The sequence below is a fragment of the Piliocolobus tephrosceles genome, chromosome 4, assembly GCF_002776525.5.
Source record: "Piliocolobus tephrosceles isolate RC106 chromosome 4, ASM277652v3, whole genome shotgun sequence".
NCBI lineage: Eukaryota > Metazoa > Chordata > Mammalia > Primates > Cercopithecidae > Piliocolobus > Piliocolobus tephrosceles.
Window position 1 is genome coordinate 76,680,050 of NC_045437.1, and position 128,697 is coordinate 76,808,746.

At 41.5% G+C, this 128,697-nt stretch overlaps 3 protein-coding genes and 1 pseudogene across 7 annotated transcripts; 3 read left to right on the forward strand and 1 right to left on the reverse strand.

Moving 5' to 3' along the window:
• Positions 1 to 12,000: 12,000 nt before the first annotated feature.
• On the reverse strand, positions 12,001 to 26,688 carry MTX3 (metaxin 3). Of its 3 annotated transcripts, XM_023214942.2 has the most exons (9): positions 26,580 to 26,688; positions 26,016 to 26,085; positions 25,577 to 25,653; positions 24,267 to 24,359; positions 23,584 to 23,766; positions 23,361 to 23,437; positions 21,864 to 22,021; positions 20,497 to 20,585; positions 12,001 to 19,012 (listed from the first exon to the last, which is right to left on the reverse strand). In XM_023214942.2, the coding sequence occupies exons 1-9, from the start codon at positions 26,658 to 26,660 to the stop codon at positions 18,902 to 18,904; spliced, it is 939 nt and encodes a 312-aa protein (XP_023070710.1). In that variant the 5' UTR covers positions 26,661 to 26,688; the 3' UTR covers positions 12,001 to 18,901. The 3 variants fall into 3 exon arrangements, with proteins under 3 accessions (XP_023070710.1, XP_023070712.1, XP_023070711.1); XM_023214944.2 differs by lacking the exon at positions 20,497 to 20,585; XM_023214943.1 differs by lacking the exons at positions 12,001 to 19,012; positions 20,497 to 20,585 and adding an exon at positions 20,918 to 21,477.
• Positions 26,689 to 26,721: 33 nt separating this feature from the next.
• Positions 26,722 to 116,877, forward strand: THBS4 (thrombospondin 4). Of its 3 annotated transcripts, XM_023214941.2 has the most exons (23): positions 26,722 to 26,836; positions 34,682 to 34,778; positions 75,060 to 75,263; positions 90,893 to 91,140; positions 93,297 to 93,405; positions 93,794 to 93,876; positions 94,522 to 94,573; positions 94,785 to 94,987; positions 96,763 to 96,900; positions 99,422 to 99,490; positions 101,993 to 102,145; positions 104,249 to 104,353; positions 104,603 to 104,710; positions 104,982 to 105,141; positions 106,204 to 106,322; positions 107,210 to 107,262; positions 110,465 to 110,658; positions 111,671 to 111,849; positions 112,530 to 112,578; positions 112,671 to 112,867; positions 113,517 to 113,689; positions 115,993 to 116,132; positions 116,661 to 116,877. In XM_023214941.2, exons 3-23 carry the CDS (start codon positions 75,245 to 75,247, stop codon positions 116,720 to 116,722), a joined length of 2,613 nt encoding a protein of 870 aa, XP_023070709.2. In that variant the 5' UTR covers positions 26,722 to 26,836; positions 34,682 to 34,778; positions 75,060 to 75,244; the 3' UTR covers positions 116,723 to 116,877. The 3 variants fall into 3 exon arrangements, with proteins under 3 accessions (XP_023070709.2, XP_023070708.2, XP_026310047.1); XM_023214940.3 differs by lacking the exons at positions 26,722 to 26,836; positions 34,682 to 34,778 and adding an exon at positions 70,022 to 70,294; XM_026454262.1 differs by lacking the exons at positions 26,722 to 26,836; positions 34,682 to 34,778; positions 75,060 to 75,263 and adding an exon at positions 87,124 to 87,139 and having other exon boundaries at positions 116,661 to 116,722.
• Positions 29,853 to 30,380, forward strand: LOC111544435 (histone H3.3). The gene has a single exon (XM_023214945.2). The coding sequence runs from the start codon at positions 29,922 to 29,924 to the stop codon at positions 30,330 to 30,332; it is 411 nt and encodes a 136-aa protein (XP_023070713.1). The 5' UTR covers positions 29,853 to 29,921; the 3' UTR covers positions 30,333 to 30,380.
• LOC111544491 lies at positions 54,902 to 55,292 on the forward strand (annotated as a pseudogene).
• Positions 116,878 to 128,697: the final 11,820 nt, after the last annotated feature.

Genomic DNA, 128,697 nt, shown 5'->3' on the forward strand with positions numbered 1-128,697 from the left:
CCTTCATGAATTCAGACTTCACTCTTAGAGAATTTTCAAAACATTCTTGAGACAAGCAAATGGAGGCTGTGAATAAGATTATTGAGAATAATGCTTACTTAAGAGAAATATTCATGTTTGTTACATATTCACAAGCAGTTAATTACATTTGGAGTTGTGCTTGTTTGGGTCCTTTTGTGAGAGCACTGACATTGGTTAGAACTTCCTAGAAAAGCTTTCATCCATTGGTTTATGTGACTTCACTCTTCCTTGTTTTTCCAATGGGTTCCCTGGACGCATCTTCTCAAGCTCTTTTTTTGGCTGTTCTTCCTCACCCAGCTATTTAAAAGGTGGAGTTACTTAGGGTTCCATCTATAAACCTTTTGTTTTCTCACTACACAAACTCACCCAAAGGTTTGAATTAATTATATGCAGACAATGCTCATGTTTATGTCTCCAGCCTCAGTCTCTTCCTTGAGCTCCCTCATGTGTATCCTATCTTAGTGGGTGACTCCTCTATCTATTGCTAGTCTAAGCCTTAAACCTGTAAATTATGCTTAATTCCTCTCTCCTTTCCCATCATTGTCCTAAGTATCACTTTAACCATCCATTCTGTCTCTTCCCACTGTCATCAACTTATTCCTGCCATCATCCTTTCTTGTCCAAATTTCTATAGCAATCTCTTAATTGACCCATCTGCTTCTAAAACCTTTCTCCTGCTAAGACCACAAGGATTTTTCTAGAATGCAAATCTGAACGTGTCACTCCTCTGCTAAAAACCTTGTTCGTGGTCAGGCATGATGGCTCACGCCCGTAATCTCAGCACTTTGGGAAGCTGAGATGGGTGGATCACCTGAGGTCAGGAGTTCAAGACCAACCTGGCCAACATGGTGAAACCCCGTCTCTACTAAAAATACAAAATATATATATATATATATATAGCCAGGCATGGTGGTGGGTGCCTGTAATCCCAGCTACTTGGGAGGCTGAGGCAGGAGAATTGCTTGAACCCAGGAGGTAGAGGTTGCAGTGAGCTGAGATCACGCCATTGCATTCCAGCCTGGCGACAGAGTGAGACTCTGTCTCAAAAAAAAAAAAAAAAAAAAAAAAAAATTGTTCAGGACTCTCATTGCCCTCAAGGTGAAGCCCACACTTTGCTTAGGCTGACAAGGGCCTTCATGATGGAGACCACATTCCACCCTCAGCATAACCCTTGCACACCAGACTGAATGCACTGTTGGCATTTTCTGTTCCATCTGTTTAGAATGCCATCCCCCTCACCTCCACTCTCTCCTGGATCTATAAACCTTTCTTCCATCTAAGACATCACCTCTCCTGGGAAGCTTCTCTGCCTTCCCAAGATTGAATAAGGGACTCTCCTATGTGCTTCTATAGTACTTACATCCTATATTATCTGTATCACAGCACTCAATACTCTGAATTGCAACGGCACCTTTACTCATCAGTTTTCTCAGATGATTGTAAAAACCTTCAAGGAAAGATGTGTCTTGCTCATCATATCTCCAATAATCAGCTCTTTTTAGATTCTGAAAAAACATTTGACAGATAGATTAATGCAGTTACTTTACAGACCTGTTTCTCAGTTTCCTGATTCTAAATTCTAAACAGGGAGAATCTAATTTGCCCAGCTTGGGTCAGTTTCCATCCCTGGTCCAATGAGCTGAGCGAGGGGTGTGAGAGTATGGATGGAATCTCTTAGAAAGGGGTGTGGGGTTAGAAGCAATGGGTGGCATGCATACCCGAATTACACCTTCATTGAAACAATAAAACTGCATTTTAGTTTTTAAAAGTCATACGTTATATATTTTTCATTAATTCATGAGCCTCCTTTCATTAGTTAATTATAAAAAGGTATCACTGTACCCTTATTTTAATACATAAAATAAAAATCATACAGTCACTTCTTATTTATTATTAGGGACTCATTCATCCAACTGTTCACAAATATTACTAAGTACCTACTATGTGCGAAGCTCTGCACTAGGGACTCGGTAGATAGCAGAAAATAAAATGAAATCCCTGCTGTCATGGTGCTTACTTTAAGAAATGTAAAACACAGATGTAGCATTTTAAATTAGAAAACTTAATATGAAAGAAGACAATAGGATGCTATGCGGAAAATAACTGGGGGGATGTGATTTAGTTATGAGAGCCAAGGAAGGATTCCCAGTCTGGGAAAAAATTATGTCAAAGCTAAAATCTGGCTTCTCTGGGAAGAATGACTGGAAGCAGAGAGTTGAGGGAGGACAAGGATAGAACTGGAGATCCCTGTGGAGCTATTATGATAGTCTCAGCAAAAGACTATGATGCCTATGACTGCTGATGATTTCAGAAGATTCTGGGAGCCAGAACTGATTGCACTTTGATTGTTTCCATGTAGGGTGAATTAAAGGGTGGTGCTAAGAATAACAGTTGGGGTAGAGGTTAGGCACATGAACACTGAAGCTAGATTGTCTGAGTTTAAATTCCAGTTCCATTAGTAAGCTATGTGACTTGGGCAAATTACTTAACCTCATGTGCCTTGGTTTCCTCATCTAAAAAGTGGGTGATAATAATAGTAGCTACCTTGAAGATTTCTTGTGAGGATTAAACAAGTTAACATGCATAAAACATTTCAAACATTGCCTGCATGTCAGTTTACTTACAAACTGAAAAAGAGAGGTAAGTTCCATGCTTCTGGCTTGAGCAATGGAGCAATACAGGTGACATTTATTGAGATGGGAAAGACTGGCAGTAAAAGAGACTTTGACGGATTGAAGATCAGAGTTTAGCCTTAGATACAGGCTTGAGATTGCGCAGACCTCTTGGACATCTCTCTTTGGGCAGGTGTCTGATCTCAGAAGAGATCCCTGGGCTGGAGATGTCAATCTGTAAGACTTCCAAATACAGGCAACATTTGAAGCCCAGGAACGGAAAAGACAAGCAAGGAAGAGTGTGTAGAGTAGCAAAGTGTGAATACAGGGCCAAGGACTGACCATGAGAGTTCTGAAAGCCAAGTAGAGAAGGAGGGGCCAACTACTGGTTTATGTGCAGTGCTGTTATACACATGCATTAGATAAGTGGAAAGAGAAACATCTGGTATAATTTGAATATAAGGAATATTAAAACAAAGGACATCCTTGTATTTCTATTTTAATGGAGCTTAAAACTCTAATTTTCTGTTTAGGCCTGTTACATTGATTTTGTGACTTCTCCTATCCCTCATTGGAATCTCTAATCCAAAGATTTAAAAGAAAGTCTGGAGAATTTGGAGATATGAGTAGTGTCATGGCTGGACCTTCAATGGCGAAGACAGAAGGTGGGGCATAAACTAGAACCAGGTGATGAAATGTCTTATAAGCTGTCATAGAGTTTGAACTTGATAGCAATAAAGAGCCATTCAAAGTGTTAAGCAACAGTGAAGCATGATTATTTCGTATTTGAGAAAGATCTCTGTTGAACAAGGTAGAAAATGCATTGAAAAGGAGCAAATCCAGAAGCTGAGAGGCCAGTGGTGCATCTGTAACAGTAACCCAGGAAAGAAAAGGCAAGACAAAGGCAAAGAAAAGACAAACCAGGACTGTGGGGGAGGCCAGTGGTTCCAATTCAAGTAGTGACCACAGCAAGAAGCAGATAGGACGAGGCGACTGACTAGTTAGAGAAAGTAAGAGAGAGGATGATGCCATAGCCTCTGCTTTTGTTCAGACTATTCTGTGCCTTTAAAATATTACATTTTTCCTAACCCATCCTTATGCTCCATGCAGCACCCTCAATGTCTTCTGTAGGGATAACCCTTTAATTTTCAAATATGTTCTCATCCTGTCTCCTGGTGAATGCACGCAGTCATTAATTAGCTCAAGTGGAAAATAAAGATGCAGACTTACTTCATATGCACTCTAGGTCCCAGGCCTGGGTAGAAAAAAAATATATGACCTAAACCACAGAAGCTAAAATCCTCCAGAAAGAAGAAAATACCCCAGTGATTGACTTGGTCTCCACATCATGTGGCTTCACTAAGTATGGAAATACAAATATGCTAGACCTTATTTATTAAAATAATTTAGCTCATCATTGTGAGAGAAAGCCCATGTTTCAAACAGCAATCTTTTTGTAATAAATAAGAAGTCCCTCGACAAAGCCTGTTAAACCCCATGGGATTTCTGTTAATGGGGAAGGTTTCCCAATGACCTAGCTTAACACTGCTGCTGCACATTAATTTGCTTTCCAGCTATACATAAATAAATAAGTGGCTGCCTCCTTGATGTGAGCTCGAGGACCCAGGGGAAGGCATTTTTACCTCTAGATATCTTCCCCAGACTTTTTATGCTGTTTATAATTATCATATTCATCATTTTTTTCTTCTCCCTCTTCCCAATTTCTTTCTTCCTCATCTCCCTTGAACCTATTCCTATCAGACTTATGTCCCCACTATTCCATTAAAACTTCCTGTCAAGGTCACCAATGACCTCCATTTTGCTGAATCCAATGGTCAGGTGTCAGTCGTCATTTAACATGATCCATCAACTGCATTCAGTGCAGCAAATCACTACCTTTTCCTTGACACACATTCTTCATTTGGCATCAAGAATAACACATTATTTCCATTTTTTCCTACCTCATTGGGCTTAGCCTTCCTTACTGGTGTTCTCCATGGTTTCTTAGTGTTCAGAATACCCCCAGGGCTCAGTTCCTAGTCCTCTTCTCTGTAACTTAAACCCTTGATGGTCTCATCCAGTCTCGTGGTATTAAATAACACCTTTACCCTGACCACTCTTCAGTTGGTACCTCCTGTTCTCTAGCCTTACTCAGCATCTCCACTTGGATGTCCAGTAGACATCTCAAACTCAATGTGTCAAAAGTGGAACTCCTCATCTCCCTTCAAAAACTGTTCTACTCATAGCCTTCCTTATCTCAGTTGATGGCAACTTGATTAAGCCAGTGCTCATGCCAAAAATCTTGAAGTCATCTTTCTTTCTTTCTCTCACAATCCACATCTAATCTTGTTGATAGTGTCTGCAGGTTATACCCAGAATCCATTCTCTTCCTACCTTTCCACTGCAACCATCCTGATCCACCATCTCTTGGCTCAAAGTCACTGCCATATACTTCCAGCTTCTCTTCCTGCTTATACGCCCTTGTCTAGTGCCAGCACCATAGCTCGAGCAATCCTTCTTAAAAAGTAATCAGTGGCATCACTTCTTTATTCAAAAACTGCAGTGACACAGAGTAAAAGCCAAAGCCTTACAAATGCCTTCAAGCTTCTACCTGGTCTGCTCCCTCCCCTGAATTTCAACCTCATCTCGTGCTCTCTACCTGTGCCCTCTGCCTTGAATGCTGTTGGATACTACAGGCCAGCCCCACACTTCTTTCATGCCTTTGTTCAAATGCCATCTTCCCAATGCCACCTATCCTGCCATATTTCATACTGTCACTTGCCCCAGCCCCAATGGTCCCAGCCTCCTTGCCCTGCTTTACTTTTTTCTTTTTCCATGGAACAAATACTTATTGAGTTAATGGATGCATCATTTTAGGCTTCAATCACAGGGGGTTCCTACTATAAGGCAAATATTATTGGGCAGGTGATACATTCAGCTTCAGGCTTCCAATCTGAGCCATTAACATCTCTTACAAGCTTGAACGAACTACAAGTGAGATGTCTTTGATCCATTTCCTTTCTAGCTCACTTCTTCAACACATTTTTCATCCCAGTGCTCTGGTCCTCTCCTCAGGATAGGGAATAGATACAGTCAATAGTATCTGCTCGGGGTTTATCCTCCCTAGAGTAATTTGGTCCTCTTTCTCCTTATCCCCATGGAATCCTCACTGTGATCCAATGTCTCACTAAAAAATGAGAACTAGTGGCTCCATTTAAAAAAGTATTGCAGATTGTCAATTAAGCCAATGCTGCTGTTGAACCAGATTTAGCTCATTGACCTCTAGAGGAAATACAAACGATCACCAGAACTTTATAGCAAGACAGAAGGATATGGTATAGTGGGAAACCCAAGAAGAGGGCTGGGTTGGGAGCTCTACATTCCTAGAGGCTAACGTGAATGTCCCAGAGGAGCGAGGAAGAGGGGCATGACTGGAAGGGACAGATCATGGGGCACACATCTTATTTTTGCCTAAGGTGGACAACTGGGCTGACTCACCAAAGGTTTTGTGAGCCCCCCATCGTGCTGCAGGCACCCAGAATAGCCGGGTGGAGGCTTCCCCAAGAATTCTAATACCCATGGAATCAGAAATGCCCATGCAGATACGTGGCGAGTGATATCTCCCACTGGAGCTCTTCTGGAGACCCTGGGCCACTTCCACAATGCTTTCTACACTGAGAACACTCTACAACATTAGGATCAACTAGAGGTGGGTTGAGTTTTTATTTCACTAAGTACCCAAGCTCTTGTGCATAATTAATCCTCAAAAAACTCTAATTTCTTTCATAGCACTGAATTAACCTTAGTCAAAAAGAAATCAACATGATAAATACTAGGCACATAGTGGGCATTTGACATCCTTCTTCCTATGTCTCTCATTTTCCTCTAGTACCCGCCCTCCCAACCTCCTCTGAGATGACTGTTTTCCATATTTGTCTCTTTCACGGCATATCTGTATTTCTTCATATCTGGCCCCAGATGTCAGATTGGCTTGCATTACTCCAGGCTGAATCACTTGATTTCCTGTCCATGTTCCTAACCTTTCCAGATCCTCTTGTATCATTTCTCAGTCACTCCCGCTGTTTACAATACCTCTCAATTTAAAGCCATCTGCAAATCTCATTAACAAACCACTGACTCCTTCTCCCTCACGATAGTAGGACATGTTGAATGAAACAAGACCTGACAGCAATCCTCTCCATTTGAGGCATCACTTCTCTGGGTTACTTTAACTTATTATCATTTTTTATATTATATTATTATTACACATGTACTCCCAGTCTAGGCAAATCTAATATGTGAAAATCAGTATTCATCATTTTTTGAAATTCAGTTATTCACAGGCTGGGCATGGTGGCTCATGCTTGTAATCCCAGAACTTTGGGAGGTCGAGAAGAGTGGATCATTTGAGGCCAGGAGTTCCAGGCCAGCCTGGCCAACATGGTGAAACCCCATCTTTACTAAAAATACAAATGTAGCCAGGTGTGGTGGCACATGCCTGTGGTCCCAGCTGCTTGGGAGGCTGAGGCATGAGAATCGTTTGAACCCAGGTGGTGGAGGTTACAGTGAGCTGAGATCTTGCCACTGCACTCTAGCCTGGGTGACAGAGCAAGACCCTGTCTCAAAAAAAAATTAAAAAAAAAAAAGTTATTCACCTTACAAAAACGTCTTAATCCTTTTACTAGTGACCTGTCCTAGTATACTTAAAATATTTTGCTTACAAAGTAATAATTACCCAACTTTTCAAGGCTGGTTACAGCCTTGAATATAGGTGTTTAATACACTTTAGCTACATCTGTCTGTAAGAAAATTTTTCCTAGTAGAGTTTTTGAATAAGATTCAAATTCTTCCATATCAATATTAGGAAGCATCTGAGGAACACACCAGTTTTCTCACACAAGATTCATTGGATCTTGGCTTCAACTTTTCTCACCCCTTTTCCTGATATACTCAAAATATTTCCAAATCTCACTATTCTTCCTTCCTTAAAATTTTTTGTGTCCCTTCTATGTGCCAAGCACTGTGCTCAGTGCTGGGGTACAATAAAGAAAAGAGTCTCCATCCTCTGGAGCTGTTAATCTAAGAAAAAACATGAAGGGAAATAGTACTTTTGAGTACCTGCCATATTCTGGACCTGCAGCGTGTATAATCCCTTTTAGACCCCACAGAAACCCCATCTGATAGCTGAGAAAACAGGAGTTCAGATAAGTTAATTGATTTGCCTGCAATGCAGAATACAAATAGACAATTTACAGAAGAAATACAAATGGACGATAGATATATGGAAAAAAATACTCAACCATACTAGTTATTAAGTAACTGCTTTATTACGTAAATAAAATGTTACTTTTTTACCTATCAAGGTGGTAAAGAGAAAAATAATACTCTATGCTGGTGGGCTTGCAGTAATACAGGCTCTCCTGCACAGGGCTGCAGGGAACATAAAGGGGCATAATCCTCCTGAGAAACTGTATGATAATATGTAACAAGGACCATTATAAGAAGAACTCACCTTAATGTCCATCGCAAGGGAAAGAAATAAACGATGTTACATCCATCCAGTGAAATTGTAGATAGTCACTAAAAATCATATGGAATATGTAATGACCTAGAAAGATTTACCAAATATTAAATAAAAAGGCATATTATAGTAGATACTATTGGATGACAATATATACAGGATTGTGTGTGAGCGTGGAGAAAATAAAAGACTGCAAGAATGGATAATATGTTAACAGGGGTTATTCATAAAAGATGGGACAGAGTTCTTTCTATTGGTTGTCTTCTACATTTCGATAATTTAAAAAACCCAAACATAAAAATGTTCATACATTCAGATCTAGTTATGCAACTGTATTGCAATAAACAGCAATGCAGACTAAGAGTCAAGTAACTTGCTCAGGACCACCCATCCGGTATATTACTTTAAGTCTTGCTTTCTAAGTCTGAAATCCATTGTCTTTCTACAACCTGCTCATTCAGTTCCATAACCCCAATTATAGCCTAACTAGAGTAATCCCTTGATGGCCTTTCTAGTTTCTAGGCTTTTTTGTCATGAGATTAATTTCTCCTACCAAAATAGTTTGCTGTTCTAAAATCTTTACACTGGCACTCTTTCTGCATTAAGCAACCCTTTCTTTTTTCAAAGCCCGCTTGCTGGCAGGTCATCCCGATTTTCATCATCTGCTTTTGTTCTGTGAAACCTGATGAGGGCTTACGAGGTCTTCAGCATCTCTCAACAGCAAACATTGGTATTTGGGTTTGAATAATTCTTTGTTGAGCAGGGCTTTGTTAGCCCTGGCCAGTTTAAATGCCTTCAGGGCTTCACTGTGACAACAGAACTGCCACCATACATTTCCAAACACATCCCAAGGGTGGGCAATTGAGAACCACCCTATGATCGGCCACAGCTAACCCTCTGATGTCATCTTTCTCTACTCCCTGGCTCTCTGGCTCCATTCCAGCCACCCTGGGCTCCTTGCTGCCCTTCTCATAAGCCCACAAAGGCAGGGATTTGGTGGTGGGGAGTGGGGTGGAGGGGTGTTCCTTTCATCTGCACAACCAGTTCCTGTATTCAATTCCCTCTTTTAAGCGCTTGTTTTTTGATCCCTTTTAAATTTGATTCAGCTTCCCCAACTGTAAATGAACTAACCAATGAAACTAATCACTGATTCCACATGTTCCCAAGCTGTGCACCTCTACTGCAGGATCTCAGGGTCTTCCAAGGTCTGAACTGAAAACTGCGTCGGCATTTCCTTTTGCCTTCTATGTTTTGGGAAGGTATCTCTAAACTACCTCTTTGGGACAGAAGAGAAAAACCACATGGATGCAAATCAGTCGTACTGCATTTAAATTATGTGCATCTCTCTTATATTTTTAGCTCCTTGAGGGCAGTCTTTGTAACCTTCTCTTTATATTCTTCCCAAATAAATGAGTGCCTGGAAATCACAGGTACTCAAGATCTCCACAGCAGCCTCCTCCCTGAGAGGTTAGGTGCCTGGAATGTAATTATTTAGACACGTGGGCATCTCCAGGCTTCCACACAGCAGTCATTACTGAGTGATGGATGTCAATCTTAGCATAAACGTGATTTGCAAGGCTCCAAAACCAGAGATTGGGTTAAATTTGCTTAAATTTCCATTAGGCTGTGTGTGCGTGTTCCTTATTTTTACTTCCTTTTTGGTCTTTTTCCTCTTAATTTCTACATCTGCTATATACACTCCCCACTCCCCACCATTTTCTAAACCATTTTAGCAGCAGTCAACCTTGTGAATTGGATGTCATATGCAATACAAAATGTAAATCATGTTCATTAGATGAAAAATGCAATTTCCCCCTCACGGAGAAAGTGGGACAACACATATCAGAAGGGGCACAATATGACAGTCTTTAAACAAGTCAGTGTGCTTCCTGCATTTAAAACTGAAATCTGTTTGGTCTTAATTGTGATATTTGCAAAGTGTCATGCAAATCTTCTACACCAAAAGATTTCTTAGCTTCTTCAAAATGTGAATTCGAGAGCGGACTACCTTCTCCAAACTAGGATCTGGGGAACCAATCCTAATTGTATTTATACATGTTAAGTTCCCCTGTTCTTCCCACTCACTCAAGACGCAGGATAAATAAAATAACTTCTCTTCTACTTGGAAAAGCACAAGTTTTGAAGCCTTGAGTTGGCTGCACTGGAAATTAGAAATATCTTTGATGATGCACAGCTGTCTTCATTTCTTAGTCACAGACGTCTAAAGCATTCCAGGAGGCTGACTCATATACCTGGAGAGAGGGACCACGGTTTCTTATTCTTTCTCCTGAAGTCCTTGTCTGGTTAAGAAGAGACCAGTTTCTCCTTTGTTCTACAGCTAGGAACTTAACTACAGGATGATCTTGAGTAAGACAAAAACCTGACGTTTCTTCACCACCATTTCCTTTTTGTTCTCTTACATTTGTCTCAAACATAATTTGCAACACTTAGTGATTTTTCTGCTATGGAGGCTCACTGAAGACAAGACCCCAACATGGCAAAATCCAAGAGTTTTCCCACCAATCGCTGCTATATGCAGCAAAGGAAAGAGAGCACCTTGTGTTGTAGCCTACCATTCACCGAAGGAGATCAGTATGGACATCCAGGAGTTTCTGAGCTCCCCAGATAGTCTCAGACGAAAGTCAAGCCTCTAAGATGAGCAATTAAGAACAAAATTTCTGAAGCTCTTTGTCATACGGTTCCCAGCTTTGTGACTCTAAACAGTGTCTCTCCGCAAAAGAATTCCATTATTCCACAACAGCAACTCCTCTTTTCTGTTCTTTTGCAGCAAGCAAGTGATCATTACTCACCACCTCAATCCACCCAAGGGCTTTCACCTGGAACCCAAAGTGCATCAGTAATTAAGATTTGTGTTCTTTAGGGAAAGGAATATTGACAAAGATGTAGGTGGCTTCTCATGTGAGAAAAGTACTTACATACCTGCACAGTTCTACTTGGAAGGTCTATGCATTTTACTATAGGTGAACTACACCTCAATTTTTAAAAATTCTACTAGCAAAGACACCCATTCTCTCAGGGAACTTGCCCTATTTAACTTATAGCTATAAATAACAGGGTTCTCTATAAGCATATACTTTGTCCCATAAACACAAAGCAGTAAAAAAAACCTGAATATCTTCCCTCCAACTAAAATTAGATTATTTTTCTCAGTTAAATCTTCCATTCAATTACAATGAACTATCACTGTACTGTCTGGGTGAGCAAAAGGTATAATTTACAAGAAACTTACAGAGCTGAAGGGATGACAAAACTGTAACTCTGCAAAGTTGCGTGAGCATCTGAGGTCCTACACAAACCGGTGGCCTAGAGAACAGACCTCTAACCTCCCTTAGCCTGGAGTGGCAAGAGCACAAGTGGTCTCAATGCATAACAGAAAGAATGGACATTTTTTGGCCAGGCACGGTGGCTCACGCCTGTAATCCCAGCACTTTGGGAGACCGAGACGAGTGGATCACCTGAGGTTTCAGGAGTTCAAGATCAGCCTGGCCAACATGGTGAAACACCAAAAAAAAAAAAAAAAAAAAGCCAGGTATGGTGGCAGGTGCCTGTAATCCCAGCTACTTGGGAGACTACAGCAGGAGAATTGCTTGAACCTGGGTGGCGGAGGCTGCAGTGAGCTGAGATCGCACAATTGCACTCCAGCCTGGGTGATAACAGCAAAACTGTCTCAAAAAAAAAAAAAAAAAAAAGAATAGACATTTTTTAAAAACCCCGCTATGTCTATAGCTCAGTCCCAGCCATGAACAACTATATTCAACCACCAAAAAATTCTTCCCGATGAAAAGATTTACCTCAAAGAATAAATAACATAAAATCAAGAATTAATAAGCAGTCAGATTTGAGATTTTTATTGAGAAAATAGCCATTTTGACATTATATCCAGTTTCTCATTTATCAGAATAAATTCTTTACAATATTGATCACCATCACCACTTTAGTGTATTTATACATAGTCTCTGAGTAAAATATATTCACATTCGGCAAGGCTAGAATATTGAAATTATGGCCAACATTGCTTACTTGAAGATTGTTTACTTTACAATGAAGCTAGAGTAGTTGTGCAACTAGAACAGATGTTTTAAAAATGTTTGCCATTCAAAGATAGGCTTGATGGGACAAAACTAATATGCATACTACATACATATATTACTTGTCTTCTTTACTGTCAATCTTTCAGAACAATAACGTGACATTACAAACACCTCAAATTCCCACTTCAAAATGAATAGAAAAATGGAAAAACATCTCCCATTTCATAAAATTAAAAATCAAGTCAGAAGAGAAAGAAAACTCATTTTTATGCATTTAACTTAAAAGCTTGAGTACACGACTCCTCCTAGAGAGAAGCCAGAACTGCAGAAGTAGCCAACAGTCCAAAGAACGAAGCGCCCCATGACCTTCTCTATGGTTCATGACTTATTGAGGGCTGATGCAAACTCTGGCAAGTTATTTTTCATGATTTCCAAGTATCTGGGATATGTAAACGAAATGATTAAAAGACATTTCTCTGAATTTGCGAGAAGACTGAAGAATCAGAACAAAGATCCAACGGCCTTTCATGTGGCTACATGTTCACCATTACACCACAACTCAAAACCCACAGGCGAGCTTTCTTTCAAATACACACTCAAAACGGTGTTCCAAATAATGCAATTGTATACATTGCAAAGACACACAAAATGCTTCCTTACACATGATTAGTAATCTGAATCTGGTTTTATACTCTGAAGTGATATCAAACATATTTAGCTAACCCTCTCAAACTTGCAGGCCTAGTGACGTTTAGATGTTTTAGGATACAGAATCTGCTTAGAATTTAGTGAAAACTATGAACCTTAGACTGTCTTCAGTAATGAACAAAACTGGAAAATATTAAACTTCTTTTGCTTTGTCACTGAAGCAACTATAGGCTTTCTATGATGTATGTATCATACTAGCTTGTATGTGCCTTTAATGTCATAAACATCCTTTGCCTTTTTGTCACTTTTAAAGCACAGCCAGAAAAGGTTTGTAAAGTTGTTCTAGAAATACAAGTTGGTTCCCTCTGCCTCATGGATGCCTAGGAACTGGGTAGTCCTCAAACCACCAGTTCAGACACCTGTACAGCTGCTCCCGGCCAACTAGGATTCTAAGGAAAGGGGCTGGAATAATAGCCAGGGGCCTCCCTCACAAATGCCTAAATAACCAAGGTATCTATGCTGACAGCCATCCCTCTCTCAATACCATGGTCCAAGGAAGTCTTGACCTATCTCTTCCCATTTTACTACCACTGGCTAGAGGGGCACCCAACAATAAGAAACCTTTGCAATGAGTATAAACTAGCAAAAACACCATAGGGGAGCATTTCCTTAGGTGTATCTCTCAGAACATAAATCCCACAAGATACCTACTTTAAAAAAAATCCGGCAGGGGGCAGTGGCTCATGCCTGTAATTCCAGCACTTTGGGAGGGTGAGGCAGGCAGAATCACCTGAGGTCAGGAGTTCAAAATCAGCCTGGTCAACATGGTGAAACCCCATCTCTACGAAAAATACAAAAATTAGCTGGGCGTGGTGGCGGGTGCCTGTAATCCCAGTTACTTGGGAGGCTGAGGCAGGAGAATCGCTTGAACCTGGGAGGCGGAAGTTGTACTGAGCCGAAATTGCACCACTGCACTCCAGCCTGAGCGACAAGAGCAAGACTCCATCTCAAGAAAACAAAAACAAAAAAATGCGTATTAAAATAAATTAGGGAAATGATGTATAAAATAGAGGTGCTTCCTGGAGATTTAAAATGCATATTAGCATATCAAAGGTCTGAAAGGCCAACAGTAACTCAACTTTGTCTAACCCACTATTTCCCAAACTTACTTGGCCACAGAACCCTCTATTCACCTAACAGTATATTCTGACAAAACACTCTGTTAGGAACTGCTTCACCCAGAACCAAAAAGGTGATTTTTAAAAAATATTACAGCATAATTTCAAATGATTAATAAGGATACAAAGAGACTTATTTTCCCGTCTCTTGTTATTTTGTCTGTTTTGTTCTGAATAATCTTCTATCACATTTCCCTTTCTATTCACAAACCTTCAACTCAAGATACCCTTTCTGATACCTTTGTTCAAGAATGTTAATTCTTATCAGAATTAACTAGTCTGGAAAAAAATAATTTTGTGTCTTTTTAAACTCCTAGAGTACCTCTCCACTTCAATCACAATTTAAGTCCAGGGCAGGTAACCTGGGCTCCTAGCAAACACTATACCCCAACAAGAGTTTGGGAGCCAAAACAAAACTAAAACAAATTTATCCTTATATCTCTGTGAAAATTCGCATTTTGAACATCTAATGAAACTTCAAGTTTGAGGATAATGGGATTACTGACCTACTGACCTTTGACTTCACGTAACAACAAAATTTCTTTAAAATCTGGTGAAGCAATATGAAAACATTGAAAAGTAAACATAAATTCCACAAAGTTGAATGGCAGCAGAAAACATTTAACATCAAGAACATCCACAAAAGACTATCATTACCACCCAAATTATCTCTGTTGCTCAGGATTTCAGTTATAAAAATAGCCAAATCAAGACAAAGACAATTACAGCTTAAAACGAAAAGCTACACCTTCTTCATTAAAGGTGAGCATCTTGTGAAACTGTGCATCTGGAGCAGAGAGAATAAGTACAAGGCACGGGAGAACTACCATGTCAAGGGACAGAACTTTTTCAAAATATTTTATCCTCAGAAGTAAACCCCGCTACCATAGAAAGAAAAAAATATAATTAGATATTTTAAGTCACAGCATTTTTGACATCCTAGGGAAAAGGAGTTTTTGGTTTTAGGTTGTTTTTTTCTTTTCTGGTAAGGCAAAATAGATCTTTAGATAAAATCATTTGTTACAAACATGAGTTTTTCTTAAGAACGAAATAAAAATTCTATTTAACTTCTATCATATATTTATTCAACTAAGTTGAATACTATGTTTGGAAAATTAAAGTTTTAAATCATAGTTCATATAGATAATGATACATTTAATCTATGAATTTACTTTAAAAGCACTTTTATTTTGAAATACTTAGACTCACAAGAAGTTATAAAAATAGTTCAGAGAGATTCCAGGTACCCATTTCTTAGCTTCCTGCCTTTACATGTAAGCATTTATATCTAGGTTTTAAAAGGGTTAAAGTTTTTGACAGTTGATGAAAAACTGTCAAAAAAAATGTAACAAGCCTGGTAAATGCATATTTTTGGAGGAGGTTGTAAGAAAGCACTACCAAATTCAAATACTACTTTTATCACTGCCTTAACCAACAGGTTTTCTAAGATACTATCTCCGTTACCTATTTCTGCCTCTTTCAATGGTGTTTTTCCATTTTTACAGACTTCTGAAAGTTTTAGCTTTGATTGAAATAAGTTTCCCCATTCCTTCACATTAATATATTTAGCAATATTGAATGAATACGAATTATAAATGGAAATAAAAATGCTTGCTTTTATAAAATCTCCAGTCTTGCAGCACCCCCAAAACAATACAAACAGACTTAAGTTGAAATTTGGTTTGTTAATGCCCACCTTTTGTGTGGTCAAAACACAGTTTTGAAGGAATGACCACCTTCAATGTTCTTTACAGCTTCTTTAGTGTTCCTTAAAAAAAAAAAAATCAGTCTTATGGATGAATGATGGCAGTTTGTTCGTGGAAGATCTTCATCTTATGGGAATTATCGGACCAGTTTTTCTAATCATATACTACCAACAAAAATAAACATAAGCATGTTCTCTTTAATCATATTATCCTCCACCATCACTTCCAAAAGGCATTGGCTCACAGTATTCTGTTTAAGATTGGGACCATTTATCCCAATGAACTCAAACTTTATCCAAAACAGGCTGGTCTAGCAGTCTGTTTAGTCTGAAAAAATGTTCTGTGCTCTGTTCAGATTGACAAAATGTTCTTTATTGGCCAGGCGCAGTGGCTCATGCCTATAATCCCAGCACTTTGGGAGGCTGAGGTGGGTGGATCACTTGAGGTCAGGAGTTCGAGACCAGCCTGACCAACATGGTGAAACCCCATCTCTACTAAAAAAAATTAGCTGGGTGTGGTGGCACATGCCTGTAATCCCAGCTACTTGGGAGGCTGAGACAGGAGACTTGCTTGAACCCAGGAGGGGGAGGTTGCAGTGAGCCGAGATCGCACCACTGCACTCCAGCCTGGGCAACAAGAGCGAAACTCTGCCTCAAAAAACAAAAAAAAGTTCTTCTCTAAGAGCTTCCTATATGTGTGGTTGGTCCCTAAAGTACTTTGTGCTCAGTTACAGCTTCCTGTCATCTCATCTGCTTATATACAAATAGCTCAACTAAGTAACCCAACATACAAACTCTCACTAAAATCGCATGTTGCATCTTAGGAAAGGTGATCTGGAAGCATTATGGACTATAGTGAGAATGTAAGGCTTATGGCAGTTCGAAGTAGGGAATGACACAAAAGCAAATAAAACATATTGACAGTCATTCCCTCTACTAAAAAAGACAAATACTTGTTATGCTAAAATGACCTCTTTTGATTAAAATTTCAGTTTATGAAACATTACAGTATGCTTCTTTATCAAAGTCTACATATCAGAAGAACATGAGCTCCACGTTCCTGTAAAACTTTAAACACATTTTTCTTCCTAATGGACATTAGCAGTTTTATTGAAAGAAAAATTGACACAACTTAGCATTATCTTTTGACTTTGCCCATGGAGAAACTTGGAGTTAAATTTACCACTTAATTTTAGAATCTGTCAGTGTTGATATTGTTCTGCAAATTTTTAATTTTTTTAATTTAAATTTTTTAATGTTTTAATTCTTTAAAATTTAAAATTTTTAAATTATAATTGTCCTGTTTTACATGTAATATGCTCGTAATATACATGTTATGTATGTTATAACTGTAATATATTTCAAATACTTTTTGAAGGGTCTGATATAAATCATAATTAAAAATGACTGGCCTTGACCAAAACATAAACAGATGTCTGATGAATGTGCTAATCACCCTTCTCCAATATACATCCATCCCAGAGGACAATGAAGTCTCACAGTCATGATTTCCAGTATAAAATATTTAGCTTTCAGACTGCTGGAATCAGATTTTAGACTGCTGGAATCTAATAATCTGCCTTTGAAGATGCCTAATACACACACACGCGCGCACATACACACACACACACACCCTGTTGTAGAAGTAATGTGCAACTCATGAGGTACTTTCCCTAAATACATCCAAACAGATGACCAAGATTTTGAAGACTACCTTATTTCTCATTTAGTTAAAACTTTCAAGAAAAAATATTTACAATAACTTAAAGACTCCTGTATAAATAACTACCTAAATACAGAACAAATTGGGAGGATGTGGGTCAAACACAGCTGAGCTCCACTCAGCTCAAATTAGATGAGTCTTTTCACTACAAAGCTTGTTTTCTTAACATATGGGTTCCTACAGGACTTGATAAGATTTGCTGAGCACCACAATAATCTTTTAAGACACTAATCAAAAACATGGTTCTACATTTTGAAAACCTCAGAAGTGGTTTTAGGACAACAGAAGCACCTCAACCACTAAAATAAGCAAGTTTCTATTAGAAGTAAAATTACTACACAGCAAATCCCTTAACAGTTCAGCAACCAATAAGTAGAAAATATTTGTCAAAAGCTGCTATTTCTGATTGTTCCTTTGTATTCTTTGTAAGTGAAACATATGGAAAATAATTGGTTGTCAGAAAGCTTCTGACTACATGATATGCATTTTATGAAAGAATATTAGCCTGAGCCAAGCATAAAAAACTTGGACCAGATGCACAGTATTTCTACTACCCTGGCCATGGGCTCCTCCTGAGTAGTGTCTAACAAGAGGGCAATTTCAGTAAGATTTTACAGCCTAGCATAGTAATGATGACCAGTACATTCACTTCTTCTGGAATTAATACAAGAAATACAACTAAAGATGCACTACAAAGACATAGGTCTAAAACTGCCACATTCGCCCAACTAAACTAAAAGAACCCTTCCTAACCTATATCGAACACATCAGCAAAGACCAATGTTATACTTAAATCAGTATTATCAGATGTTACTATATGTAACCACCTTTAATATTTATCTATGTGCTACTAAACCCCCAAAAGATTAGACTTATGAGAGCATAATTAAAAAGCACGTTCTTCATCGCTTTTTAAAGCTAAATATGGTCTCTTCTACTGAAGCAATTTATCTTTTTCTGGTTCCTAAAATAGGCATCAAATGTCTAAACAGAAGTAAAAAGCCTCAGCCAAAGAGCCACATATTAGGTAGTCAGCCTGGTCTAAGAAAACTAAGTTAATAAACTGAATAAATTAACTCAAATAAATTAGGAGTGCATATTCAGAACAGAATTGTAGCTTTTGGTCAGCAACATATGAACCAAAGGCAAAAATCTGCCATGATTAAGGCAGTTTTTTGTATACAGTACGATGTGTTTTTCTTCCCCCCACCCACCAAGTTCAATTAGCATTCTCTTTGATGTTATTAAAAACGCAGTGCCAAGCTAGAATACAAGCTTCCTAATAATAATAATAGTAATAAAAATAGATGTCATAGAAAGTTCCTTTTGGTTTAGAGTCTTCCTTAATACCTATTATGGTATCTTCTTTTTGCCTTCACACACTTGGTGTAAGAGATTACTGCAACGATCATTTGACTTTGGCCACAAACCATGACTACTGTCAGGGTGAAAGCCGTTGGAAGGAATTATTTTCTTCTTCTGCTGGAGTCAATTTAAGTGTTGGTAGTTTCCGAGGAGGAAGCTGAGGGCTTTGGCGAAGATTGTCATCCATCTGTAGAAAGTACAAAAGATACATCTGACTAATGCTGTGGCACCACTTATGTGGACTGTGGCCTCCCCATCCAAACTATAGCCTAGAAGAGTACAGAACCATATGTTTCCTGGGCTGCTAGAGAAACCTTTTTCTTACAAATAATCTCAAGAATTCTAAATGTCATACCTCAAATACCAGCTGACTCAGTTTCTGTAAACAGCAATGTGGCTCATTCCTGATACCTTCACAGAATTACAGTAATTCCAAAAAATAAATATTTTACTGAACTCAACCATAGCATAACTTAAAGAGATCTTCTGATAGTAAGTGTAAAAGCGGTACTGTTACACTAAGCTCCAGTTTGCAAACTATGTTCACATACAATATCTTATTTGATCTTCCCAATACACTACGAAGAAAATGCAGATACAGACCTTCCCTGTTGTACAGATAAGCAAAACGAGACTCCGAAAGGCTAAGTGATTTGCCCCACGTCACAAGCTAGTATGAGCTGAAACCTGAACCCAGGTCTTCTGATTCCAAAACTATTATTCTTTCAACTATACTTCTTTGCCTCAATGAAAATGACCTGTATTCCAATCAAAAAAGACCAGCTTTTTAAAGCTGAGAGTATGTAGACCAAAGGAAGCTAGGACATTAGGCAAAAAGAAAGATAAATTCTTTAAATCTAATCCAGTGGTTTTCTGAACACTGGATCAGTTCTAAATGAGGTAACCCACATCAAGCTCAAATAACACAGTGCTGGACCTCAAAAACTGTTAGCCAGTATCATCAGGCCTCAGGCCTCACTGCCCTATGAATTTGTAAAATAATAAGTATTACTATTTGTATCAGGAAAAAAAAAAAGGCAAGCTTATCAGTTACTGGGGAAAAAATATGTAACCTCTTTGTATTTTTCCTACTAGAATCGCCCTTGAAATTCCCTTTGTTGGCTCTCTCCCCTACCCAGTTTCTCAACGTTTCTCTCATGAAAAGAACACCCCAAGTGGCAAAATATCTACACTGGTGAAAAACTATATACTGTATCTACAGCAGAGAAGAACAAGAAGGAGAAAAAATAAAACTTTCATGTGGAAAGAAGAAAAGAATATTACGGTGCTGTTAATAAGAAAGGATAAGGCCGGCGCTTACAATCTTAAGAAACATTAACTTAAGAGACAGAGAGGCAGACATGCAAGCAAGAAGTGTTTTTGCTTTGTTTTTTTAAAGCAAATCTTTTGGATTTCCTAGCTTAAAGGGTACTAATTGTGTGGCAAAAGTAAACCCAATACTCTTATCTGATCTTTCCCCAATCAGGCCACTACTGGCTTCAAAACACTATGTTACATACAACTTTAGTGAAAGTATAGTTAAACAGTTTTCTGAAAAATAAACTCTCTAAAAAAACTAAAAGGGTACAGTTAATGTGTGACCCAAATGACAATATTAGCTACAGAAAGGAAAATACTAAGCTATGATAAAATGATTGAAGTAGACTTGACCTTTTCAATCAAGTTGGATTCCTTATTTACAAGTTGTGTGAGTTTCTGAAGATTTGCATCTACCGTTTCTTGTCCAGCTGGAGAGATGCCTAAGAAGCCAGGACAGAAATCAGAGAAAGACAGGAAATTTTTAAAGCCTTTAAAGCTATTTAGATTGAAAGAATTTTGAGTTTACCCACCCTGTCCAGTGCCCCACCCTCCCCAAAAAAGGCAAAGAGGAAAACCACTCTGGGTTTAAAGGCAAAGAGAGGGATTTGAATGCTCCAAAACTAAACCCTGAGCAAAACGGACGAAAATTTGCCCACTAAGTACACAATGCTAACCAAGTGTTCTGCAACTGGCCACAATAATTAGTATTTAAAAAAAAAAAAAAAAAAAGGCACGGTAGTCCTCATTTCCTTCTCAAGTTTAAGCCATTCCTTTCTTGCACCCATTTCAAATAGGTCTTTGGTCACAACTATCTGGATAGTTTTCCAAGGCAGTAACTCCCAAAACGTTGCCCAACAGACATTCAAAGTATTTAGAAGAACTTAAAAATACAAATTCCTAGGATTGATGCCTAAAAGATTCTAATTTAGCAAGTCTGGAATAGGACCCAAGATTTTTTATCTGTCAAATAATCAGGTTTGCTAACCACTGCTCCCAAGTTAACAAGGTTGAACATTACTTAATTTCATGACTCCCAAACTACTAACCCCTTCCTGTATACAGAACACACAACCCACCAAAAAATAATAAACTGCTATCTTTATAACCTGTTTCTTAAAGGGACAATTTCAGCCCACCCTCCCAATAGAAATTTAGTATCTGAATCACTTAAGCACAAGGCCCCACTCTCTCAACGAAGCACAGCCTAAGTAACAGGTGCCCTCTATTTACTATACCTCCATTCTGATGCAATCAGTTTTCAAGTAGTGGAATCTTGGGAGTGTACCTCACCAAAATCAATCTGCTGCTGATTTCTGTTCATGCAGGAAAATGCTAGAAGCAGCAGGTAAGAATCATTTAAAGTATTTGTCCATTTGCATTAGGATAAATACTCTTTTTCAGTAAAGACTTAATACCTGTGGTTTTAACCTTTTAGAAGAAAATGACCCACTTCAAAGGGGTAATATTTAAAGAACAAGAAGCAAGAAATGTAAAAATCCAGAGAACTAGATAAAAGGCAAATATCTATTTCTCTATTTAAATAAAAACTAACGTGAGAATAAAAATGAAGTCAGAAAAATATAAATCCTTGAAGTGCTATAAACCACTATTTAAAGACAATACACAAACTTTTAAAATTAAAAATAAGTAGTGGATTTTGCTTATACATACACAGGAGAATAAGCAAACAAATATTAGCTGAAGAAGAGCCAGCTTACCTCCAAGACTAAGCCTAAAATAACTGCTCAGGATGTCATCACAAAAGCGACAAAGGTTGGAGAGCTGTTTCAGATGTTCTTGTAGCTGAACTTTAGGAAACCGTACTTTGTAAAGAGGTGCAAGAAAACCAAAAACATAGGCATCCAAGGTAGAAGGCCTAGAAATAAATTAAGGATTTTTTTAAGCACATAAGACAATATTAACCAAAGGCCGGATGCAGAGGCTCAACACCTGTAATCCCAGCACTTTGGGAGATGAAGGCGGGCAGATCACTTGAGGTCAGGAGTTTGAGATAGGCCTGGCCAACATGGTGAAACCCTGTCTCTACTAAAAATACAAAAAAGCCGTGCATAGTGGTGAGGACCTGTAAACCCAGCTACTTGGGAGGTTGAGGCAGGAGATTTGCTTGAACCCAGGAGGCAGAGGTTGCAATGAGCCAAGATCATGTCACTGCACTCTAGCCTGGGCAACAACAGTGGGACTCCGTCTCAAAAAAATAATAATAATAAAATAAATAAATAAAAGAAAATATTAAATTAAGGATTTTTTAAAGCATATAAGAAAATATTAACTTGGGATGGTGTTTGTTTTCAAAATTCTCAATTCTGAATTACACAATATAGTCTCTTAAACAGTTTACTGTCCATTTTAGTTTATAAAAATGACGCAGGCCGGGTTCGGTGGCTCAAGCCTGTAATCCCAGCACTTTGGGAGGCCGAGACGGGCGGATCACGAGGTCAGGAGATCGAGACCATCCTGGCTAACACGGTGAAACCCCGTCTCTACTAAAATACAAAAAACTAGCCGGGCGAGGTGGCGGGCGCCTGTAGTCCCAGCTACTCCGGAGGCTGAGGCAGGAGAATGGCGTGGACCCGGGAGGCGGAGCTTGCAGTGAGCTGAGATTCGGCCACTGCACTCCAGCCCGGGCAACAGAGCAAGACTCCGTCTCAAAAAAAAAAAAAAGAAAAAAGAAACAGAGTGGGAACAGTCTTAGATGTTTTAAAGTCACATACGCAGCCTACTAAGTCAACGTTAGATTATCACTGGTAGAAAAAGTTTCCTATAATAAAAGCCCATTAAATTTTTTTGTTTGTTTTGTTTTGATTTTCGACACAGAGTTTCGCTCTTGTCACCCAGGCTGGAATGCAGTGGCACTCAGCTCACTGCAACCTCTGCCTCCCAGGTTCAAGCAATTCTCCTGCCTCAGCCTCCCAAGTAGCTGGGATTACAGGTACTCACCACCACGCCCAGCTAATTTTTTGTATTTTTAGTAGAGACAGGGTTTCGCCATATTGGGCAGACTGGTCTTGAACTCCTGGCCTCAGGTGATCTGCCCACCTTTGCCTTGCTGGGATTACAGGCATGAGCCACCGCACCTGGCCTAAATCTTTTCTTAAGTGAAAAACTCATCTTTTGGAGAGATAAGAGGACTTGCTTTAAATAGCTGCTCATTGAATATATGTGCACAAAATATCAAAATGATTTTTAATACTCACGTATCTCCAAAGAAAAACTGAGATGTTCCCAATCTGTTTGATAGAAGATTTAGGCACTCCTTGGCATCTCTGTATATCTAATAAGGATGAAATTACATCTCAAAAGTAGAAAAGATACTCTAAAACTACTTTTGAGGAAGGCATCTCTAGATAAACTCATGTCTGCGATTTTTCTTGTCCTTTCTCTCTAGGGCCCTTGCTTGAAGAATAATCCACACCATACCTGTGCTTCCACTTCTCGGAGGTGGTAGAGTGGAGGCTGTCCTCTGGTCAGGAGAATCCTGTTCAGTGCTCCCTTAGACATTCTTCCAGGCAGGATCAAACTCAAAGGAAAAGGAATTTGTGAAGCAAACCATGGCTTTGTCACAGTAAAGTAATTGTCACTCTCAACCCAGAATGTGTGAAGCTGCAAAGGGAGAGAAAAAAACACTACAAGGATGTTCTTTTATTAAAAGAAAGATCACTCAATCAACATGAGAGTTTTTCATAAATACCTTTATGTGAAGTGACTTCATACAAATTTTCCAATTAGAATGACTCAAGATAAAACAAGATTATTTTAAATGTGTGAATTTTGTTGGCTGCTATATTCCAAGCACCCAGAACAAGGCCTGACACATAGCAGGTGTTCAATAAACATTTGCTGAATGAATGAATTACACCCAATTCTATACATGCAGCAAAAAGATCCATCTCCCACAAAGAATTTCCAACAAGACATTTTCTTTTACTTTGTTGTTTCACATACTAGTTGAATGCCTAACAGATCACAGTAATATGAAAGAATTAAGATTAACATATAAGTAAAATTTTCTCTTAAGACTTTTCTCATTGGTTTTCTTCTAAACAGACTATGTACATTTGCAACTAGGCCACTAAAATACTGTAATATTTAAGAACACTCACCACTGCAGGGAGAAGCTTCTCTTCAAGGAGAGCAATGTAAGCCAATGTATCTGCTCCTTGTTTTGCTGAGAGTTCATAATCAGCATTATATTTCTATTAAAAAAAAAAAAAACAAAAACAAACTCAGAAGTCAAAGAGCAGCCCCAAAACAGTAAAACTAATCAAATCAGGATTCATATTTTTCCTCACAAATAGCAAATGTGGTATTAAAATGGGAGAAAGAGAAATACAAATCCAGTGAAACCTATTGCTTAATGCACATAAAGTTCTTAGCACGGCCTCATATATGCAATATGGTCAATAAATGTTATAATATTAACTACTATTATTTTCATGCTTGTTAATGACCTAGTTCAGTGCATGGCATGTAGTACAAACTTAATAAAAGCAACTATTATTTTTAACAAGAAGGAAACAGTTCCAGTTGGCTGTGTTTCTCCCCATGAAAAAAGAAAAAACCTTCCAATTTATAAAAGTTCAAAATGTTATTGACACAATTTTTTTTAAGTACAGTATTGGCAAAACAAATAACTTTTGCATTTATATAAATCTTTACATGTTTAAACATTTTGGAGGCCGGGCGTGGTGGCTCAAGCCTGTAATCCCAGCACTTTGGGAGGCCGAGACGGGCGGATCACAAGGTCAGGAGATCGAGACTATCCTGGCTAAGATGGTGAAACCCCGTCTCTACTAAAAAATACAAAAAACTAGCCGGGCGAGGTGGCGGGCGCCTGTAGTCCCAGCTACACGGGAGGCTGAGGCAGGAGAATGGTGTGAACCCGGGAGGTGGAGCTTGCAATGAGCTAAGTTCCGGCCACTGCACTGCAGCCCGGGCGACAGAGCGAGACTCTGTCTCAAAAAAAACAAAAAATATTGTGGATACATAACTCTCTACTGTTAAAACATTTAGATACATTATTCCATAAAACTGCTATAAGAGCTTTTTAAAAATAATATAGTTGCTAGTTGGTGAGAACTCAGTGTCATGCTCAGCACAAAATGTGTACCAACTATGTGACAAAATAGACAATCCTATCAATAAGTGTAATAGTGAAAATGGTTACATTAAATCTACTTACATATAAATTTCAATAAAATTCAAAGTTTATTAAAATATAAATTGACTACCTCTTCATATGACTTTCAAATCACAGAACTCATGCTTTAGAGCAGTGATTCTCAAATCTATTTTTAAATCTTATCCCAGGTATCTCCAATTGTCTAATGAGTTGGCACACACACACACAAAAAAGCCCAACATGCAGGCATCAACAATCTACTCATCTACTTCTTCAAAGTGAACCACCCACCTGTTTTCTTAAAAAGTTTAGTATTTTTGCTGGCTGAGAAACCATGTTGTCTTCAGTTGTCAAAATTGGTACATCGCCTATAATCAAAAAACAGTTTACATACAAGGACACAGTGTGATTTCCTCTGAAGGGATTCCAATACCCTAAAAACTATAGCAGTTGCACATTTAGAGGGGAAAAAATGAGTAAGCTTGTCTTGGTTTTTTTTTGCTGTTTCACAAAGAGCGGTTCTAGAGAACATTTTCATTTCTCATAATTTCCAGTGATTTGGCTTGCACTTTGAGGTATTACTCAGAATGATCAAATCATAAACAACACAGAGCCAAGGTCAGGGTAAGAAACTAAATTCTCAATATTATAGCTATATACCTCACAGCTTTAAATACAAGAAGAAAAAAAAAACAGTGCAGAAAGGGGAGTGTAAAGGTTTACACTATACCTCTTGAACCTCTCCAGGTGTTATCTATCACATTGACTTTCAAGGGTGCACCACAAAATTTGGCATAAGCCTGAAACAGAGTTTGCAATCAAACATTTTAGACCAAGTGCGTAACGCAAAGCTGCAGAGCAGCTTTACTTCACAGCCCCATCCCCCAAAGGCAGAAGGCGACTGATACTGAGGCCGCATCCCTCCCCGTGATCTCAAGTAGGCACGCGAGCGCCAGCCACCCGACTTTCGGGGACTTTGCTCCCCAAAAGGTCCTGGGGACGCAGAGTAGGGAGGGCGTGCCGCCTTCTTTGGGGTTTCACTCCACCGCCCAGACAGCTTTGTGAGGCAGACAAAACTCGGAGCCAAGCGGAGAAGCCTTGACGTTGCCGCCGGCCTTCGGCGAGGGTACTGGCCAGGTTGGGACTCGCCGGTGGGAGGGAGCCCGGGGCGATGCAGCGTGCAGCGGCCTGGCCCTCCTGGACCCCGCAGCGCAGCGGGAAACCAGGGCAAGTCAGCCTCTCGCCTCTAGCCCCGCCCCTTCTTCCCGCGCCCTGGCCCGCGAGGCGGCCTCACCATCACCACCAGGGACTCGCTGTGAACCGATGGGAGCCCCCAACCACCTGCCCAGCAACTGAGTTCCAAGGGGGCCGCCATCTTGCGGGGGGCCGACCTTTACTATCCCGGAAGTAATTTGCAACCTAATTTCCGGCACGTGGAAACGCGGGGGCGTGGCGAAGGGAGAGAAGGGCAGTTTGGGGGCTCTTGAGAGATAGGGGCGAGAATGACTGGAGGGATTAAAAAGAACTCTTAGGAGCAGCTTGGCCTAAAGGGTAAGAGTTCTGCGCTTTAAGTCAGACAGACCCACCAGTAATTCTTCAAATATTAATATTTATTAGATCCCTAGAGTGTTTCAAACCCTTTGAACATTAAATCTGTGTGATGCCTAAATTAACTTTGTAAAATAGGGATGACTTAGTATTTACAAGATTGTGGTGTTTAAAATGTCATGGAGGGAAAGAAGTTGGCACACAGGAGGCACTCAGTAATTGTTCCAACCCCTTTTCCCATAGATATGGCCTCTGCCTACCTTTCCGCCCTCAATCTGTTCTCACCCTCATGTTCACTGGCACCATCCTGCTTAAAAGTTACAGTATTTCTGAACGTCAGGTAAATTCTGCCCACCTTCAGTGCAGATCCTTCTGTCTGGAATATCTTTCTTCCCTATGCAACTTCTCCCTCAAAAATGAGCTTAACTCACATTCCCAGTGATGCTTTTACAAAGTTAGGAGCTCTGGGTTCCTGCAGCCCCTTGTGCATACTTGAATTGTAGCTTCTCTCCCTAGCTACAAACCTTTTGTCTTTCACAGAAGAGGGCTAGCTTCATAGGTGTGGGACCTGTGCAGCCACACAAGGCTCCATGCTTAAAAGTACTCCTCATTTGGCTGATGCTCTTCAGTCACTGTCTTGAAATTCTTAAGTTTTGGACAAGGGGCTCTGCATTTTTATTCTGGGCTGGGCCCTGCGAATCATGTAGCTAGTCATGTCTGTGGGCCTAATGAGCACGGACTAAGTGTTTCTTGACGTTAAACCTGACAATTTCTCAGAAAAACTATTAAAGAGGAAATTTTGGTCTTGGAAATGCTATGATCCAAATGTATGACTGGGTCTCAGAGTTAGAACTTGGGTGCTGGGTCTTTTTTCTAGAAAGCACAGTAGTCTTTCTTTGATACCCTCCCAGTCATGCCTCTTGAGTTCTTTCCTCTATCCCACTGAGATGGTCGAGTCTTCTTAAACAACTAAAACTCAGAAGAAACCTCTGCAACTTTTCATAAAATTACTATTCAACAAATAATTGCTAGGCACTCCCTTACTGTTTACATAGTCATCTAAATTACAGTGCCAGCCTGCTAAAGTCTTTTTTACATGTTTCAAAAACAAGAGTTCTCAGAAATGAAAAAGAGATATATATCAGAAATGAGAATTAATTAATAATAACTGTATAACTGGAAAATGTTATATGTACCATTAAAACGATCGAAACATTTATTGAGCAGGCCCTATGTCTTAGACATCATAAGGCTCTGAAACAGTACAGAAATATATAAAACATGAATTCTGTCCTCAGGAGTTTACAGTGCACAAAGGAGACATACACACACCAACGTGTAACAAGTCAGATAATCACGAGTAGGGTTAGAAATATAAGCAAAATACTACAGAAACACAAAGGTGGGACAATGCATCCTCTGTGTGATCAGTGGAGACTATCTGTTGAGTCTTCAGTATAAGGAAAGTAAAGTAATTCAACTTTTAGATTGTAATGGAACCTCCCTGTTTTGAGGGTTAAAAATGCCAAGCCACAGACTGACAAAGGCAAAGCAGGGAAAAAGAAAAAAAAATCCTAAGCCATAAAGCTCAAGGTCCATATACTACAATGAGACATTTAAAACAATAATACAGAAAGAATGTGGATTTCCTGAGCCTTATTTGTAGCAGGACTGAGAGGACTGTATGAACATTCTTAGTGGACACGTAACACAGTTACTCAGTTTGGCCTTCGTCTGTACTGCTGCTGCTACATACAGTGATTTCATTTGCATTGAAGAGAAATTAAATCTCTTAGTGTCAAATTGAGACCAGAATAGCATGTCATTGCATCTGATGAAAGAATCCTTACACACATGTTTATTAGTGCATAGATAATAGCAATCTTTTATTGCTGCAGTTCCTCTTGAGAGTCTGTATCTGTTAGATTGAATTTAAAAACTCTAACATAGCTAATTGCACAAACAGGCTGAATACTGTTGCAGAGAACCGCACAGAAAATTGAAACCTTCAGAAATTATGCCTGGTATGGTTAGTTGGCTCCTGTGCCTTTTCCTGGCTGCTTTAGAGTATTGTTCAGAGTTCATCAAAATCATAATTTCAGATTCCTACTGGGAAGAATACTATCTGCAAAACATCCATGTTTGTGTGGGATGGCCTGAATCACAGCTTTATAATGAGTATCCCAGACAATGTTTTCCCCAAAAAAGAAATCTTATTTTTCAAAAGATGATCATTAAAAATGGTTTCATGTGGTGATAGTCATCTGAACTTAGGCAACCTGACCTTGGCATCCATACCCATCCTTCGTGTGTTTCTTAACTTGGGGGCCACCGTGCAAGGTTTGTTAGGCTCTTTTTGTCTGAATGATTAAGAATCTGGGAAATGGTGCTGTTGGGAAAGATGAAAGGTTTGTGACAAGTGATGGTGCAGTATATGGTCCCTTATGGGAAAATTAAATTGTGAAGTCTTAAATATCCCTTTGAACTTGAAGATTCTGTAGTTTGTGTCCAGATATAAAATCCTTAAGGAGGGTAAAGAACAAACACTGAATGGAAATCAGGAGAGCTGAGTTCTTGACTTGGCTTCTGATTAGCCATATGCACTTGAGCCAGTCATTTTGCATTGATACCTCTGCTCATTCATTTATAAAGCAAAAGCTGTTTTATCTCTGAGATGCTATCATTTTATGTGTAATGAACATTTAATAATTTCTGACATTTATGGAGCAATTTCTACATGCCAGAAGTTGTTTCAAGTATCTAACATAACTCACTTGATCTCCATAATGATTTCATGACACAGATACCTTCCTAAGGTTAACTAACATCTTTGTGTCCCTCCTTAAAAACAGAAGAAAATATCAGTACCCATATAGCCAGTAGGTGGTAGAACCAAGATTTGAACCCAGGCAGTTTTGGCTTCAGAGTTTTTACTCCTAACCACTGTGTCATACTGCCTCATGCAGCCTCCTGTGTAGTCCATTAAAAAGCCCAGTTTCGGCCGTCGCTCTCTAACGCCAGCTCCGCCTTTCGCTCGCCGAGCTCCAGCCGAAGGAGAAGGGGGGGTAAGTAAGGAGGTCTCTGTACCATGGCTCGTACAAAGCAGACTGCCCGCAAATCGACCGGTGGTAAAGCACCCAGGAAGCAACTGGCTACAAAAGCCGCTCGCAAGAGTGCGCCCTCTACTGGAGGGGTGAAGAAACCTCATCGCTACAGGCCTGGTACTGTGGCGCTCCGTGAAATTAGACGTTATCAGAAGTCCACTGAACTTCTGATTCGGAAACTTCCCTTCCAGCGTCTGGTGCGAGAAATTGCTCAGGACTTTAAAACAGATCTGCGCTTCCAGAGCGCAGCTATCGGTGCTTTGCAGGAGGCAAGTGAGGCCTATCTGGTTGGCCTTTTTGAAGACACCAACCTGTGTGCTATCCATGCCAAACGTGTAACAATTATGCCAAAAGACATCCAGCTAGCACGCCGCATACGTGGAGAACGTGCTTAAGAATCCACTATGATGGGAAACATTTCATTCTCAAAAAAAAAAAAAAAATTCTCTTCTTCCTGTTATTGGTAGTTCTGAACGTTAGATATTTTTTTTCCATGGGGTCAAAAGGTACCTAAGTATATGATTGCGAGTGGAAAAATAGGGGACAGAAATCAGGTATTGGCAGTTTTTCCATTTTCATTTGTGTGTGAATTTTTAATATAAATGCAGAGGCGTAAAGCATTAATGCAAGTTAAAATGTTTCAGTGAACAAGTTTCAGCGGTTCAACTTTATAATAATTATAAATAAACCTGTTAAATTTTTCTGGACAATGTCAGCATTTGGATTTTTTTAAAACAAGTAAATTTCTTATTGACGGCAAAAAAAAAAAAAAAAAAAAAAGCCCAGTTTCACTCAAAGTGGAGATATCAATGCCATGATATTACTGTTATTATTTATGTAAATAATATTTGTTTAGTATTACACCATTAAACAAATTTATTAAGCAGCTTCTGTATGCCTAGCACACTGCAAGGCTGTCAGGGAATAAAAACTCATGTTCACCTGTAATCCTAGAACTTTGGGAGGAGGATTGCTTGAACCCAGGAGTTCTCAACAGAAACACAAAAATTATAGCTGGGCATGATGGTGTGTGCCTATAGTCTCAGCTACTTGGGAGGCTGAGGTGGGAGGATCGCTTGAACCCAGAGGGAGAAGATTGCCGTGAGCTGTGATTGTGCAAAAACTTACGTTCAAGCTTTAAGAGGCACAGGTGATGAAACAAGGCCCACATATTTGAACTAACTAGAGACTATTAGGAAGTACCATTTTTGTCAAGAAGACAAGTCTAATATGGTTTTAGACAAAGACCTGAATGTACTGCAATGCTTGGCAAAAGTCTAATGAGAGAAGTAAGATGCTAGCTGATCTCAAAGGGTGGGTACATTGCATTTAGATTGGCGCAGAGTAAGGCTTTGCATGTGGGCTGTGCTATATGAGTGAAGGTATAGAAATGGGACTGACTATGGCAAGGAATCTGAAGATGAGTAAATGAATGCTGGGTTTGGTTATAAGCTGGAGACTGCTCAGGGAGAGTATTGATTGATTAACTTGAGAACCAGAATTGGAAGGCGTGGGAATTTGTAGTTTTGAGAAAGTAAAGACAAGTAGAAGTCCAAATACAATATTAGTGGATTTATGTAGTCAAGGATGGGAGGTAGACAGCTATTGTTACATGGACATTATAAGAAGAAGCATTTTATAAACCCATAAACTGTATTACATAAAGTAAAAGTGTTATGTAAAATGTTGCTGAATATTATTGGAGGAAGGTCACTTGGCACCCTTCTGCTGAGCATATTTGATAGAGGAGGTTGTTAGAAATCCAGTGGCAAGGGATTACTGGAGACAAGGGTATAAACAATAAGGACAGGTCTAAAAGCATCAGGAATATGACTGATAAAGGAAAAAGAGAAATGGGACAGGAGTGAAAGACTCAAAGTTTTTGAAAGAGATGATATGGTGAATCTACACACATATGAGGACAAAATTGGCTATTAGTGAGTAAAAGTCTGAAGATGCTGGAGAGAAGAAGGATGAGATCCTAGGAATTGCCCTAAGAGTTGAGGCTGAGATCCGGAGCTTGAGCAGTGGGGCTGGCATTGAAAATGAGAGACATACTCTCTTTCTGACACTGAAGGAAGTTTCAAGGGGAACTATGGGGTGCTGAGTAGATCAAATCAGTTACCTTCAAATTTCCCTATTACATTAGAAAACAAATAAAAAGTGCCTGAGAGAAGGAGATTGGGGATTTAAAAAGACAGCTGGGCACAGTGGCTCACACCTGTAATCCTAGCACTTTGGGAAGCCAAGGCAGGCAGACCACTTGAGGATTACTTGAGGTCAGGAGTTCCAGACCAGCCTGGCCAACTTGGTAAAACATGATCTCTACTTTAAAAAAAAAAAAAAAATAGCTGAATATGGTGGCGCACGCCTGTAATCCCAGCTACTCAGGAGGCTGAGGCAAGACAATCGCTTGAACCTAGGTGGCAGAGGTTGCAGTGAGCTGAGATCATACCACTGCACTCCAGCCTGGGTGACAGAGTGACTTTGTCACACAAAAAAAGACAGGGAATAATTTAGAGACTATATCAGGGGTTAGTAAAAAGTAAATGGGAGCATTGCTGACAGTGGTAAAAGTCAAATGTAAATTAGTATTAAAGCCTAAATCAAGGGAGAGCCATGGACAGGCTAATGATTAGGTGCCTCTTTAAACAGATATTCTTTAAATATTCGTTCAGTTTTTTTAAATGGAAATGAAGTTGGCCCCAGAATGTAACAAGGTCAATTTATATTTTACCAATTATGTTAAAAGTTTTATTTCGAAATCCGGATTTTTGTACCACTTAAAAGTTGGTCCTGAGGATGATAGAAGAGGGATGGGACCCTAGGAGTTGCCCCAGGAATTGAAAGAAGATGAACTCTGTAGCTTCAGCATGATGGGGGCTCAACTGTCCTGACGTCTAGCTAAACTTGTACAGTTGTATGGCTTCGTCTTTGTTACCCAGAAGCATAAAAAGCCAAGTTCATGTATTTGGTAGCTATGTGAAGGTGATCAGGCCATGATATATACTGTTAGGGATTCATTTTGCTCCTCCGGCATGGTAAACCTGCTGTGTTTTGTATGAAAAAGAATTGAATGAAACCAAAATGATAATATTATCATCTGACATTGTGCTCAATTTATGTTGAGGAAATAGGACAATTATACTTAAAAAGTGAGGTTTGTAAAGGGTCTTAGGTGGAAAAAAGGACCTTGTAATGGAAGTAAATAATGGAAATAATAAAGCCTTATTTCTGCACTTCACTCAAAGTGGTGAAACCCCATATGCCAATAGACTATGATGTTAAATATGTATATTGTAATACTGAGAGTAGCCACTAAGAGAACTGTACAAGTGATATACTCAGAAATATTACATAAATCAAAATAGTTTTTTTTTTTTTAAAAGTCCAAGTAACCCACAAGAAGGCAAGGGGCCAGCAGGGGAGTGATAGGTTGGAGGTGGGGAGGTAGTCAGAGAAATGAGAAGTTGAGAATAAACAGAAAACAGGTAACAAAATGTCAGGCTTAAATCCTAAAATACCAAGACTTATTCTAAATGTAAAATTGATCTCAATACACCAATTAAAAGACAGAAATTGGCAGAGTGGATAAAATACCTAAGTCAAATGTATGCTGTCCATCGAAACTTCCTTCAAACATGACATTGGTAGATGGAACCTAAAAGGATAGAAAAGTTATACCTTGCAAACACTGATCAGGAAAAAAAAAAGTAGTATGTGTGTGTATATATACGTGTGTGTATATATACACATATACACACACACATATATATATGTATCATATCAAGTAGACTTAAGAGAAAAGAAAATTACTAGAGACAAGAAGGACATTACATAATGATAAATGGATCAATCCACAAGAAGACATATTAATCCCAAATGTGTGCACCAAACAACAGTGCTTCAAAATACATGAAGCAGAAACTGATAGAGGTGAAAGAAGAAATAGACAAATCCATAATTTTAACTATAACATATAAGCTATAGTTATACCCAACACTCAGCAATTGATAGAACTATTAGACAAAAAATAAGCAAAGATATAGATGAATTAAACAACAGGATCTAACAGACATTTATAGAATGTTCCACCCAGTGACAGCAGAACATACATTATTTTTAAGAGCCTATATAGCATTCACCAAAATAGGCTATTGTGAGTCATAAAGCAAACCTCAACAAAAGTTTTTAATGAAATAATGCAGAATGTATCACTTGACTATGCTGGAATTAAACTAGAAATCAATAATAGACAACAGCAAAATCTCCAAAAACTTGGAAATTAACAAACTTTTACGTGATCAGTGGGTCAGAGAGGAAGTGTCAACAGAAAAGAAATATATACAATTGATAATAAAAATACAACATTTCCTATTAAGAGAATGACAAGAAGCCACAAAGTGGGAGAAAAAAATTCACAAAACATATATCTGTTAAAGGACTTGGGTCCAAAATATACAAATAACTCTTAAAACTTACAACAAGAAAACAACCCAATCATACTGGATTAGGATGGACTCCAAATCCAATGATTGGTGACTGATATGGTTTGGATTTGTGTCCCTGCCCAAATCACATGTCAAATTGTAATCCCCAATGTTGGAGGAGGGGCCTGGTGGGAGGTGATTGGATCAAGGAGGGATTCCTCCCTTTGCTATTCTCATGATAATGAGTTCTCATGAGTCATGGTTGTTTGAACATGTGTAGCATCTCCCCCTTCTCTGTCTTCCTCCTGCTCCAGCTGTGTGGGACGTACCTGCTTTCCCTTCACCTTCCACCATGATTTTAAGTTTCCTGAGACCCCCCTCAGCCATGTTTCCTGTACAGCCTATGGAATTGTGAGTCAATTAAACCTCTTTTCTTCATAAATTAGTTTCAGGTATTCCTTTGTAGCAGCATGATATCAGCCTAATAAAGATGACCTTATAAGGAAAAAGAGACATAGAGAAACAGACATAGACCCAGACCCAAATTTAGTGAAATCTGAATGAACTCTGTGGTTTGTACCAATGTCATTTTCCTGGTTTTAATATCATACAATAGTTACAGTAGATGTTACAATTGGGAGAAGCATCCCTGTACATTTATTTTACAACTGCCTGTGAGCCTATACTTAATTGAAACTAGATGTTTTTAAAAAGAATTAAAGGTAATGTAATGGCATGTGATGCAAAAAATGGGCACATGAAATATCCAGAGCATTCAACCAGATGGCAGCTAAAAATGTGGACCATCTGCCTTCATGGAACTTTGTACTTCGGACATCTTTTCATCAGCAAGACCATGCCATTTAAATGTTTTCCCAGAAGTGGTGCTGAGCTATGTTCAGTGGCCACATGGCTCTCTAGAATCAGGAACAATGAATTAGGATGGACAACCAGGAGTAAAGATGCTCTTCAGGAAATCATCTTAGGACTGGGTAACCGCCCTACACCCCTAGGATTCAGTCAACCTTGGAAATCACTGGAATCCTTAATATAATCTACAAACAATCCAGCATTCTCTGTTTTGTCTGAAGATATATTTCAGAGTTTGCTTTAAGAAAAACAAAAGCAATGTATTAAAACGCTTTTTTTGAATATATGTATATTTGCTGGATCACTAGTTCTTGCAGCCATATTACTGAAATTAAGGGGCTATGGCATAATACGAATTACTATAATTCTAAACCCACTAACAGTTTATAGCTTATCCATTTCTTATACTATCCCTGTGAGGAATAATTATATCAAGCTTTATTTGTTTACACCAAACAGTGAAAAAATAGATATATTTATTCATATTTTCTCCATTGGATTAGCCAAGTCTACTAGGGAGCAAAAATACTAAATTCACATGCCTCCTTTTTTATGGTAGTAATTGGAAAGTTATGGATATGATCCCATTTTCTGAAATGTTTAAAAATGACTGTATAAAATGATCTTAGTTATTTTCAGAACTTAAGTAATTATATGTATTGTTTAGTTTATAGGGAGTTATGTTACTTTTCCAGATTAATAGGCTACCATCGATAATGAAGAACAAGTAAATCCTGCCTTGTGAAATGCTGTCATTTTAAAATTTGCCTAGGGAAAGATTCATTATTGAAAGATTCCTTGGTTTATATATAAATTGCTTTAAACGGCAAACTCCCCTAGCATTTAAAAATAGTCCATATATAAAAATTCTGTCAATCCGTAAGCATATCAGTTGTGTAAAATGAGATATATATGGTCTGATACCTCAATTTATGGAACTTTCTCTTGAAATGCAGTCATTACTCACATCAGTGCTTTAAATGCCATTTTAGCAAACTAAAAGAAATTAGTGTACATTTTGAGTAGTGAAAGTGACTTAGGAAGAGGAAAGAACAGGGTCCAATGAGTTTGAAATGGTGTTTACAGCTGGATATTGTTCATAACTTTTGGAACTGTCTTGCTTCCCCTGTTCATCAAGGTGCTGAGCAGAAACATTAAAATCAACCCAAGAAGTATACTGAGTAGGTATATGGGAGAATGGCATATTGTTAACTTCTTGATAAAATGTCTCAGTATGTAAATACTTGTGAATTATTGTTAGTTTGTATTACTGTACTTACACCATTTGATTGCCCCTGCATCAAACTGCACACTCATATTTACTTCAAATGCAGGGACTAACTCTTATATCCCCCACAGCATTTAGTAGGCACATAATAGATGCTTATAGTTGATGGACACAAAGCATATTCAACTATTAAAAGAATAGAACTTTTGTTGCTTCTTCAGTTTCCAATGTCTCAAAGTTACCCTTTGCTTTTGACCACAAAGTCTACCCCTCCTTATGGTGGTTTCCTCAGGTGTCTGTGTCCTCCCTCCATTGCATTTTCTCCTCCCACGTCTACTCAGTAACTGGAGCCTTCCTCCTTTTGCTGACCCTTGACTACAAGGCATTTCCATCTTTTGGCTTCCCAATATGTCATGCCTTCTGTTATTGCCACCACAGCCTTCCATTCCCCAGCTCTCATTTCCATCCTAGGACAGCCTTATTGTCCCATCCCTGGGATGAATAAGCATAATTTATATGCCTTTTTCTCCATTTGTTGGTATGGATAATTAAGTGACCTTCAACTTTCATTCAAAGTTAACCGTAGCACTGAAAGCCAAAAGGATAAGAGGAGAGTGAGCAAATCAAGTCCAGAGAGGTGTATTTCCAGTGTGGACCAGTGACTTAGTATGAATATCCAGGAGTGAGGCTTCCAAGAGAGCATATATGTGTGCACTGGTGAGGGGAGGAAGGGTTAGGGGTGGGAATTGTAGTAGAGGCTTCCTCAGGCCAAAGAAAACATTCCCAGAGGGTCTCTATTCTAAAGAAAAATTTTCTTTTCTCTGATTTTTTAAAATGTAGATGTCTTCGTTATATATTTGAACCTGTTTTTAAAACAGCTTAGTTTTAGATTTATTCTTCAAGATAACTTGTACCTATGGACATCGCCAACAACTTACAAAAATTAGAGAGACCAGTTGACTCTCAGTAAAACTTCTCACCTGGTCCATGAGCATCGTCGTCTCTTTATTTGGATTCCATAAGCCAAATGTTATCTTAAAATTGGCAAATATAGTTACATCTCTGTTGAACATATTTTTCTCCAGAAAATGTTTGGAGTACAAAAACGACATCTAGAGGTGACTGTCAATATATCTTTTCTTTGCACATACTACATATTTGTTGTCGTGTTTTAGAAATATTTTGGGAGAAGTTTGGGTAACAGAACTAGCAGTGGCATATATTGAATTCTTCCTCACAATAACTGAAGGGATGTACTCCTTTTGCAGATATAACCCTTTCAATCCAACTAATATTTATTGAGTTTACTAAATGCTGGCACCAATGATACCAAGATCAATCAGATGTAGCTCTTATTACTGAATGGCGTACATGGAGGAGATAAACACAGTAACGTCCACTCTGTGTGGTGAGTGCTGTTGGAGAGAATTAAGTGGTGAGGTTATAGAAGAGGAATTATTCACCCATCTGCAGAGGGCTTGGGGACGAAACAGTGTCAGTAAAGCACTCCTGGAGGAGGTATACCAGGGGAGGTGTTCCAGACAGAAAATAGCTGAAGTAAAAACATGGAATAGAGCAATAGTATATTGTGGTCTGAGAAGTACGTATAATTCAACATTTCAGGAGGGTAAAGTGGGTGGTAGATAATGATGAGAAATAAGACTGCAGGCACAGTCAGAGGCCTATTTACCCACGCTAAGGAATTTGGAGTTGGAGGCACCAGGGGTAAATATCTTGTTTCAAAAAGTGATTACATGAGGATTTTTACCCAGTTCTGTTTGTCTCCAAAGCCATGATTTTTACATTAAACCATATTTACTTCATAGACGTTCTTCAAATTAACCATTTACCAAAGATGTAAGTAAGTTATAAGAAGAAAAACAATACGAATTTGGAAAATACTTAAAAGCATTATTTGGAAAAAGCCAGTGTAGTATCTCTATTTTCAATTTGAACTTTGAGTCCAATCATTAGACATTTTCTAGTCCCATATTTTATACCATACCATGCACTTGCTTCTGTTAACTATCATTAATAGTGAAATGACAAACCTACCAGCATCTAATACTGGGGTTATACTGGTGGGTACCCTACAACAGGCGTTTTGTTCTTTGGGTATCCAGCCACTACCTTCAGTAGCTGACTGACAAAGATGTGAATCTGAAGCCACACTACCTCAAGGGCACCTCTACCAAGACACATCTGCTGGGCCTAATGAAAACAGAGTTTTTTCTCAGCCCTAGCATTGGAGATTGACATACCCTCAATGGATGTCAGGGGAGACCCAGTCGCTAAGGATGACTCTCCTGCCCCTAACCCATTAGCATGTCCCAAAAAGAAACAGGAGACCACTTTGCCTTGTATAACAGTCATGCTGCCTCAGAAAAGCTGGCAAGTCCCCTCTTAATGACCCCATGCTCTTTCCTAATGTGAACGATGTTCATGCTTTTTCATCAAATCTTTTAAATAGAAAGGGTGCAGAGAAAGTCAACTATAATCACTTGGTGCAGAGCAGAGTGCAGGGAGAGAGAGCATTTCATATTCAAGAAGAAATTGTCCAAGCGGTAAATGTCACTGTGGCGAGTTCTGTAATTGGAGATAGTAGAGAAGCACTGGACAGCTGAGGAAACTCCAGAAGGAAAAAAAAAAAAAAAAGGAAAACCTAAGAACAACATAAAAGAGCCTAAAATTTACACAGAATCAGAAAAAGACTTCTGAACAAAATAGCACTGATGGTGCTGGGAAACTTAATTAGTGCATACCCCTTACAGCAGGAGGTAGGTAGAGGAACTGTTATTTTAATGAAAGATCATTTGGGGAAAAAAAAAAAAATTTGTCTTTCTCTTTAAAATTTTAACTGAATTCCCCAATTAACAGAACAGGGAATATAAATTTCTCACTAAGAACAAGTGTGTTTTCTTAAAATTCCATGTTATGATCTGTCACAGGTGAGTGGGTGGCAAGTAGAGTATTGTGGTTAACTCCTGGGATGGAGAAGGGGTAGGGGAATCGATATTATTAGGAGAGGGATATAGAGGAGGCTTCAGTAATTTGCAGTTTGAATACTGCAAACTTTAGTTAAGTAGGAGGAACTAATGTTTCTTGAGTTATTCCTTATACCTTTATAAATGCCTAAATACTACAAACATTTCATAAACTTTTAAAAGTGAATTGGAGGTTCAGGCAATATTTAGGGAAACGAGAAGGAGCAAAAAAGAGATCAGAGGGGCAGAGGATGAGAGGAAGAGGAGAAGGGAGAGAGAGAAAAAGAGAAGGAATGGTTTTGAACCTAGTGAGCTTTTGGAAAGGTTAGGTTAAAGGTCACATCTAACTAATTGATGTGACACAATTAGTTAGATGTATGAATGAACCTAAACCAGCTCTAAACTACTCCCCTTTGGGGACAGAAGCAGATGCCTTTGCCAAATTCAAAATGAAATCCTATATCTCTGAAGACCCCTTTCTTGTGTTACTGTGTAATTTACATGCAAGTTGTCTGCATAGTTAATCGCCCTCTGGAGCATCTGGTATTTATCATCAAAAAGCAGCTTGTTGAGAGGTTCTGGAGAAGCTCTTCATGTATCCTGGGTTTTAAACCTTCTTCTACAAATCTGTTTCTTTAAAAGTTAAAGGTCTTGCTGAGCACAGGGAGGATGTGGTAGTAAGTAGTAGGGAGGGTCATTCATAACTTGGGATGCTGCTAATGTGGCCTGCATGATTCAGGGCCAGAGAGGTGAAGATAAAGGAACTAAGCATTACAGCTAAAAGGGGTCTGAAAATCTAGTCAGATTCCTCAGTTTCCACATGTGACAGTAGCTTTCGCAGGGAACCCCAGCCACCATGACTGAGCTGAAACTGGAAGCCAGGTTTTTAAAGTGTCATTCATGGTTGATTTAGGGTTTTGGTTTTCTCCCACAAAATGGAGAAAATGGAAAAATTCTAGATTATCCATGTTAGAGGGATGATGAATTTGTGTAGATGATATTGTTCAGACTCTGTGAGTGGGACCAGCACCACATTGGACTGGCCTAGGGAAGTCAGGATTCTGCCTTCCAGGTAGGCGCTCCCACATGTTGGTGACCTGGAACATTTCTCTGTGTTCATTCTGGAGATGCAGATCTGGGTCCCGTAGACTCAGACTTTTGCAGGACGCTAGGATGGCCCCTTGTTGCTTCTCATCTGCTACAGTCTTCCTGCCACTGTGGCCTACGGGTTTGATTTAGAAATTCAGAAGACTAGAGGTGAACAAATAGATAAAAGGTTAGAGAAGTGTTTCTCCACTAGGGCAAAGCCACAACTTTTCATGTTATTTAGCTCTTATTATTCTAAATTTTAAATTGTTTTTTATTCTTTCACTTACCATGTGTAACTTTCACTTTTCACTTACACATGGTAAGTGAAAAAATACAAAACAATTTATTTATTTTTTATTTTTATTTTATTTTTTGAGACAGAGTCATGCTCTCTCACCCAGGGTGGAGTGCAGTGGCATGACCGTGGCTCGCTACAACCTCTGCCTCCTGGGTTCAGGTGATTCTCCTGCCTCAGCCTCCTGAGTAGCTGGGATTACAGGCGCCTACCACCACACCCGGCTAATTTTTGTATTTTTAGTAGAGAGGGGGTTTCACCATGTTGCCCAGGCTGGTCTCAAACTCCTGACCTCAGGTAATCCACCCGCCTCGGCCTCCCAAAGTCCTGGGGTTATAGGCATGAGCCACTGCGCCCAGCAAAAAAAAAAAAAGAAAAAGAAAAAGAAAAAATTTTAAATTTAGAATAATAATAAGAGCTCAGAAAATGACAGTAATTAAACAACGTTCACATGGAAAAGTTGCCCTTGATGTATCTTGGGATAGGGTGGGTTTTCCTTATTGTTTTTCTTAGCTCCTTTTGTTAATATTTATTTTAGTGCCTTAATGCTACTAAACAAAAAATTCAGAAAACATTGTAGATGTCTTCCTTTTTACTCTGATATTCTCCAGCTTTTCATGCATTTGCAGAAAGAAATAGATTATTAATTTCTCAAGGTTTAGCAGCTTGTTTATTTCCATGTGTAATACAAATAAGCATAATTAAAGGTTAATTAGCAAATTTGCAGTAATCTGAATTAAGTGTACTTCAAATTTAATTTACAAGACCTGACAAGTTTGTGAATAAGTTAATTCATTTCTAATGTATTTTAATATACCCAAACCACAAAGCATCTTATAACTTTGTAAAAAGAGTGTGCACAGAGGAATGAGCACTAGATGTGAATTCTCGAGAACTGGGGTCCAGGCTCTGCTGTATATTGGCCTGAGCAGTTCTCTTAACTTCCCTGAGTCTTGGTATCCTGTTTTGTATAAAGGGGGGCCTGATCCTTCTTCTGCCTGGCTGGCAGAGCACCATGAGACTCTGGAGAAATGACATATGTTAGAGATATTTATAACCTGGAACATAGGGCACAGTATGTTTTGTTTGTGACATTGTTTGTTTTTGTTTTTGTTTTTGTTTGAGACGGAGTCTCGCTCTGTCGCCCAGGCTGGAGTGCAGTGGCATGATCTCGGCTCACTGCAACCTCCACCTCCCAGGTTCAAGCAATTCTCCTGCCTTAGCCTCCCAAGTAGCTGGGACTACAGGCGTGCACCATCACGCCCAGCTAATTTTTATGTTTCTAGTAGAGATGGGGTTTCACCATGTTGGCCAGGATGGTCTCAATTTCTTGACCTCGTGATCCACTTGCCTCAGCCTCCCAAAGTGCTGGCATTACAGGCATGAGCCACTGCGCCCAGCCTCTGGCATTGTTTTTAGAATAAAGCATGTATTATAGTTTTCTTGAAAAGTAAAGATTTCCAGAAAAGGAATTGGGAAACTCTTTTACTCTCATAATCATAAAATATGGAGGTTTCCTTCCTCCAGGTTGGTTAGCTTCCCTCTTGATATGGTTTGGCTTTGTGTCCCCACCCAAATCTCACTGGATTGTACTCTCACAATGTGGGAGGGACCCGGTGGGAGATAATTGAATCATGGGGGTGGTTTCCCCCGTACTGTTCTCATGGTGGTGAATAAGTCTCACAAGATCTGATAGTTTTATCAGGGGTTTCCGCTTTTGTGTCTTCTTCATTCTCTCTTTGCCTGCTGCCATCCATGTAAGAGGAGACTTGCTCCTTTTTGCCTTCTGCCATGATTGTGAGGCTTCCCCAGCCACGTGGGACTATAAGTCCAATTAAACCTCTTTCTTTTGTAAATTGCCCATCAGCAGTGTGAAAATGGACTAATACACCTCTGCTCTAGTTTTTTTTGGAACTAGGCCTCTTCCCTTTTATCGTCTTGCCATTCACTGTCAGATTGGACATTTCCCCACACTGGACCTCAGCATCACCCTGCTGGCAGTCCCACAGGAGTTAAAATATCTGAAGAGGGAATGGCCCAAAAAGGAGTCTTACTGCCATTGCAAGAGCTGGTTTAGAATAAAGGGGGCACTACCGTCCACCATGTGTGTTCTGTCTGCAGGACGTAGCTACTACTCAGATCCTGGTTCTCACTCAAGTTCTACTTCAAGGCTCGAGCTCTGTCAAGTGATGCACTTCTTGGGGTCCGTCTGCCTCAGGGATGGAAACTGTGAATAAAACTGAAGCCCAGAGAATCATTGAGAGACTAGTTATAAGCCAGCGGCAGAACCTCAACCAAAATGCCGGGCTTGTGACTCCTAGCCCTGGGCTCATGCACATACCACACAGTGCTCTGAAATATCATTGAGGCGTTATTGTCACTTTTCTTCTAGTGATGTGGATGGCATGTCAATGTCAATTATTCAGATTATTCTCAAATAGTAATTAGTTGGTTTTTAGAGTAAATGAAGCAGTAGATGCTCCCACAAGAAAAGAGAATGAAAGACACCAATTTGTGTATTTGGGGTAAGATCTTACAACAAACTGAGCCCAGGTCTGAAATAAATGTAGACAACTTCTAGCAGAGCATAAAAGCATTAAAAAGTTTATTAACACATCATATCGGTGTCAATGAAAATCAAATTGGTATAATTTTCAAAGAAGAAACTAATGATATTTTAAGGCTGTGTTCATAGTAATAATGTCTTTCTGAAAGATACTTTATGTACTTTATTAACATAGAAAAATAGTAAGCAGTTTCTAGGTACAATCAGTGGTTTAAATTAAGATATAAATGTGGGTCTACCAGTGAGAAACTAAGGCAAATGTCTCCATCTAAGACAGAGTTGCCAGATAAAATATAAGATGCCCACTTAAATTTGAATTTCATATGAATAATAGGTAATTTTTTATTATAAGTAAAAATTTCAAACTTAACTGGATGTTCCACATTTTTTTATTTTTATTTTTTATTTATTTTTATTCTTTTGGAGACAGAGTCTCACTCTGTCACCCAAGCTGGAGTGCAGTGGTACAATCTCGGCTCGCTGGCTTCCCACATTTTTATTTAAGTATGGCAACTATAAAGGATAAAATTTGCTTCCAAACACTGCCTCTGAATAATATCCAGAGTACATATGATGGCCAATTAATTTGGAAAATACATCAATACAATTTCAAATCTCACGGAGGCAAGGTTTCTCAACATTGGCACTATTTATTTTGGGCCAGTTAATTCTTTGTTGTGAGGGGCTCTTGTACATTGTTTGATGCTTAACAGCACCCCTGGCCTCTACCACCAGATGCCAGTAGTGGTATACCCTAGTTGTGACAACCAAAAATGTCTGGATATTACCAGATGTCTGGTGGGGAGGGGGTCACAAAATCATCCCTGAGTGAGGACCCCTGTTCTGAGGGCAGAAGCTTATTTATAAGTGCAGTATATGTATTAATATCTTAGTAGAAAACTAGCTTGTCCTGATCGTGAAGAAAGAAGAGGAAAGCCATATTTTATGTAGTCTTTATTTTAAAGTATCTTGGGAGAAGCACCAATGGAAATGGTTGAGGAACTGGAGAACTGGTAGACATGGGATTGTTTTGCAGTCTGAGGCTCTATGACAGAAGCTTCTGTTTGCTCCAGCAGCTTTGAGAGAAAAAGGCAGTAGAAAGTACTCATGACACAGCTCAGGTTCCCAATATAGATTTCATCCAAGGCTTTGAAAGAACAGTTAGTACAGAGTCTGCTGATTTCTGGAAAAGGAGTGTTTTATTTGGATAGCAATAACTGAAATTCCAACCTAGACCACCTAGCTGAATAATTATATGTGTGTGTCCAAAACACCAATTGCCAAGAGATGAATTGAGAATCAGAATAGGAAAACTGTTTACTGTTTGATTTTTCAGAAAATAATTCGACAGGGAATTTTGCTAAAGTGTTGTTCCTTCTGTTTTAACCGGGAAAACATAGTTTGCTGTCTAAACCAAGAAACTATTAAGGGGAAGTTTTTAAGGAATTAACCTTTAGAGTCTTTGTGGCTCTAATTACTGTTCTTCGGTTGTATAGTGAGAGTCACTAAGCATTCCTTCCTCCAAGGAATTTTCAGCATAATCCTATTTTCCACTCAAATTCTTTGTGATTGCCAGATTGGAGTGAAAAATCAAATCTACTTCCAATGAAGAAAAACTTAAAAAAAAAAAAAACAGTGATTCAAACAAGTTTCCAAAGAGAATACATGAACTTCTTATTCTGCCTTTATTAATTGACATCTACAATTTTGTATTTTTGTCAGGACAATGCAAAAAAAATTCTTTTGAGTCATTCTAACTAAATGTAGGGGCCAAGTGTCCTAGCTATATTGCTTTTTTTAAAAAGTTATGTTAAAGCAGCCAGGCTTAGTGGCTCAAGCCTGTAATCCCAACACTTTGGGAGGAGGAAGCAAGAGGATTGCTTGAAGCCAGGAGTTCAAGACCAGTCCAGACATCATAGTGAGACCCTGTCTCTACCCGCATCCTACTCCCCCCAAAAAATTAGCTGAATGTTCCTGTAGTCCCAGCTACTCAAGAGGCTGAAGCAGGAGGATTACTTGAGCCCAGAAGTTGAAGACTGCAATGAACCATGATTGTACTGACAAAGCAACTCAGTTCTGTTCTACAGTTCATTCTTTGGATAAACATAATACACAACACCTAGAGATACAGCAAAAACCCGCTACCCTTAAGACAAAGTCCAGAATCCTTACTGTGGTCTACAAAGTCCTAAATTATCTGATTGGAACAGACTACATTTTCCCCAACTCCTAGGGTGTATGCTAAGCTGCTCTAAGTTAGAGATCAAAATAATAGAGTGACTCAAATGAGATCAAAGTTGATAATTCTGTCACCTGTCAGGGTAGAAGTATGCAGTGGTCAGTGGTCCAGAGTTTGTGGGAAGTTTGATCCATGAGGCCATCTAAGTAAGGTACTTTGACCCAAGGACTTTCTATCTTGTTGCTCCCCACCCTTTAAGACATTCTTCTCATCCACATGGTCAAAGCTCACTCACCATTACGCTCACTCTGTCCCAACCTGTAGAAAGGAAGGCAGAGAGGCCAGCAAATAGCTTTCTTTTAAATTTGTGTTGCTGGATAGGTCCCCCAGGAAACAGACTCTGAGATGGAGGTTAGTGTACAGGAAGTTCATTACGGTGTGCTCCGTGAATTATCACCCACTGGTGGAAATGAAGGAAGCAGAACTGGGAGATAGAAAAGTTAGGCTGCAGTACAGTCCTGGCAAGGTCTCAACCCAACTGATATGGAGCATTGAAGCTGAGCTGGTCCTTCAGAGCTGGGATGAGACCAGATATTGGCCACAAGTCGCTCCAGGAAAGGGATATGACCTTGAATGAGATGGCTCTTCTTAGCTGAGGCAATTCTCAAAGGGGGCTGTCAGCCAGTAGCCTTCCAGTTGGACAGATGGCAGCACAGCAGAGCATCTGGGACAGGATGTGACCTGGAAATAGCATTGATATGATTTGGCTGTGTCCCCACCCAAATCTCATCTTGAATTCCCATGTGTTGTGGGAGAGATCCAGTGGGAGGTAATTGAATCATGGGGGAAGGTCTTTCCCATGCTGTTCTTGTGATAGTGAATAAGTCTCATGAGACCTGATGGTTTTAAAAGGGGGAGTTTCCCTGCACAATTTCTCTCTTTGCCTTCTGCCATCCATGTAAGACATGACTTGCTTCTCCTTGCCTTCTGCCAAGATTGTGAGGCCTCCCCAGCCACGTGGAACTGCAAGTCCATTAAGTGTCTTTCTTTTGTAAATTACCCAGTTTCAGGTATGTCTTTATCAGCAGCATGAGAATAGACTAATACAAGGATAAACCACTTCCATTCACCCCTCATTATCTAGAATATCTAGAACAGCCACCATAGTTGCCAAGGAGTCTGGGAAATACAGTTTCTAGTTAGGAGGCCCTATGCCTAGCTAGCACTAAAAGGAAGAAGGGAGAAGGGATACTGGGGAGCAATCACAAGAAGGAAGGAAAATCATTGTTTGAATTTGTTCAGCTTATTGACTGTTTTAGATAAAAAACCACTTCATTGAGGAAAGCAACCCACCAAACACAGAAGCAGAAAGAGAGCTAAAAATGGGATAAGAACAACTGAGAAACTGCTCATCCAGTAATATATTTTAAATAGTGAGGACTACACCAAACTTAGGTAGGCTTCAGAATGAGCCAGGGACAACTCTCCACAGCTCTGCAGGAAGGGGCTTCTAAGGACACACTTACAACCTGCACCTGAAACCCCAAGTCGCAAGGACAATTGATATTTAGATGCTTTTTTTCTAAGACCTGCTACATATCAGAAAAAGTCACTTAAGGTAAAATATAAAATATACTGAGAAACGATTCTGTTTCTTCAAAAATAAAAATAAAAAGAAAAGAAACCGAAACAGTAATTGTATTGACCCAAGATAGCACTATTAAAATGTATCACTTTCTGTTAGCGTTGATTGGATTTTAACATAATAATGTTCTGTTTAAAAGAAGGAGACCAAAGTATGCTTATTACCTGAATGACAGAATAGTCTGAGGACCAAACCCCCATGGCATGCAATTTACCTATATATAACAAACCTTCATGTGTACCCCTGAACCTAAAATAAAAGTTAATAAATAAATAAAATTTAAAAATAAAAATGAAGGAGACCAAGAAATACTTAAGGGCCCACACCCCGTCTTTCTGAACAAAATAGCCAGACCAGCCTCTGCCACTGATTGAACCAGGTATTGGAAACTAACATAAAGCAACCACCACCTGTAGGATAAGCATAAGATTATCAGTAGCCTATGAGGAAACCTAGTAATAAAACTCTGACTGGTGGTGACACTGTATGAGGTAGTGTGGGCATCTAACCAACTAATATGATCCTCCTCTTGTGGACATGGAGAGGGGTATGTGGTGTGTACAACAGGAAAAACACATTAAAACTCTAGAAACCTAAACAGAGGGAGTAGGAGGGACCATAAAATGTCTGACTTCTCAAATGGTTGATGAGCTCCTAGAGGTGTCCTTGGTCTCTTCCCCAGAGGCACATTTCAACTAGAGATTGAAGCTAAGAAGCTTATCAAGACTCAGGGCTTCTCACTTTCCCCTCACAGGACCCCTCCAAGGCTGTGATTTCCTGGGCTCTCTTTGCCTTGGTTTCCTGGCCATCAGTGTCCATCACTTGAGACAATCTGAGTGTCCCCACAACAAACACCGGAAATACGCCTAATGAGAAAGCCTCATCCCATCTGCAAAGTATGCTGGAACTAAGATCTAGATTCACAACCCAGGAAATTTCACTCTACTTAAGTAGTGGCATTCTATCTTCAGATTAAAGTGTGTTTGAAAATCTCTACCCCAACTGACTGGGGCTGTCACACAAGGTCCCACTGGGCCCTGTCTTGGGACTCTCCTGTGCAGCACTTGACCCTGCTAGACATCCTCTGTCCTCTCCCCTGTGCCCTCATCCCCATCATCTCCCAGAAACCCAGTGCTGGAACACATGAGATTTCTCAGCTGCATATTGGCAGGGCCAAGGGATCCTCAAAACAAGGCAAGTTTCTGCCCCGCTCCACCATCAAAAGTGTGTAATTTCTTTTTCTTTTTTTTTTTCTTTTTTTTTGAGACAGAGTCTCACTCTGTCACCCAGGCTGGAGTGTAATGGTACAATCTTGGCTCGCTGCAACCTCTGCCTCCTTGGTTCAAGCAATTCTCCTGCCTCAACCTCCCAAGTAGCTGGGAGTACAGATGCCCGCCACTACACCTGGCTAACTTTTGTATTTTTAGTAGAAACAGGGTTTCACCATGTTGGTCAGGCTGGTCTCAAACTGCCAACCTCAGGTGATCCGCCTGCCTCGGCCTCCCAAAGTGCTGGGATTACAAGCATGAGCCACCATGCCTGGCCAAAAGTGTGTAATTTCTTAAATCCAAAGGGGTCTAGCCGGGATTCTGCATTCTCATATTTTAAGAATAAAGTGGTATCTCCATGAAGGGCCCCACTTTGAGACCTATTTATGTTTGCCTCTGGGATTTAGCTATAGCTGGGCATGTGTGATAGTGGGCAGGTGGCAGCCTGCCCAGGGTATATTTGCACCCTGTCCGTGTAGCATGGGGTTGAGAAAGCAGGCTCCAGTATTCCACAGGTCTGGGTTTAAACTCCAGCTCTACCATTTATTAGCTTTGTGGCCCTAGAAGAGTCTGTATCCCCTCTAAGCCTTCATCTCCTCATTTGTAAAATAGAGACATAATAATAGTTTCACAAGGCTGTTGTGAGAATTAAATGATGTATAATTCGTTCTTGGCATAGGGCCTAGAACATAGTAAGCACTGATAAATGACAGTTCTAATAGTAGATACCCCATAAGTAAGCCTCCTTGAAGGAAGTTTACCCTAAGGTAAGAAGAAGGTCAACTTGATCCAGTAACAAAACCCCATAAGGAGAGATTCCAAACGTAGCTTGGAGCCTAGCTCTTGGCTATGTCTCCTTGCCCAGCTTCCCTGAAATTCATCACTGAGTCCCATGTAGAGGTGGGATTGTAAGTAAATTGTGAAAAGAACTGTTTCAGTAAAAACTCCTTAAGGCTTCAGGGTACAGCACAGTGTTGTCTTGATACCACCACCACTTCCTACAATACATATGTCCTACCTAACCAGGAAAGAGACAACGTCTCAAACTTGGCTTCAAATGCTGCCCAGCTTTGGAATCTCACAGTGTCCAAAGCATCAGAGGTGGTACTCGATGGATGTAACAGTGGCCTTCCACAGATATGACCATGGTCTGCAGGTGATGTGCCAATGGTATCTAGTAGACACAGCTCTGGTTCCCAAAAGGTACTGATGATTCTGGTAGTCATGACAATGGTCCCTCAAATATGTGGTGGAATCTCTGGAACAAGCAGAATGGTGTTCTGTGGATACAGCAGGACAGAATGATGGAAGCATCAACATTCTGAGACTGATTGAGATGTTAGGGAGTTCAAATATCTCTTAGGCCCAGTAAGAGTGGTACTCGAGCCCAAGGATGTGGTGTTAGCCAGTACTTGGGGGAAGAGAGGGAGAAAGTGTCTGATACCATGGAATAGCTGCTGGTATTTATTTATGACCATGCATGGATTATAGCCCAAGGTACAGACATTTGGGGTATGAAGAATGTGAAGAAGAGACTTTGAATTGGACAAGAGTGAGGAAAATAGCCAAGGAACTATAGAGTTTACTTCTCTTATCTGGGGTCACCATAAGCATAAAACTAAGCTTCATTTACAGCCGTGTATTTCAATGAGGAAGTGGAAAGAGCACCGAACCAGCGGTCTGGAGAACCAGGTGTTAATCCAAGTCTGTCAGTTGATCTCTTCGAACCTTATTATGTATAGAAAGGAGGAAAAAGAGTAGCACTCAATAACTGACGTCTTTTCTTTGATAATTTTATTTCATCACTACCAGATTCAGATAAAGCCAAGGTCTCGCTAACACTCCTTGCCAGTTGAAATGTGGTGACTCTCAAAAACTTGGAAATGTCACCATTCTGGTAAGAAATCTTTTAATGGAAACTTTACATCTTCTAAAATAATTAACATTCAGTACTCAACCTTAGAACATTTTGCAAATTTAGATGAGAAGAGATGAAGTAATATAAAAAGGTATAACCCTATCATGCTTTTCCTTTTGGCATTGAAATAAATATCCAATTAGGGGATGGGGAAAGTTTTGGTTTCTTTAGTACTGAGTTGGTGGCAGCAAGAGCTAAGTAGGGGCTGAGCATCTCAGGTGTGGACTTCCCCTAGATGATGCAGCTATCAGGTTCAGCCAAGGTGAGTATGCCCTTGTGGGGCTTGCATGGCCTGGTCACAGTGGGAGACCCTCTATAAAGGCCTACAAGTACTTAGGGAGGTAAGAGGACACCCCCTCAAGGGCTGAAGCCTGTATCACCGTTGAGGGGAGTGAGGTCACCAGTATCCCTGTGAGCTGTATAATAGGAGGGATAAGTCCATGTTCTGGTGCCCACCCCTATGCCTTTTGGAACATTTCCCCCTCTGATAAGAAACCTCCTGATAATACTGTGTTTCACTGGAACACCATCATCCTCATCATTAGTAAAATGATTGCTGGTTGTCACCATTCACGCAGAAGGTCCCTGGGGAAGGTCGGCTGTTGCAGGGAAGACTGGCATGCTGGCTCCCAAGGCAAGTGTTCCTTTCCGTGATGAAGGCACCAGGGACCAGGGTCAGGCCTTCAGTCTCAGAGATGCAGAAACTCTTGTCAGTGCCTGAAAGAAGCTGAAGAATAATAAGCAGACTGCCAGTGTTGTCATTAAAAGGCAAGGTATCTTTTACGAGGTGAGCATTAGCATCAGTTTGGCAAGTACATTCTTAGACAAACTGCAAGGAAGCCAATTTAACAGAAAGTTGCTTGACAAGCAACAAGAGTGATGTTTAATGGGGTCAGCCTATAATTACATGATGCATCCGTTTCCACCATGTGCTTCTGTTTGCCTCTTGTACCAAAAGGGCTGTCTTTGGGGCCAGGAAGACCCTTCCCTGGACAGTATTCATGCGTCCACTGCCAGACTTTACCTCACTGACTCTTCCTCTGTCACACATTTCCAAACCTCAATGACTCACCGATTCCCTTTCTGATTGTCATGGTCTTGCCTTAAACGTGTTGATGTCTTTAATCAAGACAGATTAAAGTGAAGTTTCTTTTCTCTGGAAGATGGGACTGCCTACTGTTTTGACTCATTATATGTGCTCAGCTGGCGAAAGGCTGTGTCCTTTCATAGCCTAATTCTTGGGTCACCCCATTGTTGCCTTCCTCCCATATAACACCTACGCTGTAGTGTTGAAATGTCATCATGTTTTATTTCATTTCGTTTTTATTTTCTGTGTTCTTTTTCTGTGTTCCACTGATTTTTTTGAGTGGGATTGGTCTGCAAAATGGCATTATTTTTAGCACAAAATGAATCCAGTGAGACAAAATCTTATAACAAATTCAACTGTTTTATTGTATGAAAGCAGGGCAGGTTCTTTACTGATGACAATTTCTGTTTGAGAGACCAAACTGAGTTCTTGATAAATGATGAACGAATAATATACACATATTATTGTGTTTAGAATTATAGTACTGCTAGCCCTAAAAATTGATCAGTGAAATATTGGCAATGTGAGGTGATAGGTTTTTGTTTTTTCTTTTCATAATAGATTTTGCCTGTCCTGTTAGTGATTTGCACTGCCCGCAGCTACCCAAAACCTCAAGCATAGACAAACTGCTTAAAATTCCAACCTTGGATGAACTGATTCAAAACAGATAGATTAACCCATACACACTCCCTGTGCTGACACTAATGAAGAAACAACAGAGCAAAAGAGTTTCCGCTTCCCAGATGTCAATCTTCTATTTGCTTTAATCATTTTATATTTATTTATGATCCATTCAATTATGTTGGTTTATTCCTACTTAATTTGTTCCAAAGCCTTTAAGACAGATGATAAAACACAAGATAAAAACCAGGATTAAGAAAAATAAAAATAAATGTTAGATGATAAAGATGGAAGGAGGAGTTAGAATTAGAAAGATGTATAGAATGCTAGTTCCTACATAATTATTAAAATGGAATGTTCAAGCTGGGCTTTCTGGTGGCAAAAGCGTAAATGAAATTATAATAGGTACAAAATAATACCATAAAGAAAACCTCCCCAAATAAAGAAAGCTTTTTCTTGGCACTCGAATCTCAATAATATGGATGACACAATACCACAATATAATCTAACAACATGCAACCCAACAAAACGTGTTTTTTTAAGGAATTTTGTTCTTTGTTCAATTTCTTTCATCTACTGATTTTTAAATAATACATCCTCTGTCTGTTCATTTGAGGTTAACCTAAATATTTTAGTATTTAATAAAATCTAAGTTTAAATCTTTTTACCTGCTTCTGAAAACTACAAGGGGATTATAAGACTGTATCGAATTGCTTCCCATGCCACTTTATTGTGTTGTTTTAGTTGAGTGTTTTAGTTCTATTTTGCTTTTTAATTCTACAAATTAAACCCTATTATTATTATCATCACCATTATTTTATATGGCCAGTGTTTCAGTGTATTGATTTATAAATGTCTTTGCTCACCATTTCTTCTTGCATTTCAGACTTTCAATTTGGATTCATTTTCTGTGAGCCTCAACTATAGCCTTCAAAATTTTCTTTTGTGAGGATCTATACTCAGTTTTGTTTGTCTTCAATGTCTTTTATTTTACTCTTATTCTTAAATGATCTTTCTGCTAATTGTGGGATTTGGGATTGATCTTTTTTTTTCTTTGACGCATTGAAAATAATATTCTGGCTTCCATTAATGCTGTTAGAAACACTGCTATACCTCTAATTTTTATTCCTTTGAGGTGATTTGTTTTCTATCTTTGGCTACTTTTAAGATAGATCCTCTCTTTGACCTTGTTGTTCTGAACTTCCACTATAATGTGCCAAGGAATTATTTTATTTATATTTATCTGCTTGTGGTTTGGCTTAGCATCTTTCCACAATTCTGGAAAACTCTCAGCCATTTTTCCTCAGAATATTGTCTCTTTTCCATTCTTTCTACTATGTTTTTCCAGAGCTCCAATTAGGTATATGGACTTTTTCAAAAACTCTATCTTCCTTTTCACTTATTATATTTTGAAATCTCATTTCTCTATACTATATTTTATATGATTTCTTTAGATTTATCTTATACTTCACTGGTTATCTCTTTGTGTCCAGTCTGCTGTTTAATTCATACATTGGTTTTAATTTAAATTATATTTTCCACTTACAGAAGCTCCAGTTCAAATATACTTTTTTTTTCTTGAGGCAGAGTTCTGCTCTTGGGGTCACCCAGCTGGAGTGCAATGGCATGATCTCGGCTCACTGCAACCTCTGCCTCCTGGGTTTAATTGATTCTCCTGCCTCAGCCTTCCTAGTAGCTAGGATTAGAGGCATCTGCCACCACACCCAGCTAATTTTTGTGTTTTTAGTAGAGATGGGGTTTCACCACGTTGGCCAGGCTGGTCTCGAACTCCTGACTTTAGGTGATCTGCCCACCTTGGCCTTCCAAAGTGCTAGGATTACAGGTGTGAGCCGCTGTGCCCAGCCCAAATATACTTATTTTTTAAACTTTTTTTATTTCTTGTCATTATTTTCAGATGTCTGTTTTATTTCTTAAAGCATATTAAATATATTTACTGTATGGTTTACTTCTCACATTTCTAATATCTGCAAGTCTCTGAAAGTGTGATGTTGTTGTCTGCTGTTTCCTCTGGTTCTTACTTGGTGTGCGTTTTGCCTAGTATACTTCGTCTTTGTTTGTTGGGAGGGGAGTTCGTATTCTTTAGAATTTTATCTGTAGGATTTTTTGAAAACTGGTTAAAGTTGGGGTCCTTCAGAAAGGATTTTCTTTTACTTCAATTGCCTGGGAGCACTACCAGTTCTTTCTTTGATTTTTTTTTTTTTTTTTTTTTTTTCTGGTCATGCTTTCCACTTCCACTGCATTTCTCACTGGCTCAACTATAGTAGCATGAATTTGGAACTACAAAGCCACAAGAAGCAACATCAACTGTGAGGTATTATTGACAAAAATATTTAACTTGAATCTAATCATGAGAAATAATTGATCAAATCAAGACTATAGGACAGAATCTAGGACATTCTATAGAGGCTGGATTCTTTAAAAAAGTCATACACCCACAGACAAACACACACACACATACACTTTATAAGATAACTTAGAAATTAAAAGAAACTACAGAGACAACAGTCCAATGCAAGGCATGCCCTTCATTGACTTCTGGATTTTTTAAAGTCATAAAAGATACTTGGGAGTCACAGGAAAATTAGAATGCAAACTGTATATTAAATGGCATTATGGAATTATCATTACTTTTCTTAAGTGAGATAAGGATATTGTAATTATACAAGAGATGTCCTTCATCTAGGAGATGGCTGCTGAAGTATTGAAGGGCAAAGTATCCTGTGCTTATAATTGGCTTTCAAACAGACAAACAAAAAAACCCGGTCCAAAATGGCAGCGGCAATGGATGTGGATACCCCAAGCAGTACCAACAGCAGTGCTTTGAAGTCAAAAAGTGAAATACAGTAGCTAGCCCTCTGGGCCTGGGATGTTATGGTTAATAACTGTGCCATCTGCAGGAATCACAGCATGGATCTGCATAGAATGTCAAGTTAACCAAGAGTCTGCCACTTCAGAAGCGTGTACCATTGCACGGGGTGCCTGTAACTATGCTTTTCACTTCCACTGCTTCTCTCACTGGCTCAAAACACAACAGCTGTGTCTGTTGGACAACAGACAGTGGGAATTCCAAAAGTATGGGTACCAGAAAAAGATTTCTTCCATCAAGTTTAACTGTTTTGTGATTCATTTAATGACTTGCCCTTCTGTCACTTAATTATAAATTAGATAGAACTGTGTCTTTTCTGCTTTGTCTTTTCCATTTGCTGTTCTCGCAGCCACATTGTATTCTGTGTCAAATAAAGTCCAGTTGGATTCTAGAGCGAATGCTGTCTCTTGTGTATATGGGGAAAAAGTGAACATAAATGAAGGGGCCCCTCTTCCAAGGCTGAAAAGCCACATTTTGAAAGTGAAATGTGTGTTCATTAGAGCCAGAGCAAGGTTGTCCTGTGAGCGCATCGCTTAGTCAAAGGACTCCAACCGTACAAGGGGGGAATGTGGATCACTGACCCTGAAAACAGCAGTCAGCCCTGTCTTCCTCTGGTGTGACAGCAGTGGGCAGCTGAATGAGGAAAGAACGTGGGACTCAGTCATCAGACCCAGCTCTGAGTCCTGGTTGCATAGCCTGGCTACTGATGGCAATCTCGGACAAGTTGCCTCTCTACCTTGATCTTTCCTCCTCTATAATGTGGGCTTCTAAGGACTACATGGCATTACATGGGGCACAGAAAGAGGCTTTATAAGATGCAAAACCACTATTCAAATGTAAACATTGTGTGCATATGACATGTTGCTTTCTCTTCTTAGCTTAGAAAAATAAGTTTTAAAAAATTGTAATATGTAATCTTGGCTGGCAAATGTATGAACTCAATTTAAAAACTGATGTCACCTAAAATTGAATTACCACAAGAGTTCAAGTTTCCTTTACCACCACTACCTCATCACAACTTGTTAAAATGTTTTGGGCCACAGAAGGAATTGCCAATTCTAGTACTAATTTGGTAGCTATAGAGAATCTTCAACCGAGAAATGGTTTTGTTTGTTGCAGTGGTTCTCAAAATATGGTCTGAGGATTCCTGGGGGTACCTGAGACCCTGTCAGGGGGTTCATGAAGTGCTCCCTCCAACTGCAAGTCTATGTGAGACTAGTTTTTTCTTCATATACTTTAACCAAAGCAGTGCATCAAATGAAGAAGCAGACTTGAGAATCCAGCTGTCTTCCATTGTCAGACATAAAAGAGATTTGCAAAAAGGTAAAACAATGCTAGTGTTATCACTAAACTTTTTTTGTTTTGAAAAATAGTTGATTTTAATAAAAGTATGTTAATAAGTGAAAAACATATTATCTATACACAGACACATACACACATATGTATAGGCATATGAGATAAAGTAGTGACTCTGAGAGCACTGTTCATAGTACTTTGTTTCTTAGAGACAGGGTCTCTGTCATCCAGGCTATGATTGGATGCACAATCATAGCTCACTATAGCCTCAAACTCCCAGGCTAAAGGGATCCTTGCATCTCAGCCTCTACATGCGCCACTACATCCAGCTTAGATTTTTGTATTTTTTGTAGACAGGGGGTCTGTGTTTTGTACATTTTGTAGAGACGGGGTCTGTGTTGCCCTGACTGGTCTTGAACACCTGGCCTCAAACAATCCACTTCCCTCAGCCTCCCAAAGTCCAAGGATTACAGGCATGAGCAACTGCACTTACCCTCATTGTACCTTTCTTTCAACTTTTTTGTAGGCTCAAAATTTCCACAAAGTTTTCAATTTTGTGGGAAAGTGTAAAAACAAACCAGAAAATCACATGAGTTCCCCTAGAGGTGTTCTGCTCTACACCACGGCCAAAATCAGGAGAGGCAAGTTTCTTGTTCTCTCCTTTTGGGAGAAGGGTTTATGTCTAAGCTACCCTACACTGAGGGTGCGACTCCTGAGGTCTCAGTTTTCTATGAAATGTTTCCTGCTGGGCTCTTCACCCTAGGACGACTTTTCTTAATCTCTTCAACCCGTGATGCTGATTACAACAGAAGTTTAAGGTCCCAGGTTTTATCAGACACTTTCAGGGTAAAACATAGCTTTGGCACTCGCTTCCCTCTCAGAGCTCAGGCTTTCACTTTATATTTGGTCTCTATTCGTTTCTTGCTTTCTTGCCAGCTCAATAATTCATTTAATTTTAAAATTTCTACTCCAAGTTTTTAGTTATTTTCACTGGGAGGATCATTTAGGGTATGTCATCACATTACACTACTAGAAACGGAAGTCTCAGTGCAACAGCATTTTCAATGGAAGTTAAATCACCATCACTTTTCTTCCATTTCTTGCAGAGATTCAAATGGTGGTTACAGCCACAAGCAAGAGATTCAAATAGTGGTTACAACCACAAGCAAGTTTTGAAAAACAAAATCCTTACCATAATACTGTAAAAAAACTGGTGGCCTTAAGGCATAAATCCAGCATGTCCACCTTTCAGTTACTCAGTTGAAAATATAGTTGTCTCAACACAAGAAAGTGCTCTATCAAACCAATCTTTCCCCCTAATTTTTGCAGCTCATTTATTCAAATTATTGTGAATTCAGAATTCTATATTATGTACAAAAAAAGTATGAAGATAGGCCAGATCATGAAAAAACACCTTGTCAAAAGTCATAAATACTTTCATAACAATGTGGAAATAGCCCTGTTGACAAGTGCGCTGCATCTCTCTTTTCATGCTTTTTAATTTGCGAGGACATTTTTATATAAGAAGCAGGTTTCTAAAGCCAAAGTCATTCATGGTTTCCTTTTTATTGTAGTGGGCTTGGGATGCTCGGAACTAGGCTACTCCCTGAGGATGGTCCACTCCTCTTTACTCAAGCCTCCCCTTAAGATCTAGGATAGACCTTCCCCCTGGATAGCTGAGTAGGTTATCATCAATTTCCTGAGTTGCAAGAACACCAGCCTCAATTATTTATTAAAGAAAAATAAAGAAAAAAGTAAACAGACATGATTTTGCAAAAAACAAATCTCAGAATTATAACATCACGTGATAACCCAGTCTCTGATTATCATAGAATAATTATTCCCGAGTGTCAATTACAGGTTGTAGATGCTGGATATTTTTATCCTGAGATCTTGTTTGGCCTGAACCAGCCCTTGAACTCTATTTCTCATCTCTATGTTGGACAATATACCTAGCTGTACCTGCACATACACATGTGAGATATATCATATCTCTATATAAAGTAACTTAGACTCCACCTGAGTTTGGAGCGCAGTATTTGCGCTGGGTTACGAAAGCAGCTGAAATCACTTTCTATTTGTAGCCAGGGAATTAAAATTTACTCTAAGTCCTGCTGTTTTTTCCTTCCTTTTACAAGAGGGTTAGGTGCCCCTTCCCTAACAGAGTATGCTCTACTTGTTCAAAGATTGTCAAAATAACCTACAGTTTCCCCATTTCCTCTTATTTAAGCTTTGGGTGATAATAGATTAACAAACTCAATTACAAATGGAAACATCTGAACTCCACTGTCTTAATTCATTTAGTGGTGCTGTAACAGAATATCTAAGACTGGGTAGTTTATTTTAAAAGAAAGAGAGGTCTATTTGGCTCATGATTCTGGTGGCTGAAAAGTTTAAGTTTGGGCATCCACATCTGGTGATGGCTTGAGGCTGCTTCAACTCATGGTGGAAAGCAAAAGGGGAAAGCTGGTGTGTGCAAAGAGATCATGACATGGTGCAAGGGGAAGCAAGAGAGAAACCAAGGAGCCAGGCTCTTTCTCACGACCCACCCCATTCTAATCCGTCCCCCAAGAGTAAGAACTCACTCACCTTTGCGGTAGGGCATTAATCTATTCCTGAGGAATCCATCCCCAGGATTCACACATCTCTCACTAGGGACCACCTCCCCACACCACCACAAAGGGGATCCAATTTCAACATGAGTTTGGGTGGGACAAACGATAGCACCCACAAAAATAAAGATAATAGTAAGGAAACCACTCTGTGCCAGGCACTGGATTAAGTGTTTATATTCATCCTCCCTCTAAGAACAGTACTACTGGCTTTTCCACTGACCTGAAAACAGGTCCCACTAGCATTTTCATCTTATGAATGACCACTCTAAGGAACAGAGCCATTAAATGGCTTCCCAAGGTCATATAGTCATGGAGCCAGTATCAAAGGCTGTTGCACTCCTAACCAGGATGCTACCCCTTCTTGTTTTTACCGGATGCTCTCAGAAATGTTTCAGGATCATGCATCCTGGGAATCAGTTGCAGGTCCCTGAAGTCAGAAGCCCAGTGCTGTTCATTGAGAGCCATGATATGTCATGCACCACCCTACAGCTGGTTCTTAACCCATAAGTTAGCTATCATTCCCATTTCCCAGTGAGGAAAGTAAGACACCATTCCTTTATCCCAACAAGAGCGTAAGGGACTTCCCCCAGGCCACACAGCTAGTAAGTGACTGGGCCAGGTTTCAAACCCAGATGTGGCTCCACCATGCTACCTCTCCAGATCGTACATAGTATTATGATTCCTTCACAGGACAGGGCTATATCATGATGTATTATGCTGGGGACCACAACCATTTTGGCAGTGGCTTTCTAAAAATATATAGAAAAAAAGCAAATACTAAAAAACTGAGTTTTTGGCTTCACATAATATGTGAATAATTGGAAGTACATTAAATTAAGCATAAGGAATGCATTCTCATGGCTTCAATTCACGTAGTCTGCCCCAGAAGCAAAGTTTTATGCATTGATCAGACATTCACTCTCCCTAAGGCAGTGCAAGCAAGTAGAAGGACACTGTGCCTAGGATCAGAAGACATGAGTTCAAGTCCAGTTTCTGGCATTTCCTTGGGAAGGTTGTTCAATCTCCCTGACGTTCAGTTTTCTAATCTGTGCAGCGGAAATTATAACTACAGTACCTGCTGAAAAAATTGGTGGGTTATAATTATAACTATGGCACCCGTCTGTCCCACCTCATTGTTGTAAAGATTAGATGAGATCAAATATAAGACAAAGCTTCCTATCTGAATGAGATATTTAAAGTTGGTTATTATTATGATATGGGTTTCTAGGCAGCAAAAACTTACCGTATTCTTCCACAGAAAAAGAAAAAGATGGTGCGTGGGTATATGTGTACTTATACATAAACATGGATATATATGCATGCATGAATATGATTACAAGGACATATGTATAAGAACGTTGTGTTATGCAAAAAAGATGAGAAAAACTAGTCATACTCTCACAGAAGAAGCCCTCATAAAGCATGCTAGGGCAAGTCTGCAGGCCTCTGATTTTAGCTGCTTAACTATTAGATACGCAGACAGTGTTCAAAGATTGTGTTCAAGGCACTGCAGCCCTCAGAGAACTAGCTGCAAAGCCCATGACCCCACAAGCAACTTTAGGGAGCTGCTGTGGATGGAGACCTGGCCCTACTGGAAAGGCACTAGAAAATGAGCTCTTACCTTGCAGGGAGTGGTCGGGGGAACATCAAGGAAAGAAGAAGAAATCATGAATGGTGCTTGGGGCTCACTCAGGAGGAGCTCTTCCTGATAGGTGCTTTAAAGGAATCAGTGCTCAAAACCTGTGGATGCAATGAGCTCATTCATCCTTGAGGGACCCTCTGTCACCTCTCACCTGTCCTTCTGAGGTCCTCCACACATACCCCTTCTCTGTTCTTATTCCAAATTCCTCTACTACATTAACACTCTAGTTTTCCGGGTAAACTTTATTAGATTTGTTACTTCTATTTTCCTTTCCCATTAGTCAGTTTTAGTCAGTTTTTAAATGTGGTAGCCAAAATAATCAACATCACTAGTAATTATACCCATACTCAGAAACTCCTCGGGTGAAGGGGGCATGGCAGGACTCCACAAGGAAATCCCGTTGTGAGGATTATATAGGTTGGAAAGTTGTTTTTAAGTGGCGTGTGTGATAAAGTACATGCTACATACCAATGGAATTTAACTCTCAAATGGAATAATAAATTGTGTTTGCAGTATACATTTCCCTAGATCCATACATGAAATCACATTTCCATTAAACAGTTTTCAAGTCAGTGACCAATTCCCTCCCACTTCTCCTGAAATTTATATGAACCTGAATCATTTTAATACCACTGAAAAGAAACACTATACTTACAAGGAGATGAACAACAGGTTCAATAGTTTTTAGTTTGCGGTACTAGGAGGCAAAATGGTAACTCTAATATCCCGTGTACATCGACTCCTAGATCTGAGTAGTCGATAAGAAAGTAGGGAAAGGACTACCAGCAAGAAAAGAAGCCCACTAATATGTCCTTCTCCCTCCTCCTGTGTTTTCTTCTGCTTAATAATTGAGTCTAATATGAATGGACAAGGATTGCCAGAAAAGTCATGATCTAGAACAGGGGTCAGTAACCTTTTCTGTAAAGGACTAGAGAGTAAGTATCTGAGACCTTCGCAGGCCACATGAGCTCTGTTACAACTACTCAACTGTGCCATTGTGCCACAAAAATGGACACAGCATTGCTGTGTCCCAATAAAATTTTAATTATGAGCCTTGAAATTTGAATTTCACATGATTTTCACGTCAGAAATATTAAATTCCAATCATTTAAAACTATAAAAATTATTCTTAGCTCACTGATCCTATAAAAACAAGCAGTGGGCCAGATTCAGCCTATAGGCTATAGTTGCCAGTGCCTGGTCTAAAACTTTTAATACATTGAAAAGAAATTCAAGTCATTTTCTGAAATTGAAGTCATTTTCACTGTTTCCGCCCATTTGCTTTTCCCTAAGACTTTATGTTTTTCCCCACACTCTCATTCCCATTCTGATTTACCAGGACATTACTTTTCTCTACCTCACGTATTTGTTTTATCGCACTATAAACCTTACTGGAGAATAAGACTATTTGCCAGAGACCCACCTGTAAACACCCAGCACTGCAGCAGGCACTAACAAAGCGGAAGACACAGAACTTGCGGCCGATCATGTTGACATGGGCAATAATCCATTCCCTTCTCCCTCTTTCTTCCTGGTAGAGTCCACCTCTCATAATAGAGTCTGAAAAAACCAGATTGTCACTTTTCCACCTTCCTGGCAAACAAAGGAGTATGTCTATGACCAACTCCTGGACAGTAAGACCTGAAGAGAAGTCTGTTGGGGTGATTCTGGAAAAGGTTTTTCTCACTGGAAAAAAAGAAAGCTTCAAGAGCAGAATCCCCACCCTCTCCTTGTTTCCTACTTTGGGATGATATCATGTAAAGAGACAATGTTTAGAGCTGCAGCAGCCATTTTGCAACCATGAGGGAAGTCCAGGAATTGGTCCACAGGCATAACATCATTAATCCACCAAAGCACCTCCGTACCTCTCTCCCTCTGGACTTCATGTTGTAGGAAATAATAAATCCCCAAGATGGGAATTTTGTTACCATCTATTACACTGACAGACTTCACTCTTGCACAGCTTACATTGCTAAAGGAGTGATGTGACACATAAAATGAAAAACCATTATAAAAAATCATAAAATATCAGGCAGGACACAGCAACTCACACCTGTAATCCCAGCACTTTGGGAGGCCAAGGCAGGTGGACTGCTTGAGCCCAGGAGTTCAAGACCAGCCTAGGCAACATGGCAAAATCCCATTTCTACAAAAAAGTACAAAAATTGGCCAGGCATTTTGTACTTTTGTAAAAAGTACAAAAATTGGCCAGACATGTATTCCCAGCTACTTGGGAGGCTGAGGTGGGAGGATCACCTGAGCCCAGGAGGTTGAGGCTGCAGTGAGCCAAGGTCGTGCCACTGTACTCCAGCCTGGGTGGAGACAGAGTGAGACCTGTCTCCAAAAAAAAAAAAAAAAGGAAGAAAAAGAAAACCTAAAATACCGTAACAACTCCTCCCTCCTTGGCAGCTCTATTCAGCCTAAATCAAAATACGTTCATTTCTGTCCCACAGAGTTACTGCTCTATATCCACCATCTGCTTTACAGACAAGCTTCTTAAAAGTTCATCTATCCTAGCAGGGCACAGTAGTGCACACTTGCAATCGCAGCTACACAGGAGACTGAGGCAGGAGTATCTTTTGAACTCAGGAATTTCAGACAAGCCTGGGCAACACAGCAAGACATCCCCACCCCACCCCACCTCCGCCACTGTCTCTAAAAAACCCACGAAGTTATCTACCCTTACCATCTCCACTTCGTATTCTGTCATCCTCACTCCTCAAATAGCAATACTCTGCCCTTCTTTCACCCACACTACTCCATCAAACTGCTTTCAACAGAGTCACCAGTAACTTCCGAGTTGATAAACCCAAGCACAGTTTTTAGCTCTTATCTGGCCTGACCTCTCCCCAGAGTTCAAAATAGTCAATACTATTCACTATGCCTCTCCGACACCATACTTTTTTTTTTTTTGGTTTGTTTGTTTTGAGACAGAGTCTTGATAATGTCACCCAGGATGGAATGCAGTGGTGCAATCTCGGCTCACTGCAACCTCCACCTCCCGAGTTCTAGCGATTCTCCTGCCTCTGCCTCCCAAGCAGCTGGGATTACAGACGCCCACCACCATGCCCGGCTAATTTTTGTATTTTTAATAGAGATGGGATTTCACCACATTGGCCAGGCTGATCTCGAACTCCTGACCTCAGGTGATCCACCCTTCTCGGCCTCCCAAAGTGCTGGGATTACAGGCATGAGCCACCATGCCCGGCCCATGAAACCATACTTTCGAAATTTTCTTTTGCATCCTTAAATGTTTATTTCTGGCTTCTCCTTCTACTAGGCTCTTAATACTAGTGTTCCCAGTGTTCCTGTACCACCTCCCCGTTTTTTCTTATTTTACACACTCATGTAGCCTCATCTATACCTATAGCTTTAGTGAACTAATTAGAGGTAATTTGTAATTAGCAGCACTGATTTTCTGTTGGAAGTTAACTGCTAAAATCCTTCGATGTGACAGTTATTTTATTTAGGATAAACATGCCCCCAGGAATTCAAGTATCTTTTTTCCCCATAGATGAACTTCAACCCAAGTAAAATCAGGCTATCCAAAATTCCCAGCTACTTGGGAGGCTGAGGCAGGATCCAAATTAATGTAATTTTCATGTATTTTGCAAGTTTGTTTTATGTCATATTATTTCATTACACTCTGCATAGTATTTTCTTAGCAAATACATCTAGACTAGACACCTGGCACTCAGTAAGGGATATTCCTAGCCCAATAATCATTGTTGTCATTTGACATTGCAGGAACCACCATATGGATGGATAAATGTGTTGTTTAATGAAGGCAAGCAATTACTTTAAGAGATCCTAGTTGTTAAAAACTCTCTCTGGACTTCAAGTTTGGTATATACATAATTATTAAATGTATACATAATTATTAATTGTAACAGATGTCCTCACAATTGATTTCTTGCTATTTTTCTAAGGATTTTACACTTTATTTAGTAAAATATATTAAAGAGGTTAATGATAATCTTTTTATAGAGACCCTTAGTAAGATTGAAAATGAGTGATTTTTCACACTTCTTTTCTTGCTTTGCTAATCATCAGTGCCTTAATTGCTAAAGCAAAATATCTTCTAAATTCTGGGGGGGAAATTCTACTTTGAATTGCACACTAATCAAAAGACTCCTGCTTCATTTACTGAGCCCTTATCTGTGTTAAGTAGTTCTTGGAATAGCTATTTTCCTGTCACTTAAGCACCTTCCTTTGTTATTAACAGTGAACTAAATAGGAGTCCGAAGTCTGCCTTTCCCAGTGCTAGAGTGTAAATGTCATCACACAGTGGAATGTAAACATCTTTTTTTTTTTTTTTTTTTTTGAGACAGGGTCTCGCTCTGTTGCCCAGGCTGGAATGCAGTGGCATGATCATGGCTCTCACTGCAGTCTCAACCTCCTGGGCCCAAGCAATTCTCTCACCCCAGCCTCCCAAGTTCCCAGGGCTACAGGTGGGCACCACCATGCCTAACTAATTTTTTAACTTGTTTTTGTTTTTGTTTTTGAGACAGAGTCTTGCCCTGTTGCCTAGGCTGGAGTGCAGTGGTGCAATCTTGGCTCACTGCAACCTCCACCTCCCGGGTTCAAGTGATTCTCCTGCCTCAGCCTCCTGAGTAGCTGGGATTACAGGTGCCCGCCACCATGCCTGGCTAATTGTTTGTGTTTTTAGTAGAGATGGGGTTTCACCATGTTGGCCAGGCTGGTCTCGAACTTCTGACCTTGTGATCCACCTGCCTTGGCCTCCCAAAGTGCTGAGATTACAGGCGTGAGCTACTGTGTGCCTGGCCTGATTTTTAAATTATTATTATTATAGAGATGAGGTCTCACTATGTTGCTCAGGTTGGTCTGCAGCTCCTGGGCTCAAGTGATTCTCCCACCTTGGCATCCTAAGTACTGAGATTATAAGCATGAGCCACCACACCTGGCCCTTTATCCATCTTTTAATGTTAATAATTATATCCATTTCTGTTTCCTTCAAAAATTCAAGTGGAAAAACCTGACATAACTAATGGTAACTTTATTATTATACCTATATCAATTAATACACATATATAAAACTTCTACTTAGTTGTGCCAAATATAAGTGCACAGTATGGGTGATTTCCCCCACTTGTGAAGAATAGTGCTGTAGTCACCCCACAGGAGCAGGATAGATCCCCGCTTTCAAAATTGGGTTTGGATGCCAAAATCAGTAATGCCATCACACATGCAGCAAAGGGGTTTGAAAGGTTTATTGCTCACAGAATAAGCTTTTTTGGGGAGAGTAAGATGGGTTCCCAAGCTGGTCTGTAAACTAGAGAGAACAAGAAAGGAGAATGGCTTTGGGATTCTTACTGTGGTGAGGAGTGGTGCTGTGGTGAGGGTTCCTGTACATGGGCTAGGGCTTACTCTGTTGGAACTTCCTGCTAGTGCCAAGGAAGGAGCACCTAGGCATTCTTATCAGTTTGCCCGGATGTGGCACAGAGAGGAAGGGAAGTGGTGGGGCCTGAGAGCTGTCAGCAGTCAAACATCAAAAATTAAGTCATACTCTGTATTACAACAATTAGAAAAGAAATAAAATGTAGTATATCAGTTCTCCATTGCTATAATATTGTTACATAACAAACAACCCACAAACCTCAATGGTATACAAAAATAAATGTGTCCTGCTCACACATCTGGAGTCAGCCAAACAGCTCTACTGATCTTGCCTGAACTCATTCATCTGTCAGCTTGATCTTGGCTGGCTTTGCCTGGGGTGGGCTGTACTCTGCTCCACGTCTCTCATCCTCCAATAGGCCAGCACAGGCATGCTATCATGGCAAAGGCAAAGGTGCAGGAGTAAGCCAGCCCAATCACACAAGCACTTTTTAAGCCTCTGCTTGTGGCACTTTTGCCAAAATCCTATTGGCCAAGCATGTTACATGGCCAAGCGATGAGATGTGTACACAGAAGAATAAAAGATGTGTACATGGAAGAGTAAAGAATTGGGGCCTTTTTTGTAACCTACTGCACCTACTAATGGATTACTAATATGTCACAACTCTTATCCTAGGTTACAGTATTAAGAGAAGGAAAGTCAATTCAATGATATATTTACTACTAAATGCTAGGTCCTGTACTTGGAATTAGAGTTACAAAAATAAATGAGATAATACTAAGGAGCTCACAGTCAGATACTGGAAAAAAAACAAACAAATCAATACATTATTAAAATAAATGAAATAAAATCCAATGTAAGTACATGAACAGATATTTTAACAAGAAGTGGCATGGAAATGAAAATAAACTCTTTTGTCTCCTTTATCATATATTTCATAGCTAATTAAATTAATTTTATTGTAATCAAATTTACTTTAGACTCTGAGGACATAAAGAAAAAGTTTACTGAGACTCCCCAGTGAATGGCTGCATAAAAATGCAAGCCCTCTAAAAGCAAAACCAGATTGTAAATTCTGCTAGGCTAACAGAAAGTCATTTGATTCTTTTGTTTTTCCATTACACTTAGTAGTCAATCAAAATGTGTAGTGTGCCTATATGTGTTATTAGTCAGGGTTCTCTAGAGGGACAGAACTAATAGGATAGATAGGAAGGGGAGTTTATTAAGGAGTATTGACTCAAGATCACAAGATGAGGTCCCACAATAGGCTGTCTACAAGCTGAGGAGCAAGGAAGCCAGTCCAAGTCCCAACACCTCGAAACAGGGAAGCTGACAGTGCAGCCTTTAGTCTGTGGCTGAAGGCCCAAGAACCCCTAGCAAATCACTGGTGTAAGTCCAAGAGTCCAAAAGCTGAAGAACTTGGAGTCTAATGTTTGAGAGCAGGAAGCATCCAGCACAGAAAAAGATCAAGGCCAGAAGACTCAGCAAGTCTGCTCTTCCGTCTTCTCCTGCCTGCTTTATTCTAACCTTGCCGGCAGCTGATTAGATGGTGCCTACCCAGACTGAGGGTGGCTCTGCCTCTCCCAGTCCACAGACTCAGGTGTTAATCTCCTTTGGCAGCACCCTCACAGACACACCCAGGAGCAATACTTTGCATCCTTCAATCCAATCAAGTTGACACTCAACATTAACCATCATGATGTGCAAGCTATTTTGCTGGGAATTTGCTAGGAATCGAAAATTCCTAGTTTTTTTGTGTTTGTTTGTTTGTTTGTTGTTTTGAGTCTTTAATGAGGAAAAAAATACTATCATGCTCAAGAACACTGTGTGTCTGGTGTGTCATTGGGTCAAGGGTTGGGGACACACATGGCAGAATTCAGAAACAGGGTAACATCAACAAAAACACACACAAAAATAAAAAGAAAAACAGCACTTAGCATGATCAACTCTGCTTCCTCATCATTCAGCAGCATGTTGGGGATCCCGCGGCTGATGGGGAACACATGTCCAGACTCTGGGCACTGCAGGGTGCCCTCCAACACATTCATCTCCAGCAGCATGTAGTGTGCATCATCCTCACCATGGAGATTCCTAGCAAATACTCTAGGTATTTTAAATAGAAGAAATTTAATACAGGGAAATGATTACATATATAATGGAAGAACTGAGATGTCAACCGGAAGAGTGAGGCAATCCACATTTTAGCAACTATAGTAAGTAATCTCCAACGTCATGGCTGGAGGACTCAAATGGTGAGAAGGCAGAAGCTAGAATCATGGTGGACCTCACCAGCAAGAGCCACAAAGAAGATACATCCATTCAGTTCACAGAGAGGGAAATACTCTAGTTTCTACCTTCTACCTTCTTATTGCTCTCTAGTCTTCCATTTTATCTAGACTGCTGACAAGCATGCAGTGGAAGGTGAGCACCAGATCTGAGAGGAAACAGGCAATGTCTGGTGCACTACACAAGAACTCTCACAGGCATCTACTAGGCTTGCTCAGTGAGTCATTTAAGGAGTAACCCTCTTTTATGTATCAGAGTAGTCTATGGTGTGATATAGTATATTGTTTCTTTTGATGACTGGTTTCATTTGTTCCCTGTAGGCACCTAATCACTGTTTTTTAAATTCCCCAGGAGATTCTGATATACCCAACCAGCTGAGAACCACTGAATAGTGGCTTTCAAAATTTTGAACATCCAAACATTGTCTTCACAGAAAACCTTAATCTCTGAAGTCTACTGTACAAAACATAGAAAAGCAAGGCTGTTCTGCTTGAAGCGTAGGTTGGGAACCTGGATTCCTCTCAAATCCAGGCTACTCCTGGGAACATGGTCTGGAGATTTGAAGATTCCCAAATCTAGTCCATCTCATTGTATGGACATCCTCTGTGTCTCTCAGTGCTCTCTCATGTGTAGACATATGGTGCCCCATTCCAGAGAGTGACTTTAGTGTAATGCGGCATTAAAGGAACCCTAGATAGACCTGTACTGGACCTTACATATTAGAGAACTCTGCAGATAGCTGTAAATTGAGTAGTAATTGGTGTCAGGTTATTTTAGCACAGTTTGGGGATAAAATGGTGCATGAATCTCCCAGTTTGCGGCTTATTAAACTTTGAAATGGAATTATTTGAGACATAAAAGAGATAGCAGTACTTTGCTGGATCTTCTCCATTAGTCGAGATTGTTACAGAGGAGAAATTTTTGTCACTGTTTATCAAATATTTTTTCCTCTAGTTAATCCATATCATTCCGGGAGCTTTACCGAGGAGGAGGACGAATTACTTGCCTTCCCTCGATCTCTTTCGAGTCCTACCCCCGCACCTTTAAACTGTCACATGGAATCTTTGGTGACAGAGGAATAGAGGTGGGCAAGCAAGACGTTTGGAAACCAAACTGAAAACAAATTCTCCATAAAGCACAGATTCACCAGCCTAGAAATGGCTCTGTCTGGATGGATTCCTTGAGATGTGTTTTATTTCCATTAAAAACACAAAAACTTTCCTTTCACTGTGTCTCAAAACGATAGAGAAAAACATTCAGCCTTTCAAGTATTCAAGAAAAGCTTGAAGAAATAAAAGAAACTCGTTGCTCTCTGGGCCACGTTAGGAGGCAGAGCGTTCCTGGAGAACTTCAGGATTCTTTCTCAAGGGAACCCAAGGTGGGCGTTCAAAGCCCATCCAACGGGTAGTCCTCTTTTTAGAAAACAAAAGGAGCACAAGGGTGGGGGACTGAAGGTGCCCAAAGCTGGTGGGTCAGTGTCACTTTCTTCCTCGCTTTCGCCCCTTTCCTCCAGCTCCTTTCTCCCCTGTGGCCCCGAGTGCCTCTGCTCAGCACCCCTTTCTCTCCAGCCCGGACTGCCCATCTTCGCTCCTACCCTGGCGCGTCGGGGCCGTGTCTACACCCACCCCAGGACCTGGTCCGTCCAGGCTCCTTCCCATCCTCACACCCGCGCCTTTCTCCCTGCGGCCCCGGCTTGCGGCTCCAGCTGCCCAGCTCTTCCCGGGACAGGGGATCCCGCCAAGGGGGCCGCCCCCGCCCCGGCCCTCCCCCGCCCGGCCGCACCATAAAGCGCCGGGCCGCGGCCGCAGAGCACAGCCGCCAGCTCCCAAGCACCGCGCGGCCGGGACGCGAGCGCCTCCCCCGACGGCAGCCCGGACTCCGAGCACGGGTCACCTGCGCCGCCGGCCCGGGCCCCGACCGAGGTTCAACGCACGGCCCGGGGACCCCCAGACAGGGCCAACGCCGCTGTCGCCCCAGGCCTCGCGGGGAGCAGGAAGAGCCAAGATGCTGGCCCCGTGCGGAGCCGCCGTCCTCCTGCTGCACCTGGTCCTGCAGCCGTGGCTGGGGGCCGGCGCCCAGGCCACCCCCCAGGGTAAGTGGGTTCGGGTCGGTCCCGGGGGCCACAGGCACCGGGTGCCCCATCCGCGGAGCGAGCGGAGGAGGGACCTGCTCGGCCCTGTGTTCCTGGGCCCTTGCTCAGCCCCTCTCTGTTCCTCCCGGGCCCAAAAAAGCATATTGTGATTGGACGTAGTGATTAGTCTAGAATTTTCTGAAATTCGATTATCCAATGATGGGAACAATTCCCTAAATAGGTGGGGGATGTAAAATTGATTCAAACTATGCAAAGACGCGGGGTTGCCTTCAAAACTTGCTACACGGCGCTAGACCTCTAACATGTTAGGCTCTCGTGTAGGGTGAACTGCGGGTCCTGCATCCTGTGCCGGTTCCCTCCAGGCAGCCTTGCACCCTAAATTCTTCCATAGGCAGAGCGATGTTCGCCCAGAGTCTGCTCTTGACATCCCTGAGAAAGACGCAGAATTACTCTACTTGCCCTGCCACCTGCATTTTCTGCTCTGACTTTGCTTGAACGCCAAAGAGAACGTTTCTTTCAAGAGTTGGCTTGATGTCTTAATTTCTGAGATAAATAGGAAGGGCTGAAAAACTGGTCTTTTTCAGTGAAATCATGTTCTTTGCAGCAAGATGAGTGCAGCTGGAGGCCATTTTCCTAAGTTAATTAAGGCAGGAACAGAAAACCAAATAGCACGTTCTCGCAAGTGAGAGCTAAACAGTGGATACATGTGGACATAAAGGTGGAAACAGTAGACACTGGGGACTCCAAAAGTGGGGGTGAGGGTTGGGAAAACCACCATTTGGGTACTACGTTCACTGGGTGATGTGTTTACTAGAAGCTCAAATCCCACCTTATGCAATACACCCACGTGACAAACTTGCACATGTACCCCCTGAATCTATAATTAAAAAAAAAAAATTGATCTTTTTCTATGAAAAGGTAAAAATATAAATAATGTGAAAAGATACTTGGACAGTCCTCAAACCCCTTAGTTAAATGGGGTGAGATAGCCATTGGGTAGAAAGCAAACAGTTTTTTTGTAAAGACCAAAAGAAAGACATAATTTAAGCAAAAAAAAAAAAAAAAAAAAAAAAACAATCTTAGGGCTATAACTGGCCCTAACTGGTCAGGGGTGAGCTTCATCTGTTTGAACTTGGTGCCTGGGTTGATTTATTACTGACTATGGAAATAAAACTGGAAGAGACACACAACGTGAAGTAAAAGTTGTTTTTCCTCTTGAAGCCAGAGCAAAGAATGCCTATGAGGGTGTTCTCAACTCCCCTCCCTCCTGCTGCTGGAATCGCCCATTTAAACTGCATTTCGCCAAATAACTCGTTTTCATCCCAGACCAGACAACCAGAATTGTGGTTTCAGGGTCTAGAGTGCTGCTAACTTTTAGTTTGTGTTGAAATATTTCAAATGCTGTAGTCTGTGCCCCATACTTCTAGGAAGGTAGGAAAGGAAGCTTTTAAAGACACTTCAAAAGTCTTATTGTGCTGATATTTGGCAAGTTTGAATTTATAGGTATAATTTTTTTGCATTATATGCATTCTTGACTTTTGAACATACAGCGTCATGGTGTGCCTTAGGTATGCTGTTTCTCAGACATACCTGACCATTTTATGGAGACTTGAACTCAGCCTATATAACCTAAATTATCTGGTTAATTTAGTTGCTGTAGATGATCTGATTAAGTCAACTTTCTAATAGATTCTTTTATTGCATTATCTAGTCTGCAATTATCAGGCTTAACAGAATAATTTGCTTATCTCCTTCTTCCTCTGAGCTGCATTGCTAGTCTTAAATTAGTATATATTCAATTTATATACCATGGTAGCTGGGCTCATTGGTAGCAGTAATTTCACCTCTAACACTAGAGGATTGTGCTTTGATCCTGGCACTTTTACTAAAACGTAATAACATTAATAGAAAATGGTAGTGTCTCATTTCCTTTTCAAAACACTCTCTATGTTCATTACTAAGTAATCCCATCTCTGCCTCTTGAGAGAGATGCAAACGAATCAGATAAACCATAGATTGAAATACAGCAAGTTTAGCTTGAATTACATCATAGACCTGATCATAGTCAAAGCAAAAATCAAGAGAACTAAGAATTTTATTTTGAAGGTAGTTCCCATACTTTAAAAATATATCTCTTTTCTGAAGATGTTTTGTCCTGAATGGAACTTTAAAACATAATACCTTATTTCCATTTGCCCTCATTAGTGGAAATGTAAAGTTTCCAATTCTCTTGAAAATTAAAAAATCCAATTTCCCTTTTGAAATGCAGTAGGCAACAGTGTTTATGGTTTAGGGATATAGGCACTAAGAGGAACACAGTAAATGTTCTACTTTCCAATTAAATTCATTACTGTGTAAGGACCCCGGTACATGCGAAAAATACAATATAGATCCAGTTTGAAGACAAGTTGCCTTTTAAAAAGGGCAGACATTCTTGAGTAATTAGGTTTTTGCCTGTTTGCTTTAGAACTTTTATTCATTCTTATTACAAAAGCAATACCTGCCTATTGTAGCAAAGATAAAAGTTAGAAAAGCAAAAAATAAGAAATTTAAAACTTATATTTATGCAACCCAGGGATAGCTTCTATTAACATTAACATGTTGTTGTCTTTCATTTCAAATCTTTCTCTACGTGAAAATATATTTCAAATGGAATTATGTTATACGTATAGTTTTAGAATCCTTTTTTCTTAATGTATCATGAACATCTTTCCACATCTGTAAGTATTCAGCTACGCTTTAAAATTAGGTAGTATTCTGCTTTTTGGAAGAATCAAAATGTATTTAGCCAGGGTTGTAATATAGAACCCTTAAGTTGTTTTTGGTGTTTTGATATTGTAAATAATAATTTATTGAACAAGTGCGAGTGTCACAGGATGGTTTGGGATGATTTTAACCATCCCCTCAATCTCAGCCAAGCCCTTCTTTTTTTTTTTTTTTTTTTTTTTTGCTAAGAACAGTTAATATTTTCATAGCAAAATGCTATGCCAACAGAGCTCAGGTTTACCTCTCTTCCAATTAGATTTTCACCTAATTCTTTCCTAAATAGAAATTCTAGAATAGTGTATAATATTCTTATACCTAAATAATTTACCATGTTATCCATTATTTCCATAGGATAAATTCCCATAAGTAAAATTGCTAGATTAAAGAGCACATATGTTTTAGAGCCTTTCATACTGTTGTTTAAACTGTCTTCAAAATGTTTATACTAGTTTAAATGTTACACAGTGGTACAGAGACTGCCCATTTCCCTGAACTCTCACAAACAGTTGAGTACTGTTGTATTTACTAGTTTTCCAACTCGATGGTGAAAACAATATCTTATTGTTTAAGTTAGCAACTCCTGCATCATTAGATAAATACATGAACATTTATTTATATACTTAATGGTCATTGTAATTCTTTTTATGTAAATTGCCTTTTCATATTCCTTGCCCATTTTTCTGTTAGGATGCTTATCATTTTATTGATTTGTAAGAACTCTTTATCAATTGTCAATATTACCCATTTAATAACTAGGTTATTATATCCAAGAGACAGCTGTGGCCGGGCACGGTGGCTCAAGCCTGTAATCCCAGCACTTTGGGAGGCCGAGATGGGCGGATCACGAGGTCAGGAGATCGAGACCATCCTGGCTAACAAGGTGAAACCCTGTCTCTACTAAAAAAAAAAAAAAATACAAAAAGTTAGCCAGTTGTGGTGGCGGGCGCCTGTAGTCCCAGCTGCTCAGGAGGCTGAGGCAGGAAAATGGCGTAAACCCGGGAGGCGGAGCTTGCAGTGAGCTGAGATCTGGCCACTGCACTCCAGCCTGGGCGACAGAGCAAGACTCTGTCTCAAAAAAAAAAAAAAAAAAAAAGAGACAGCTGTAGGTGCTGAAGTTTCTGCAGGCTATGGAATTGTTCAAGTGATATTTGCATATGCTAATAGATATACTAAGTAACTTCTACTGAGTATTACCCAAATTTGGCCTTTGCCTTTTAAATGACTCTAGGCATACTCTCTCATAGCTTTCATAAATATTACAAAGTTTGTGAGAGAAAGTACTGCTTGCTTGATCAAAAGCAACTTATACAAATACAAATGCAGATTCTGATTTTTGTAGACCAACTCTATAAGTCAAGATACAGTCAAGAAACAGAAACCACATCATTTTGTTTTGTTTTGTTTCCACATTGGGATTTTTTTAAACAGAGAAATGCCGGAAAATTGTAAAGCCACAAAGGGAACACTTAGGTCTCACAAAGGTAGCAAATCATTTTCCGCCAGCACATCTACCACCATATCCATGTTTTCTGCTGCATTTCAGTCATTTGTCACTGACCAGGAAAACACAATTGGCTCTGGTCCTGGAGGTGCCTAAGGGACTCTGTGACAGAAATTCACTGCTTGGGGACATCAGTAAAGCAATGGCTTGGATGCTTTCACCAGTCCCCCTTGTACTTTAAGCCTTTAGTGCTTTTCCTGGTGGGCATTTTCAGAGCTACTTGTTCAGCCAAACCCAATTTTGTGTTTGCAAGTTCAGTCCTCTCTTGAAGGCTATACCCAGTGATGAATATTGTGCTATATTTCTTCTGGCTCAGATGTCCAGCCACTGTAAAAGTAACAGGGAAGAACTGGTGAGTTTGCCAATATGGAAAAGGGATTACAAGATTAGTTTACATTACTTTGTAGCTTACTGTCAAATTGCCCCCCCAACCAAAAAAACCCTGTTTTCCCCCAAATTGAATCTTTCACTTATACCCCTTTTCTCCCTTCTCCCCAGTCTTTGACCTTCTCCCATCTTCCAGTCAGAGGCTGAACCCAGGCGCTCTGCTGCCAGTCCTGACAGATCCCACCCTGAATGATCTCTATGTGATTTCCACCTTCAAGCTGCAGACTAAAAGTTCAGCCACCATCTTCGGTCTTTACTCTTCAACTGACAACAGTAAATATTTTGAATTTACTGTGATGGGACGCTTAAACAAAGGTAAGCAAATTTGCTGAAATTATTTTCTTAAAAATCTCCTTTTTCTATTCCAGGATTAGGGGTATACTTTCTTTGAGATGGTTTTCTTGTACAATTATATTCTCACTCACTAGTCATCTCAGTTTTCAATATTGAATTCTTCTTACTGTACAAATATTTACCTATATGGGGGTGGTGAGTTCAAGGAGAAAGTGACATTGGGAGAAAAAAAGAAGAATTGCCGTGACCAAGATGGCTTTTGACATTGTGTCATCATTATGTTATTCTGAATCCAGTTCTGGAGCAGACGGGACAAGGGACAATTCAGCCACTATCTTAGGCAGCTCAGGCTGCTATAACAAAATACCATAGACTATGTGGCTTAAACAATAGACATTTACGCCTCACAGTTCTAGAGCGTGGTAAGTCTAAGATCATGGTGCCATCCTAGTCCGTTTTGTGTTGCTATAAAAGACTACCTGAGACTGGGTAATTTATGAAGAAAAGAGATTTATTTAGCTCACAGTTCTGTAGGCTTGGAAGTTCAAGGGCATGGCCCTGGCTTCTGACAAGGACTTTCTTGTGTCACAACATGGTGGAGAAGGTCAAAGAGGGAGCAGACACATGGGAAGAGGAGAAAACCTGAGGGGCATCCTAGCTTTATAACAACCTACTCTCTCAGGAACTAATCCATTCCCTTGAGAACTAATCCATTTTCACAAGAGCCGAAACTCACTATCTCAAGAACGGCACCAGGCCATTTGTAAGAGATCCACCCCCATAATCCATACACCTCCCACAAGGCGCCACCTCCCAGCACTGCAACACTGGGGACCAATTTTCAGCACAAGTTTTGTTGGGGACAGACAGACCATATCCAAACCATACTACTAGCAGATTTGGATCCTCGTAAGTGCCCAGTTCCTGGATTGTAGATGGCCATCTTTTTATTGTGTCCTCACATGATGCAGACAGACAGCAAGCTCCCTTGTGTCTCTTCTTATAAGGTCACTATTCCCATCATGAGGGCCACACCCTCAGGACCTCATCTAAACCTAATCATCTCCCAAAACTCCCACTTCCAAATACCATCACACTGGAGATGAGGAGTTCAATATATGAATTTGGTGGGGCAGGAGGAAGGGGGCAGATACAAACATTCAGCCCATGACAGCCACCCCATACCATTCTTATGTTCCCTTTGAAGCCAGTGCTCAGTAGACCTAGCTCCTAGCTCCATAAGCACCTACCTGGCTGTGATGGAGAGAATACACCTTAACCAGTAGAATAGGACAAATAGGGCTCTTTTCTCCCTGTGAATGCCAGACACAGGCCTGTCACTGGTTTGATTCCTCTGCTGTCATTTGTTTTATTGCCGTAGTAAGTTACTATAAGCACTGAGAAGTGAGTCCCAAAGAAAATGGTCACTATTTTTCATTGCCTTCTCCTCCACTCCTGCCCGGGGGACAACACCTGTTCCTGTTTATTAAGGAATGTGACAGATGTGTGTTCCTACTGCTTCATGCTTTTAATAAAATAGGAGAACTGGTTCTTCTGGCTGGATTTTATGTTTATTTCAGTTTGCTTTACAAAGTAGACACTTCCTAGTGCTTCAAACTCTCTCTTAGATTGTACACTTAAATCTGTAGGCATTAGGAAATAAAAGAAGTTTCTAATTCTTAATTTTCATAGGACTCTAAAGTTAAAAGTGTAAAGGAACGGGATTTTAACCCCTTCTTTTCTGTCAAATTCCAACATGCTTCTTCCTTGCTTCCACTCTACTCCCAAGTCTGCTTTCTCTGTATGTGCCTCACAGCCTGTCAGGGGCCGTAAGGAGGTGTCAGATAATAAAGTGAGTCTGGGGACATAGCCAGCAGATGGGTCAACCATTCCTGTCCCCCTTTTCCCATCTTCAGCCCCAATGAGAGGTGATTCTGCCCATGTCTCTGCCTGGAATCAAACAGCCCCGTTTTGCCTAACATCTGTTGAAGGAACTGCTCACCTTCTGACAACCCAGCTACTCAGTTTGTGATCTGTAAAAATCACCGTTCTTCATCTGTGGATCAGCAACTTCTCCTAACCTGTCTATTTCAGAGGCATTGCGAAGATTTTTTTTTTTTTTTTGGTTCATCCAGCTTAATGGCCAGAAGTTCCTCTACAGAGTAAAAAACTGCTCCGAGCTTTTGCCCTCACTGCCTCTCACCCTCTATTTCTAAATTGGTCAGTATGTGTGAGCCCATTGTGGAAAGTCTGTGTTGCTGGGAAGCACAAGGAAGCAACTTCCCCTGAACTGATCCTTTCAGTTTGCATAGACAAGAGTAACACTAGATTTAATGGGCAGTAGGTAGAGGGTAAGGGAATCGTTACTATATTCCTCTGAAGAATCACCAGTAATGTCAGTCAGCTGTAAATACCAGCTGATCAAAAATTTTAGGGACTGTAATTCCAGCGCTTTGGGAGGCTGAGGCAGGCAGATCACCTGAGGGCAGGAGTTCGAGAGCAGAATGGCCAACATGAAGAAACCCCATCTCTACTAAAAATACAAAAATTAGCCGGGCATGGTGGTACATGCCTATAGTCACAGCTACTCGGGAGGCTGAGGCAGGAGAATTGCTTAAACCCACGAGGCCGAGGTTGCAGTGAGCTGAGATCGTGCCGCTGCACTCCATACTTCAGCCTGGGCAACAGAGCGAGACTCTGTCTCAAAAGAAAAAAAAAAAGTTTAGAGGAAAAGATGAAAGGTTTGAGATGAAGAACTGAAAGATGAATATCTCCCTACCCTCCAACCTATTAGGAAAGACAAATTGTTCTTAGAAACTATGGGGACAGAAGGAGTCCTGGAAGAATCTAGAAATGAGAATTCTTATAAGGCAAAGAGGGATTTATGGTATTATTAGTGCTTGGAGAGTTGAAAAGTGACACAGAGAAGTTGTTTCACTGGAGCAGTCGGAAAAAGTGCGAAGACTTGCCAGCACTGGTGAATATAAAAGTTCCAGGAAGGAGAAGTCCATTCTCACTGGAGCAATAAAAAGAAGTCACTGGGTCCATCAGATCCAAGGAAAAGACAGAGCCTGTGGTTGAGACTCCCCACTGAAGCGTTCAGTGGTAGCCATGCTGGCTTGACATAATTCTCCGCACAACCCTCCATAAATTATCTTCCTGGACATGGTAGGCTCCAGCCAGCATTCATCTGGCCAAGGTTCAGCTGATCTCCTCTTCTGCTGATTTGCATGGAAAACAGGGAAACAGAAGAAATCCAAATGGATCTCTACTGACTTAAAACACCTGAGTAGGAAATAAAACACACCCTTTCCTCCATTAAAGTCCAGGACTAGGAGATGAAGGAGGGTGACTACATAGCATCAAAGAGCAGAATTTGGTCATCTGGGCACCATATGACCTCCTGGAACAAATTAAAATGTAGCTAATGAAGACTGCAGAGAAAGAGTTTGCCACTGAGCTCTCTGCTACTATTCTCACCCTCTCCAAGTCAGCCTACCCCAGACCACCAAATTACTGTTCACAGACACAATTTGGATCAAGATACACCTGACCTCTGAGACCTCTAGTGGCCCCCTTTCCAAACCGAATAATGTACCCATGTCTCAGTGAGGCATTCAGGGCTTCCACTGCATGGCCCCAAGCAGCCTTTCCAGTTTATTCCTCGTTCCAACCTCCATACAGCCTGAGCTTCAGCAAGATAGGCTATTGCCATTCTTTGGGGCTGCACATGCTGTCTCTCCTCCATCCTTTTGTTCCTGCTCTCTGCTCCCTCGGCACATGTCCTACATCACCTCTCAACACCCAAATCCTACACATTCAAGACTCATCTCCAGCTCCTTCTGATATTCTTTCTAATATGACTTTGTACCTCTTAAAGAAGACATTCATCTTAGCTCATCTTGTACTTGAATTACTTCTAAGTCTTCTCTTCGTTTGGTTGGGAGCTCCCTTGAGACAGGGACTGTGCAGCCCTTATCTTTGCATCTGCTACAGCATTTAGCAAGGTGCCTTGTACATAGAAGTGGTTCATGGGCAGATTGAAAAGAATAAATGGAGGCTGAGAAGAATAAACTTGTTTGTGAAAAATGACATACACCATTGTGAAATTCTGGGATTCCACAATATCTGACACACGGTGGATAATAACAAAAAATTATGTATTTATTTATTGAGACAGAGTCTTGCTCCATCACTCAGGCTGGAGTACAGTGGCTAGATCTCGGCTCACTGCAGCCTCTGCCTCCTAAGTTCAACTGATTCTCCTGCCTCAGCTTCCCGAGTAGCTGGAACTACATGTGCGCATGACTACACCCGGCTAATTTTTCAACTTTTTTAGTAGAGATGGGGTTTTGCCATGTTAGCCAGGCTGGTCTCGAACTCCTGGCCTCAAGTGATCCTCCTGTCTTAGCCTCCTAAAGTGTAGGGCTTACAAGTCTGAGCCACCGCACCATGCCAAAAGATATATATATATTATTTTAATGAATAAATGTTGAAGGCCTTTTGGAATAGGATATAAGAGGATACAGGTAGTATTTCTGGTAGAAGTGATCTGCCAGGTTATTAGTAATACAGGCTTTAAATCTTGATAGAAATAAGCATCCTTCAGAAACCACCTGGCTGGATAGAAGATATGGCTGATGTTCTTCTAGTATCTGGCATAAAGACAACTTTCCAGGTTGTATCCTGAGTTTGAGTCACAAACTGCATCACTATAAATACATCTCTGAATCTCTCTTAGCCCTGGTTGATTGTCTATAAATGGGGACAATAATAGCTACCTCTCAGGTTGATTGCAAGAACTGAATTATATAAGGTATAATAACTTTCTTTAGACTATGAGGCTCAATAAAATTTTCATATTCTTAAACAGTATTAGAGAGAGAGATGTCCGCTGTTTAGGCAACTGTTTTCTAATGATGATGGTTTGGTAAACTCCTGGCTTGCCTTGATGACAGTTTCACCTTTCAGAAGAAGAAAAGGAGAACTTCTTTAGTCTTAGTATGATTGTCTCAGAACAACTTGGTGCTGTGAAGTGAAGGAAACCCAAAGTGTTTGCTGTAATGACCAGAGAGTGTCAGTCAAACTCCTTAGCCTAAGGATAGGACATGCAAATAGTTCAGAGTAGTGGTTCTGAAGCTTGCAAGCTAAAGAGAAATATAGATTAAGAGAGATGGTAGAGCTTAAAAAATAAAATTTTAGACCCAATAATAAGTGGAAAAATTGAGGGGCCTCAAACATTAATAATAATATTTATGGAGTCTTTTTTTTTTTTTTTTTTGGAGATGGAGTTTCACTCTTGTTGCCCAGGCTGGAGTGCAATGGCATGATCTTGGCTCACTGCAACCTCTGCCTCTCAGGTTCAAGCAATTCTCCTGCCTCAGCCTCCCAAGTAGCTGGGATTACAGGCATGCGCCACCAGGCCCGGCTAATTTTTGTATTTTTAGTAGACATAGGGTTTCTCCATGTTGGTCAGGCTGGTCTCAAACTCCCGACCTCAGGTGATCCACCTGCTTCAACCTCCCAAAGTGCTTGGATTACAGCCGTGAGCAACCACGCCCGGCCCTATGGAGTCTTTTTAAGGTACCAGGACTGTGTTAAAAGCGTAAAGCCTATTTTCCCTTTTAACTTTCACAGTATTCCTATGAGATGCCCTTGAATTAGCTTAATTTTAAAGTGGTCATATGCAGAAGATGGAAAGAATTTTAAAATTTGACACAAAACTATAAAAATTAGGACAGAAAAGCTAAAACCTAATTGAGTCAAAGTTGGTGATTCACACATAAGATAATAAAATGGATGTTTTTAGCCATGTTCAGAATAAGATGTGGAAAATATGGAAGAAATAAGCCCACCTCCTGGAATAGGTAATGGGAGATTAACAGGTGATTGAGGTAAGTCATAGATGGCTCTTCTGTTTCTATCTTACCCATCAAGGGGAATGTTCTTCAAATTGTCAAGAATGGTTAAAAGAAAACAAAAATCCAAGCTAGATGAGGAGATAACAGAAAAACACCCACTCTCTTTAGTGAGACTAACTATTCAGGTCCAGATGAATTACATATTGGGATAGTTAGTGAAGAAAGTGATAGTGGAGCCCCTGTTAGTATCATTTCGAAATCGTAGAGAACAGAAAGGTCCTAAAAGACAGGACAGGCAAATGTTTCCATTTTTATAAAGAAGGGAAGGTGGATTCTGAAAACCACAGGCTACGGAAATTTAGGACAGAGCTCCAGAGGGTTATATGATTATTCATGTATTTTGGGATTGCCTAGAAAAGAAATCTGATTTTTTTAAAGACAAAATGGGTTTACTAAGAATAAATCATGTCAAACTTTTTTTCAGTAAAATTTCAAAGCTGATAGATAAAAACCATGCTGTGAGCATAATGTATCTGACTTCAGAAAAGAATTGGATGAAGTTGCTTATTATACCTTTCTAAATAATATAAAAAAGAAAAAGCTAGATTGTAGTACCACTAGGGGTTGATAATCACTGTATAGCAAATTATCTAGTGGTTTTTGACACGGCTCTGTCTTGGGTATTGAACTGTCCAACATGTCAGTGACTTGAGCAAAGACAGCATTTTATCGTGTTTGCAATTCAAAGCTAGAAAAGAGTCGAATATATTGGATGCTATCATTGATATTTACAATTTCCTACCAGATAATACAATGGGCCAAAATCAATCAGATTAAATTCAACAAGAATAAATGTAAAGCTATCAACTAGGAGTGAAAAGCAAATTGCAGAAGTTCAGGATGTGAGACATCTATCCTAAGAGTTCTGATCAACAACAAATCCTAATCAGTGTTGAGGATAGTGCCTGACACATAATGGATACTCAAAAATGTTTGCCGAATGAATGAATGAACCGATACTGTGATGCAACTGTTTATAAAAAGCTCCCTATATTTTAGGTTTCATTAGCGCATACATATGGCCAGGTTAAGAAAGCTAATAGTCCCACTGTACTCTTAACTGTCCAGGCCACATCTAATACTGTGTCTAGTCCTGGACACATTTCACAGAGACACTGTCAAGTCAAAGATTATCTTGAAAAGAGTCACAAAAAGAGCACCTATCTGGGCCCCGTTTTGGGGTTTTGTTTTGTTTACCACATTTAAGTAGAAAAGTTAAAGGAACTAGAGAAATGAAGGAGCCAGACAGAAGACATGAAAAATATGAAATTTGCCTTACAATGTTTGAAAAACAGGCTAGGTACAGTGGCTCATGCCTGTAATCCCAGCACTTTGGGAGTCTGAGGCAGGAGTATCACTTGAGCCCACACATTCAACACGAGTCTGGGTAAAAAATTAAAATATATATATATATTTTTTTTTTTTTTTTTTTTTTTTTTTTGAGACAGAGTCTCAGCCGGTTGCCCAGGCTGGAGTGCAATGGCACGATCTCAGCTCACTGCAACCTCCACCTCCCAGGTTCAAGCAATTGTCCTGCCTCAGCCTCCTGAGTAGCTGGGATTACAGGCACACGCCACCGTGCCCAGCTAATTATTTTTGCGTGTGTCTTTAGTAGAGACAGGGTTTCACCATGTTGGCCAGGCTGGTCTCAAACTCCTGACCACGTGATCCGCCTGCCTCAGCCTCCCAAAGTGCTGGGATTACAGGCGTGAGCCACTGTGCCCGGCCAAAAATACATTTTTTAAAAATTAGCCAGACTTGGTGGTACATGCCTGTAGCTCTAGCTATTCAGGAGGCTGTGGCAGGAGGATCACTTGAGCCTAGGAGTTTGAGGCTGCAGTGAGTCATGACCATGCCACTGCACTCCAGCCTGGGTAACAGGACAAGATCTTGTTTCAAAAAAATAAAAATAATTAAAAATAATTTTAAAATAATATTTGAAAAATGTCATTTGGAATGAAGATCAGAGTAAATCTCTCTCTAGCTCTGAAGAGTAAAATTAGGATCCATTGGTAGAAGACAGAGGAAACGTATTGGCTCTGTATTAGGAAAATCTTGGAGAGTGATCCAAAAGTGAAATGGGCTTCTCTGCAAAGTAATGAGTTCCTTGTTACTGGAAATGTGCTGGTAGAGGCTGCACTTTTATTGAAGGAATTTGTGAAGTGAGATATTAAGCTGGATGACTTATAATGGTCGTATTTTGTCATTCTACCAAGGCTAGAGAAGTTTCATGGGCACTTAAGAAATTGCTTTGCAGTTCTCTCCTGTAACATGACCTTGTGCTTCTGTGCACACTCACAGCTTTGTTGCCTACCAGATAGTTGCATACTATGATGAGTCTCATACTTTTTCAAAACATAAAGCCCTCTGCAGATGTTTAGCATACTTGCTGTGTTTCCTTTCACTAGATAGATGTGTGTGTGTGTGTGTGTGTGTGTGTGTGTATACTCTGTATACATTACATTGTCCAAACTGCCATAAGAAAACTTTGAAACAGACCGCCTTTATCACAGCTAGGAGTCACCCAGAGTACTTTCAGAAAAAGCACTTTGCTGATTTACCTTTTCTATGTATTTCCAAAGCACTAAAGTTACAAAGACCTCGTGTATAGGGCATGAAGATAAATAAGCAAAGGCAAACAAGCATATCCATCACAAGAGACATTAATGTCAAGGAGGCAATTTTTAAATGTACAATTATTTTAAAAGAAGAGGAAAGGTTGACAATGATGGCTTCCATCATATGTTTAAAAGTGCCAAAGAGCAAAGCCATTTGCCAAATAAAGCAAAGAGCTCCGGACTACCTTTGTGAGTTTGCTGCCTGCAGGCCAGGCCACTCTGGACTCCTTTGCCCAAACAGACAAAATATTATCATTTCCAGTTCTTTAAAGCTGGCACCCTGCTTCATAACTTTGACATTCAACATATCATAATATTTTTGACTACCAGGTCTACTTTTCAGAAAGCACCTTTTGAAAATTCTTTCTGAAGATAGCAATATTTCAAATCTTCACTGCCTGGGCTTGCTTTTTAATCTCCTGCCAGTCACTGAAATCGTATTTAATCAGACTAGGCTATGTGGTTCCTGTGTCCGGCTGGTCCCAAGCATGGAAATGTAGCTTTTGGACAGTGCCATAAAATCGGGCCCCAAATTGTCAATTACACAAAGATGCCAAGTTTAGAGGGAAAGGATTTATATAACCAACAAAGTGTTCCACATTTAAAAAGAGACATAATTGTGAGTAATAAAAGTCAGAGTGGACACACTCTATTTTATCTATTTTTTTCACTTCATAGGTAGTTGTAGTGGTGCCCTCAGATACTATGGGATGTGGGAAAATCAGTAAGATATAGACTTGGCAACAGGGAGGGACTTAAGGTGATGGGAAGATTAGGGCCAGTCCTGGGATAAGGAGTTGAAACGTTATTTAGAATCCACTAGGGAGTTATTGAAGGATTTCATTTGCTTCCTTGCTTGCTTTGAGGAGGCAGTAACTTGATCAGAACGGTCCTCTAAGAAGTTCAATCTCTCAGTCCAAAAAGTCCATGCAGAAAGAGCCCTAAAGTAGGAAGGGGAGGCAGGAATCTAACAGAGAAGCCCAGAGGTGGAGCAGAGGCAGAGACGTCGTTTGAGATTTGAGCACCCACTGACTGACAGCCTTCAATTCCAATCCAATCTGCACTGCATTCTCGGTACCAACCCTGCAGGATAACCAACTGCAATCGCCAAGAAAGCCTGTGCAGCTGGTGGTGAGTGAAAACTGAGGCTGCGAACTGAATGTACTACAGCTGAAGAAACAGAGTTGTACCTGGAAACACTCAATGGGTTCCACCTTGCCTGCTGCCTACACAGAACCCATTTATCAAGACAGGGGAATTGCAATGGAGAAAGGGTAATTCACGGAGAGCTGGCTGTGTGGGAGACTGGAGTTTATTACTCATATCAGTCTCCCCTAGCATTCGGGGATCAGAGTTTTTAAAGATAATTTTGCAGGTAGGGGCTTGGGAAGTGGGGAGTGCTGATTGGTTGTTGGAAATGGAATCATAGGGGGTCGAAGTTAGGTCTGTCTTAATGTCTTCTGTTCCTGGGTGTGATGGCAGAAATGATTGGGCCAGATTACTGGGTTGGGTGGTGTCAGCTGATCTGTCGAGTGCATGGTCTGCAAAATATCTCAAGCACTGATGTTAGGCTTTACAATAGTGATGTTACCCTAGCAGCAATTTGGGGAGGTTCAGACTCTTGGAGCCAGAGGCTGCATGACCCCTAAACTGTAATTTCTAATCCTGTAGCTAATTTATTAGTCCTTTAAAGGCAGACTGGTCCCCAGGCAAGAAAGGAGTCTTCGGGAAAGGGCTGTTACCAATTTTGCTTCAGAGTCAAACCATCTGCTGAATTCTTTCCCAAAGTTTGTTCGGCCTATGCCCAGGAATGAACAAGGAAAGCTTAGGTGTTAGAAGCTAGATAGAGTCAGTTAGGTCTGATTTCTTTCACTGTCATAATTTCCTGAGTTATAATTTGGCAAATGCTGTTTCATACCCAGTGACTGTTTTCCTGAGTGCTCTCCAGGGTGGTGGCCAGGCAGAGGTGTGGTCAAGCTGGGAGGTGGGATGGTTCCAGCCTCAGGGGCCTGGCTGCTTCTTCCTTCCCAGAGGGATGAAACGGTCATCCTCCTCCCTCTGTAGTGTTTTCCTCTGCGTTTTGCTCCTTCTACTATGTGTGGATGTGTTGGGATAAGATAGGGTGAGATGAGCACCGGGAAAGGGGGCTGGCAAGAGGAAGGGAACCCTGTCTGTTCTCTTCCCCTTCCCGATGATGCTGCCTCTGGAGAAGGTGAGGAAAACTCACACCCAACAGGCTGCAGGCTCCTGGGGCCAGAACTTTCTGCTTTTCCTGGACTCTGTATGACGGACGTGAAAACATTGAGTTTCCTGAGCCTGCTTGCCCTCTGGGTAGTCTAACTGCTCTGATGATAAAATAAGTGTAGAGGCACTGAAGTAAAGAATTTGCAATAAAAAAGAAAATGAAAAATGGAAGCCATAAGAGAAATGAGTATTGGATCAATTGTGAAGAATGGGAAACGTCAAGGCACTTGATAATTTTTCTGCTAACAGCCATTGCGAGGATGGAAGTTTCCATGGTTTTCCTTGCGTGCGTTTTCTTTTGCTATCGTCTTGAGATCTAGGGGCATGAGGGATTTGTCATTTGAGTGTTACATTGCAACAAAAGGCAAGGCAGAAGTACAGAAACCACTTCAGTGAGAGTATGAACACAATAGGTTTTGCTACCTTGAATTAGATGTTGAATTGCTACTCTCTAAACTTTATTTTCTTTCTAAAAAGCTTTAAATGCAATCATTTAATTATACGTTGAAAGTTTATATTAGCAACATTTAGCGTGCACCTGCTGTATATAAAGTATCCCACTAGGTACTATTCATCAAATTAAACGCAGCTATTTAGTTATGAAAATAAACCATGGCCCACATGCCCTGTGAAGCCCTGTTAAAAGCAGGCAACATGCCCAAGAAAATATGTTTCTTTTGAATTTCACAGAAATCTTAGTTTGGGGAGGAAAAATCAAGAGTTTTTGTTATAAGCCAGTATGTGCATCCTCTGAAACAGTTAATGTAGAGAACAGAGGTAGTGGCCATAACTGAAATAAGGAGATAGTGAGTGAGTGTGTGTGTGACCTAATTCAAGTTTGGTGGTCCAAGTGGTATTTTTCTTGGCCTGTAAAAACTCCAGGTATTTGCAAAACTGTTCTAAATAGTAATGTAATAGAAGTTTTTAAAAAATTGAGTTAGTGCATATGTTTGGACTCAGTTTCTCCCTCTTTTGGTTACTATATATGGTTCTAATTTCCAGCTGTGCAGTTACTATTGTAAATTCTCAACATTTAAAAAAATTTTCGGCCGGGCGCGGTGGCTCAAGCCTGTAATCCCAGCACTTTGGGAGGCCAAGATGGGCAGATCACGAGGTCAGGAGATTGAGACCATCCTGGCTAACACGGTGAAACCCCATCTCTACTAAAAAAATACAAAAACAAAAACTAGCCGGGCGAGGTGGCGGGCGCCTGTAGTCCCAGCTACTTGGGAGGCTGAGGCAGGAGAATGGTGTAAACCCAGGAGGCGGAGCTTGCAGTGAGCTGAGATCAGGCCACTGCACTCCAGCCCGGGTGACAGAGCAAGACTCTGTCTCAAAAAAAAAAAAAAAAAAAATTCAGATTTAAATTATTTGTATTGATACATAATTTTTACATATTTAAGGGGTACATGTGAATTCTCAACAATTAACATTAAATAAAAGAAGAAGATTCTGTTATATCCCAGATTAGAAATACCTTAGAATTTCTATTTGTGTCTATTTTCCTCCATTCCATTATTTTCTTTCTCTTCATACCACATTTATATACATCTTACCATTTATTTATATTTATTTAATACTTTACTTCAGGAAAATTAGTATTGTTCTGGAATCAGAAAGCCCGTCTAGCTAGTCTGTCTTGCCAGGTCTTTCTGATTCTTCTCCCTCAGGAAGCAAGTGGTGGTGACCACGTCGACATAAGAGATTTCCCGTCTGAGTCCTCCCACCATCTCTGTAGGTTACAGAACCTCACGTGAACTGGCTCTCTTCAGACTGTGGTCAACTGGAAAATCCAGTCAGAGTTCAGAAGGGTGGGAAAATGAACCTAGAAAGTCTAATGTGGAGAAAGCCTTAAAATATATCCTTCATGTTCCACAGTAGTGATTCTTTTCTTTGGCGACACTGCAATGTAAATAGGTATTCTTGGCTAGTTCATCTGCAGGCAGCACCATCTTGGCATTTACACTCTACAGAAAAGGTACCTGAGGAGAAAGATGGTCCAAGTTACTTGCCACAAATCACACAGATTAACAGCAACACAGTCTGGGTGTATATGTGCAATATATTTCTTTTTTTATTATTTTTATATACAAGTAATGGTTGTTTCTTGTAGAAAAGTTAAAAAAATGAAGATGAGCAGGAAGAAAAAAAATACCATCCAAGCACGCAGAAAATAACCATATTAATGTAGACATATTTTCTTCTAATCTTCTAGGTATGTATGTATACATATATGTACATATATATACACATGCACACTTTTTTCTAAATTAACCCATATTGACCTATAACCTCCTTTTTTTTTTTTTTACTTAACAAAATACTGGGAATGTCTTTTTGTGTTTTTAATATTCAGCTATTCCATAGTATTCCATTTTATGATTATACTGTAATTTAAGTAGCCAGCCCTCTCCTTTTGGACGTATATGTTGTGCCAAGTGTTGATTACAGTAAGTATTTCTGAAATGAACATTCTCAACCATACATCTTGGTGCTGCTTTTTTTTTTTTTTTCTATAACCCAGGACAGTGCTGAAGTGCTTCTTTTTTGTTCTTTAATTTCCTCAGTTTTAGTTCCTAGAAGTGGCAATGCTGGGCTGTTGGGTTTACACGTGTTTAAGGTTCTGATGCACATGACTAAATTACCCTCCAGAAAAGTTCTACTTTAAGTTCTAGTAGATTAAGGCTTTCCCACCCTGGGATAGCTAAAGACTGGCCAGAGCTTTGCAACTGCAATGATGTGTTTACCACCTCCCTTATCAGCAATATTTGCAATTAGCCTCCAACCTTGTTCCTGGGATTGTTTTCAGTGAAAATTAGCCATGCCTGGCTGATTTCTGTATTTTTAGTAGAGACAGGGTTTCACCATATTAGTCAGGCTGATCTTGAACTCCTGACCTTGTGATCTGCCCACCTCGGCCTCCCAAAGTGCTGGTTTGGGAATGGTACCTGTGGGTGCACCTGGAGGCATGTTTAGACACTAGCTGAAATCACTTTGATCTTTCTAGCAAACCTTAACTAATGGGCTCCCCTCACAAAGGGTCAACTTCTAAGATTTTAGCTAAGGGCCTCTTATGTTCAGGACAATAGTGGAGTAAAAAAAGGCTGAAAACCAGAAGATATGTGGGCTTAAGCAGATATGTGAATAGCTACCCACATAGGGGGAAAAAAAATGAAACAAAAGCAAAAACAGAAAATAAGGTGGGAGTCCTTCTTTTACAACCACAGATACCTTTTCTTTTCTTTTTTTTTTTTTTGAGACAGGGTCACTCTGTTGCCAAGGCTGGAGTGCAGTGGTTCGATCAGGGCTCACTGCAACCTCAATCCCCCAGGCTCAAGCAGTCCTCCACCTCACTGTCCCAAGTAGCTGGGACTACAAGTACGTGTCACCACACCTGGCCATTTTTTTTTTATTTTTTTGGAATGGAATCTTGATCTGTCACCCAGGCTGGAGTGAAGTGGTGTGATCTTGGCTCACTGCAACCTCCACCTCCCAGGTTCAAGCAATTCTCCTGCCTCAGCCTTCTGAGTAGCTGGGACTACAGGCGAACACCACCATGCATGGCTAATTTTTGTATTTTCAGTAGAGACGGGGTTTCACCATATTGGTCAGGCTGGTCTTGAACTCCTGACCTCATGATCTGCCACCTCAGCCTCCTAAAGTGCTGGGATTACAGGCCTGAGCTACTGTGCCCAGCCTGGCCAATTTTCTTAAATTTATTTTTTGTAGAAATGAGGTCTCACTATGTTGGCTAGGTTGATTTCAAACTCCTGACCTCAAGAGATTCTCCCACCTGGGCCTCCCAAAGTGCTCGGATTACAGGCATGAGCCTCTGTGCCCAGCCAATACCTTTTATTTTCTAACTGAGCATTGTTAAATTCAGGGATGGGTTGCTGAGGGGCGATATGACAGATTACACACGATTTGATGTGTGCTGACTAAGGCCTGTGCATGCCTAGCATTTTTTAGTCACAGAATGAACCATACTCAAGTTCAGATTCTAGTCCTGCCGCTTCCTATGTCCTTGACCAAGTGCCTTCACTTATCTGAGACTCACTTTCCTCATCCATAGTTATTTCAATTGCATTTGGTTGCAGTGAGTAGAAATTAAGTATTTAGGCTGGGTGCGGTGGCTCACACCTGTAATCCCAGCACTTTGGGAGGCCGAGGCAGGTGGATCACTTGAGCTCAGGATTTCGAGACCAGCCTGGGCAACACGGCAAAACCCCGACTCTACAAAAAATATATAAATTAGCTGGTTGTGGTGGCTTACACCTGTGGTCCCAACTACTTAGGAGGCTAAGATAGAAGGATTACTTGAGCACGGGAGGCAGAGATTGCAGTGAGCTGAGATAGTCCCACTGCACTGCAGCTGGGGGGAGAGAGCGAGATCTTGTCTTTAAAAAAAAAAAATGGGTGGGGGGAGAAATCAAGTGTTTAAAGCACTTAAGGACAGCCCCCAGCCCCATGGTAGTGCTTAGCAAGTGTTTGGTGAATGAATGGATTCATGCTCTAGGCTTACTTAGAGTTTAGTTTGCTTTCAGATGGGGTTCTGCTTGCTCACTGTACTTACCACTATATGAGAATTGTATTGTTTATTTTCAAATTTGCCACATATTATCTGTTTCTCCATCAGCACAAAACATTCTCAGGAGGAGAGTTGGTTCCCAGTGCCTGAAACAGTGCCTAGCACACAGAAGATGGTGAATTAATATTTGAAGTTATTTCTCACTCACATTCTGTCCAGCAACCCAGTCGTGTTACCAGGAGGCTGTTCAGCACGGGACACTTACCACACCATTGGTTGACCCTCCACTTCCCCCTCTTCCACTTATCACACCATTCGTTGACCTGTGCTTGCTTCCAGCCATCCTCCGTTACCTCAAGAACGACGGGAAGGTCCATTTGGTGGTTTTCAACAACCTGCAGCTGGCGGACGGAAGGCGGCACAGGCTCCTCCTGAGGCTGAGCAATTTGCAGCGAGGGGCCGGCTCCCTAGAGCTCTACCTGGACTGCATCCAGGTGGATTCCATTCACAATCTCCCCAGGGTCTTTGCCGGCCTCTCCCAGAATCCTGAGACCATTGAATTGAGGACTTTCCAGAGGAAGCCACAGGTAGGAACCCACAAACCATTCTCTGAAGTGGAAAAATGAGCTGCCGGTGCCTAGGGAGTGCAGAGGAGTGTGCTGAGAAATTCCTGCTGCAGGTCAGTGGGTCTAATGCCCGTTGCACATCAGAATCGCCTGGGGAGCTTGAAAAGCAAGTGCTAGGGGGCTGCCCCTAAGACAAACTGAATCTGAATCTGTCAGGTGGGGCCTAGGCATCAGCACATTTTTAAAACACCAATTCTAATGTGATGCCAAAATTGAGAGCTTGTGCTTTCAGTGATAAGTAGAGACTCTGGATACAATTGTAAAGTTGGAAAGGAAGGGCAAAAATAAAAATAACTACCTCAGAGTGATGACATTATCTATTTTCAGTTTTCTATAATGAAAATAAAAAAGAATGATTGGAAACTGCCAAGCTGTCAGAACAGCATTTCACAGGTCTTATTAGAACATCCACTAACACAAGGGAGCTTAGCTTAGCTCCATTTGGTCTTAAGACACCATCACCTCTGTCTTCTGTTTTACTCCATGTTGATGGTATTTTTATTATTCTATCATTGCACCTACTGTAGAAATTGCCACATACATTTCTTTTAGAATTTTGTGCTAGTCAGTGCTTTGTTTTCTATAAAGAACTAGTATTCTTTGTCCTTTCCAATAATATATAACTGGTTTAAAGTTCCTGAATTTCATCCGTTATATAAGCCAATGTCAAATCAGTAACTGTTCATCTGCTATGGCCCATATTATTTTTGTCTGCTACCTCTCAATCCTCACTTTCCATTTCCATTTGTTATTTCATTATATTAATATATGCTTTAGTTACAAGCTACTCTGAGCCCTTTGTACAGAGAAGCAGGGTGTAAGCAATAATTTCCATTGCATGTAGGAATGCTGTAGTTTTAGATAGCAATATAAAAACTATGAATCTGATCCTAGAAGTTTTGCGCTTGAACAACAGGAAGCATTTTTAATCGGAAATTCCAAGAAAGCCAAAATCCAAGGTTTTGGGGTTTTTTTGTTTTTCAGTCATATATATAGAGAGATTTTTAAATGTAGATTTACATATGGAAAAAATTAATAGAAAGATGTGCTCAACTTTATTTCTGAATCCCCAAAGTAGCACACATAATCAGAATGACAGTCAGAAATTGTGTCACTGCTCATTTCAGGAATTAGTGTTCACCACCAAATAAGTCAATTTCTAAAAGTCAGGACTCAGCCTTGACAAAGTCATCAGAAACTGTACTTATTGGAATTTTCTCAGAAGCTCTACCTCCCTAGACCATCGGTAGTGATCACAGTGGCTCAGTCTCATAGTCACCTACTCACTCAGTCAGTCGACAAATAGGCACATTCTAGGCATTAGTGCTACTATGGTGGGCAAAGCCAGTCATTTTCCTAACTCTGCAGAGATTGTAGTCTGATGTCCAATATAATATGTGTTAAATAGCATATGTTGCCTAAATCTTAGCTAAATCAAAAAGCAGAATTCCTCTGAAAATTCTTAGCTGTGCTCATTTCTAAAATCAGGATGATGACTTGACTTTGGCAGTTAACATAAACGTTTTGTTGTATATAGATATAATAAAAGTGATTGCAAGCAGAATTCACAAGATAAAAGGGCAAGAAAATTTACTTTTTGACTAACAGTGAATAATATCAACCCGAAATGTAAAAATACGATGCCAGCTACCTAATGATCATAGAAGATATCATTTATTCATTCTCATAGCCTGAAGAAATCATAGGCTTTGCTAGAACCTTGAGTCAAGACATCCAAAAAATAATACTGTTTAAAATTGGGATTAACACCTTATTTATTGCGATCTAAATTCCATAAACAAATTACAGACAATTATTAAGAGCTTCCTATCACAAAATAACTCCTTTACCATGTAGGAAAAGAGCCTTTCCTTTTCTCAGCCCTCTTGGTGACAATGCTAGCATTTTCCTAGGCTACTGGCTACTTACATATTCACTTCAGTCAAAAAGATAGGGCTGGCAGGCTTTAGGAAAAAATGTGATCCTACAAAATTATGTAAGATGTCAGAGGGTCCAACTCTACAGGACTACTTGATTATGAAAATTGCGTGAGTAGGCAAGCACATTGGCTTTTGAACAGTGTCAGCAATCTGTGGTATGAATGTGATTTCTTCCAGGACTTCTTGGAAGAGCTGAAGCTGGTGGTGAGAGGCTCACTGTTCCAGGTGGCCAGCCTGCAAGACTGCTTCCTGCAGCAGAGCGAGCCACTGGCGGCCACAGGCACAGGTGTGGGCTCTTGGGTAGTTTGCACACCTTCATCAACACAAACTCCAAAGACCCTGAATAGGCAGGGTCCCATCACCAAAAAGTGGGACTGTCAACAGAGCAGCCCAACAAAACGTATCTATGAAAATCAGGCTCTTGAACAAAATCCAGGGCAAGGAGTATTTTCATTATACTTTTATTTTTATGATTCACATGAATTTAGACTTAGTCAGTGGCATCATTATCATTTTTTTAGCTGAATTAAAGAAATTACCCCAAATTAAATTCAAATATTCTGGGTTTTTGAATCATCTTGTCATGATGATTTCCTGGGGAATCATTTGGTTTTGAGTCACTTAGAAATGACCATCACTGGTTGAAAACTCTTTGCCTTTTGCTGTTCCTACAGGGGACTTTAACCGGCAGTTCTTGGGTCAAATGACACAATTAAACCAACTCCTGGGAGAGGTGAAGGACCTTCTGAGACAGCAGGTAACAAGTGGGGCATATCATCAGAAAAGCCCCGGTCTTCTCAGAGCAGCTCCCCACAAGCTAGTGGAGCTGCAGGCCTGCCCAGGCATGGAGGCGGCCTCTGAGTCAGACCTCCGGGGGCCCACGCAGCCCCCCACAGCAGGGCTCCACTGGAAGGTCTCTGGAAATGGGGGCCAAGTTCATGATGAACACACCATGGCTCTAAGTAGAGCGGGAGCCGTCAAGGGCTGTTAATGCTACTGTAAGAAGTGTTACAGACGGCCAGGTGCAGTGCCTCATGCCTGTAATCCCAGCACTTTGGGAGGCTGAGGTGGGCGGATCATGAGGTCAGGAGTTTGAGACCAGCCTGAACAACATGGTGAAACCCTGTCTCTACTAAAAACACAAAAATTAGCCAGGCATGGTGGTGCGTGCCTGTAATCCCAGCTACTCAGGAGGCTGAGCCAGGAGAATCGCTGGAACCCGGGAGGCAGAGGTTGAAGTGAGCTGAGATTATGCCACTACACTCCAGCCTGGGCAACAGACTGAGACTGTCTCAAAAAAAAAAAAAAAAGTGTCACATAGATAGCTCCACATGGATTCTTTCATTCCTGGATGATATCAGGCATTCCTTTTCAATCCTTTTTCCCCTTCTCATTTTTAAAGGTTAAGGAAACATCATTTTTGCGAAACACCATAGCTGAATGCCAGGCTTGTGGTAAGTGCTTTCCTAGTAATGGGCTCGCCTGAGTCGGATGATGCAGGCTGATGAAGGGCTTGCGGTGAGTCTGCGTTAACCGCAGGTTCTAAAGGTCTACCACATAGTTGGAGGGGAGGGAGAAAAAGTTCAATGGGAAACTAAATTTTGTTTTGTCTTCTGTATATGTTCCTGGCAGTGAATAAGCCTATGGATGATTGTTTTCCTCTAGGTCCTCTCAAGTTTCAGTCTCCAACCCCAAGCACAATGGTACCCCCAGCACCCCCTGCACCGCCAACACGCCCACCTCGTCGGTGTGACTCCAACCCATGTTTCCGAGGTGTCCAATGTACCGACAGCAGAGATGGCTTCCAGTGTGGGCCCTGCCCTGAGGGCTACACAGGAAACGGGATCACCTGTATTGATGTTGATGAGGTAAAAGTTCACTTAGACCCGGAGGGAATCCCTAAGTATCCTCACCCTGCAGCTTTTGGAAAAAGAAGCCAGGCTGATGATTAAGGGCTGACTTGGGCTGTCCTCCAGGCTCCATCAAAACCACTTGCTTGGAGACCCTGAGACACAGGGATGGCGGAAGGAGACATGACCCAAGGTTATGGCTGCATTTGTCATTTTTCCTCTGCGTTTCCAACTCTTCTACTGGTCCATTGGCTACAGTGCTGAGGTTTCTGCTTTACACGCTGACATTTGCATTGGTTATCTCTCTTAAGCAGTCTGTGCTACAGTTTTGTTTTTCCCCCACTTTTGCAAATGTGGAAGGGGAGGATTTTTGTAAGGGTGTATTTCAGGAGTCACCATGGATTTCTTCAGGCTTCCTAAAATAAAGGAGCAGAGGGGAATGTCACACCACCGAGGGGGAGGCCCTGTAACCTATTAGTAACTAAACGTGCCCAGGGAGGGCCCTAGAGGAGGCACATCCAGCTGTTTGACCGGCTGGCAGAGCCCCAGAAGAGACTGTTTCAACACCATGGTTAGGCAGGCCAGGCCCAGTGGCTTAAGCCTGCAATCTCAACACTTTGGGAGGCCGAGGCGGGAGGACCACATGAGCTCAGGAGTTAAAGACCAGCCTGGGCAACAAGACAAAACCCTACCTCTACAAAAAATATGATCATTACCTGGGCATGGTGGCATGTGCCTGTAGTCCCAGCTACTCTGGAAGATGAAGTAGGAGGATTGCCTGAGGCAGGAGGTTTAGGCTACAGTGAGCCATGATGGCACCACTGCACTCCAGCCTGGGCGCGACCCTGTCTCAAAACAAACAAACAAAAAACATGGTTAGGCAATCACCAGTCCAGTCGCAAAGTAGTGTTCATAGTAGGTAGCAAGGCTGCCACCAAAATGTGCCTTCAATGTGCCTTTCTCGTCCCACCCAGCCAGAGGAAGGCTGAAAGGAGAAGCGCAGGGGAGAGATACGGGTAGGGAACTTAGGCACACTGGCTCCCTAGGGCTCCTGCAGGCCCTTTGTAACGTTAGTAACACTCAGTTGATTACCTTCCCTAGTAGTAAGCAATTAAGATGGTCTCTAGTAATCCCTCAATTGGAGAAACATCTGCACACATTTCACTGAACTGCATCTGGTTTTTATCTGTGAGCTGGAATTTTCCTCTTTCTGAAAGGGCAGGAAGTGGTCATGTTTTTTACATTAGTTGAAGTGGATTAAAAAAAAAAATAACCAATCTCCAAGCTTCCTAGAGCCTTGGAATAGCATGGACTTGACAGGACATGGAGGCAGGCACAGGCCCTGAGGGATTACGTGGTACTGAAGAGGCACCGGCCCTGGCTTTGCCTTCTTGAGGTCTTTCTGACTGAGTAGTTGGTTTGCTGATGCTTTTGGAGTCATCTTAACAGCCAGCTAAGTGGTCCAGGGACATAGTCCTTTCACAGAGATTTGCAAATTCTGTGTCAGAATATCAGGGAGCTTATTACATTGAGAGGTAGGCTGGTTAATATCAAGGACCCTTACAACATGGATGTGCCATTATTCTACAATACAGCAGAGCCCACTAAAAAGCAACGTTAGATTGTGTAGTCAGGGATTCAGTGGGTAACTGGAGTTGGAAGCCTTTATTTCCTTTTATTATTTTTTCCACCAAAAGATAGTTAAATGACTAAACAAGTATGTGCAAATAGATGAAGAAAAGTTGGAGTGTTTTCTCGGTGTGGCTAAAGACTTTGGACTTTTTTGTCTTCAGTGCAAATACCATCCCTGCTACCCGGGCGTGCGCTGTGTGAATTTGTCTCCTGGCTTCAGATGTGACGCCTGCCCAGTGGGCTTCACAGGGCCCACGGTGCAGGGTGTTGGGATCAGTTTTGCCAAGTCAAACAAGCAGGTAGGCTGAAGTCATGGTTTCTATTCATTTCTCATCTTAACAGAACAATTGTGGTTGGTTCCCACCTCTTCGGTGTAACCCTTTACCTCCTTGAGCAGCCGAGGCCATGTGGAATGTCATGGTGCAAAATGAGCAAATTAGGAAGTTTTTCAACCATTTCTAAGTATTTACATTTATAAAATCTAGAAGGGAGGAAGCTTTTAAGATGGGATAATAGAGTATTACTGGAAAAACAGTAAAAGGGGTAATATGGCTATTGGCATAATTTCAGGCTTATTTTGTTGATGGCCGTTGAACATTTTGTCCTGCAGAATAAGATGAGAACCAGGGAAACAAAAGCTTTGAAAAATTAGGTCACTTTTATAGAGTCATTGTTGCCAATCCGAAGCTGTTTCAGAGATGAGGGGATTTTAAGAGTAGAAATAATCCCCCAAGGCAACCTCCCCTTTTTCTTATGTAAGCTCTAAATTGCCATAAAGCACTTGAGTACTTCATGACAGTCTCCATTTATTTCCAAATGTTCTACTATATCCTGGTCATTATTTAACTGACTGACTGTGAAATTCTTTTTGATGTTTTTAGCCCTTAAAAATGGTTGGTCTATAAATATATTTTACTACTTTAGGGAAATTATTAGCTTTGAAGAAGGGCAGGGGTTTATTATTTCCTAGCTGCCTATCAAAGGGTTCTAGAGGGCATGATTTTTTAGACTAGAAAAGGTAGGCAAGCTAGACACATAGGAATGACAAGAAGCTGTTAGAGTCCTCTAAAGACAGAATCTCTAAGAACAAACCAAGGAAATAGACAAAACAAAATATAAGGTACTTGGTGTAAGGTAGTAAGGAACACTTCTCAATAGACTTCCAGTAACATGGCAGACAGAACTCAAGTGGAAGGGAGCCACCTTGCTAAAATTTAACAGCAAATGTTACCGCGTTCCAAAGTCAAAAGAAATAAAAGGAAATGATGCAGCGTCCAGAAACAGAGAGAAAGCTCAAAGCCGGAACTGTGACTAAGAACTGATGCCACAGCAGATCCTGGGAGGTGGGAGCCAGGTCCAGGTCCTAGGAACGGGGACCTGGCTTTTACCACCTGTGTGGAGTGGATGCAGCAATGTAGTCTGGGAACTTTGGAAAGGCCTAACATCCCTGCATAAGTCCAGGACCCTCAAAGAACCACCCTATCCATTACAAGGAGACAGGAAAACTTGACTAGCCCTAAGAAACAATAAAGAAGCTTGACTTCAGCTTTAAGATATGCTTGACAAAAATGAAAATTGCCCACAACAAATGTGGCACACATACACTGTGGAACACATACAGTTATGAGTTCCAAATCTGTGTTATACATATAATGCAGAAACACAAGCCAGAAAATTAAAATCATAACCAGCCATGAAAAGGTAAAATCTCCAGGGCCCTGTCTCAAGTCAAAGACACACCACTCTGTAAAGACACGCCAAAATTCAGGGCCAGTGGAATGCCCACAGGCAAAATCTGGGCTACTGAAGATATGCTCATAAACAAAAATGGCAGTTTATATAAAGAAACTACCATGAGGAAACAAGATAAATATAAAGTACATATAAAAAGGTAAAGAAATAAATACCATACTTAAAGAACAGGGCAATATCCCATCTGAACAACATGGCAAAATCCCATCTCTACAAAAAAAAATACACACAAAAAAATTAGCTGGGTGTGGTGGTGCATGCCTGTGGTCCCAGCTACCTTGGGAGGTTGAGGTGGGAGGATCACCTGAGCCTGGGAGGTCAAGGCTGCAGTGAGCTGTGATCGTGCCACTGCACTCCAGCCTGAGCAACAGAGCAAGACCCTGTCTCAACAACAACAACAAAAGTGTAGGACAATGTGAGAAAAACAGACAAGTTTGAAAAACAGCCAAATAAAACTTTTATCAGTGGAAAATCATTGACCTTAACTCAATAGATGGGCAAAACAGATTAGACACAGCTTCGCAGGGAATTCATAGGCTAGGAGATGAATTTAAAGAAATCATCTAGAACACAGCACAGAGAAATAAAGATATGAGGCATATAACAAGAGGTTAGGAGTCAAAAGAAGATATTAACGAGAAAGTCCGATATTCATCCAACTGTAGTTCCAAAGAAAGACTAGAAAGCAGTTGGGGGAAACTGAGAATGTTCCAGGATTGAAAAAAAGCTAAGAATCCTCAGATAGGAGAACTACGCTGAGTCCCAAGCAAGATAAAAAAAAAAAAAAAAAAAAAAACTTTCCTAACCTAACAAGGTGGTGGAACAGATGAATTACACAAGTTGTCTTTTCTGAATAACTTTCAATGCCATGAAAGCAATTCTCATTTGCAATTAGATTAAGTACAAACTGGTACAAATGCAGGGAGATGGCACAAATAAACCTCAGATTCCCATTCTACCTGAAATTCTGCATCTTCACTTCACACAAAGATAGCAAAACAAAGGAGATTTATTTGCATTTCTATTTAAGCAGCATGTCTCGCTAAACTTTGAACTTTTCTGCACTAGGTCTGCACTGACATTGATGAGTGTCGAAATGGAGCATGCGTTCCCAACTCGATCTGCATTAATACTTTGGTGAGTATTTCTCACAGCTGTTGTTATCAAAGCAGAACTGGTTATTAAAACAAGTGTATGTTTATAGACCATAGCTTTCAAACACACTAGAACATGTGGGCATAATATATTTGACTGGCAGAATAAGAGCAAAAGTTTGTGCTAATAAAGTGTTTAATATGAGTAATTGTATAAGTAATTTTTATGTAAGAATACTTTTATAAGTGCCAAGTTTGTCCTTTATTTTCTACCAAAGTTGCAATATTAGGCTATTAGATAACTATTTATCGAATAAATTATTACTCCTGTATTTTAAAATTGTGAAGAGCTTGGTAGTTTATGTTAATAGTTCAGTATTTTACTGGTGACTACACAATCTCCAAATGTCATTCTTTATTTTCATAAAACTTTTCAATCACGAGGTCAGGAGTTCGAGACTAACCTGGCTAACACAGTGAAACCCTCTCTCTACTAAAAATACAAAAAAAAATTAGCCAGGCCTGGTGGCAGGTGCCTGTAGTCCCAGCTACTCGGAAGGCTGAGGCAGGAGAATGGCGTGAACCTGAGAGGTGGAGCTTGCAGTGAGTCGAGATCGCGCCACTGCACTCCAGCCTGGGCGACAGAGTCTCAAAAAGAAAAAAAAACGGACTCAGTCTCAAAAAAAGATAAAAAAACTTTTCAAAACTTTTCATTGTATTAAATTAAAGTGCTTAGCACTTAGGGATGGCTATAACTTAAGTATTCAGATATGGGTTTTATTTCTGAAAGTTCCTATCAAACTATGTCCAAGATGAAAGATGTACCAGAATAGACTATCAAGAAAAGAACTACTGATTACGTGTATGACTATTTGAAAGTTATCCAACCTCTAGGTTCCTTGTTTCCTTGTAAGTAAAAGCACTTTACATTTTATCGAGTTACTTATTTTAATCCTCACAACAACCTCATAAATGGGTATTATTATTATCCATATTTTATAATTGAAGAAACTGAGGCACAGAAATATTACATCATTAAGTCCAGGCATGGTGGAGCATTCCTATAGTCCCAACTCCTCAGGAGGCTGAAGCTGAAGGATCATTTTGGTCCAAGAGTAGTTTGAGGTTACAGTGAGCTGTGATCGGCACTGCACTCCAGTCTGGGTGACAGAGGGAGACCCTGTCTCCAAAAAGAAAATAAAGGAATGTTACGTATTTATACTAAGGTCACACATCTTAGAAGACTTCCAGGTTGGCTACAGAGCCTGAGTTCTTCTCCACAATGCTATATTGCTTAGGAATAGATGGGGATTTATTGCTTCTCAGCTTTTACCAGGACAAAGTAGTCTGCAAATAGATTTGCGAGATCTTGGTGTAAAGGTAATAACTGAGCCACCTAGAGAGAAGGAAAGTAGACAGTAAATAGAACTCCAGGAAACCCCAAAAATGAAGGACTAGGCCAAGGAAAAAGAGCAGAAGCCAGAAAAAGGAGAGAGTGGACAGCATCGCCAGGGAGGCTGAGAGATTGAGACAGGTCGCTGGAAAGCGTGCTTTGGATGTGGCAATTAAGAGGTTGTGAGTGACTTAAATCATTCAACTGCATACTTCAAATGGATGTCTTTTACGATCTATAAATTTTATGTCAATAAAACTGCATAAGATGAAAAAGTTCTGAGGATCTAATACACAGCATGGTGACTTAGTTAATAATACTATGTTATATATTTGAAATCTGCTAAGAGAGCAGATCTTAGGTGTTCTCACTGAAAAAGAAAAAAGGGGAGGGCAACTATGTGAGTTGATGGATATGTTACTTAACTGACCGGTAATGATTTCACAATGTATATGTATATCACATTATCACACTGCACACTTTCAATATATTCAGTTTCGTCAATTATACCTCAATAACGATGAAAATTTTAATTTTGATTTTTTATATAATTACATATATAGTGTGCAGTGTGATTATATATATTATATTATATTATACCTATAAAAGCTAAAAAAAACCTGGCCCCTGAAGTGTCACTGCAGTGGAGCTGACAGCTCATTTGTCAGTTTCTCAGTCTGCCTCATCAGAAATTCTCAATGCAGGCCACCAGCATTTCTCGGTGCACCCATTCCTTTGTCATTCTATTGTAAAAGAACCAAAGGAACAGCAAGAAGAAAAATTAACTTGCTTCTTAAGCAGATCGTCTCCCTGTCCCCAGAGTAAGCTTCTCACACTACCTCCCAGGACTTCATTGGAACTTTTGGCCTCTCCCCTTATGCCCTCCACGGTGGCACGGGCAACTCAGTGTCACTGGTTCACTGTGCAGCCTTCTTCCCTCACTTCTATTCCGTGTTTGTCTGAGTGGCCGGATACAGCCTCCAGTCTGATGGTGTTTTCACCAACATTCACATGATCTTACATGTAAGCAGAGAGGCAGGCATGGGTCTGATGCCTGAATCCTGCCAGCAATGAGTACCTGTGAAAATAGACACAATAACCGTACCTTTGCTCACAGCTTTCAGCTCATCACCTGATCTTTGTTCCCTGCAGGGATCTTACCGCTGTGGGCCTTGTAAGCCAGGGTATACTGGTGATCAGATAAGAGGATGCAAAATGGAAAGAAACTGCAGAAACCCGGAACTGAACCCTTGCAGTGTGAATGCCCAGTGCATTGAAGAGAGGCAGGGGGATGTGACATGTGTGGTAAGTTGTTTTTTGACTTCCTCTATCATTTTTCCCCTTCATTTCTGACTTCCTCTATCATTTTTCCTCCTCCATTTTTAACATCACCTCTCTCCAGTTTCTACGTGCTTCGGGGTAAAAGTACTTCAAAATGAAAGCATTGCAATCAAAATGAGCATGGAGTGTAATAGGAACAGGGTCCACTGAGTTTGTGGGGAGCAGCCTGACATCCAGCTAACCATCAGCTGCCTTTTCTCTCCCTCTTGGCTATGGGGCAACACTGTCTCCTTGGGCACCTGAATGCCAGAGCCTCCAGGGAAGCCCCAGCTCCCAAGCACCTTCTGTGGAAAGGCCCAGAAGCCAGCAGCAGGGAGGTGAAAGAACATTCTTCTCCCCTTTCCTTCTTCTGCCCCGTCTACTTGCCTGTATAATGACAACATACCTGCTGTCATCTCTAACTGTCCTCATCCTTACGACTTCCACAATGTCTGCCTGGACACTCCTGTTGGGGGCGGGCTGCCGTGGAGATGTGGGGGCTGTCTAGGCCCTTGGGGAGAAACCTCCCATCTCCTGCGGGTGACTGGCAGGGCCCAGATGGTGCCATGCTCTATGTCTACCTCCACTCCAATCAGGGACAGCTCCATGAATGGTCACACCTCCTGTGCATTATCCAGCCCTGGAGCTGATCTGGGGAGGGGAGACTGGGAAGAGAGTAGAGCAGTCACAGCAGGGCCTGACATGGGTCTCATGCTGAGCTTGTAGTGGGCCCTATGTGAAGGAGAGGGTGCGCTCTGGCCATCCATTCCCAAATCCAAGGATCCAAAGTCCTGGGGATCCTAGGCACTGAAAAATCAGCAGACTTCAGCTGCCCCCCTCCTCTGCACTTCCCGGGGTAACAGGCCTTCGGCAGGTGGCCTGTCAGACTCTGAATTCACCGGTTCACAGTGATCACCCCTGAGCGGCAAGATGGATCCTTAGAGCCCTTTTCCATCTTCTTTGTCTCAAAGTTATGCTTCTTTGTCTTTATGCATGCAGTTTTCCACAATGAGCCTATCACTTTTCAAATAGGAAAAATAAGAGTCAAAAATGAGTTAAATAAATAAATATAATAAAGTCAGCCCTCCCTGGCAATACAGATATTCTGTAACAAGGTCAGATGGAGGAATGTGCTGTATCAGAGAGGGAATAACCCCAGCAAGTTCCTGAATTCCTCACGGTTGGGCTTGTTTATTACCAAAAAGCAGTCATTGAGAAGCAAGTGTATATCTCTGTTGAAATCCCCATTTTCTGTGAACAAATTGACAACTCCCCTGGGATAGTGAGTGATGGGGCTCTTAATATGTTTTTGAATTTGTAATAAGGCACAACGACAGATGGTAAAGGATTAATAAACTTGGTGTGACTACTAACATAATTGAATCTGCCAGAAAATGGCTCATTAAAAATGTATTTGTTCCTAGAGGACATTTTTTCCTCATTAAAGTGAGTCAAGGACCAACCTCATGGATCAACCTTCCAGGCCTTCCAAAGGCCCTGCTGGGGCAAGTGAGCAGGAACCAGGAGCCCGGTAGGGTCTCTCTGGAGTCCTGCCTCCTGAATCCTGGTTGCAGAGGGAGAGCACAGATGACTGAGAATAGGCAGGCTGCGGCTGAGGAAGTCACTTGTCTGAAAGCTCCTTATTTTGCGTAGTGAGGCCAGGAAATTTAACCTGTGCTCACATAAGTCTGATTTCCATTGGCCCAGACTCTGCTCCTCAGACTCTCTCCCTCCTCCCTCCTTTATCTCCGATCCCAGGTCAGCTTTCTCTCCCTCTGCATTTCCAGTTCCCTGTGACCTTCTGGGTCCCCTCCTCCCGTCTCCCTTCTGCTGCTCTGCCTGTTCCTGGAAGCGGAAGCGGGAGTGGGAGGGAGAGTTTTCTCTCTACGTCTCCCTTTACATCTTTTGAACAGTGAACCACCACACTACTCAAGTGCAATTAAATAGTTTCTAAGCCCCACTCAACAAGGCTGAGTGACTCTGGGCCCTCCCCCTGGGAATGAGCAAAGGAGCAGAGAGGCCCTTGTCAGCCACCAGCTCCCTGCCAGGCTCAGCTTCCCAGGCCTCTGATGGGCTTTCCCTTTACAGTGTGGAGTCGGTTGGGCTGGCGATGGCTATGTCTGTGGAAAGGATGTGGACATCGACAGTTACCCTGATGAAGAGCTGCCATGCTCTGCCAGGAACTGTAAGAAGGTAAGGGGTGTTGGGGTGACAGTAGGCACACATGGCTTTAGGCACACAAGCACTGTGGCTTTCCAAAGTCACATCTTCTATGGGGAGAGGTTCTATGGATCTAATTTAAGATTGCACTTGTAAAGTAGCTGTATCTCAGATGAAGTGAAACAGCCACCAACAATAAAGCCACAGTGTCTTGAGGTCAGAAACAGTTACTGGCTTAACACAAATGTAGGATGTCATTCAGAACTGCGTTTTCCCCTTAAGGACAACTGCAAGTATGTGCCAAATTCTGGCCAAGAAGATGCAGACAGAGATGGCATTGGGGACGCTTGTGACGAGGATGCTGACGGAGACGGAATCCTGAATGAGCAGGTACCTGCTTTGCTGGGAGGGCCTGTGAATTGCCATGTACCAGGGATGATGGGAGAAAGCCTGTGAAGTCAACTATGTATATGAATCATCCCAAATGTTAGTTTCCATGCCTGCATTCCACGGCACTGCAGCTTTTTACTCCATAAGATTCACAAATGTTTGAAATATAAAACTGACAAATTTGGGCCACCAGAGTTCTGACGCTTCATAACAATGGGGGAGGTGGATTTAGTAGAAGTCTGAGTGATGTTCTATCCTCTCATCCTTTTAGGATAACTGTGTCCTGATTCACAATGTGGACCAAAGGAACAGCGATAAAGATATCTTTGGGGACGCCTGTGATAACTGCCTGAGTGTCTTAAATAATGACCAGAAAGACACGGATGGGGATGGAAGAGGAGATGCCTGTGATGATGACATGGATGGAGATGGTAGATTTGTCGTGCTTTTGTCTTTTATCTGGGATTCAATTGACCTTGTTCCATTTTTCTCTCTCCAGAGTAGGAATAGAATGACTGATTCAGGGCCTTCCAGCTGTGGGTGGTTCACTGTGGCCTGCATCTGGAGGGCCCAACGTGGACTTGGGTCTGTGGAAGGAGACTCCACAGCCCACTCCACTACTTAATGGCTCTGGATGTTTCCAGGACTCTGTATCATTGCCAGAGACTTTGTAGGACCCCTTTGAGCAGTGTCTTGTCAGGGTGTGTCTTTGTGGGCATCTCCCTTCCCATTTCTACCTCTCCTCACTCGCCACTAGACTTTCTACATGTGAGAGACCCAGAAGTGGAGAACTGAATGAGAAGGCATTGAGCAGGGGCACAGATTACACATCACAGGCTACACATCACATTGTGGGCCCTTGAAGGAAAAATCTTTTCAAAATACCACCTGCCCCAACACACACACACACACACACACCCCGCTCCAGAACATGCACACCCCCCTAAAACATGACCTCACTTTCTGCAAGCCTAACTGATGACCCATTTCCAGTGGTGTGCTGGTAAACAAACCACAGAAAGCCCTGGTTGGTAGGATTTGCCAGTTTCCATGAGCTAACTCCATACTGTCCTCATTGCTGATTTCAAGCTACCAATGTGACATCATCAAACACAAAACTGAAAAGAAAGAGGGACACAAAGGACCCAGCTCCAGCACAACACTGCCTAGAGCTGTAGGGTCTCAGTCATAGCTCAGATACCCATGAGTTCCTCCCTCTCCAGGGTCAGCCCATACAGCCATCATGATCCCCTCCTCTGGTTGCTATCATAGCCCTTGACATCTTGGACAAATTAGAATTCAGTCGACAAATACCTCTGAGAGCTGTTCATTTTTAAGTCTCCCAGAATCCATCCTTTGAAGATAACTGCTGAAAACGCTAGTCCCTATGTGACACTGGCCCAGGCGGAAGCAACTCATCATGTGCCTGATCTCTCCAGCACCTAGAAGTCAGTGACATCCCCCTGACTCAAGGTAGCATTTCTTTCTCACAGGAATAAAAAACATTCTGGACAACTGCCCAAGATTTCCCAATCGTGACCAACGGGACAAGGACGGTGATGGTGTGGGGGATGCCTGTGACACTTGTCCTGATATCAGCAACCCTAACCAGGTTAGTAGGATACTGGGGAATTCAAACTCCAGGCTGAATTCCTCTATGCAAAGACTCATTTAAGACGGGTGTCTAGAAAAACAGCAGAGCCTCTTAGCTGTTGCCACTTACCTAACAAAGCAGAGGTGGAGAAATGACACACTGTGGGCCTGAAAATGGTGGGATGAACACCACACGAGATCAGAAGCCCTAGGGACTATCTCCCAGGCTGTCGATTGCCTGTGAGGTCAGTAACACGAGCTTCATGATGCTCAGTACAAGTATTTTTCCTGCAGAAAGGAAAATAACCATTGGGAGCCTTGGAAATTAACCATTGGGAGCCTTGTGTCCCTTTAGTCCCGAAACCCCTACACAGCCTATGTATGGACATTTCAGATTAAGTTCAGCCAGTGATGTGTTGCATCTCCCTTCTCACTCCTCCTTCCTGTCTGGATAATTGGGTATGATGTGTCATTTATTTTTAAAGCCCTGAGACAGGGGAGTCATGGTTGCCCTCTGTGACTCACTCACGATTTTGGCCAAATTTCAAATTGCAGAAGCAAAGCAAAATCAACTTGTCTTCTCCCCGTGCCTATGGCTGGCTCCCTCTGACCCATGCCAGAGTTCCATGCCTCCACCTGCCACCATGCTGCCCCAGCGCCCCTTTCCAATCAGCTCATCTGGTGTGTGGGCAGCCCATCCATGTAGCTTGATATTTTAGAAGGCTTTTTTGAAAATTCAGCATTGTGCCTACACCAATATGGTGTTGTCCTTTTGCAGTTTTGCACCACCCCAGTTCCAGAGAAATAATTCCCCAAATCCAATGATGATGGGTGAGGTCTGCCTTCTCTGGAACATTCTGTATATGCAGGCCCAGGAATAAATAACATGTGCTGTTCTCTTTGCAGTCTGATGTGGATAATGATCTGGTTGGGGACTCCTGTGACACCAATCAGGACAGGTATGGCATGTCTCCCAACTGCAGAGAGCCAGATGCAACATCCGGAGAGGGTTTTAAATTTCAGAACTTCCTGCCGCTCCATTCCTTGGGATCTCTCTGGGTTGACTGAGCTGCTGGTGGGATAATAGCCCTGCCTTTGGTCAGGATTACCATGAAAATTCTCCCTGAAAGTTCTGTATAGGGGATAACGGTGTCAGAATAGGTTACTAGGCACTCCAGCAAGTGAGATCTATTTCAGGAGAGGTAATATAGCATCATGCTGCACAGATGGGCTCTGGAATAAGACAGCTAGTTATAAATCTCAGCTCCTTCTCTTACATGCCAGCTAACCTTATACTAATACTTATTACCTAATACTTCTGTGCCTCAATTTTCTCATCTGTAAAATGAGGATGACAGTAGATCTAGCTCATCGGACCATCGTGAAGATTGAGTTGATCCATGGAAAGTGCTTATTATGGTTTCTGTTACATACATAGCACTCAATAGATATTAGCTCTTTTATTTTTATAATCTTTCAGCTCAGGAAATCTTCACCATCATCCCAAAATAGAAGGCTGTCAGTTTGCTGAGGGATTGCTATTATTTTCTGGAAATTTCCTTGAAATTTTTAAAATTCCATTCCCCTTACTTAAGTGGAACTGTTCTGTGGAAGTGAGTTTTGTCAACCTTCCTAGCTCAACACGATGGAGTCCTACATTAAGACTCAAGGCTGGATCAACTGATCAGATACTGGAAGAACATCACCAAAAACAGACGTGTGCCACTCAGCCCTAGAGGCACCTGCAACCCAAGGTTCTAAACCCTTTCATCTCCTTAGGGAATTCTTACAAAGGCAGCTAGGACAAGGATGAGAGGGAAAGGATTCTGAAAGACAAAGCAAAAAAAGAGGTAATTTCTCTCCTGATAATGTGGATCAGACGTTGCCCTGCAGAAACCAGTTCTTGACCCAAATCTTACTCAAGGACAGCTCCTATGAAGCCACGTCTCGCTTTTTGCTGGAGATGGAGTCTTGCTCTGTCACCCAGGCTGGCATGATCTCAGCTCACTGCAACCTCCACCTCCTGGGTTCAAGCAATTCTCATGCCTCAGCCTCCCGAGTAACTGGGATTACAGGCGTGTGCCACCATGCCTGGCTAATTTTTGTATTTTTAGTAGAGACAGGGTTTCATCATGTTGGCCAGGCTGGTCTTGAACTCCTGGCCTCGAGTGATCCACCTGCCTCAGCCTCCCAAACTGTGCATCTTTTTCATTATGCTCTGTGTCCTTGCTGCAAAGTACAAATAGTCATCCCTCAGTATCCCAGGGTATTGGTCCCAGGACATCCCTCTGCCCCCAGGATACCAAAATCCTCAAATACTCAAGTCCCTTATATAAAATGATGTAGTATCTGCATATAACCTATACCTGTCCTCCCATATGCCTTAAAAATCCTCTCTAGATTACCTAATACAGTGTAAATGCTAGGTAAATAGTTATTATACTGCAATGGTTTCTTGTTTGTATTATTTTATGTCATTTTTTATTGTTCTTTTTCACATCTTTTCAATCCTTAGTTGGTTGAATCTGCGGATATGGAACCGCGGATACAGAGGCCCGACTGTGCTAGCTAAGTGAACTTAAACATATTTCCCAGTCTCTTGGCATTGCAACTTCTTCACCTGCAAAGAGGAGATAAATAAATGCATCGCACAGGTTATGGTGAAAATTCAAGATAATGTAGATAAAGCTCCTGGCACAGTGCTGGCCCAAGGGTGACATGCAGAAAGCAGGGGCCATGTTGTTATTGGTATCACAGTACAAGAAAAGGCACGTCAGCAACAGAGCCTGACGTCAGATGTCCCTCTCCTCTTCCACAGGGAAGGTGGGACTCTATCCTGACAACTGCCCTAAATAATGTGCACCAAGAATGTTCCCTGGTGCAGGTCATCTTGCACTCTGACTACTATCTACATTAATTTCTAAAATATCCTATCCCACCAGCCTCTAGATATTTGCCCAAAACAAATGACTCATTCTGCTATGCTTTAATTCCCACGAAGTTGAACCTTGGAGAAGAGACAGGAACTGCTTGTTTTTGCATAAAAATGTTCAGGGCTCTATAGAACGGCTGCTAATGGAAATGGCTCAGTCTTGTGTTTTATAAAGCAGGCCTGCTGCATGCATAGGGATTCTGCTGTTTGAGCCACATCATCTTCTGCTTGTCCAGGCTGGCTTCACTTTTGCTGGACTCTTTCTGTCCCCCTGTACCATCTGGAAAGTGTGGCCATAGAGCGTGGTCTGGTCCCTGGCTTCCCTCTCCAAGAGGGTGCAGGGGCAGCTCCTGGCCCAGGACAGGCCGCAGGCGGACCAGGGCTAAAGGACTACTAACTCTTTTCCAGAGTAACCATGAGCGGTCTTAGACTCCAGGACACCTCTTGGAGGCAGGGCAGACTCATCTTCAGGTGGCCTCTCAGCCCAGAAAGTCAGGTGGACAGAGAAGGAGAGTTCTGAGAAGTCCTTTAGACCAGCACTGAGCCTGGCCTACATGCTCCCCTCGGGAAGGCGTGGCCCTGTTCACTTAGCCCTTCTCCCCATGGCGTTCAGGTCTGAATCCTCATGGGATCCACTAGCCAGGGATTGTGAAGAGTGATGTCCAGAAAACACTGTAGGACTTCGTAAGAGTCAGTACTTTTTCATCTATTGAAATTTAATATGCAAAATCCTGATTTGCATCATTTAATCTTCATAACAACCCTACGAGGTAGGTACTATTTTCATTTTACAGATGAGGACACTGAGCCATAGAGAGGTCAGGTGTCATGCCTGAGGTCACATGCTGGCCAGTGCCTGAGCCAGGATTTACACTGGGCTGTCTGGTTCCACTGCCTGTCACTCGGTTCTCCTCATACGCCCTCTGAGTTGAATATTATCTAGCAGTTCCCAGGGACTGATAGGAGCATCTGGTCACAAATCATAGAAATAGACCCTTATCTTCTTGAGTAGGAAATGACTCACTTGTTTCAAGAGGTTGAGGATGGGAAGAACTGTCTCTGAGGCCCATAGGGCAGCCTTATCTAAGGGAATGACCCCAGTGGGTTTGATTTTAAAAGCCATCCCTGGTTTAAAAGAAAACCTCAAGCACAGACTGTCCTTCCTAAGAATGGATCCTTCCTGTTCCCGGCTGAACTGTGAGCCACATCACCTGTCCTTTCTCCCGCAGTGATGGAGATGGGCACCAGGACAGCACAGACAACTGCCCCACCGTCATTAACAGTGCCCAGCTGGACACCGATAAGGATGGAATTGGTGACGAGTGTGATGATGATGATGACAATGATGGTATCCCAGACCTGGTGCCCCCTGGACCAGACAACTGCCGGCTGGTCCCCAACCCAGCCCAGGAGGATAGCAACAGTAAGCAGGCTCAGCCCAAAGCTGCGCGGCACCCCTGGGCTCCCTTCAGCCAGGCACGTGGGGGCACGCCTCTCTCCAGGCACCAACTCAGAACATCCCCAGCTCCCATCAACTGCTTCTCCATACCCGGCCTCTCTGCATAGCTGTAGCTTGTGTGGACAGCAGATATCTGGTAGACACCAGTCTCCAAGTAAGTCAGGACTGAGCTGCTTTGCATCTTCCTGAACAACCCTAGGATGCCATCACACAGGTCAGGAAAGCAGCCACACACTGTGGCTCAGTTCCCAAAGGGCTTGGAGAGCTGCTCCACCATCTTACCTGTCACCTTCCACCTTCCACTGGGAGTCCCCGAAAAGGAGCAGGATAGAGAGAATGGCACAGAAGTGGTATATGCCAGGTTCACAAACGCAGATGCCTGCAGGGGCCAGGCAGATAAGAAAAGGTCTGCACCAAGCCAGACAGGAGACAGCAGGGAGTGTTGGGGACTGCGGTGACCTGGAGAGGGCGTGCCCGTCCACAGCAGTGCACATGCAAACATGCCAGCACGTGAGCTGAACAACACACACGTGGGGGCCACATTCAGTCTCGGGGCCACCAGAAGTCAGTCTTAGATTCTGGTAACACTAATTTCCCTGTTTTCTACACATTACAGTCCAGAAAGTGCTGTAGACATTCGCTTATGTGAGGTCAAGCTTAAGATCCACCAGTTGGTGAACCCAACTGGTAGGTAATAAGAACTTTTATGAGGACAGAGTGGAGGGCAACTGTTCAAATTGATCTTTCAAAAAGCTCTGGGAGGACTGGCCTGGTCACCCGGTACAAGGACTCCAGGATGGGGCCTGGGACCAGCTCAGACATGACCCCAGGGCTCCTCTCCCAACACTGATGGGAAATCATGGCCCTGGTTCTGGGAGCTTGAGCCCTTCTGTTCCTCATGCAGCCCCTTTCCCTGCCAAGGCGTGGCAGTGGGTGTGAGCGCTATTGAGCTCCTGGCCTTTTCCACCCCACTCAGGCGATGGAGTGGGAGACATCTGTGAGTCTGACTTTGACCAGGACCAGGTCATCGATCGGATCGATGTCTGCCCAGAGAACGCAGAGGTCACCCTGACCGACTTCAGGGCTTACCAGACCGTGGTCCTGGATCCTGAAGGGGATGCCCAGATCGATCCCAACTGGGTGGTCCTGAACCAGGTGAGTATCACATGGGCGGCAACGGCTCAGCCTTGCCTCTCAACAGAGCCCTTCTGATAGTGGCAGGTCATGTTTAGAGGGTGCAGACGATGAGCCAGGCATTCTTCACATTCCTCAACAGCCCTATGACAGACTACTTCAATTATGCCCATTTTACAGAGGATGAAATTGTCTGCTACAGCTTTCATGATTGTAGCATCTTAATGATGGTAGCACTGTGGTAAGTAGCTGAGATGACTGCAATTGGGACCCAGGCAGTCTGACCCTAGAACTGACACTTCTGATCTCTGCAGCAGACTGCCTTCTGCATATCCTCCTCATTGTGTAACCAAAAAAGGCAAGAACAGAGAGGCTTAGTAGATTTTCCAGAGTCACAGAGCAAGTCACATTGATTAGAAGTATATGTTGTATGTTCCCCAGTTAAAGGCCCGTTCAATCAGCTTAAGTGACGGTCTCGGCAAACTTATTCCTATTCAGCTTTGAGCTTTTATTAACCTTGTTTACAAGCACATGCTTTCTTCGAGCACGTAACACAATAGAGCAACCATTCAGATGATGAAATCTTTATATGGAGGTCAGACATCACTGGCCACTCACTCATGGTGCCTGAGGTTTTCAGCCTCCTCAGGGTTACTTGACCCCTTCAAGACTGTTCTGAACTCCCTCACCTCTCTCTGCAGGGCATGGAGATTGTGCAGACCATGAACAGTGATCCTGGCCTGGCAGTGGGTACGTCCAGGGCCTCAGTTGCCACTCGCATAGAATTCTTCCAGCTACTAGTGGGGTTTGTCTGTTGTTCTAATCTTATCTGGTCCCTACAGGGTACACGGCTTTTAATGGAGTTGACTTCGAAGGGACCTTCCATGTAAATACCCAGACGGATGATGACTATGCGGGCTTTATCTTTGGCTACCAAGATAGCTCCAGCTTCTACGTGGTCATGTGGAAGCAGACGGAGCAGACATATTGGCAAGCCACCCCATTCCGCGCCGTTGCAGAACCTGGCATTCAGCTCAAGGTATTGGTGGTTTGAAGTCATTCATCGCCCTTTCTTCTGGACCCTTCATCTTTTTCCAGATATTGTGTTTTCCCATATGGCAGTTAATCTAAAAAACGGATGCATGTATGCTAACGTTAGAGTCAGGGAAGACTACAGCTGACCCAGGTAGGGCCTTGCCTTCATTCCTATGTACCAGCTACATTCTAACCTCTAATGGTGGGAATTCCAGCCTACGTGAGGTCAGAGAGAGGGAAGGTTTAGAGTGCACCTTCAGGCACACTGTGTGGGAAACTGGCTAATAAGTTTCATCGATAGGTCCAACTTTGTACAGGAGGGCCTGTGGGCTACTTCTGTCACTCCCGCTAGGACACAAGGCTCACTTAAGTAGCCAGACGTTTGATGGGAGCCCTCACTGGGCAAATGTAGGGAGCAGTGGATTTGCAGCAGGAACAACATGGAATGTGTAGTGGAATACTGGGCAAGGCTTAGTAGTAAAAGGTTGGGGTCACCTCCATAGATATGACATTTAAGCGTTTATGCTTTGTTTCGAATCCAAGGCAGCCGGCTGATAACCATGACTGTAACCTGGATCATCACTTCAGATCCAGGAAGCGGGAAGGGCAGTGCCTGGGCCCTGTCCTAAAACCTTGCTTGTGTCATCATCCAGGCTGTGAAGTCTAAGACAGGTCCAGGGGAGCATCTCCGGAACTCCCTGTGGCACACGGGGGACACCAGTGACCAGGTCAGGCTGCTGTGGAAGGACTCCAGGAATGTGGGCTGGAAGGACAAGGTGTCCTACCGCTGGTTTCTACAGCACAGGCCCCAGGTGGGCTACATCAGGTAGGTAGAGGCCCCATCTCCTTACCTTGCCCTAGAAGCAAAGCACCCTCTATTCTGCATCCCAGAGTCTTCACTTCCCTGAGCAGTTCTGACCTAGGATAGTCCCCAAGGACATGCCAGGACTTTTGTGACTGCAGGGTGGGGACCTAGAAAAGAAGTTGGGGAGAAGGCACTCAGACTCAGACAGACCACACGGACAGGACAGAAGGGCCAAGATGGGGAGAGAAGGAGCAGAGTTGAGGGGAGGACCCAGCGTTGTGGGGTTGGTGCATTTGGATGGCTGTGCCCTTCTGCCATGCTCTGAAGAGAAGCCTGAGGATGGACATGCCAATCAGTATGAGGTAAGAGGTGTGGCAGGGTCTCTTCTCCACACCCTCCCCTGTGGCACCTCTGGGCCCTGTGTAATCACTTACTAGTGAATGTTTCACCCTGACTGCACTACGCCCCTTACAGTCTGTCTTCCCTACTGGATCACAAACTGCATGAGGGCAGCACTTGTATCTTTTTTTTTTTTTTGAGACAGAATCTCACTCTGTTGCCAGATGGGAGTACTGTGGCGTGATCTAGGCTCACTGCAAGCTCTGACTTCCTGGTTCAAGTGATTCTCCTGCCTCAGACTCCCAAGTAGCTGGGATTACAGGCATGCGCCACCACGCCCAGCTAATTTTTGCATTTTTAGTAGAGATGGGGTTTCATCATGTTGGCCATCGTGATCCACATACCTCGGCCTCCCAAAGTGCTGGGATTACAGGCGTGGGCCACCGTGCCCAGCCGTATCTTATTATTTTATCTTGGTCTCCCCAGTGCCTAGCACAAAGCCTGGCATCTACTACACATGGCACGAACTAATCGTCATGTAAGCCAAAGTAGTCTGTCTTGTTTCTTTATAGGACTTTTTTTTTTTTTTTTTTTTTTTTTTTTTAGTATTCTTGGGAGTTAGGAGGCTTAGGGCTGTATCTTTGAAATGTAGATAGTGTTCTTCATTTGAACTTGCAGATCAGCACCCATCCTAGCCTATGTAGTATATTGAGGAAGGAGTACTGAGTGCATTCTCTTCCTCAGGGCAGGAAAACAGCCTCGTGGAAAAAAGAGAAAGTCATGAGGGCAAATCCATATTTTGTTTCTCTTTGTGACATTATGTCAAACGTACTCTTTTTGTTTCACAGTAAGATGATCATGTTCTCAGCCCTATTAAGCCCAATGCTCCTTTTTTATAATATTTTGAAATGCCCCCTTTTCCATCCCAAAATAGAATCATAGAAATTACAACCTACCTACACATATAATCTAGAAAATCAGTCTGAGCCCTAACAATATAATAGAGAAATAAGAATAACTTATAACAAAATAATTTAAATACTTGAGCACAGCCACACCAGAAGACAAAATGAAATAGACACTTGCACACATACCTAGAATCACTATGCAGGTGACACTCTAACACAGACTGTTGTGTCAGTGACTTAAATGTTACACTGGTGTTGATGACAGCAATGTCAATTTCTCAAATGGTGAACATTTTAGAATGTTAATTTTCAAACAAAGTACGCAGTAGTTTTCTCAATTTACCCTGGAAAATACAGTTTATATTAAAATGTGTGCAAAATATATTTGATGTTCACAAGTGAAAGGGAGTCAGGTTCTAGGCCCTGATAGTTGCTCTTTACCTACCCTGGTGTCTGAGGAACACTCCAGAAGTGTATAGAATGCAGGACAGGTTTTGATTGTTCTCTCTAGGGCATTGCACGCCATCCAGCATCCCTGGCTGCCATCACTCAGTGCCCGTGACAACCCAAAGTGTCCCCACAGATTCCTACAACTCTACTTAGGGAGAGCTGAATCCTGTGGAGAATCATAGCTCTGAGATTCCACTAAAAGAGAGAAATCAGACCAAAGGAAAAGCAGAAGTCTTTAAGCATGGTATATAGACAAAGCAACTCACATGACAATGAAGACACAAAACTTTCTCACTCATGACATCAGGTTTGGTTTGATTTTTAACTCAAGTTTGATAGTGTGCCCAACATCATGTTAAGCCTTGTGAGAGACAGAAGTTGGGAAGAAACACACCCCTCCAGACACACACACACACACACACACACACAAACGGTCCCTGCCCTCAGTGACTTCCAGTCTGGTAAGTAAGGGGGAACAGCTACAGCATAATCCAGGTCAGTGAAAAATGGAGCCTAAAACAGAGTAAAGACACAGGTGTGTATAAGAAGTGGGGCCCCTGGGCCTCACAGTGGGCACTTTACCCGGGTTGGATTTCATGGAGACCCCTCCGGCTGTGTTGTCCGCAGAGTACGATTTTATGAAGGCTCTGAGTTGGTGGCTGACTCTGGAGTCACCATAGACACCACAATGCGTGGAGGCCGACTTGGCGTTTTCTGCTTCTCTCAAGAAAACATCATCTGGTCCAACCTCAAGTATCGCTGCAATGGTAACGTGCATTCTCATTACTATTCAATATTGTTACTAGAATTAGTCAAATATTGCCACCTTATTTTTATACCGCACTTTCCCCCAAAAGCCCAACGCTCATACCACGTAGTCATTAAAACCTGATAGTCCCTGTGTACCAGAAGTAAAAAGCAGATCGCATTTATCCTATTTTATGCATGTGGAAATTAAGACCCACAGAATTTGACTGCATGGTTTAGGGTTTGGAGTTCAGTGAGAAATCCAGTCAGATTTAATTTACAGAAAGCCTTTATTTTTTCATGTAGTTAAAACATAATCATAGATGTAAAACCCACTCTGCCTGCTGATTTTCTGTAGGGCCGGGAAGGAGCACTCCTGGGCTTTAAGCCAACGGTTAGCAAAGCAGCCTGCAGGAGAAAATGGCGGCGAGGGCCTGCGGGGCCTCCTGGGCGGGCTAACAGCGCCCCCTACGGGATGCCTGCGCCGCGGGCAGGGGTCCGGGGTGGAAGGAACCTCGCTCACCTCACTGTGCGCATTCCTATTGCAGACACCATCCCTGAGGACTTCCAGGAGTTTCAAACCCAGAATTTCGACCGCTTGGATAATTGAACCAAGAGAGCAATCCGTAACTGTTTTTCCGAACACTAAAACCATATATTTTTAAACTTCCTTTAATTTTCTTTGTATACACTGTGGCTTTCTTTTACCAACCCAAATAAATAAAAATGTTTTATATGAATGTGGCAATAAAGGAGATCATTTTTTAAAACCGTGTTGCTCAGACATTGCTCTCGTGTGAGGGATCCCCGTTAACTTGCAGGGTGGTGGTTTCTTCTCAGACCCGGTAGCTGGTAAGATGAACCTGTGCGTGAATCACAAGGTCCAGGCCAGAGGTCTCATCTGGGGTCCCCCCAGTTTGCTCCATACAAAAGGCCTAACCGTTCCATGGTCACCTCGGCAGCTTCCTTATTTTGGCTAAAGGGTCTCGAGAAACACGTGTTCGGGGGGACACCTTCCCTAGGAAGGCGTTTTTCTGACCTAGTCCTGGGACAGATTTGCCCAAATCTTTCTGATGCTTTCCACCCATCCCACACCTTCCAGACTTCTATTCTGGCCCCTTCAACGTCATTCTTAAGCTTATTTATATATTTGGCTCCCCCTAGTGGATTATAAGCATATTGACAATAAAGGATCATGTCATCACAATCAATATCCCCACAGTACCTGGAATATGGCCGATAAATGTTTGCTGAATAAACGAAGAATGAATGAATGAATGCCTCTTAAGTGAAAGGACGGTAGAGTGTATATGATCATAAAAGCCCTCCTCAACTCAAAAAGTCACAACATAGCCTCTATTTGTGGTACCAGTAGCTGGATGTACAGGGCAGAAACTTGCCTAATTTGTACACTAGCCTTTCTTGTATCTCAGTTGTAAGTCAAAGATACAAGCAAATTTGTATAAGTTCTCTAGAAATTTAGTTTCAAAGAATTTGCTGTGTGGTTATAAAGTTTCTTATCCCAGAATTCCTAGAGATATATTAAATCATTTATGAAGAAAAACCACCACAGTTTTACCATGACTTTAACAGTGAGAAAATACAACGGTGCATGCATGAGATCTGGTGGATTTCTGGACACCCTCCTCTCATGTAGAGCCTGGAGATGTGTATTGCCTTGTAATCCAGGACATCTGATCTCCTACATCAAAAACTCCAATGGGGCCACGTGTGGTGGTGCTTGCCTGTGGTCCCTAGCACTTTGGGAGGTCAAGGCAGGCAGATCACCTGAGGCCATGAGTTCAAGACCAGCCTGGCCAACATGGCGAAACCTGTCTCTACTAAAAATACACAAATTAGCCGGTTGTGGTGCCACTTGCCTGTAGTCCCAGCTATTTGGGAGGCTGAGGTGGGAGAATCGCTTGAGCCCGGGAGGCAGAGGCTGCAGTGAGCCGAGATGGTACCACTGTACTCCAGCCTGGGCAACAAGAGTGAGTGTCCTATGGCTCCTGTATTCTCCCTGAGGCTGGTGGAAGGAGGAGGCAACCCACGCCATGCCCACCCCTGGGGCAGCCTCCCTGCTGTCAGCTGTGCAAGCCCCAAGAACACAGTATGTCCACAGGGAACAGACTCTCTTGGTTAAATCTTTTGTGTCTATAATTGTTTTAGAAACCATGGGCCCACAGGCGATCTAGAACATAATTCCATCCCTTAGGGAGCTTATTTCATTTTTGGGAAGACAAAACTTTTTATGCAAAACAAGAAACAAAGATGCATGTAGATCCAGCAGTGTGCTGAAGCCAGCTCCTACCAGCTCATAAGAGCCAATTATTCAAGTTTTAGGAATATTGTGAGCCAGTTAAACTGTTGGTAGTTTCAAATTGGCCATGGTGGGAGTATTTACACAGAAACTGGCAAACACTACAAATCAGGGCTCCAGAGAACTGGTGGTTAAACATTTATCAGCACACAAGTGATTATTCTACCTTGTCCTATTCCTAGTTGGCCCTCACTTTTTTTTGAAGCTGATATAGAAAACGTGAGGCTTTCAGAAAATACCTTGCATATTTTCTTCAGAAAATGAAGTAAGAAAAGTGAAAATGGATGGGGTGCTGTGGCTCACACCTGTAATCCCAGCACTTTGGGAGGCCTAGGCAGGAGGATCACTTGAGGTCAGGTTGGGACCAGCCTGGCCAACATAGTAAAACCCCGTCTCTACTAAAAATACAAAAATTAGGCCAGGTGCAGTGGCTTATGCCTGTAATCCCAGCTCCTCAGGGGGCTGAGGCACAAGAGTCTCTTGAACCCAGGAGGCGGAAGTTGCAGTGAGCTGAGATCATGCCACTGCACTCCAGCCTGGGTGACAGAACAAGACCTGTCTGAAGGAAAAAAGTAAAAATCAGGAAGCACTCGAGAGAAACTAGCCAATTGGAGACTCAGAGGGTGAGTTAGCAGGTGTGGTATGCTCTCCCCCCAGTAACTCCCTGGGCTTCTTGAATACTTGTTATACTCAACCTTAGCACAATGACTCAAATTCCTATTACAGTTCCATTAGGTTAGCAAGAGCCTCACTTGAATCTTACACTTCTAGGACTGAGTGGACATCAGTCTCTCACCAACTAGTATGAATTCATTCCAATGCCCATTCACCTCCTGACTTCTCATGGAGATTGAGAAGACTGAGGAGTTGGGCATGGTGGTGCACACCTGTGGTCCTAGCTACCTGGGAGGCTGAATGGGGAGGATCACTTAAGCCCAGGAGTTCAAGTCCAGCATGGGCAACATAGCAAGATCCTGTCTCTCTCTCTCTCTCTCTCTTTTTAAGTACTAGGGGAATGGGAGGCGTGACTGGGAAAGAAAAGAGGCATTGTCACTGTAGGGAAAAGACCATGGCTGAGTAGAATCCCATGGGAAGTGTGGGAGATCTCTGGGGGCAGGATGAGGACAGCCAGAGGAGGCCTGGGGGCATGGGAGCAGGTGTACAAATGGAGGTGCAGCCCTTTTTGCCTACACCCAAGAAAAAAAAAAAAGCTCTTCCTTCTCCCCATCCAGGTTATTAGTCCTAGGCTCCAGAAGTATTATGGTGATTATCCTTAGGTTAATTTTGGAGACAGGCTATAGAGTTAAAGAGAATGAGGAGGATATCGAATCCAGCCACCTTCTACTGAAATATTTGTAGGCATTTTTTATGGCCTAGGCTAGAAGATAACTGGGAACAGACTCAAGCAACAAAAAAGAATTTGGTCCAGAAGCGAGGCTGTGGGAAAAATAGATAATGTACAGCATGAATCTAGGGGTGAGAGGTGGGGTGCTCCTGCTTGGGATACACACCTGGGGTCCCCAGTAACATCGGGACTGTAAAGGGTGGCTCAACCTTTCAGTGGCACGAAGAAACCCCCTGCAGTGTCCACAGCTCCGCATCTTACAGCCCCACCCAATTTGGTCATAGGCAACCTCAGGTGACAGACACTCACCCCAAATTTCCTGGGGCAGTATAGTTGATGCTCAGCCCAAATTCCCTGGGGCAGTATAGTTTCCACAGTGGGTGAGGGTGTTTTATTCCAGAGAAATAATTCTAGTACTTTAGAATTAAGTACAGAGATGCTGAAGTCAATTGGACCCATCATCCTAATATTTTTGTGTGGTGTTGGGGAATTATGTTTGAGTATGTGGCAACGCACTTGAAATATCTAAGAGAATTTGGCATAATTAGAGAATGCAATAAATTGAACTTGTGATTCCAGTTTAGAATGCAGACAGATGCTCCTCACCTTAAAATGGGGTTTTGTCCTAATAAATCCATAAGTTGAACATATCTTAAGTCCAAAGTGCATTTAGTACTCCAATAAAGCCAAGTCAAAAGTTTAAGTCATCCATCATTAAGTCCAGATACTCCTCAATTTAAATAGGGTTATGTTTTGATAAAAATCATAAGTCAAACCATCATTAGTTGGGAGTTGTTTATAGTTGAATATCTGGTTTATCATCATCATCATTATTATTATTATTGAGACAGGATCTCACTGTTGCTCAGGCTGCAGTGCAGTGGCTCAAGTAGTCCTACCACCTCAGCCCTCCAAGAAGCTAAGACTACAGGCACATGCCACCATACCCACCTAATTTTTTGTATTTTTTTTGTAAAGATGGGGTCTTACTGTGTTGCCCAGGCTGGTCTCAAACTCCTGGGCACAAATTATCCTCCTGCCTTGGCCTCCCAAAGACAGTATTTGATTTTAGACTTGCGATTTTTAAGTCAGAAGGTAGGAGAATTTGGTTGAATATGCAAATATTGAGGTGATTAAGATAATTTCTCATCCATTATATAAATTTTTTAAATTTACAAGTTATATAAACACATAGGTAGGTTTCATCAAATGACAAAAAAATAAATTCATAAATGAAATTTAAATATATTTTTAATGTTACAAATTAGCATAGTATATTATGTCGTAAATTAATATATTATGTTTATAAATGGGATTTAGAGTGTTTAAGGAAATTTAATTAACTAAGTTTGCAAATGGGACTAAACATTAATCAAAGGCCTAAAAGTGATTATATATTTTGCTATAGAGTAATAAGTAGATTTGCATATTTATAGAATAAAGTAATACAATTTTTAAGTTGAATTTTTTAACTTAAGGTTTTGTAATTTGTAACTTTAATAGAATATTAATTTTAAAACCAAAGTCACCATAAATTGTGTTTTCTGTAAAAGACAACCTTTCCTTCAGGGATAAGGAAAGCCTCCTGCAAGCTCCACATTTTACCACCTCACCCAAATCATTGGTTAATAAACAACTTCAGTCAATTGACATGCACCCCAAATTTCCTGAGGCAGTAGAGTTTCCTTAGTGGAGAAGGGTCTTTTATTCCTGAGAAATAATTCTACAATTGTAGAACTACAGAGATGCTGAAGTCAATTGGACCCATCATCTAATATTTTTGTGTGGTGCTTGGGAATTATGTTTGAATATGTGGCAAAGTACTGGAAATATCTAAGAGAATTTGGCATAGAGAATGCAATAAATTCAATGTGGGATTCTAGTTTAAAATGCATACAGATGCTCCTTGACTTACCATGTAGTTACATCCTTGGATAAACCCACGGCAAGTCAGAAATATCATAAGTGAAAATGCATTTAATATCTTGATAAGTTCATCATAAAGTCAAAAAGATCTTAAGTCAAACCATTATAAGTTGGGGATTGTCTGTAGTTGAGTATTTGATTTCAGACTTGTGATTTTAAATCAGAAGGTACGGAGAATTTGGTTGAATATGTAAATGATATTGAAGTGGTTCAAATAATTTATAATCCACTATATAAATTTTTTTAATTTATAAGAGTTATTTAAGTGCGTAGGCAGGTTTTGTCACACAAGTGGCATAAAAATAATACATTAACTTTATAAATGCAATTTAAATTAATTGTTTATAATGTGTTACAAATTAGCATAGTATATTGTGTTATAAATATATTAAATTTATAAGTGGAATTTAGAGCATTTAAAGAAATTTAATTAAGTTTACAAATGGCACTAGACATTAATCAAAAGCTTACAAATGATTATAAATTTTGCTCTAAAGTAATAGATTTGTATATTTATAGAATATAGTAGAGTAATAAGATTTTTAAGTTGAACTTCTATACTTAAGGTTTTGCAATTTGTAACTTTAATCAAACATTAATTTTAAAAACCAGTCACCATAAATTGTGTTTTCTGTGTACAAAAGCTACCCTTATAAGCAAATAACAAAATCAATAAAAACAGCAGTGACAGCACTGATTTTTTTTTTATTGAGGGGTGAAGATCTGGGGAAATGCATCCTCAATTCCAAATAAGGGGCTAACAATCATTCCAGAGCACTGCCCTTTTCTACACCGGGGACTGTCACCGCACAGAGGGATAAAGGACCTTGATTCAGCGCTCCCCGGCTCCAGGGCATCACCAAGCAGCTGGCTGCAGCATCGCTGGGAGCCTGAGTTCTCCTGCTGTCAGCTGTCAAACCCCTCATTTGCCAGGACACATGGCCTGAAGAATGCACTAGCCCCAACTTGGAGCCCTGGTGTGGCAATGCGGCAAGGAGCACCTCTCTCTTCTCCCTGCTGCATTAAAAATTTTAAGGGTGCCTAAACATGTCTGCTTATCTGGAGGGCTGGGGTGAATGAGGCCTCCACAATGAAAGCTCTCCTATTCTGGCTGCGCCACCTAAGAAGTAACTTTAGCTTATTTCCTTGGCTCATCATAAAAGAGTGAAAAGTGTTTTCCTCACATTGTCTACTTTCTCAGCTATGGAGTGGACATGCATCACGCCTTCAACTCAGGTCCTTGAGAAAAAACAACTTTCTTTCCCAAATTTCACCTTGTTTTTCTTCTGGGAACTTATCGTGCCAAACTCAAGAGAAACACAACCTCAGTCTTTCTTGGGGTTGCCATTCTTCTTCCAGAATCAAGACTCTAGGATGTCTTCTCAGCACCAGGGTGTTTGGAGAGGAGGACATCTATCCACACAGATTCCTTCCAACGTGACCATAGTCAGCACCCACCCCCCATACTCTGTTAGAGTTAACAGACCACACTGGGGACCTCAAATCTGTGTGAACCTTTGCAGCCATTCCTTTACTGGCCCTCACCTATGGACTGCAGAAAGCCCCCACAGGCCTCCCTTCCTTCCCTCTCAGCATGGGAGAATCCTTCTCAAATATGAGGAGGGAAGCCTCATTCGCCCTCTTGCTTTTGGCCAAGAAATCTCCATTCCCAGTGTTCCTTCACTTACACCCTGCTATGACTTGAATGTGCCCCCCTGAAGCTCATGTGTTGGAAACTTAATCCCTAATACAACACTTTTGAAAAATAAGGCCTAATGGGAGGTGTTTAATTCATGAGGGCAGAGCCCTTGTGAATGATTAATGTCAGTTATAAAAGTGCTTGAGGCTGTGAGTTGCATTTCTTGCTCTCTTACGCTCTCTGCCCCTCCATCTCCCACCAGGGGATGACACAGCACAAAGGTCTTTGCCAGATACCGGCACCTTGATCTATCTTGGACTTCCCAACCTCCCGTGTAAAATAAATTTTCTTTCTTTGTAAGTCACCCAGTCTGTTGTATTCTGTTATACCAACACAAAATGGACTAAGACACTCCCAAAAACCCTAGAATTCAACTATGGGCTTAGCTCTAGGTACACAAAAACTAGAACAGTTTGCAAGCTGGCTCTGACTCACACCACCACAGCCTCACTGACATAGTGGACCCAGAGTCCACTCTGCCTGAATGGAAGGACAGGTGCAAAGGGAAATATGAAAAGGAAATGGGTCAATATCTCAAAGTGCTACTGCAACATATTGTGAACAACTTCAATAGCTAATTTAGAAAAATTCTTTTTTAGAAATGAGGTCTCACTATGTTGCCCAGGCTGGTCTCACACTCCTGGGCTCAAGCAATCCTCCTACCTCAGCCTCCCAAAGTGCTGGAATTACAGGCATGAACCACCATACCTGGCCTCCTACTGTTTAGATTTGTTCCTAAAAGTAAAAGATGCCTGTGTTTAAACCAGGCCAGATCACTCACCCTAGAAATTCCACAAATATCCCATGAGCTGAGGGCTCCAGGCAGACGGGTGGCTGAGCCCAGTTCCCATGCTGGCCTGGAGGAGAAGACCTAGGAAGTTACAGCTTAGGATACACTGGGGCGGGTGGGAAGGTTTGCTTTTATCCATTATCCAAGCTGTGATTCAGCGCACAAATCTCCCTTTCGTTAGGTTTAATTTGTTGAGTAACATTAAATTTATACACTGCAAAGCACAATAGAATTTCACTGCTGTGAACATATATGTTCACAAGCGTCCAACTAAGTGTGAGTATCTGCTGCCGCACTGGGGGTATTTACTAAATAGTTGTTCATTAGTTATTTATTTTGTAGCACCTACTAGAGTAAACAGTAGCAGATATCTAATGTCTAAGAAAAATTTATGGAAGGAAGATTTGAATGGAAAATTTTCTCCATTAGCTTTTTTTTTTTTTTTTTTTTTGAGACGGAGTCTCGCTGTGTTGCCCGGGCTGGAGCGCAGTGGTCGGATCTCAGCTCACTGCAAGCTCCCCCTCCCGGGTTCACGCCATTCTCCTGCCTCAGCCTCCCGAGTAGCTGGGACTACAGGCGCCCGCCATCTCGCCCGGCTAGATTTTTGTATTTTTTAGTAGAGACGGGGTTTCACCGTGTTAGCCAGGATGGTCTCGATCTCCTGACCTCGTGATCCGCCCGTCTCGGCCTCCCAAAGTGCTGGGATTACAGGCTTGAGCCACCGCGCCCGGCCCTAGCATATTTTTAAGGAGTTTTCCTCACAACAATTCCATCCCACTCCTACCCCTCCTACCCCTCCTACCAGAATTCTGAGGATCAGGGTTTGAGAACTAACATCTCCAAAGTCCCAGTAGCCCTGTGGCTTTCTATAGGCTCCTGGAGGATGAGGACCGTGCCATGTTTATCTCACCCTCCACCCTTCAATAAAGTACAAATTTGTGGAATTGGAGAGGTCAAGAGGCCTCAAACTCTTGTCTCTTTCATATCATCCACTAGGGGGCAGCAATCCTCTAAAAATAGCCCCTAAAGCAGCCACTTTTTTCGCTAAAAGATGACTAAATTTCATTAAAAGTAGGATAACAAACGCCTGTTATCCCAGCAGTTTGGGAGGCCGAGGCAGGTGGATCACGAGGTCCAGAGACCGAGATCATCCTGGCCAACATGATGAAACCCCATTCCTACTAAAAATACAAAAACTAGCAGGGCGTAGTGGCGGGCGCCTGTAGTCCCAGCTACTCGGGAGGCTGAGGCAGGAGAACCGCGTGAACCCGTGGGGGCGAAGGTTGCAGTGAGCTGAGACCGCGCCACTGCACTCCAGCCTGGGCGACAGAGCAAGTATCTGTCTAAAAAAAAAAAAAAAAAAAAAAAAGAATAACAACAACTGCAATGTTTTTAACTCTGTTCAGGGCTTAAGAACACTTTTATTGGCCAGGAGTGGTGTCTCACCCCTGAAATCTCAGCACTTTGGGAAGCTGAGGCAGGACGATCCTTCAGCTCAGGAATTTGAGACCAGCCTGGGCAACATATTGAGACCCATCTCTACTGAGAATGTTTTAATAATTAGTCAGGCATGGTGGGGTGCGCCGTAGTCCCAGCTACTTGGGAGGCTGAGGTGGGAGGATGACTTGAGCCTGAGTGGACGGGCTGCAGTGAACTATGATTGCACCACTGCACTTCAGCCTGGGGGACAGAGCAAGACCCTGTCTTTAAAAAAAGAAGTCTTATTTATCAAGACAAACATCTCAACAAAAAGCAACAACCACTACATAGGAAGGAAACCACCACCTAAATTGAGTTATTGCACATTAGTCTCTGAATGAACACTGAAGCCTCAGCTTCTTTTAGGTATTGCCTGGCAAAGACTTCTGCCTTTTCCCTCAGCCTAAATTCACAGGATAGCGTCTTCTCCATGAGCAAAGCAAAGAGCCATTCTTCATCTATCCACTCATCATTCACTCATTCTTCAGACACACACTGAGCAATTACTATATACCAGGCCCTGTGCTAGGTACTGGGAGGGATTTTAAAAGTACACAAAGCCAGTCCATTTTAGTCCAGGCCTCTGTATGACTGAAAGCCTTTGTCATCCTATTAATAATACTGATCATAAATGCAAAAGTATAGTGTAGTTTAGAAGTAAATGAACCCGGCTGGGCGCAGTGGCTCACATCTGTAATCCCAGCACTTTAGGAGGTGGAGGCAGACAGATTACTTGAGGTTAGGAGTTTGAGACCAGCCTGGGCAACATGGCAAAACCCATCTCTACTAAAATTCCAAAAATTAGCCACGTGTGGTGGTGCACACCTGTAGTCTCAGCTACGTGGGAAGCTGAAACAGGAGAATCACTTGAACCTCAGATGCAGAGGTTGCAGTAAGATTGCGCCACTGCGCTCCAGCCTGGGCAGCAGAGGGGGGATTCCGTCTCAAAAAAAAAAAAAAAAAAAAAAATTAACTGCACCTCAAAGCCAACCACTAGATTCTCTCGCTCTATTTAGAGGATATTTGTTTGTTGTAAGAACCCAGACTTAATCCTGAGAGGTTTTAGCGGGTCTCAAGAGAGCCTCATCCTAAACATCCCTGCCAGGGAGAAGTCTTCCAGGGAGCAGGGGCAGGCAGCTTCCTGGCCCAGGACAGTTTGCGTGACCTAAATTTCTTGAGTCAAAAATTCTTTGACCCACATAGTGTTTCGGTGGTTGTTGTTGGGTTTTCTATTTGCTAACTTGAGCAAATATTTAAAATTTGAATGTTTTTACACAAAAACCGGGATTTCCAACTTCTCTTTAAAAAGTCAAAAGCTCCGGCCTCCATCTGCATTCATGCCCAGAAATCTTGAAAAGGGCCTGTGTTCTCCATTCACCACAGTGTCTACTACATATGTAAGTTTCTACCTGGCCCTGTAAGTGATCGAGTATGAGACTCCATACTTGGGATTTCCCACGCACTCTGTGCGGCCTGCAGGGGATATGGAGAAGGTTGGGACTCAACCCCTCTTGTGGCAGATCGGGTCTCACTAACAGCTAAACAGGCAGGCCTCCATGACCACTGTTTCAGCACTGCCTGAGTGCTTAGATTACATATTAAAGGCTGCAAGAGCCAGTGCCCTTACACAAAGGCTGGAATGTAACAAAAGCCCACCAAGAGTCTTGCCTAGGCCTTTCCTGGGCCTGGAAGCATGATAAAATAACAAAGAAATTCTTACATTCCTTGTACCCACGTTTAGGATTAAACACGTTTTATTGGGGGTCAGCAAAGAACTCCCCAGACCTCCATAACTCAGCGGGAGACAAGATAAGGGTAATCACCTCCAGCATCTGGACCCATCTAGATTGAGTAAACTTACTGAAGCTCCGGAGGAAGGTCTCCAGGACTCAGACCTTAGTTATGGATTAGAGGGAATCAATCACTTGTGTCTTTTGATGAATGCACACTTACACATAGACACATAGCTTCAAAGTATATAAGCACTGGAAAAGTTTGTTAATTTGAGTTGGTCTGTGATATTTTCCTGACCTTCTCCCTGTACCCGGTTACAGAAATAAACTCTCTTCTTTCCCAGTTTATCTGCATCTCGTTACTGGGCTGTGAGAACAAGCAGCCCAATCCTTGGTTCAGTCTGGGAACATTCTGGCTGACAACCTGTTAGGGGTTGTCACCATTGCCTGGAGAGGATGGGGTGCAGTGAGGGCCAGCCGACAGGAGCTGAGGTCTCGGGTAGAGGACACCTACCTTATCAATAGTTGGAGAGAGATTCAAACCGAGCATCACTGACTCTGGCTCCAAAATCTGAAATTCTTTTATAGCTACAGCACACATTCATCGAGTGTGCAGAGAAGAGCTAACAGCAGGCCCGAGATGGCTAGCGATCCTTAGTTAGAAAGGCCTAATTGCAAAGTTGGCCCTTGGCTGATATCTGCACATTCAGCTTTCCAGAGTGTTCCCATGATTTCTGAACCTGTTAAGAGTGGTTCACTGTGTCTTGACTGTACAGTGTGGTTTATGCTGAGCATCTGCTTTCTTTCTGGGAGGTGGAATTTTGGTACATGGTAGGGAGAAGGTGCCTATGGGACCAGACCCTAAGAAAAACCCTGGGTGCTGAGTTTCTAATGAGCTTCCCTTGTGGCCAACATTTCATATGCTTTGTCACAACTCATTGCTGGGGAAATTAAGCACATATTATGTGACTTCCACTTGGAGAGGACTCTTGGTAGCTTGCCCCCTCGTTTTCTCAGACTAGGCCCCATACACTTTTTTTTTTTTTTGATTTTGCCCTGTATCCTTTCACTGTAACAAATTATAACTGTGAGCATAAGTAGATGCTGAGTTATGCTTCAGTCAATCACTAGATTCTCTCTCTCTATTTAGAGGGCATTTGTTTATTGGAAGAACCCAAACTTACTTAATCCAGAGAGTTTTTACCTGGGTCCAAAGAGAGCCTCATTCTAAATATCCCTGCCTAGAAAGCTTCTGATGAAACTTTCTAGCAAACTACTTCAATGTAGTGGTGT

What these genes read in the sequence shown, in the direction of transcription:
- THBS4 (XM_023214940.3), top strand. Translation starts at nt 70,207, where the DNA reads ATGCTGGCCCCGTGCGGAGCCGCCGTCCTCCTGCTGCACCTGGTCCTG. An exon ending in AGCTGAATGCCAGGCTTGTG is followed by an intron (nt 94,574 to 94,784) that starts GTAAGTGCTTTC and finishes GTTTTCCTCTAG; the next exon opens with GTCCTCTCAAGTTTCAGTCT. An exon ending in TTGCCAAGTCAAACAAGCAG is followed by an intron (nt 96,901 to 99,421) that starts GTAGGCTGAAGT and finishes TTTCTGCACTAG; the next exon opens with GTCTGCACTGACATTGATGA.
- LOC111544435 (XM_023214945.2), top strand. Translation starts at nt 29,922, where the DNA reads ATGGCTCGTACAAAGCAGACTGCCCGCAAATCGACCGGTGGTAAAGCA.
- MTX3 (XM_023214942.2), bottom strand. Translation starts at nt 26,660, where the DNA reads ATGGCGGCCCCCTTGGAACTCAGTTGCTGGGCAGGTGGTTGGGGGCTC. An exon ending in GCGAGTCCCTGGTGGTGATG is followed by an intron (nt 26,086 to 26,579) that starts GTGAGGCCGCCT and finishes ACTCTGTTTCAG; the next exon opens with GCTTATGCCAAATTTTGTGG. An exon ending in TAAACTTTTTAAGAAAACAG is followed by an intron (nt 24,360 to 25,576) that starts GTGGGTGGTTCA and finishes TTTTTTTAATAG; the next exon opens with AAATATAATGCTGATTATGA.